Genomic DNA, 141,527 nt, shown 5'->3' on the forward strand with positions numbered 1-141,527 from the left:
CCCCCATCGCAGAGCCCTGTGCCAGCCCCCTGTGCCATCCACCTCCAGGAACCAGGCCCTCTCTCCTTCAGGCACCTGCTCTGAAGCCATCCCCAGGGGCTCCGCATGCACCCGGTGAGCCCACCAGCCCCTCCCCACAGTCAGCTCTATACCCCGGGAGGGGTTGGGGGACGGAGGGGCTCAGAGGTCCCCAAGTGGGCTGGACTGGGGGTGGAGACCGGCAGCTTTGGCAGCTCAGCTCCGCTGGCTCGTGGGCTGGGAGAATCTGGAGACTCTCGCTGCTTCTGGGTTAGGAAAACAATCACAAATTAGAGAAAATGCTCTGGGAAATTGCTCCGCTGCGCGAGAGGGAGGCCGCCTCGGGAGGGAGGCAAAGAGACTCCTAAGCCAGCAATGGCTCCCTGTGGCCTCACCCATCCGCTCCAAACCATCTGCTTGGCATTTGAGGCCCCATCCCATCGTCTGACATGGTTACCCGCAGAGCCCCGACAACACCTGCTCCAGCGAAGCCACGGCTCCGAGGTCCGTTCCCACCTGCGGGCCTTTGTTCACGTGGCCTGAACTCTGCCTGCTCTTGGGTCTGAACTTGGGCCGCCTTTCAGCCCTTCGGGAGCCGTTGTTACCTGTCCCGACTCTTTGGCGGTCCCTCGAGGACAGGAAGCTTGTCTAAAGGCAGACGGAGGCAGACAGAGCTGGGCATCAGTCCTCCTCTGACACATATTAGCTGGGTGGCTTCGGGCAAGTCTCTTTGATGTTCTGAGCCTCGGTTTCTCCATCTGTAAAGTGGGGAGAGTGAGATCTCCCTTGTGGGGTTGGGACTGGGAATGACTGAAGTAATGGGCACACGGCGCGCTGCTCACAGGAGGTACCAAAGTAATGAAGGTGCCCCTCGCCCCCTCACAGCTGGGTCAGAGCTTCGCGCCGTGAGGGCCGGGGTTTCGCCACGAACGTCCACTTACCAACATCCCCAACCGCCCACTTGCCTGCCCTCCATTCCCCTACCGAGAAGATGCAAAATGAGGGTGCATGAACTTCGGGACAAGATCTGGGGGGTTCCTGCTAGAAGACGAAGCAATGAAAGTCGAATGTCACCAGTCTTCTGGCTGTGAGGGCATCTTGCGTCGGAAGGAATTAGGATAGCGGCCGAGAGTGCGGACTCTTTCGCCGGACTATCTGTGTCCCTCTGCTGCCCCTCCCTGGCTGCCTGACCTTGCACGACTTAACCACCTCGGTTTCCCCATCTGTGAAATGGGGCCGGTGGCCACTGTACCTGCTTCACAGGGTTATGGTGCAGCTTCGGTGAGTCAGTATTTGTGCAGGACTCGGAACTGTGCCTGCCGCTAGTCAGGCCCATAAAAGGGTTTGTTTGTTAGAACCAATGAGGATGCAGGGACATAGGAGTGGACAGCGGGGGAGCTGAGGCGAGATAGGAACTGGGCTTTCAGAGCTGAGTTTTTGCAGAGTTAGAGCCCAGCCAGCTGCCTGCCAAACCGGGCTCTTTCTGAATAAGGAGAGCGCAGGGTGTTCTCGAAGCAAAAAGGCTTTTTCTGGAGACCACTCGAGTGCCTCTCTGGGAGAAGGCCGGGCGCAGGGACACTAGACGCAGAGACACGCTCTGGAGAGGGCGGAGGGGGAAGGGGTCCAGGGCCCTTGGCTGTACCTCCGAGCCCCACGAAATTCACCTGCCCTTTGTCTGGCCCAGCGGTGGCCCCTGATTACACTTCCTGTCGGTGAAAGGTGAGCCCTGCTGCTGTCTGAAGGGGGACAGAGACGCTTTGTCAAGGGGTCTGCGAGAATTCCCTCCCGCTGTCTGGCTGAGCGAGGAGGGGAGGGCTGTCCAGGAGCCCCCTCCTCAACCGGGAGGAGCCCTTGTTACCCGGAACTAGCCCTGATTCAGAGCGTCTGCTCCGGGCGGGGACTGGGCTGGGGACTCCAGACACTGGTCCTGGCCCTCGAGGAACTTGGGAGAAAGAGCCAATTCCTGGAGTTGCTCTTCTCCCTGGCCTCAGTTTCCCCATTTGACCTTCTCCTGTTTACAGAGTGGTCCTCCTTCCTGCCCCTCTCTTTCATCCTTTTCCCAAGACTCCTCCCCGAGCAGACGATGGGAGGGGCACCCCTGGAGGAGAGAGAGAGAAAGAGAGAGAGAGAGAGAGAGAGAGAGAGAGTTTGTACAAACTGGGGGCATGGCTGGAACTTCTGATTGGCTGGTCAGGACCATTCTTTTCCCCGGTTGCCATAGCAGCCATTTCCTGGGGTTGTCAGTGATGAAACTCATAATATTGTTTTCAAATAATCCGTGTAATTGAAATAACAATTGAGCTGTTAACTCGTCTCTCACACCCGGGCTAGGACACATCCTTCCCTCCTACACCATCCTACCCACCCTGGGAGGCTCCAGCCCCTTCCCTGGATAGGAGGAGCAAAGAGGCGGCTTCCTTGCAGAATCCTAGAAAGTCAGGCCCCCAGAGCTGAACCCAAATCAGAAACCCACTCCCTTTGCCTCCAGAGGCACAGACGAGGTCGGGACTTTCACCAGGGCCACACCGGACGGAAGCAGCTGAATTGGGACACAAAGTTCTGCTTTTCAGGGGAGATTGGAGTTGACATGTTGCTTTGAGGGACTGACAGATAAAACCACAGAGCTGTCCCTTTCTAAGGACTTGAGCTTCTAGGACCCCTACCCCACCCCTACCCCTGTGTGACAGGTGAACAAGCTGAGCCCTGAGAAGTTCAGCTGAATCCAAGTGTTCTTGTAACTTGTCAGAAAATACCTGTTGAATGGATGGGCCTCAAAGAGCACAGGCCACTTCTCTCCCTCTGTCACCCCTGCCCCCCCCCCCCCCCCACCAGTCAGGGACTGAGACCCGCTTTCTTCAGTTGGAGAGCTTCCTGGAAGAGGGGGTTGAGGGCAATTTGCGGACGTGTGGCTTAGAGGACGAGGAGGAGAGATTTCTGAAGGAGACGAGAGAGGGAGGGAATTCAGATCCTCCGCTAGCTTGGGTCTGAGGCCGGGGATTCAGAGCCTAAGTGTGAAGAATGCAGGTCCCTGCCTAGTCCTCACACTGGAATGGCCTGGAAAATGGGAGAAGCAAGGCCTTTTTTCTATGAATACTTGTCGCCGGGCACACGTGGGATGCAGGTCTGCACAGACAGCTCCCTGTAGTGGCAGCTCCACGGAGGATAAAAGCATTTTTTAAATAGCGTCTGGTCGCTGTCCAAGGCTCTCCCTGGGTCCGCAGACTGTGGGGGTGGCTGGGGCGGCAGGCAGGCACTTGCTGGGAGTGGGGGTGGGGGTAGTCTTCTGAACGTGAGACTGGGTGACAGCAAGAGGTTGGCTTCCTTCCCTGGATTCTAGAGTGTTGGATCCGCCAAGGGTCTTGGCAACCATCTACGGCTGCCATTCATTCATTCTTATTTATTCAGCATTTATTGAGCATCTACTCTGCACCAGGCACTGTGTGGGCCATGAGGATGTAAGGATTGGGGGCCCCCAGCCCCTGTCTTCAAGGACTCTTTCATTCTAGAAGGGAAGGCACGCACACCCAACACCCACAGGTGCTCTAGAGGGTTCGCGGGCGGTAGGTAGCGGAGGGAGCCCAGAGGAAGGCGTGATTAGCTCTGCCTGCAGGAATAAGAAAGATCTGGAGCAAACGAGTTGGGCTCAGTCTGGAAGGATGAATAGTTCTCCAGGTAGATAAGGGGGTGAATGGTATTTCAGCGGTGATGGCACAAGCCAAGGCAGGGAAGTTTTCACAGCTAGTGAAGTTCTTTTGGCTCAAATGTTGGCCGCCTTTGAGGAAACTGGGTTCTGAAGACGGGCAGTGACTTGTCCAAAGTGCCACCTCAAGTTGGGGCACAGCCGGCACTGAGACACAAGATAACTTTGTCGGAAAACCGGAACATCAGGGACGCCTGGGTGGCCCAGTCGGTAGAGCGTTGGACTTCGGCTCAGGTCATGATCTCATGGTGTGTGAGTTCGAGACCCACACTGGGCTCGCTGCTGCCGGCGTGGAGCCTGCTTCGGATCCTCTGTCCCCCTCTGTCTGCCCCTCCCCCACTTGTGCTCATTTTCTCTCCAAAATAAATAAACATTAAAAATATATATTAAAAAGAAAGAAAGAAAGACAACCAGAACATGGGAGCTAGGTGAGGCTTTGAAAGGCTCTAGTCCGAACTTGCCATTCTTCAGATGGGGACACAGAGGGCCAGGGATGCCCCACGGTAAGGATATGGCAGAACTGGGATTTGAAAGCTGGTCTGTGGGGTGTCAAAGGCTGAGCGATCTTCACCGAACCGAGGTTGGGAGCAGAGGGAGCAGCACCTCGGCTCAGCTAGAGAGCAGCGGGCCCGGCAAGGACAGCCTGCCCTATGCCCTCCTGTCCCACCGTTGGCACTAACACTCGCTCAGAAGGAGCGTGAGTCCAGCAGGAGGGCTTGGCTGCCAGACCTTTCTCTCGGCTGAGTGGACCTGAGTCCTGTTTGCAGTCCTGCCCCTGATTCTCTGAGCGACCTTGGGGAAGACATTACCGCTGTCCAGGTCTTAGTCTCCACGATCGTCTGTGTCTCGTCTGTGTCGTAGGAGGACCCTCCTTGCCTGCTCCCCGGGGCAGCGTGGGGGGCGGGGGGAGGCACTGGGGGCTCTTTGGCAGTTTCTGGACTCACTTTTTAGAGGCCAGGGAGGCTGCTGAACCTCCTACCGTGTCCAGGATGCCCCCACCACGGAGAACTATCCAGTCCCAAATGGCAACAGTGACGAGGCAGAGAAGCCTTGCCACGGGAGCCTGGTGGGTGGAGATCAAATGAGCCACGAGAGTGGGCACCGAGGGCCGTGCAGAGATGCACCCCGCGCTCTAACGCAGAGACGCAGACGGACAGGCTGTGTGGAGAGGTACTTAACCTCCCCGGGGCTCGGTTCCTTCATCGCGGGAACAGGGCAGCAATGACAGTGCCTGTCTCGGGAGCCGGCGGAGAGGCTGGGAGGAGATCACACGGGCAGATAGCAGAGGGAGACGGCAACCCAGGAGGCCCGGGGACCCCCACCCCGAGCCCCTCCACTGCCAACACAAGCCCCGAGCCCCTGAGCTCAAACTCCCGGAGCCTGCCGCTCCCAGCCGGATCTTGGACACCTTAACCTCTCTGTGCCTCACTTTCTCGTGTGTAGAATGCGGATTACAAGCAGTAGCTGCCCCGCAGGCTGGGGGCTGGGGAGGGGGGGGGCAGGTGAAAAACGAGCTAACAGATGTAAAGCACTTAGAGTGGCTCAGAAGCAGCGCTCTGCCACGTCAGCCACTGCCACCACCGCGTCCGTGGTCGCTGCTGTGCTGCGGGTTCCGTCTGGAACCCGGGAGGCACAGGTGCAATTCTGGGAGGTGTCTCAGACACTCGTCCCTGCGGGTGCCACAGCTGTCCGCCCTGGCCCTCCTCCCCCTGACCCAAGCCTCCCGCAGACCCCACCCACGTCTTTTGCCACCCTGCCCGGCTGTGGGGCTCCCTGCCTGCAGCCCCCACCCTGCTGGTCTGTGACTTCTAGGATCCCAGCTCCACCCCCAGAGCCAGGGGGAGCTCTACTGGGGGGGGGGGGGGGACACGTGTGCACCTGCTCCTTCCTCCCTAACGCTGGCCCCATCACACCAGCCCGCAGCCCCGAGCGCTCATACCCCAGCCCTGGCCCACCTGGATGCGCGCCTGGCCAACCCTTCAGAGCACAGACGAACTCTCCAGCACCCTCTAGCACGGGCCTCCTCTGCTTCAGCACTATCGGCAGGTGGGGCCCCGGATCATTTTCTGTTGAGGGGGCGTCTCTGTGCCTCGCAGGGCATTTACCAGCATCCCTGGTCTCTACCGGCTAGATACCAACAGCTCCCTTCCTCCTCCAGACGTTGCCAGTTGTCCCCTGGGCGCCCAAATCACCCCTGGCGGGGAACTACTGTTCTAGAACTTTGCTATAAAATGTGAGTTTCTGGGGGCGCCTGGGTGGCTCAGTCGGTTAAGCGTCCGACTTTGGCTCAGGTCATAATCTCACGGTTCGTGGGTTCAAGCCCCGTGTCGGGCTCTGTGCTGACAGCTCAGAGCCTGGAGCCTCCTTCTGATTCCGTGTCTCCTTCTCTCTCTGCTCCCACCCCTCCACTCTCTGCCTCTGTCTCTCTCTGTCAAAAAGAAAGGATCATTAAAACATTTTTTTTAAAACAATGTGAGTTTCTGTCTTACAGTGTCCTGGCAGAGAAACTTTTTTTTTTAAGTTTATTTATTTTGGGAGATAGAGAGAGAGAGAGAGAGAATCCCAAGTAGGCTCCACACTGCCAGCATAGAGCCCAACTGGTGGCTCGAACCTACGAACCATGAGATCACGGCCTGAGCTGAAGTCTGCTCAACTGATTGAGCCGCCCAGGCGCCCCTGGCAGAGAACCTTTTAAAACCTAATGACTGTCTTCAGTTCAGGCCCCTGGCTCTGCCCTCAACTTTATCCCATTTTCTGACCAAAGTTCCAATCCTTTGACCCATTCCCCACACCGGCTGGTCACAAGCATCAGGCCCAACTCCCCAACTCTCGGCCCTAACCAGAAACCCTGGATCTTAACTTCAGATCCAAAAGGTCACCTTGTTCCCAACCCCAACCCTCAATTCAAATCCTAATCCTAAACCCTTGACCGGTTTCAAAACTTCAGATTCCTTAACCTCAAACAGAATTCTCAGTCCAAAGCTTAGCCCCAGCAGGAAACCTGCACCTTCCATATCCTGCTGGCACCGGCTCCTAATCCGGTCCCTCTGTCTGTCTCTGGCCTCTGGAGAGTCTCTGGCTCAAGCTTCCAGGCTTTTCCCTCCAAAGTAGCCCCAGGTCACGGGGGGGGGGGGGGGGGGGGGAGGCAGGAAGGCTGTAGGAATAAAAGGCTCCAGGAGGCAACTCAGTCTGTCTCAAAATGCCCTCCTCAAATCACCCCAGGGAACCCATCTGGAAATTCTATTATTTATCCATTTGTTTATTCGAACCTTTAATGGACGCTCACTCTCTGCGGCCTCTGCCTTGGACACCAGAAAACCCGTGGCGAATCAGACCCCACTGCTGCTCGGGGAGACAGAGAGGTAGGAAAAAAGGAAACCGTTAGTTAAAAGCAATGATTCCGGCATCATTCGAGAAATCGCCACTGAGCACCCACCTAGTGCCGAGCACTGTTCTAAGGGCCGGTGATACAACACTGAGCACAAAGGGCAAAGCCTCGACCCCCAGAGCTCACATTAAAGGGCCAGGAGGCAGATCAGAACTAAGTAAAGTGTAAAATGCCGAGCAGTGCTAAGTTCTAGGTCGGGGGAAGCAGGCTAAGGGTTGAGGGAGGATGAGGGACAGAGGAGCTGTTCTACCCAGGTCGTCAGGGAAAGCCTCACAGACTCAGCCATGATGTAAGCCCAACGTCGAAGGCAAGGGGAGAGTGAGCCAGGCAGATATCAGGGGCAAGCATGTTCCAGGCAGGAGGACCAGCCTATGCAAAGGCCCTGAGGTGAGAATATACCTGTTATATTCAGAGAACGTCCAGAAGGCGGGTGCGGCTGGACCAGGAGGGCGGGGATGGTGGGAGGAAGCGAGAGATAACAAGAGGCCAGATCATGTCGGGTCTTATGAGCCACTTTACTCTGAGTGAGATGAGAAGTCGAAGGGGTTTAGGAGGAGGAGTGTTTTGATCTGATTTATAACACCCATCACTGAGAACAGTCTGCAGGGGGCAAAGGCAGAAGCAGGGAGACCAGTGAGGAGGCTGTCGCAATAACCCAGGTGAGAGATGACGGTGGCTGGGACCAGCCTGCTAACAAGGAAGGTGGTGAGGATGGCCGGATTCTGGATCTATTTTAAGGTAGAGCGGGCGGGATTCGCTGACGGATTGGATGCTAGGTGTGAGATGGCGTGAAGTCGGGAATGACTCCGAGGCTTTTGGCGGAAGCAGCTAGAATAATGGAGTTGCCAGATCCTGAAATGGGCGAAGCTGGACAAGGAGCGGTCCAGAATTTATTTGATTCGATTATTACTTGTGTGTATGTTGCAGGCAGAAGTCAGGAGTCCCGTTTTGGTCATCCTGAGTTTCAGGTGCATTTGAGACTTTAGGAGGTGGGGTGGCAGGGAGAGATCGGCCTTCACTCGTGGAGGTCAATAGCAAATTGATGGGCTTTCAAGCCGTGGGCTCGCGTGCGGTCACCCAGGGACTGTTGACAGAAAGGAGGAGTGACCCAAAGATTAAGCTCTGGGACCCTCCATATGGACGGAGATGCGGTGGAAACAGCAGAGGAGAGGGAGCCTTGGGGTCAGTGAGGCGCGGGGAGTTGGAGGACCATGTGATGTACCTTACCTTTGCCTTTGTCACACTTTTTCATCAAGTTGTGGGGTTTTTTTAAAAGCTTATTTATTTATTTTTTATTTTTTAACATTTATTCATTTTTGATAGACAGAGCGTGAGTGGGGGAGGGGCAGAGAGAGAGGGAGACACAGAATCGGGGGCAGGCTCCAGGCTCCGAGCTGTCAGCCCAGAGCCCGATGTGGGGCTCGAACTCACGGACCATGAGATCGTGACCTGAGCCAAAGTTGGACGCTTAACCGACTGAGCCATCCAGGCTCCCCGCTTATTTATTTATTTTTGAGAGAGAGAGAGAGAGAGAGAGAGAATCCCAAGCAGGATCCACGCTGTCAGCGCAGAGCCCAACATGGGGCTCAAACTCACCAACCTCGAGATCATGACCTGAGCCCAAACAAGAGTATGACTTAACCAGCTGAGCCACCCGGGCGTCCTGAAGTTGTGGTTTATAGAGAAGCTGATACAGAGGAGGGAGAGGCCAAATCTGGGAGAGCCAGGGAAGGCTCCCTATGTTGGAGGTGATGTCGGAACCTGGCTTTGAGTGATTGGTTAAAAATTCCCCCATCGCACGGCACCTGGGGGATTCAGTCAGCTAAGCATCTGACTTCGGCTCGTGTCACTATCTCACGGTTCATGAGATGGAGATTTGCGTCGAACTCTGCGCTGACATTGGGGAGCCTGCTTGGGATTCTCTCTCTCCCTCTCTCTCTGCCCCTCCCTGCTCTTTTTTTTTATTATTTTTTTTAATGTTTTATTTATTTTTGAGACAGAGAGAGACAGAGCATGAGCAGGGGAGGGTCAGAGAGAGAGGGAGACACAGAATCCGAAGCAGGCTCCAGGCTCTGAGCTGTCAGCACAGAGCCCGACGTGGGGCTTGAACTCACAAACTGTTGAGATCATGACCTGAGCTGAAGTCAGACGCTCAACCGACTGAGCCACCCAGGCGCCCCTGCCCCTCCCTGCTCTTAAAAATTAATAAATATTTTTTTTAAAAATCCCCCTTAGACGAGACTGGGGAAGCACATTCCAGGGAGAAGGAACAGTGCATGCAAAGGCTCAGAGGCCTACAGACCCCAGGGCACACAAACTGAGCTCGTGGTCTCCAACCCTCCAAACCCGCTGCTCTCCCTCTGTTCTCCACATCGCCCATGGGCCGCCGTGGAGGCCTCCCGGACAGGTGCATTCCTACTGTGTCCTGAGGATTCTAGGAGCAGTCCCATCTCTAGGATGTACATCCTGTCACATCATCCAGGAGCGGGCCTCTCCTCTCTGCCCTCACTGCCCGCACCCTGGACCGTTCACCTGGACAGTACCTTCTCCCATTTCCCTGTTTCTTTCTCAGCACCCCAGGAGGGCCCCAGCTGGGTGAGGGGGAGCCAGTCTGCTTTACACACACAGCGTCCCGGGTGAGTTTAAAAGCAGGATAAGGTTCACGCCAAGCTTCCGTTTCGGAAGCCTTCCCTCACTTGCCATCACTCTCGGGACACAACGTAAAGTGTACCTTGACCCAAGAGGCCCTGTGTGGCGTGGCCCCCGCCTACTTCTCCTGACCCACCACCTCCTGCTGCCTTTTGACTTTCTCACCTGGGCGTCCAGCCAGCCTCGAGACCTTGACCCGCGCTGCCCCCTGCACCTGACTGCTGTCTCCTCCCCTTGCCCACCCCACCGGTTCAGTTAGCACCCACTCCTCTCTCCAGTCCGAGAGAGTTAGGCTTGGCAGGGAACCCTTCCTAGAGTTGGGGCCGCCCTCCCCCCGTATGATGCCCCCTTTGTTCCCCGTACCTTTCTTTTGTAGTCATTATCCCCCAATTTAATGCAGTCGTGAGTGAATGGTAATAATAGAAAAGTTATTGAGTACTTTGTGCTCCACCAGAAGTGCTAATACGTTACGTGTTTTCATATATTTCATATATATTTCATATATTTCATATATTTTTAGCCATTGGATTCCTCACGCATCCCCAGGAGGTAGCTACCGTTACTATTCCCATCGTACAGAGGAGGAAACTGAGGTCTGGAGGAGGTTCTCTGCGCAACATCACAGCTAGGAAAGAGACAAACCGTGAAGTGGGCCCAGGCCGCCTGGCTCCAGAGCGCGCAGACGTCTGTCTTTCCTGCTCGATGTTAAACAAGCTGAGGAAGACGGGTCTGTCTCGTTCAGAGCTTTGTCCCCTGCCTCCTTCAGAGGGCTCAGTAAATGTTGAATGAATGAATGAATAAATGAGTAGGAGTTCGAGCCGTACAGGGCTGGTGGTGTGGGAATGCGAGCAGGGAGGCTGGAGCGGTAGACGGGATGAGACCAGAAGGGCCCTGAATGGCAGCCAGATGAGCCCAGAGTTGGCTCCGGGCCACGGAACTGTGGGGCTTTCTGGAGCAGAGGAGGGCGGAGCTCAGATAAGTATGTTAGGAAGACCCCGCTGCTGGCTGCTGTGGAGGGGGGCTCCCCGAGCTGGGGTCCTTCCCTGCCCAGCAGCCAGGCAAGATTGGCACCTGCCCCCTCCCACTTGGCCCTATTAGCATTCCGCGTGTGGCTTGGGCTCCACAATTAACACAAAGGTACAGTCATTCATTCTGACTGGCGGACTCAGGGGATCAGCCGATCGGGGGCTGGCTGCGCGGGGCTTCTGCTGGGAAGGCATGTCACAGCACAGCGGCCACCGAAATGAAAAGCTATTAATAATGATCCTGGAACTTCACTCCCATCAGCTGTTTGTTTAAAGGTGTTCGGTACTCGGAGCCGCCTGATTTATGTGGGCAATAACGCGCCCCGGTCGGTCTGCACTTTTTAAAGCAGCGCTAATGGGGTGAGACCCAGAGCCCGGGGGGGTGCTGGGGAATAAGGCTTGAAGGCCAGGCCTGGTCAGGCTCAGACCTCAACTTCCTGCCCAGCGCCACCTTAAAAGGCCCTGGAGATGGCAAAAAGGAGAGAGCCGAATGAGCCAGGGGAACTGGGTTCAAATTCAGCGGCTCCGTGTTCTTTCCCTCCCTGAGCCTCAGTTTCTTCGTCTGCACTTGGAGCGTAAAAACACCTGCATTGCAGGGTTGATAGGGGGATCCATGAGAAGCATATACAGTAAGTGCTCAGGAATACCTTCATTTCCCGCCCCCCCTTTCTCTTCTCCTACTAGAAGACTGTCCCCACCACCTGCAAAGCAATCTCCACCACCTACCCAGCCCTCTCCAGAAGGGAGAAACCTTCAATCCCCTTATTTGTCGAGCATCTACAGTTGTATCTGACATTTACATTTCAGGCAGCCTCACAACCACAGAGGAAGAGACATGGTATTGTGCCCACTGTAGCAATGAGAAGATGAGAACACGGAGGCTCAGAGAGGGAAAGAGACAAATCTAAGGTGGCCCAGCTCAGGGTTTACTACGCTGTGAGTTCCAAATGGGCAGAGATTTGATCTATCTTGTCCACTACTGAACAGCCAGCACCTTGCACGATGCCTGGCACATAATAAGCGCGCAATATACGTTTGTGGGATTGAAAACAAGAAGTGTCAGGACCCCGAATCTTCGACTTGGAGGGTCACTGGCCTTTCTACCATCCAATCCCACGGACAGGCGTGGTCAGAAGAGCTGGGTCCTACCCTTACCTCGTAGGTAGTTTCCGTAATGGGGACATTGGATCTAACGACTCTGCAGAGGAGTTCCTCAAGCTTGGCACCGTTGACATCTTGGATCGGGTGACTCTGTTGTGGGGCCGTCCCGTGTACCGTAGACTGTTTAGCAGCATCCCTGGCCTCCCCCCACCGGATGCTGGTAATATCACCCTAGTTGGACAATCAGAAATGTCTCCAGGGGCTCCTGGGTGGCTCAGTCCGTTGAGCATCCGACTTCGGCTCAGGTCATGATCTCAGGTCATGATCTCACAGTCCATGAGTTCAAGCCCTGCGTCGGGCTCTGTGCTGACAGCCCGGAGCCTGGAGCCTGCTTCGGATTCTGTGTCTCCCTCTCTCTCTGCCCCTCCCCCACTCACGCTCAGTCTCTGTCTCTCAAAAATAAATAATAAACCTTAAAACATTTTTTAAAAATGTCTCCAGACATTGCAAATGTCCTCGGGGGGTGGGGGGGGGAGTGTCCTCGGGGGGTAGGGGAGGGGCAAAATCCCTCCTGCTTGACAACCTCTGCCCTAGGAGCTCTCTCCAACGAGGCACAAATGCCGAACAGTGGAGGTTTACCTTGTGATTGGAGGTACAGAGGAGAGATGAGACTTGAATGCACGACCTCACCCATGACCAGAGGAGAAATGTCATACTGACATTTTCACAAAGTCATAGCCTCCCACCTGGCCTGTTAAAGAGCAGTTCTCGCCAGAGCCAATCACCAGGCGGTTTTCACTGACGGCGCTGACCCGGGCCACATGCAGGTCACTGGATATGCAAGGTTAAGCCTCCCAGAATGCACTGCAGCCAAAAGTAGGACCGCTGGGTCCCTTCTAGGCTCAAAGGTAAGGGAGAAAGCTGAGGCTGTCGGGGATGAAGGCCAGGAGCAATCGAGCTGGAGTCCGGGGAGGCTCTGGGGGATTTGGAGAGACGGGAAAGCTAGAGACAGGTCAGGGGGGCAGCTAGAGCCAAGCAGAAATGAGAAGGCAGGCATGAGTGGCGGTGGGGAGTGAGGGAGAAAATAGCCTGTGCCCATTCCAGGAGGACAGACACAGGACATCCTTCCTCCTCCAGTGGGCCCCCCTCCCACTCTCCCACCTGGGGAAGCCAGCCCTTTTCCACAGGGGACACAGTTTCTCCTGGCTCTAAGTGTTCCTCTTCCGACCTCCTGCCGCTGGGACTAAGTAAGCAGAGGGGCAGAAGTGGGGTGTGGCTCGGTGGGGCCTGCCGGGGGCTCTAGCTGCAGACTGGAACTCACAGCACCGTGGCCTTGGCCAAGTCACGGGACTAAGGGCGATACTCAGTCTTTAGATACGACTGGAACAGCACAGGCACTGACCAGGCAGGACAGAACACCCAAAAACAACCAGTAGGACCTGTCCCAGCGTCCTGGGCTCCGCCTCTGAGTCTTGTGTATACAACGGAGATGGAGAGGCTCTCACACTCTCCAATCCACCCCCTGAGGCTACGGGGGGGGGGGGGGGTGCAGAAAATGGAGATAAAGCGCCGGGCAGAGCAACTCGCACACAGCAGGCAATCAATGAATGTTCCTTAGCTTCCCTAGAGGATCTAGAAGGTGCTGAGGTTTGAATTCCCCACTGCATCCTGGCAAAGACTCTGTCTTTCCAGATGTTCAGGAAAGTTGTCTGATGAGCGCCCCCCTGACCCCGAGCCCCCGGCCAGGGCCTAGGAGCACAGAGGCTGATGGAGATGTGCTGGGTCCAAACACAGCAGCTACAACCAGCATGCATTGAGCACCTACCTACTCCAGAGAGGCCCCAAGCCGAGGCTCCCGGGGTCTCCGCCCTGCCCAGGGGCCCCGGGGACATCCAGCTGTCACCCACCCCGGACGGGACCTGGATCTGTCACTCCATCCTGGCCTAGCCAGCCCCCTCTTGGTGTGTTCAGGCAGCTTGTCATTACCAGATCCATTTTCTTATCTCCTACCATATCTATTTTTCTAATTCTTACTTAACGAGCTCCCCTGAAAATAAGAAAATCATTGGAACAATTTCCTTAAGTGTGAAAGATTAGTCTGAAATCGGCATTAAGGGGACTAATTACCTCCATTCTCCCACCTTTCCGACAGCCGTTTGTTCGCTGCTTGGACCCATTCATCGGCTGCTCAGGGAAGTCAGGCAGCATTGGCCGTGCGGGGGCTTCTCCTCGCTCTGCTTTCAACCACAGGGCGTGTGTGTGTGTGTGTGTGTGTGTGTGTGAAAGAGAGAGAGACAAATGGGGAGCTGGGACAGACGGGAGCAGAGTGGCCTGGGCGCGGGGGTAGGAGGGGACGGAGCCAATTCAGCACTGGGGGCAGGTGGGAACCTCGGGCAGGTGTGGCCACGAGCCAGCGACACGTGACCTGGCAAGCTCCCAGACCCCTAGGTTCTCTATCACTGATTCACAGGATGACTTTGGGGAAGTCACGTTATTTCTTTGGGCCTCGGTGTCCCCATCTGTACAATGAGTGTCATTTCTTGTAGCTATAGTAACAGGGGATGTCCCGCTTTCCCTGAGGCCGGGCACTGCCCAGGGGACCCCACCCGCTCTTAATCCTCACTCTGGCCCCAAGGGTAGCGATTCTCATTAGCGCCGTGTCCAGGGCAGGAAGCGGAGGACCAGAGAGGTTAGGTAACGTGCCCCCATCACACAGACCGTGAGTTCCGAGCTGGAATTGGATCCTGAGTCTGTCTGATTATGGTGCTCGTGCCCTGTGCACTCTACCCGGATTCCGGACCTCCACCTGCTCCCAGAATCACACTCCCAGTGAACGCGGAGTCTGAAGACCCGGGCTCCCACGCCACCTCGAGTTCATGCCCGCGGTGTGACCAGAGGCACGACCAGGCACCTCTCTGAGCCTCGGTTTTCTGCTCTGTCAAATGGGCACGGTTATCATGCTTCCTGCCACAGAAGGGTGTGGCGAGGCCCATATGTCGGAGTGAATGCATTTGGTGAACTGAAATGTGAGGCGGAAAAGTAGAAGATGGCAACGGAGAAGCTCATGTGAGGGAGGAGGACCCAGGGAGGGGCAAAGACTTGGCCAAGAGCACACTCAGGGTGTGTGGAAGGCGGGGACCAGACCCCAGGTCTCTGGACTCCCAGCACCCCTGCCCCTGGTCAGCTGCTTCCGCTCCTGTGCCCTGAATTGAGGGGCCTCCTTCCAGAACAAGCTCCTGAGCCTCACGAAGGCTTGTGACCAGGGAGCCGGTGGGCAAGTGGCGACGCCCAGAGAGAGAGGCAGGGCTCCGGGACCCTGGGGTCCCCGCCTGTGCCCGGCGTGGGGGAGGGTCGATCCCCCCCCCTTTCCCGAGAGAGCTCACCGAGGGAGGCGGATAAGCTCCGAGAAGACGACGGGAACATCTTCCATTTTCCATTTAACCACCCGATATTGAATTATAAATAATTCATACACCTGCCAAACATTTGATTAAAAGAACCCAATTCGCACTGCATTTGTCAAGGGGTAAGAATTGCATTTGGTGTTTTTATTTTAATCTGTCCTTTAACTCTTTTACGAATATTTATTTATACTTGGCTGTCAGGTTTTATTCTATTTGCCCTGATTTTATTCTGGCTGTAGCTGGCATTTTTTCCTTTCCCTTTTTATTTTGTCACTTCTGCCCGGTAGTCAGGCATCTGAGAGCCCAGAGGTAATAAATAAGGAAGCGAGACTCCTTCTCTGCTCCCTCCGTGCTCTCCTGCCCCACCCCCATCTCCACCCACTGTTTACAGAACACCCCCCCCTCCCCCCCCAGCCAGGCTCTAACCCGGCAAGTCCAGGGCGGGTTGGGCACCTCACACGCACATCCCTGCCTCCCGACCTCTGCCCGCACCCTTCCCCCGCGTGGCCCCTTCCTCACGGCCAAGCATAGAGGAGCTACGCGGGAATTCCTTTTTAAATGAATCAATGAAGCGACACCATTAAAATCATCAGCATCAGTGTCTCTGGGGACCAAAAGGACAGGGTTGGGATTCACCAGCCCCGGGGAAAACACTAAGCGGTCGCAGTAGACCTCAGAGCTACACGAGCTCTGAGCCCCAGCTGCGTGAATTTGGGGGAGATCCTGCGGTTGCCTCGGTCTGCGTCCCCCTCATCTGGAAAAGGCATACATAAAAACAGCACCCGTGTCAGCGCTTGGTCCAAGACTTAGTGCATGTGCCCGGCACACGGTAAGCACCCGAGAGATGGCGGGTGCTGTTTGTACGAGAAGCCGTAACCCTCCTCCCCCACGCTGGTCCTATTCCCACCTGCCCTCCCTGCTTTGCCCTCGAAGCGGAAGTTTCGGGCACGCGTGATATCATCCTGCATGTGCCAGGTGCCGGTCAACGGACGTGTCTGTGACGAACAGGAGAAAGGAAAGCTGACCATTCCGCTCAGCTGGCTATCTGCTTTTGCAATAATGCGCTGTTTGTCGGGCTTACATGGGTCGGTTTTGTGGGCTGACATAAAAACTTGTTTCTGCCAAGTGATTCAGGTGAGCTGGGAATTTGCTGGAGACCTGTGTCGATGCTCCCTGAATACAAAGGGGCAGGGATGCTGTATGCCCAAGAAAGGCTGTGACCGTGACAATGAGATCAGGGTGGGTGTATGTGATTTTTTTTTTTTACGTTCACAAAGCACGTTCTCATATACATCACGTGTTTTATCTCAATCTATAAAATCCTAGCGTCTTTCTAAATCTGGCCTAGTCACCCACTCTTTCCTGGTGTCCCCCTGCCCCTAGGTATCTCACAGGATGAAAAGGGACCTCAGGGCTCAGTCTGTTACCTGAACTGTTCACCACAGCCTCGTCACAGGCGTCCCTGCCTCTGGGCTTGTCCGTCCCAAAGCCACACTCCACACGGCGTCTTCTTTCTGAGATCTGTCTAACCACGTCACTCTCTTGATTAAACCTTCCATGGCTCCCCGTGGCCTTCAAGGTAGAGTTCAAAACGGCCCCAGTAATCTAACCCCAGCAATCAGCTGGGGTCGAGAAGACCTTTGCTTAGGAGGACCGAGTTAGATCGTGGTGACTTTCCCTGTTGTCACTGATAATCTCAGCCCACAAGAAGCCAAGCCACAAGCTTCCCTGGGCGCTTACTTATATCGGGCACTGTCGGAGCCCGACACAGGACTCCAGGGCAAGTCAGGCCCCTGCTTAGAGTCGAGAAAGCCATGGGAAGGAAAAAGGAGCAGGCACTGACACTCGTGGCTTGCTCACTACGTACCCTTTGCACGCAGCAACCGGTAAACTCAGTATTGTTTTGCAGGGCAAGGAAGTGGCTCGCTCAAGGTTGCCAGCTAGTAAGTAACAGAGCCGGGGTTCGAATCCAGGTCTCTCTGAGGCCAATATCCAAGGCCTATCATTAGCACCGTCCTGCCTCCCAAACTCGTGGGTGAGGTCTTAGGGCCAGCTCAGGTGGGACAATAGGACTTCTGCCTGGAGACTACAGGGATTTCGCCCCTGAGAGAGAGCTTAGCAGTGGGATGTGGCCCCACCATCATTATCCTGATGACCACAGTGGCCCGGAGGCCGTGGAAAAGGCATTTTCACCCTAGAGCCTGAAGCAGTAGAAAGCAGGACCCGACAGAGCCAGACAGCCCCAGGCTTGAGTCCCAGCTCTGGCCCCACTCCACATGTGTGACCCGGGACAGATGCCTCGCCTCCCCGTGCCCCTGTTTCCTCCTCAACAGAACAGAAATTACAATCCATCCATCTCGAGTCTCGTTGAGAAGATAGAGGAAGGTCACGTGGCTCAAACAACGCTCCGTCAACTGGGAAATGAATTACACGTTCTCCGTGCACGTATCATTTGATCCTCCAAAGAATTTAGTGAAACAGGCAGGCAGGGATTTTTTTTTTAAGTTAATTTCTTTTCAAAAATTAATTTTAATTTCATAAGAAATCCACAAACCCGTTCTCTAAGAAATCAGGACCCTGCCGACGAGGCTGGGGACCCCCCTTTGCCACCACGCCCACTCTGGTCTCTTTCCGCCCTCCTCGGGGGTCCCTCCAGTGATGAGCTTGATATATAGTACTGTGTCCTGTTTTTATACCGTGGTATACAAGATATGCACCCACCTAAAATAAGTAGCATTGTTTTGTATTTTTTAATGTAAATGGATTTATACTCGATGTATCATCACTCTGCCACCTGCTTTTTTCTCTCCAACAATGTTTTTGAAAGCTACCAATGTTGATACATATAGCTCCGGTTCATTCCGTTTAAGTGGCTGCGTTCCCTTGCATGAATATACTCCATTTTTCTTTGTCCACTCCCTTACCAAGAGACACGTAGAATGTTCTCCCTTTTTCCCTGATGGCTCTGGTGACTATGCACCTATCTCCTGGAGTACATGCTGCTCTTCTTCTGGGTCATGGGTTTCATATATTTTCAGTTTTCATAGATGGGGGTGCGGCTTTTTCAGGATAATAGTTATCAGATACTGAGTTGTGCGGCGTTGTTCTAGGATCATGTGCGTCGCCTCCTTTAACTCTTGAAATAAAACCAGGCGGGAGCAATGATCCTGTCCGCTCCTCAGATGAGAAGGCTGAGATCCAGAACCCCGTGGGATTCACTGACCGCCAGGGAGCTGGGTGGGGACAGACTGTGGACCGGGACGCGGCCTTTCTCAGCCCAGCACGCCCCCTGCCTTAGCAGTGGTCTCTCCCTCATGGGGGTTTAGGGCAGGGATTTCCAGAAAAACAAACTGGACCGTGCCGGACCCAGAACCCAGAACCCACAAAACTCCAAGTGGCAGGCGTCTTCTGGTGCTATGAGACGTGTCCAGGGTCTCTCTGGGCCGGGAGGCTCCTGTTGTCGCCTTGGAGAACCACCTTGCCCCTCGCGATGTTTCCTTCACGCAGATGTCGGGGCAGAGACTGGCGGGCACACTGGACCATGCAGTCCTTGGATCCTGGGGTGGGACTGGCCTTTAAGGAGAAACTGAGGCCCAGTGGTGGGGGTGGGCAGGACTCGCTGAAGGTCACGCCGCAAGCCAGGGGACAAGCACTGTCAGGAGGCCGCCTTGTCCAGTGGCCCAAGAAGTTGACCAAAGGGGCCCGGAAGCCTGGCTTGGTGGTCACCATGAGAAGCAAGCCAGGCATTGTCCCCCCAAAGCCACAACCAAATGGGAAGGAACAGGAGGGGTGGCCCCAGCTCGCTGAGGCTTGACTTCAGCTCCCAGCTCTGCCCTCCCCTCCGCGGGTCCTCTCTCTGCCAGGGCTCCAGACCCCTTGCCTCCTGCGTCTACCCTCAGTCTTGGGTACCCCCTCTCCAGCCCTCCGGGCCCATCCACACAGCACCGAACAGGCTCCATGCTCCCTCCCTTGAGAGCTCCTCCCTCACCACACAGGCCTCCCCACCTGCCCCTCTCTGACCCTTCCTCCTCCCTCCTTCCGCAGCCTGTCTGTCTCACTTCCCCCTCCAGCCACGATAATCTTACACCTCCCACAGGGCCCCTGGCCTCCAGGCTACACTGTGCCACAGCCCGGATCGCTTTACTGCGCTGGGCCTCTTACGAACTGGAGGGCTCCTCCCAAATCTCCTTCCCCTGATCTCCCTGCCCCACTCTGTCCAGGCGTTCTCCCTGCCTCTCTTGGTGGCTCCTTTGAGTCACCTTTGCTACCATTTCCTCCACCTGCCTCTTCATTTGTTAAAAACCTTTATCATTAAGCAAAAAAAAAAAAAAAAAATACAGAGGAGTCTATAGAGACAAAACTTGCAAAAGTGACTTTAACTCTCACCAATGGCTTATTCGATCCCCATCGGTATTTTTAAGAAATAGATGCGGCCCATGTATCGCACGTCTCGGAACATGTGTAGGATGAGAGCTCCCCCCTCCCAGCTGCTCTCCAGGGGTAAACCCTGTTCCCACTTTCTCCTAATTCCTTCTAGAAATATGTTTTGTTTCGTTCACACTCCAGCACATATGTTTGTACGTTATTCCACTTACCGCGAAGCTAACTTACTTACTGCGATCATGCTGACACCCTGCTTTCTTCTCCTGCCCCCCTGGAGATCTTGGGGCTGGCCTGGGCCGTTTCTCACTTCTCAGCCTCTCTAGCCATCTCAGCCGCCATCGGGCGGTGTCTTTGTGGGCATAACACCCAAATCACTTGCTGCTACCTCTCGCTTCTTCTCTGGATCCCAGACCCACGTTTTCAGCTGTCTGGTTGGCACCTCCACTTGGGTGGTCCCCAGAACCTCACACATTTTTTGTGGGTGTAGCATCTTCCCTCACAAACTGGCTTCTCTCTTTCTTGCCCCGGCACCCCCCCACACCCATCTCCCCCAGTGGCTCTGCCTCGCACCCAAGCCAGCAACCTCAGGGGTCACCCCTGAAGGCCTAACGTCATCTGGAGAGTGTATCCGAATCCTGGATGCACCATGTGGGTCATCGAGGCTCCCTGTGGCTCAGAGTCTTCGTGTGTTGTGTGGATGAAGAGATAGTACCAGTCAGGCGCTCGGATCCTCCCCTGGCACACGATATCTGCTCAGCAGATGCTGGCTGTGGCAATCATTATTATCCATGATCCCTCCCTTTCCCAACCACCTATCGTTCAATCAATCGCCCTCAACCGGCCATTCTCCCAGCAGGACTGGCATAAAGCCTCCCCCCGGGCCTCCCCGAATCAATGCCGGTTCCTCCCGTCTGTTCTGCCCTCGGTAGCTGGAGTATCCTTCCCCAAACTGTCGCTCCCCCCTGTTTAAACCCTCCAGCGACCACCAGCGCATCTGAACTCCAGGCTCTTGTGGGGTAATGCGAAACAGAGATTCAGCTCGCATGTCCCCACCGGTTATGGCCAGTGTCTTTCCTGATTGGTCGGTGCCCTGCGAAATTGACTGTTAAACGACACCAGCCCCAACTCTCCATGTTAAGGATTATGTTTCAACCGGAGCAAACTTCACACATATCTCCAAACAGGCCACCCTTTCTCTCTGGCCTCCGGGCTTTCACACATGCTGTTCCTTGGGCCGAAATCCTCTCTTCTCCTCCACCCCAACTGGCCAATTCCCTACTTATCCATCAGGTCACTGGCCCAGAAGACTCTCCCTCATCCTGCCCCCATCACAACAGCCTTTTGTAAAAGTTTATCAAGTTCATGATTTCTTGGTGATGGGGTTTAGGGGTTTCCCTCCACAACAGGTTTAAAATGTTTTCTTGCTTCTGGTCTCTCTGCCACTAAAATGCAAGCCACCTAAGGGAGAGACATTTGTTCCTCCCGTTCACTGCTGTGTGCTCGGCTCCTGGCACAGAGAGGGCATTCAGAAATCACGTATTGATTCATCCACTCGACGAGTATTTATTGAGCACCATTCTGTTGCGGGATTTTTCTATGCCCTAGGATTAGTTACATCAGTGACTCAAACCAACAAAAATTCCTATCCCAGGGAAGCATATATGCTAGAGAAGAGAGAGAGAGAGAGAAGAGAGAAGGAAGCAATAAGCATAAGAAATCAGTCAATCGCAGGCTAGAAGGTGACAAAGCTATCAAAAAAATGAGGAGAGAAAGGAGGCTTGGCAGAACCTTAGAGAGGGGCTACAGTTTTAGATGGAGTGGTCATGTTTCCACTGAAAAGATCATATTTGAGCAAAGATATTAAAGTGGCAAGGAAGGGAGCCCTGCAACTGTCTAGGGAGGGGAACATTCCAGCCAGAGGTAAGAGCCATTGCAAAGGCAGTCAGGTAGGAGCACATCCACTATGTTCAAGGACAACCCAGAGGGCCAGCAGCCTGTGGGAGCCAAGTTGGGGGGTGGGGGGGAAGGGAGGAGGAGCTAGGTCAAAGAGGCCATGGGTACAGATCACGTAAGGCCTTGTAGAAACTATGACTTTTATTCCGAGAGAAACGGGAGCCATTTTTGTTCGACGGCTTTATTGAGGCGTAATTTACATACTGTAACATTTGCTCATTGTGAGCGTTCAATTCAATGATTTTTAGCAAATTAAACCAACCACTGCTGCTATCCAGTTTTACATTTCTCTTGCCCCAAAAAGATCTTTCCGTGCCCATCTGCAGTCAATCCCCTTTCCCACCGCCAGCCCCAGGCAACCACTAATCTGTTTTCTGTCTCTATAGATGCGCCTCTTCTGGACATTTCATGTAAATGAAGCCGCACCACATGTGGGGTTTCTTTTTGCTTCTGGCTTCTTCCACTGAGCATAATGTTTTTAAGATGCGTCCCTATGATAGAATAAATCAGCAGTTTGTTCCTTTTTATTGCTTAATAGTATTCCTCTGTGTGGATATACCACACTTTGTTCATCCATTCATCAGTTGATAGGTTTTTAAGTGTTTCCGCTTTCTGGCTATTTTGAATCATGCAGCTGTGAACATTTGCTTACCAGTCTTTGCGGGGACATATGTTTTCATTTCTCTTAGGTAGATACCTAGGAGTGAAATTGCTGGATCGTATGGTGATTTATGTTTAACTTTTTAAGAAACTCCCAAATCGTTCTCCAAATGGGCTGCTGGGTAGAGACGAGCCCAGAGCAAAAGCAAAGATGGAAGGCCAAGAGACCAGTTGTTAATTGCCATAATTAATTAAATAAACCCACTGGGTTTCGAGGAGAAAGGATTTAGGACCGTCACCGACTTGGCACCAAAGACCCTCGTGTAGGACCCAGGCCAGGAAACCCCTGGCTGCAAACCCGGCCTGCCTGGCCGCAGAAAGTCACGAGGAGGCCTGTTCCCCCCCACCCCCACCCCTCCCTCCATGCTGCCCAATCCCCAGACAGCTTCCACGCAGCCAAAGCGTGGAAATCTCCAGTTTGGAGAAAGAATCAGCATCAGGCATGACTGTTGGAAGCTACAGAGCCCTCTCCCCCCAAGGGAGATGACAAATTTTCTTTGCAATTAAAATTCCTTTGAAACTGGGACCAAGGAAAATTCAGAGGAGAGAGCTTTTTTAAACTGGGGGAGATGCGCTTCTCCGCAATTATCGTGTGTGCATTTTCACAAAGCTGTTTCTCCTCCCTCCTTCTGCCAGGGCTCTGCTTCTGCTTTCACAGTGGGCCCAGGGCCCCCGCCCCCTTGGCCTTCCAACTTTCCCCTGGCTGGCCCGTGCTTCTCTGCCCACTTTTGGTTGCTGGATCCCTTACACGGGCCTTTACTTAAAGTGCCACTTCCTGTGGGTTCTCCTTTCCTAAACCAATGGCTAATTTGCCGTCAAGTTCCATCTTTGTGCTCATCCTGATCCTATCCTCTACCCCTTGCCATTGTCCCTCCCCATCCCACAGAGATTTCCCACTCCCCGCTCCACACTCACAGCCCTGCCTCTTTGCACAGCTCAGTGAGCTCTGACCACAGTGCTCTGTGAGTATCTTGGCCTGGGAGTGTGACGGCTAGTGCATTAGCAGAAGCAGGGATGTTGGAGACCTGGGTCCACTTCACCCATTCCATCAATACATATTCACTGAGCCATGACAATGTGCCATGCACAGTGCCAAGCCCTAGAGATGAGCAAGTTCTGTGTTTAGAAACAGGAGGCTAGGTTTTTTGGACCAACCCTTCAGCTGAAAAGAGCTAAGAATGCTGGATAAAATAGAAAAAGCATCTTATTAAAGCATCAAAGCACTGACAAGTAAGCTCTTTGTAAGGAATTACCAGGCATTATTAGGTCAAAACTGAAGGGAAAACAGAAACCCAGAGAAGTTTGAGAGCATAGAATCTGCTTTTGTCCTGAGGGCATTTGCTGATCTCGGAAATTTTGAATTTATTTTTTGATGATCTCACAGCATAAAGGGAATTGAAATCCAAGTCCATGGCCTGCATAAGGTGGGCAATCAAGAAGGAGATCCTTACGGAAACAAGTTGGGACTCCAGAGGGCTTCACCCTTGGGGCAAGAGTGAACTAAATGTAGTCCAGCCTTGAATCACGGATTGGCAGCCTCATCCACACTACTTGGGTATTCCAGGGAACCTCAGCCTTGGATTTTTGTTTAAAGCAATATCAGAATGGTAGCACCACAGCCAAATGCAAATCCTTTTTGGAAGAAAACACCTTCATGCTGAATTTGAAATTCTTCCTCCAAAAAAAAAAAAAAATCCAATTACAATGGCCAACACACAGTCAAAGATAAACAGACATGCCAGAAAGCAATGCTAATGAGCTAAGCACTAGCGGTATGACATGAGCAAACAAATGATATTCCCTGCCTCGTGGGGCTTACAGTCCAGCAGAATAGACAGACATCAACACCTTATCAAGGCCACTAACACCCTCTGCATTGCCTAGTGGAGTCACTTCTCCGTCCTCAGTCTACCTTGCCTCTCAGCAGCGTTCGACGTGCTGATTTCTCATTCCACTCTGGGTTTCCATGACACCACGGTCTCTTGGATGGCCTCCAACCTCATTGGCAGGTCTTCTCAGTCTCTGTGCCTCCTTTCCCCTCTATCTCATTTCTGATATTGGAGTGCCCCAGGGCTCGCTTCTGGGCCTGCTTTCTGTCTCTCCCCAAGTGATCTCATTCATCTCCTCAGCATTAAATATCACTACAAACTGATGATCTCAGATTTATGTCCCCTCTCCTTGGAGTCCCAGACTGTTGCATCCAACTGCCTGCTACCCATCTCCACTTGAATGTCTCGTGAAAGTCTCAAGCATGCCTAAAAAGGAATTCTTATTTCCATCCTCAACCTTCCCTCCCCTCATTCACTCCATCAGGGTCAAGGGTTACACCATCTGGTGCCAAGGCAAAAACCTAAGAGTCATCCTGAACCCCTCGTTTGAATTAGGGTAGCGTTGGAGATGATGCAGGGTGGTCAACCTCAGGAGTTATTTCAGTTGTACCAGTGAACCAGACTTAATGATAGATTGCCCATTGGGGGCACAGGGGTGACAGTTGTCAAGCATGACTTCCAGCCTTCTGGCTTGGACCACCGGACAGAGATAGGTACCATTCATGAGGTGGAGCACCCAGGCAAAGGGCCAGTATTGAGGAATAGCATACATTTGGCTTTTGATATGTTGGGTCTGAGGTGTCTCCGAGGCATCTTGGACAAGTGGACGTGTTGAGAAGGCAACTGTATTTTTATCTACAGGCTTTCAGAAGGGAGGCTGAGCCTACGTTGGGAGTCACCATGGTATTGATGGTAATTGGAGGCACTGGCATGGCTGACATTGTGTAAGCAAAGAGTGAGGAGCCTGCAGGTGGAGTGCAGGGATGTGAACTTGCAAGGGGTGGGGGGAGTGCAGGTGTAATTCGAGGGGTGGGAAGAAACCCACTTGTCAAATACTGCTGACAGGTCCAGTACCATGAAGGGTGGAGAGCATCCATTGGATTTAGCAAGACAGAAGCCATTGGCGACCCCTGTGAGCCATCCTAATGCAGCACTGGGGATGACAGCTAGGTGGACAGTGGGCTGAGAAGTGAGGAGGGGGTGAGTGAAGGAGACAGTGAGTACGGCCAGCCTTCAGAGAAGTTTGGTTGGTACGGGAAGGGGCTGGGAGGTATTGGGAGGTGTGTGCTTCTTTGTGGTTGCTGCTGTTTTTAAGATGGAATGTACTTGAGCAGGTGTCATGCCAAGAGCCTATCAGAGAGGGGGAAGATAGGGCAGGAGAAGAGAGAATCCACAGTGTGAGGTTTCTCAGATGCAGGGGAGGTATGATTGGGCTCTAGAACCCGGATCAGGGGACCATGCTCTGCCAGGAGAGAGATTTCCTCCATTGCAAAAGGCAGTCATGATGGAGACAGCTATGTCCCCTCATCTCGAAGATGGGGATAATAACAGTGACGGTCTCAGGGAGTTGGGGTGGGGACTCTGAATGGATGTTTAGAACAGGCCCAACCTGGGGAAGCAAAGGCAGGTGGTAAACGCTCTACAAACAGCCGCTATTATTATTATCTTTTTAAAAAATTTTTTGTTTTAATGTTTATTTTTGAGAGAAAGAGACAGAGACACAGAGCACAAGCAGGGGAGGGCAGCAAGGGAGAAAGACACAGAATCCGAAGCAGGCTCTGAGCTGTCAGCACAGAGCCCAACGTGGGGCTCAAACTCACGAACCGTGAGATCAGGACCTGAGCCGAAGTCAGACGCTCAACCAACTAAGCCACCCAGGCGCCCCGATTATTATGATCTTTTGCTCTCATGACTCCGAGAGATTTATTATTCCTCTTGCAAGTGGATGATAGTAATCAAGCCTCACCTGCACTTGACTCTTCCCAGAGGATTACTTTTATATCCAGCACCCATTCGAGCCTCCCAACAAACCTGGATAGATTTATGTTACCCATTTTACAGAGGAGAACACTGAGGCTCCGAGAGGCGAAGGGACTTGCCTGAGGTCACACGGCTGGTAGCAGCAGAGTCTGGAGTCCAGTCCAGATCCGACTCCTGTGTTCTCTGTAAAGGGGATGCAGATTCTGGGACCTCGCCGGCCCCTTTGCGGCCACTGCAGTGTAGCCTTCCGCGTAGGCTCCGTTTTCTTTTGTACTTGCCGTGTTCCCTGGAGGCGGGGCATCCGTGACTAGAATCTGTAGCTTTAAACTCAGGAAGGAGAGGATTAAGGTCTGAACAAGGTGCCAGGCCCCACTTGCTGTCTCTCCCCAGCCGGAGACGGGAGATTAGGGAAGAAGATGCTGTTTCTGCCGGCTCCATCGCTCGTCAGGAGAGAAAATGAAGATGCCCCTCAGCCCCGGCATCCGTGCTGCCCATCTGTCACCCCAGACGAGGTCCTGTGCCTAGTCTGGGGGGTGGTTTGGCAGCCCAGGCAGCCCCGGCCTGTGAATGTAGGACCCGTGAGGAATGTTCTGTCCCTATGACCTTTCCCCATCTGTCCCAGGCACAAGTCGTAATGGATGCTCCCACCCAAGTTGAGACCCGGCCCTTTACCAAGGTGCTCAGCCTGGCAGCCCCTTACTTTTCTATCCTCGTCCTCCTTCCTCCCAGCCCCCACTCCCACACTCTGAATGTTCCTTCCTCCAAGACTCTGCTCAAGCCCCTCCCTCCGCCTCACACGTGGGAGTCCGCTTTCCCCCCTGTTCTCTACGGCGACCCCCTACCTATCCCTCCGGGAGCAGTTCAAATGTCACCTGCTGCAGGAAGCCCTCCTTGAGTCTGTTAGATAAGAGCAAGCCTTTATTGAGCACCTACAATGTGCCGGTCCCCGAGTTAGGCTCTGGGAGGTAGAGATGCATCAGATCCTGGCCTGGCCTCCAGGAGGAAGAAGTGACGATGCTGAAGGTCCCTGGGGACGTGGATGGGAAGCTGCAGAAGTGGAAAGTGACAAGACCTAACAGGCGCTGGGGCAGGGGGAGTGTTGGCTTCAGGCCTCAGGCCCAAGAACGCAAGTGACAGGCAGTGTCCCCTGGCAAATTAACCATCCTTACTTCTCGCTGACATGTTGGCTCTTCTGGGCACCCGTGTCTGCTCTTGCCCTCACCAACAAGCCACGTGGTGTGGGGAGGGGCAGCACGGAGCAAGAGAAGCACGTGGTTAGGGGCGTAGCTCTGACGTCAGACCGGCTTTGTGACGTTAGGAAAGTCACCTGACCTCTCCATACTTCATCCCTCTGCAAAATGGCACTAGAATAGTATCTGCCTCATAGCGTTGTTAAGAATTAAGTGGATTATACACGTGAGATGCTTAGAACGGGGGGATCAAGCACGCAGTGGATGTTAGCTATTTCATTACGGGTTGTTATTTTCATGGGCAGAAGATCTGGGCCCACCGGCTCCCCTGCACACTAGGAAAATTCATCCCCTCTCTGAGCCTGTCTCCATCGGGAAAATGAGGCAGCAGTGATTTCCAGCCCCGATATTCTGGGATAAGGATGAAGGGAGGTAGCGATTGTAAGGTGGAGGTGGGGGGAGGGGGAGTATAAGAAAAGACCCAGGAGCAGAGCTGAGCGCTGAGCAGGTAGGGGAGATCCCGAGGCAGCCTGCAGTGCTGGTGACCCACAAAAGAGAAGTTAGCAGAAGGGAGTTAGCAGCCGGATCACGAAGGACCTTAAATGCCAAAACAATGCTTCTGAGAGGTGACAGGGCTTGATCAATTATTTGGAGACTGTGTCTAGTCATTAGGGAGATAATGGGCCCTCCGGAGAGGCAGTGATCTCCCCATCCCTGGGGGCGGATATGGGCAGGGGCGGAGATCTAAGAGAGAATCAGACATCAGATGAGGGAGCCAAGGTCTTAGAGGGCCTGAAACCCCCTGAGAGACTCTATATCCCTCCAAGAACAGCAGTTGGAGGAAGAGGCAGTGGCCACAGCGCTTAAGTGCCCCAGCCCCGGCACTGCCTTGGCATGCTTCTTTGGAATGTGACCTTGGCATTTGACCTCACGCTCGTTGGCCCCAGTTTGCCCATCTATAAAATGGGGGTGATGACAGGGTCTGCATCATGGGCAGTGTGAGAGCAGTCGATGCGATGGCATCGATGTTCCTGTTATTGCTGCGGTGACTGTGATCTCTCTGCCTCGGTTTCCAGAAGCCCCTTCCGCCGTCTTGGCCTCTCTCTCCTCTCCCCTCCATCCTAGGAGGAAGCGGCCGCACTGGAGTCTGGGGCTGACGAGGCTCCAGCCTGAAGCCTCCCTAAGGAGCCTGCCATGGTTACCAGCTGCCTGCAAGGAGAGGCCATAAATCCTGCGCCCGGGGTGGCGGGAGGGAGGGACCTACGTGTGGGGCAGGAAGGGGGGCAGCTAAGTGGAATTGAATCTTGTTTAAGGAGGAGGCCCACGCCTCCCCGGGCCTGTAATTTACTGCGAGGTTGACAAGATGAAAGCGGAATTTTCAGTGGCATAATCGCTGGGACCTCGGGGAAGCACGGGAGATGAGCCACAAGGCAGGTGGCAGCGGCCTGGCTTTAAGCGAGATCTAGGGCGCTGATCCCGCTGTGAACACAGCAGGCGGTGGAGCCGGGGCACCGGGGCTCAGAGCCGGGCCAGGGCCCGGCTGGCTAAGCCAAGGGCTCAGGCCACATCGTGTCTGCTGTCATCTCCGGAGCTGAGGCCCGGCCCCGGGTTTTTCAGCAGATTTTATGTAGCAGAACGGACTGCCCAGGACGGCTGTGACAGCAGCTACTGACTGCCCAAGCCAAAGGGAGCTGTCTCGCTGAAGGTCACGCCCTCTGGAGGGGTGGGCAACCTACTTCCGATGTCTGGCAGATGCACGGATTGGGAGGCTGGCCTCTTTCCTCAACTGGGAGCACTGCAGCTCCAGAGTGCCCGCGGATCGGCTGAGATCCCTTCTGGGACAGCATCCGGGTTCACCTTCTCCTCACCCCTTCCGCGGTGTTCCTCACGACCCTCCCCCCAGGAAACCTCTCCCCTGGAGCCTGTCTCCAGGGAGGCAGACCTGAGGCTTTCCGTCACCGGGAGGCTTGTTTTAAAGCAGCGACTGTGTGTAGTGTTGGGACAGGGTCACAGAGACTTCTTTTCCAGATGGGGAGACCCAGAGAAGGAAGAAACCTACCTAAGAGCTATGGCCTTAGGGGCAGAAGCTGGGATGCCAGACTCCCAGCCCATGAGTCCAACACCTCCATTTTACAGCTGGGAAGACTGAGGCCCAGAAAGCTGGTCGGGGGGCGGGTGTGACTCAGCATCTGTTAGGTGCAGGGGAGAGGGGGTAACGGAACCAGTGTCCTAGGGTAAAAGCCCACGAGACCCTTAGCCACGTGGCCTAGAGCACGCGACCTCTTCTCGGTGCCTCTGTTTTTTCATCACTAACTGGAGAGGCGAAAGCCCATCTCGGGAGGCTGGTGTGGGGGTGGCCTAAGATATTAACCATAAGAGCTCATACTGGTTGGGGGTGTGGGCGGGGGCGGGGCCTTCACACACATCTCGATGACTCACTACCAAGATGCGTTGTTCACAGTAGGTGCACGGGGCTTGATCTCCGTTTCGCCGCTTCTGACCACCTGGTCCGGGGCTCCCAGGTCAGCCTCAGAGTCTGCTGGGGAGCTAGCCCAGACCGAGGACGGGCTCAGACTTTCCTCGTCCAGGCCCCGGCTTCCCCACTTCCTGGCTGTAGCCCAGAGCAAGTTCCTTCTCCTCTCTGCTCCCAGCTTCTTCATCTGTAAAACAAGGTAACTCACGTAAAGTACTTAGCACACCGGCCAATAAGCACGGCTTCTTTATTTTTAGCTCATCAAATATACAAGTCCTGGCACACAGAAAGCACCCCATAAATGTTGCCTCTTGGTATTACGATCATCGTTACTGAATCAGACGCTCCGGGGACCCAAGGATGTGCATCTTGAACAAGTCCCCCTTGTAACACTGCCAGCACGGCCCTGGCCCTCTGAGGGCTCCTGGAAATCACAGTTTGACCTTTCATTGTAAAGAAGCCCAGAGAGGGTGAGGACTTGCCCAAGGTCACCCAGCGTGGGGGGATCAAAGCCAAGCTCCAACCTAGTCCACTTGCCTTCCAGTCTAGAGAGCTTTCCCCCGTACTGCAAAGGGACAGATTCCTTAATGTCATCTGTTCGGGTTGCAATAAAAATTAACTACCCTGAATATGTCATCATCAGAGCAGCTCCAAGACAGAGAAGGGACTAAGGGAGACAAATGAAATGTGTCAGATATGCTCTTGGGGTGTGGAAGCGGGCTTTGTGGTGACTTTTTGGAAGGCTCCCCCCACAGTCGGCTGGTCTCCTCTGCTGGTGGGGAGGTGAGATTCACCGCTAGACACGGGATGGGTGCTGCCTGAGACTTTAAGTGAGCAGAGCTGAGGGTGGGGCTTGGCCCTTGTGTGGCCGGGTTCTTCCCCACCGCCACCCCCACCCCTCCCCCATCCTTTGTGCCTCCTACTGATGGTGGTGGGGCCCCTTGGGACTACCTCAGTTCTTTTTTTTTTAATGTTTATTTATTTTTGAGAGAGGGACAGAGTATGAGCGGGGGAGGGGCAGAGAGAGAGGGAGACACAATCTGAAGCAGGCTTCAGGCTCTGAGCTGTCAGCACAGAGCCCGACGCGAGGCTCGAAATCATGACCCATGAGATTATGACCTGAGCTGAAGTTGGCCGCCTAACTGTCTGAGCCACCCAGGCGCCCGGGGACCACCTCAATTCTCAGCCTGGACAGAGCATCGCGTTTTACCATCTGGGTGGGAGCAAGATGGGAGTCCTCCTCTCCCAAGGTTGCCAGCATAGCAGCTGGATACACAAGGGCAGGGGCCCTGCCGTGGACCCCAGTCGCTGCCCCCGGGGATCCCCTGCAACCAATCAGCTGTCATAGGCTCAGGTCCGGGGGACCCTCCCTCTGGCTGGAGCCCATAGTCCAGGAACTGGGTGGGGGCAGGGAGACACCCAGAGGGGGCACCGGGTGGGATGCCATCCCCTGCTGGGATGAGGTGTGTGTGATGTGAGCAGGTACGGCAGACAGACCATCAAGGAGGTGGAACAGGGGAGAAGGAGGTGGAAGAGGGAAAAGGGGAGAGGGAAAGGGGAGGGTGGCCAGAGCGGAGACGGAAATCGTGGTACATCCACGCGGGGGAGTACTACACGGCAGTGAAAAGGCCCGCGCACGAGCACAAAGACAAATCTCAAAAACAAAGCGCCGAGAGAAAGGAGCAAAATGCAAAAAAAAAAAAAAAAAAAAAAAAGGAGTATGATTCCATCCACATGAAGCTCAGGCACAGGCAGAACTAAAATGAGATTTTAAGAGGGCGTAATCGGGTGATGGGCTATAAAGAGAGGCAAGGAGCTGGTTGTGCTAAAAGCCAGGATGGAGGGAAGCCGCGGGCTCCTGTCACAGCAGGGGGGCCACTTTCAGTGTTCGGATCGCCGGGCGGATCCACGACGGGCGGTTCGTTTTCCACGACCGACCACCGTGCTGAGCGCTTCAACATGCGTCCCTTTGTTTAATCACTCGTTCCACTCTGCATTTATGGTCTGCGCACTTTTTGGGTAGCGATGTTGAGTTTCACGATTTTGACTGCGCACGAAAAGCTGAGAAAGAGGAGGAGGGAGAGGGGAGGAGAGGATGGACGAGGCGGCTCGAGCGTGAGAGGGAGAAGGGGTTCCCGGGGCCATGCTTGGCTGGTACCACAGCGTGCCCTGTCCCCCATCCGGCCGCGTTTGTAAAATGGAATAAATATTGACACGGCCAGGATGGTATTCAATTTGTCCTGATCACTGGGCTGCGGTGAGTTCTGACAGGGCGCGGTGTAAAACAGCGGCTCGGGATGTAATTTCTACTGTCAACATGATGTACAGCGGACTTTGCCTGCGGCACCAGCAGGCGGGCAGGGTGGGGGCAGGGCAGACAGGCAGGTGCAGGCCGGGGGCATCTGGGGCGGAAGGTTCCCAGCAGCCACGCCCCCGGGCAGGCGAGCCGTGGCAGCCAAGGGCTATGCGTGTGCGGGTGCATGCGTACACGTGCGTGTTCGTAAGTTGCATGGGAGGCCAGGCCTTGAGAAGAGGCCCAGGCGTGGGGTGAGCAGGGTCAGGAGGAACTGGGGGGAAGGGACATGGTTCATGCTCAGAGCCAATCGCAGTCGCCGAACGCCCCCTGTGCCCATCCTCCTCTCCCTCCCCTACCACAGCCCGTTTGAATTCCAGATCCACCATCCACGAGCTGTGTGACCTCGGACAAGTCCCTCAACCTCTCTGAGCCGCTGTCCCTTCCTCTGTAATGGAAATTTTAAAGGCAGCTGCTGCGACAATGCAATCAGACCACTGACATAAAGTGCTCTGCAGAGAACTAAGTGTTACCCCTCATTATTAGCTAATTGGATGGCACCGTGCCTGGCACACAGTAAAAGCTCTATGAATGTTGTCTGTCATTATCCTCACTGACTCAGAATCAGCTCAGTATGTGCAACCCGCCTGCCCGTCTCCCTTCTCCATCCCTTAGATCCACCAAGGCTGTCCCCCAAAGGAGCCGGGTTTGGGACAAAGCCCAGGGGGTCCCACTGCCCCGGCATTCTTTCCAGAGAGAAGTGAGATTGCGAAGGGGTGATGATGACTCACCTGGGTTTCTTGGGAACAGTAAGGTGAGGCACAAAGTGCTAGAACAGTGCCCGGCTCTTAGGAGGTGATCAACAGCCATCCGCTGAAACACAACCAAATCATGGGTCGCTCTTGATCTAGCCCCCCTTCCCCGCCCCACCCCGTTCGCCTCGTCTGATCCGTCACCAAGTCTGGCCCATTTGCTTCCTAAATATTTCATATCTGTCACCTTATCTCCACCCCAGGATGGCCTCCCTGGTCTGAGGGAGGTCTCTGGCCACACTGCCACCCCCGTCTCACTGGTCCCCTGCTTCCTGTCCTGTGCTCAATGCCTTCTCGTTGCTCTGGAGCCAGAAACTGAACTCCTTAAACTCCATGGGCAGCTGCCTCGCCGTCCGCACTGCGCTCTGGCCCCTGAGCTCCCAGGCCCTCAAATGTGGCTTTGCTCGTTCTGTTACCTGCAGTGAGGTCATCTGTGCTTTCTTTACGCGTCAGGTCAAAACCCCTGTCTCAGCGGACTGCCCCTCCCCAGCCCCACCCAGTCCTAATGAGATCGTATCCCCTGTGAAATACGGTGGGGGGAGGGAGGAGAGGGCTGTACTTTCTGGTTGTGGAGAATTGTGCGCTTACCTGAGAATATTGGCTTAATAAATATAAATATGTCCCCTTACACACACACACATGTGCACACACACACACGCCCCGGAAGCACATGGCCATGAGACCCTGATTCACCCAATGCTACATCCTTAGCCTCCAACACAGTGCCCGGTATATAGTAGGTGCTCAACAAATATCTGATGACTCAGAAAACGGAATAAGCAGAGGGAGGTGTGCCACAGAAGGGCAGTCTGGTGGCGTGGCGGTAAACAGGCACCCCCGTCACCTGCCCTTCTGTCCAGCCAGCCAGCCACACCCTCTTGCGCCCACTCCCTCACACATTCAGTAGTGGCCACTCTGAGCGGGGCACAGAGGTATGAATCGGAGGGTGCAGAGAGGCAACGGGGGCGCCTGCAGCCAGCAGGCCAGGTGCTGAGGCCAGTCAAGGGCGAATTTGGCTCTGAGCCATGGCTCCGATAAGTGAGCTCACGGGGGCTTGGGGGAGGAGACAGAGAGACTGCGCGGAGGGGAGGAACCGGGTCAGGGTTGGACGTGGGGCAGCAAGGGAGAGAGAGCGTCCTGGCAGAGGGAACAGCAGAAGCAAAGGCCCTGAGGCACGACAGTAGGAAAGAGCGGGCGGTGCCCTCCGCACCTGCACGTGTCAGATACGGCGACGATAATGCAGAGAGGGCAGGTCCAGATCTCCCGGGGCCTTGAGCCGCCGCGTGTGTGGTGGCTAACAGACAGGCTCTGAACCTAACAGCCTAGGGTCCAAACCCCAGCCCCACATCGTGCCACACGACCTCATCACGCCTCGGTTTCCTCATCTGGAAAATGAGCACAAATAGGAGTGCTCACCTCCACGGATCGTGTGCAGAGCCCCTGAGCGTGAAAGTCCCTTTGTTACTCTGAATGGTAACTAACTAACTTTACCTTGAAGGTGAAAGAGAGCCAGGGAAGGTTTGGCCCGGGAGAAACTTTCAGACCGAGCTGGGCTTCGTGAGGGCAAATCGACGCTCAGCGTGGCGGGGGGGGACAAGACGGGGGGCCCTTGGAGCAGCCTTTGCAGATGGGGTGACCGCGTGAATGGGGTGCGTATGGCCCCTGCCCCGCTCGTCCCCTCTCCCCTGGCCCCCCACCTTTGCCTCCCTAGCTAATGGTCCGGCTACCAAGCCCAGAAGCTCTGGCGCATCCTGACTCGACCCCCAAACACATTCAGAGATGTGAACCCCCACCCCACCCCAGCAGGACACTGCTGAGCTTGGCATCACACCCACGGCCCCAGAAATAGCCCGTGGGCTCAGCCCACAGGAGCAGACACCCATGCGGCCCCTCGCGCCACACTTGCTGAGCGCCCACACGTGCCGGGAGTCGCCCCGGGGACCGGGTGCTGAGCACACATGGGCCCTGGCACACGGGTGCCCCGAGGCACGCGAGGCAATAACTAGTCTGTTCTCCTGTTGGCGACTTCGTGGGGCCCTCCACCCGGGGGCCGCGGGAAGCAAGAGCGGCGAGCAGAGACGGGGTGGCCCCTCCAACAGCTCCTGCCTTACGCTAGGATCCCTTCTGGCCGGAAGGGAGAGCACTGAGCTGGTAGAAATAATTTTCCTTCTCCCCAGGGAGAAGACAGCAGCCAAGCACAGAGAGTGCAGACAGGAGCCAGGCTGCCAGGCACGGCTCCCGCTGGCAAACCTGGGAGCCAGGTGGGCAGGGAGAGAGGACGCATCCACGCCAAGCCAGGGGGCGGGGCGGGGGGAGTAAACGAATGCGCGAACAAATGAATGAGCTGCCTCTCCCTGCGTGGCCCTCGTCTCGGGCACCAGCCTTGCACCCGTGCAGGAGGAACCACCTTACCCTGCACACGCCTTCCCTCTTCCTGCAGCGAGGTGTGCCCGTGGGCCCCAGAGCGGTTGTTAAATAAACGCATGAGTGACTAAACGAATGAGCAGAAAAATACCTCTGAGCCCCTTTCACCTGGTCAGGATACTATGTACAAATTAGGGGTCCAGGAGTAGTCGAGTTAGCGGGAATGGTGACCATAGTCCTTATTATCTCATCAGCCAACATTGACTGCCAAAGGCCGTAGACGCCCTCATGGGTGTCGTCCTATTTGGTCTTCCCACCGGCCCGAGGAGATGAGCACTATTAGCCCCTTTTTTCAGATGAGAAAACCGAGGCTCAGAGAAACGGGGCAAACTGCCAAGGTGAGCATACAGTAACGGAGCTAGGACTCAAACCCTGGTCTGACTTTGGACCCCATCCTCTTAGGCCCCCTGAGCGCTAAATTCTGCCCCAGAGAGAGGGGCTAAGAAGATGATCAGGAACCGTGGGGAGGAGGCAGAGGTCAGGAGGTCCCGGCTGCACCGTGACGTCTCCCCTGCTTTGTCCCGCCTGGGGGGTCACGGTGCCCAGCCCCTCTTCCTGGTCTTGGCACAGAGACAGGCTGGGAAACAAACGCGGGATGGGTAGGATGAGAAGCCCTTCCTCTGTCCCCAGGGAGACAGCCAGATGACAAAGGAGGGCCTGGAGCCACGGAGCTGGCAGCCGGACAGCCTTGGCAAGAATGACACCAGGGCACGGAGAAATCAAAAGAGGACACGCTAGCCACCCAGCCTAGACTCTGGAAGGACACAGTGTGGGCAGCGGCAGTGATGCCCGGAGCATAGACAAGGCCACAGCAAATCAGCAAGCCTGCCAGCCCCTCAGTGAGAGGGAAAGAATGTTGCCCAAGCAGCTCCCACAATCTGTCCGAGGCGACATTCTCCGGAGTCCTTCCCAGCACCCAGCTCTGTGCTTGGCTCTGGCAGGCGTGTGCGGGAAGGGGCAGGGAGGGACAGAAGAAGGAATGGCCGTGCCTTCTGTCCTCCAGAAGCTTGCCATCACAGCTGACACCGAACCCCAGAGAAGATTCAGGCAGACAGGTCTGAGGGAGTTTGGAGGAGAGAGAATGAGAGTCTGGAGGAAGTAGGGGCCGGAAGTAGGGCACTGGATCCTCAAGGCCCACAGTGGGAAAAGTCAGTGGCTCGACAACATTATCAAAGCCACGGACTGTACCCTCTTTCTTACTTAGCCCCTTTAGCCTCTTGCGGAGGGGGATGTGGGGTGGGGGAGGGGGCTTCCCTCATTGTCCCAAAATGGCTGCTGTAGCTCCAGCCATCACCTCTTCACACACGCAGAAAATGAAGAGTTTCTCCTCAAGGCATCTCTTTTTAAAGAACGGCAAACAATTCCCAGAAGCTCTCTAGCAGTTATCCCTTCAGATCTCATTGGTCAGAATTGTGTCACATGGATACTTTCTAAACCAATCACTGGTGGGGAGAGGAGAAAGGTTCTCGTTCCTTTAGATGAATCACTATTCATAGGGGAGGGGGTGAGCATATGGCCAAGCTCAATATTCTGTGAATATTGAGACAGAATCGCAGCAAGACAGGACTGGGAAAGGGACTGGCTATTAGCAGCTGGCCAAGGCTGTATTTCCCATCTGTCTCTTTAAAACATTTTTGTTTTAATGTTTATTTTTGAGACAGACAGAGCGCGTGAGCGGGGAAGGTCAGAGAGAGAGGGAGACACAGAACGTGAAGCAGGTTCCAGGCTCCGAGCTGTCAGCACAGAGCCCGACGCGGGGCTCGAACCCACGAACCGTGAGATCATGACCTGAGCCGAAGTCGGAGGCTCAACCGACTGAGCCCCCCAGGCGTCCCCACCATCTGTCTCTTTTACATACCATAAAACCCAGCAGACTGCTGCGGTAGGGGTGGGAGCGGGGGAGCAGGCGAAAGTGACCTTAAAAAATACCTAGAGGGGCTGTCACCCATCCCCACCGATGTCTCTGCCTCCCCGCCTCCCAGTCTCTCTTGAATCCACTCCATTCAAGCCTGCACACCCACCGCGCCACCAAACTCGCTTTTATCGAGGCCACCGCTGACCTCCGTGTGGCCAAGACCGACGGTCAACTCAATGAAGTCCACAGCGGACTTGACCCGGCGGTAGGATGACCATATAGTTCATCATCTAAACTGGGAGTAAAAGGGGGCGGGACACTATAACAGGTTTGCCGGGACACCGGGTGTAAAGCAGGACTGTCACGGGCGAAGCTGGACAGACGGTCGCTCACCTGAGAGAGCAGTCTGCACGGTTGATGACCCCTTCCTCCTTACAGCACTGTCCCCAGTGGGCTTCCAGGACCCCCTCCTCCCCTTGGCTCCCCTCCCCTGCCCTCCTCTCTCCTGTTCAGTCTCCTTGGTTCCGCCCTCTCCGTCGCCCAGATCTCCGTGGTTGAGGTGCTGGACCTCTTCTCCATCTGTGCTCAGTCCTTCGTGGGCTCACCCAGTCCCGGCTCTAAATACCGTCCAAGTTCCCAAATGCACGCCTGCAGCCAGGACCCCGCTCCTGAGCTCCTGCCAGAAGGTGCCCTGGGCTGTTTGATGTCACTACTGGACGCCTAAGAGGCATTTGAATGTAACACGTCAAGACGGAGTTCCTGATCCCCCCCCCCACCTCTGCTCTGCCCACAGCTGTCCTCAGCTCGGGGAGCCGGAACCCCCCCACTCCCGCCACTGAGGCTGCAGGGTGGTCGTGCTCGGTTCCTCTTCCCCTGGTGCCCCATTTCCGACCCACAGCATAGCCTGCCACACAGGCAGCCCCCACTGTCCCCGCCTTGGTCCCAGCCACTCTCACTTCCCCTCTGCATCATTGAAACGGCACCCCCAGCCCCTTCCAGCCCCGGGTTCCTTCTATTTTGCACACAATAGCTAGCCAGCATGATCTTTTACATTTGTTTTAATGTCTGTATTTATTTTTGAGAGAGAGAGAGAGAGACAGCATGCGTGCGCGTGCAAGCGGGGGAGGGGCAGAGAGAGAGGGGGACAGAGGATCCAAAGCAGGCTCTGTGCTGACGGCAGGGAGCCCGATGTGGGGCCTGAACCCACGAACCGCGAGATCCGAGCGGGAGTCAGACGCTCAACCGACAGAGCCACCCAGGCACCCCACCAGTATGATCTTTTTTTAAAAAAATTTTTTTTCAACGTTTATTTATTTTTGAGACAGAGACAGAGCATGAACGGGGGAGGGGCAGAGAGAGAGGGAGACACAGAATCAGAAACAGGCTCCAGGCTCTGAGCCATCAGCCCAGAGCCTGACGCGGGGCTCGAACTCACGGATCGCGAGATCGTGACCTGGCTGAAGTCGGAGGCTTAACCGACTGCGCCACCCAGGCGCCCCTGATCTTTTAAAACATAAATTAGATCACATCATTCTGTTCAAACCCTCCCAGGGTAGGGGTCCCATCGGACAGTAAAAACCCAAAGAAGACGCAGCAGGCTCTGATGCCCACCTCCGTATTTTCTCTGAGCTCATCTGCTGCTCACACCCCGTCACTCCACTTCAGCAACAAGGGGTTCCTTGCTGTTCCTCCCGCACACCAAACACACACTGACCTCAGGGCCTTTGCACTTGCCGTTCCTGCCACCTGCAATGCTTTTCTCCCAGCTATGTGCACAGCTCCCTCCCTCCCTCCCTTTGGAGGTCTGTTCAAATGTCACCTTAGCAGTGAGGCCTTCCATGGCCACCTTGTATGAATTCTCATTTGTACAGACGATTGAGAGACAGAAAGAGCAAATCCCCCCACTCTGGCACCTACCCTGCTTTGTTTCCCTCGATAGCATTTACCATGATCTATCATGTTATTTATTGGTTTCTTTATTTATTTGTTTACCGTCTGTCCCCCATTAGACTTGCAAGGGCGAGGACTCTACCCGTTTCTTGTTGTGCCTAGAGCAGCACAGAGTGGAAATTCACGAATATTTCTGGAATGAGTGAATGTGCACCACATACACGCACACATGCTGACGTCCATGATTGCGGGCACAGGCCCACACACACAGGAACCACACACGCGCACACGGGCCCCAGAGCACATGGGTTATAGGAGCAGAGGCTGAAGAGTGGAGAGAGCACAGCCGACGTTTACTGAGCCAGCCTGGGGCTTGGCTTTTAATCCCACTTGGGATTAAACAACTGCGCAGCAGGTTGAGACCTGCAGCCTAGAGAAAGCCACCAGCATGCCTAAGATCTCCTGGGAAACCCTGGCAGATGGGAATGCAGGCCCGAGGCTCCACAGTGGCCCCCAGTGAAGGACTGAATGCCAGGACAGGGTCCTGTGGTTACACCCACTCAGGAAACGTAGCTGGAGCAGGAAAGGGAGGAAGGGAGGGAGAGAAGAGGCCGAAGTGGCTGTAGGAGTCCTGGCAGGTGGCTGGGGACCCTGGCCAGGCCAGCGCCTGAGAGAGGCCCAGGTGGGCGGGATGAAGGCCCGGGGAGGAGACACAGGTGGGGGGCCTCAAACCATAGTGCTGGGTGTGCCCTGCCCAAGGGGGCCCAGCCAGGGCGGCAGGTTGGGGCCGAGATGCAGCCACCCTTGTCCCGCCCAGCATGTCCCCCCACCGCCCGGCACGGGGCTGTTATCACTGAGAGGGGTGACTTTTCCTAGTCCTTCAAAGGTGCTCCACGCCAAGGGGAATCCAAGCCTGGGTTCGAGACCGCACTCCTCCACTCTTGAATTCTGCTTTCTCTAAAGTGAAATTTGACCTCTGGCCTTTGCCCCCTCCCCCCGTAGACCTTCCACGGAGCCCTCCTTCTTCCCCAAGAGCCCGAATTCCATGTGTCCAAATCCTTCTTGCACTTGAACTTCAGGTGACACCTCCTCTACCCCACAGCCCACTGTGTTGTGCTTGGCCCTTCTGTGCTGAGGGCCTTCCATCACGAAATCCCCTTATGGCCATAGACCGTTTCGGTCTCCTGTGGTTTTTATTGTATAAAACTCCCCGAGCCCTTCTCTGCACACACAGAATAAAATGGCCGAGTCATCTGCAGCCACCCTCTTGCTCTGCACCAGCCACAGTGGCCTCCTTCCTGTTCCTCAGCTTATTCCAGCCTCTGGACCTTTGCATGTGCTGTTCCCTCTGCATGGAACCATTTTGTGCCAGGCTTCTTCTCATCCTTCCAGATCAGCCAAATATCACCTCCTCTGAGAGGCCCTCCCTGATATCACATCTAGAGTAAGACACCCACTCCAGCCCTTCCATCATTCTCTTCCTCCCCTTTTCCTGTTTTGTATTCCTTCGTAACGCTTCTCACCCCCAGAAATTATATGGTAGATTTCTTTCCTTTATTACTAGAAGGTCAGCTCCAGGAGGGCCAGGACTATTTCGTTTATTGCTTTGTCTCTAGGGCCCAGCACAGGGGCCGGCATCAGGGAGGTGTGGTAAATAGTTGTTGAAAGAGTAAATGAATAACCAGAAGAAATGCATCTCTCTCCTGATATATAGCTGAGCAACTGATTGTATCTTGCGGTCTTCACAGAGAAACGATTTTGAAAGTATGTTGAATGAATGAATGAATGAATGCATGAATGCATGCATTTCTGTCTCCCCACTTGTAGTAGATGCTAGTGTTTGATGAACGAATGAATGATAGAATCTTTGAAAAGGTGGTGTAAAGAAAGGAAGGAGGGAGAGCGGCGATGGGGTGCCTGCAAACACGGGGGGGGGGGGATCTCCCATTGTTCCCACCTCCTGCGCCTCGCCTCAGCAGCTGTCCCCAGGGATGGCCCCAGCGCCCCCCCCCACCTGCCCTCCAGCCGGCCCCTCCCCTCTGCGTCCCTGCAGGGCCCTGATGGGTCCTGGAACTGCCTGATGGAGTCAGGGGAACAGTTCCTGCCGAGCCCGCAGGGAAGTCATAAGCTCCAGGAAATGAAGGCTGCGGAGCGATGCCTCCTCTCCTCGCCCATAACTCCAACCTCATTACGACCGGCCCAGGCTGTAACGTGGGGAATCAGAGCCAGCTCCCCAGAGGCCGGAGCACATCTCCGGGATCACAGAGCAGGGCCCCAAGGGGAGGGGGGTGTCTTCAGGCCTCAGCTCCGCCTTCACGCCCAGGCCCTACAGAGCGGGTGAGGAGGGGGTGGGACGGGGTGCTGGGGGTGCTCGCAGCAGGGTCACGGGCCCTCCTGACCTCCGTTAGTTCAGGGTGGGGCCTGCAGGTGCCCGTGCCCGGCAAGAGCACTGGGGAATCAAGCATCTGCAAAACGGGTATAAAACACCAACCTTCACAGCTGCCGTGACTCACACAAGTCAGTTAAAGGGATGAGAACTGGCCTCTTTGGTGCCGGCTCATAGGGGGTGGTCTACATTTCTTCTGCCCCCCGAGACTCCAGCCACCTGGGTCACCCGCAGGTGGACCTCTGCCCAGCCACACCCCTCATGCTGCCAACCTAACTCGCCCCACCAGCCGGACGCCTCCTAGACTGCCTGCCTCTGCTCCTCTGCCCTTTCTTCCCACCGGCTCAGATGCCCCCTTTTCCAAGAAACAGCCCTAATTCCCTCCCCCCCACCTTCCCCTTGCAGACACAGGTGCCCCCTCCCTTCCCGGAGCCCCTCTTACAGCCCTGCTCACACTCTGCCTGGCATTTAGGTTGTTATCGGGAGGTCTCATCCCCACGCCTCTAAACTGTGAACTTGTTTTTGTCCAGCCCAAACCTGGCCAAGCCGATGCCCCTTGGAGTTGAGTTGTTGAACTGAGCTGAACTGGGCTTGGGGAGAGGGGTGGAGATTGAGCCCCTCACCTCCACTCACTTTTGTCGGTGCCTAAAATTCCTCCATTAAAGCAGCATTGCTGTCCCCTGTAAACACCCACATTAAGCCATTATTCATCATTATGGCTTGAGTAGGAGTTGGTCCCTCAGATCCTTTTTTGCCGAAAGCAGGATCTGATGGAGGGGTGAGGGAGGGAGAGATGGATTGATCTGGGGACCGCGGTGCTGGTCCAGGGTGGGGGTGGGGGGGAGAAGTGTGTCTCAGACCCTGCAAAAGGAATGTTTTCTGGGGGAATGTGGAGACACCGTGGTAAGCTCAGAGGGCTCGTGGCCCTGCCCAAAGTCACTCGACACCTCCAAGCAAGGCCGTTGGGGACTCATGTGCCCCATCTCTGAAAGGGGCTGTGCAGGGACGAGCAGGAGATCCGAGGGCCTTCCTTGGGCTCCTGGTTTGGATGAAGTGACCTCTCACCTGCTGTGAGAAGGCAGGAGTGTGGGTGGCAGGCTGGGTGCTGAATTCTGTGCACCCAGGAGGCATGGGTCCTGGCAGCCCTTGAAGACCCCTTCTAGAAGGACCTGCTCCCTCTCTGGGGCGGGGGATTTCCAGGGGCTGGGCTGGGCTAGATAGATTGTCAGCCAGCGTCAGGGGGAGCAGCTGGTAAGGGCCCTGCTCCGGTGGGCATGGGGGCTCCTGGAGGGAGGACCACGGGGAAGGAGCCGGACCTGGGCCGTGAGAAAGTGGGCGGAGGCTGAGAGAGGACAGGCGTGTGATGGGAGTTGAAAGGAAGGATCCAGGGCTGGGGGCTGGGGGCTGGGGGTGGGGGTGGGGAAAAGGGGCAGACCAGACCCTGGCCCAAGAAGGCCGGGATCACGACGGGTCACAGCAGGTGCCTAATTAGTACCTAAAAGAAGAGCCGTCGACTCAACCAGCCCTGCCACCACAAGGCGCCCCCTCTGACGTTTCTCTTGTTTCTCTCGCAGGCTCGGTCCGGTCGGGACGGCCCCTAGTCCTCCAGGGACCCGCCCGGCCGCAACCAGCACCCCTCCGCGCGGGGACCATGGCGCACGGCTGTCTCGGGAGCCGCGGGGGCGCCGCCTGGTGATCCGGCCTCGGCGGCGCGAGGGGGGCGCGGGCGGGGACCCCGGGGGCCAGTCCATGCCCCGGGAGCGGCCGCGCCCCCTCCCCCTGCAGCCGGGCGCCCCCGCCGCTGGGCGGCGCGCAGGGCCGCGGGCCTGTCCGGGTGCCCCGTCGGGGGCGGCGCCCCGGCGGCCGCGCTGAAGCCACCATGTGACGCGGCGCCGCTCCGTGCTGCCACCGAGCGGCGACGCCCTGGTGCCTCCCGTCCATGCTCCTGGGCCCCGGCCCGGCGCACGCGAAGCATGAGGCCGCGGCCCGACGGTCGGGGGCTCCGGGCGGGAGCCGCGCTGTCGCCCGCGCTGCTGCTGCTGCTGCTGCTGCCGCCGCCGCCGCCGCTGCCGGGACGCCTGTGGGCGGCGGGCACACCCGCGCCGGCGACGCCCGGGCCTCGGCAAGACGGCGCGCCCGGCGCGGGCCGCGTCAAGCGCGGCTGGGTGTGGAACCAGTTCTTCGTGGTGGAGGAGTACACGGGCACCGAGCCCCTGTACGTGGGCAAGGTAAAGTGGGCCCCCGCACCCGCTTCCCCGCGCCCGGGACCCCGGAGACACCCACTGGGAGGCGCGAGGGACCCCAGCTCCCCTAACCCCCGTCCCAGTCCCTGGTGCCTCCGCCCAGCCGCGCCCCGCCTGGGGCAGACGACGGGGTCCTGCCCGCGGCTTCCCTCCCCTGCCCCACGCCCTCCTCCGGTCCCTCTCCCCGGTGCGTCTCGGAGAGTGCTAGTAGGTAAATCCAGGCCCCGCGTCTTGCATCTAGAATGTAGGAGCAAGTTTGCAGATCTGCTCGGGTCACACACGTATTCTCTCCACTCTGCCTAAAATTCTTCAATAGCTTCCCACGCGCTTGGGGTCAAGTCCAAATTTCGTCCCGTTGCCCACAGAGGTCTGGCTCCCCCTGCAGCCCCATCTGCCACACTCCTCTGAGTTTCAGCCCCGGGGCTCTCCCGCCGGTCCTTACAGTGCCCCGCCCAGTCCTGCCCCCGCCGCTTCGCCGGGGTGATTTCCTGCCCCGCAACAGGTCGGTCCTGCTCTTTCTGCTGATTACACTGTATGGACACTCAGGTCTCCACTCAAATGCCACGTCCCCAGAGAAGCCATCCTGACCACACCAGGCGTGGACAGATCCCCTGTATGTGGCCATCCCTCCCTGTCATGTGCCCTCCAAGGTCTCCATAGCTTTCCTTCATAGCACTTAATTAGGCATGTGTTTGTTTGATTGTGCAGTTCATGTATGTTTTTCCTATTAGACCCTGTTTGTTTTGGTTACTGTTAAATCCAGCACAGACATTGCTGGCAAACTGTTCATTGAATGAATGAATGAATGAATGAAGAATGAATGAAAGTGACTTTCTCAAACTCCCTGAGTAAATGCTCGTGAATGTGGCTAAGGATCTGTGCCTTCGGAGTGTATGAAGCTGGGAAGGACTTTTGTTCAGCCCTTCCAATCCCTAGCCCCGCATGGGTGTGATGCTGGAGAGGCAGAGGCTAGTAAGATCCAGCCTCTGCCATTTGGAGGCTCCCCGGAGTAGCAGAAATGCTCTGGTAACACGTTACAGGGTAGCACCTTGCACTGAGCAGACGGTCAACAAATGGTATCTGTTGGCTGGCTTCGTGGAGGAGAAAAACACCCGAGCTGGGTTTTGGTGTGTGAGTAGGAGTTCATCAGGCTGAGGAAGAAGAGGGCATAGCCTCTGCAAAGACTTGGAGGCCTGAAGGAGGCTGGCTTATTCAGAGGCTTGTCAGCAGTTGCGATATGGAGGCAGAAGCTGCTTCTAGGGTACAGTTCTCTGGTTTCTGCTGAGGCCGGTCAGCCTTCCAGGAAGTTTTGGTCGGCAGACACGGGGAAGAGACCAACTCTGGAGTTGCCTGTGTGCTTAACGAGTCTGAGAATTGGGAGACTGACCGACGTGCTCATTTCGGAGGCTCAGGGATCAGGGAGGGGAGGAAAGCCTCGATGTAAATCTCTAGGTTTGTCTTGCAAGAAACCTAGATTTTCTTTGGGTCTAGACACAGTAATCCCTGGTCCTTGGCTACTTTCCCTCCAGACGTGGCCTCAAGGTCACCCAGCCAACTAGTGGCAGAGCTGAGGACTCCTGACTCCCAGCCAGGGCAGTGAGGTGGCAGGGCTGGCAGAATGGAGTCAGGGGGTGGGAAAGAAGGAACCAGTACCGTCTGGGCCGTAGCTGATGGTGAGGAAAGCTAAGAAGGCAGGCTCGGGGGCCAGACGCACCTGAGTTTCGGGCCTGGTTTTGCCAACCCGTGAACCATATTACTTTGACCGAGTTACCTCACCCCTCTGAACCTGTGTCTTCATCTGTAAAAGGGCGGCTACAAGAGACCATGTCCTAGCGTTGTTGGAAGGATTAAGGAAGAAAACAGCCTATTCGGTGTTCAGCCTGCCACATGTTCGTTGTTGTCTCCTCCTCATTCTCCTCTGAAACACTCTCCCAGACATTCTCCAAACCTCTCCCAGACATCCAGGCCTGGGAGATGGACTTGGGTCCAGGAAAACCCCAGAGAGACGGAGAAGGGCTCGGACACATCTGCCTAAACGTCAGCTTGATGATCTCGGGTACCTGGGCTCTGTTGTCTGCCCGGCCACTGGGGCCCTGAGGCCTCCCCAGCCACCCAGGTCCTGCAAGGATGAAGGAAACCCGCCCCTGATTCAGCACTTTGCACTGCATCCGGCACGCGTGAGCACGCGTGGAACCCTACCTCTGTCTCCAGGAAACACCGTCTGTCGCCTTACTAAGTCCCTTCATTATAAGGCTGGGAAACTGAGGCCTGAGGCAGAGAACATCATACCGAGGTCACCTAGCAACCTGGTGACCAAACGAACCCAAGAGACCCAATATCCCGACACCAGCTGCGGGCCCAGTGCAGTGTAACTGCCCTTGGCTGTGAGCCAAGCACCGTGCCCCGCCCCCGTGTCCTTCTTCTCCTTGAGGCAGCCTCTCCCAACATCCCCACTGCTGTCACGACGACGGTGTTATCCTCCCCTCCGGCATCTTCACCCCGAGCCCCCCTCTCTTATTCCCAGAGCCCACCTCTGTGCGGGGAGGAGAGAGAAGTTTCCACCCCTTTGCAAACATTTGCCCAGAGCACGCTCTCTTCGGAAAAGCAGCATACAGCGTGTGGCTCCAGGGGGCCGCCTGGAGCCAGGCAGCCGGGCTGGATCTCAGCTCTGCCCCTTACTGTCTCTCTGATCTTGGGCACGTTATTTAACCTCTCTGAACCCTGGGTTCCCTATCTGCCGAGACAGGCCGTTACTATCCCCTCCTCAAAGGGTTGCGGTGAGGGTTCCCCGAGTTAGCATATGTCAAGGACCTAGCATAGCTCGTACCTGCACCTGGCATGTGCTCCGTATTAGCTTTTATTATTAAAGGTCTCGCCTGGTATTCCCACCACCTCGAGCCTCCCAGCTACACAGACGCTACAAACCCCTGCCCCAAACCCCGAAAGCCTTCTTGGCAACCTGATGTCCTGCTTTCTCACCACGAAGCGGTGCGGGGGGTGAGGGGGGTGGGCAGGGGGCAGGTGGTCTCTGAATATTCCGTATTCAATAAGAATATGAAGAACATGAGCTTGGACTTTTAAAAACCACCTGTCTCCTTCCCAGCCGAGCCCCACCTTCGTGTGGGCGGTCGTATGTGCACACACGCATACACACACACACACACACACACACACATACCACACTCTCTGGCTCTTTGGGAAGCAAGGACTTCTCGTTTCAGTGAATTCACTGCTTCCTGGTCCCCCGCCCCAGGGAGCCGCTGGGAGCATCCGTCCTTGTCGAATTCCAAAGGTAGCTTAGCAACAGCACCATCCGCCGAGTGAACCCCGGGCGCCAACGGTAACCTATTTTACAAGCGCCTTCTTCATCACTCACCGCCAGACTCCTGTCGGCACCCGGCACCCGCAGGAACCGCCGGGGCCCCGTAGCGGGTAGTGGTCGCCACCCAGGCCCCGCCCGCACCGGCGGGGGGCTCCCTCCGTGGTCCTGCCCCCTCAGCAGCCCTGCCCACCTCTTCCAGGAACCTTCCTGCAGCACCCACCCTCAAATCAACCTCCCAGATTTCCATACAATCTGGGTACTTTGACTAATCCCTTTTCCGAACTGTAATTTCCCCCGGGGCTTCTGTCAGCTGGATGTGGATTTTGTAGGATTTTTTAATTTTTTAAAAAAAAAAGATAGAATTATGGGGTCAGCACTTATGACCAACTCCTGTGGGCGGCGAGATCTATTTTAGATATACAGCAGGATTAAAGTGGGGAGGAGAGCAGATTTAATTAAGTTGCTAATATTTAAAGAAAATTGATGAACTCCTGGTTTACGAGAAGCACAGGCGTGAACAGACCCCCTCATTCTGGGGGGGGGGGAGGCTTTTTATTTGATTTGCTTTCCGTTTAAGTCCTGGACTCGTTTTATTTGCGTAGCTGCGCTGTCCGTTTAATTGTCTTTAATAAGGAAAACGTACCTCTGCTCGCATTTAATTTTGATTTAATTAGGAGGAAGTAATTAATGGCCTCATAAATCCTATTTTTCAGTTCCCCCCGGGATGAGAAGCCATCACTCTTGTGTTTTCCACATTGTTTATGATCAAGGGCTGGGGCTTGAGGAGGGGGAATTTCCTCTGGGCCAGTCCACACTCGAGGAGGAGGAGGCCGTGGAGGAAAGAACCCAGGATGCAGAGTGAGGCCTCAGGGTTGCCTCTTGTTAGCTGTGTGACTGTAGGTAGAATATAGACCCTCTCTGAGCCTCGGCTTGCCAATCTGTGCAGTAGGGAGAGAAAAACCTCTGATTCACAAGATCATAATGAGACATCAGTGAGGTTACGGCAAAGGGTCTAGACGTGTGTCTGGTGGCTCTTCTCCACCTGGGGTTTAACAGTGATCGGATCCTCCAGAAATCCCAGAAGGCAGCTGGGGAGTCTTACTGGCAGCTGTATGTTTCGTGTTCATTTATTCAATACGTTTTGGTGCCTGGCTGTGTGCTGGGTCCTGGGTAGATGGGAACGAACAGCCACATGCTTGGTCCTCAAGGCGCTCACGTCTCACACTCACACGTGCATATACTCTTACACACATGCACACGCGCACACTCCATTCTCTCACTTCCCCCGTACTTTCTCTGCAGGCCCAGGCATGGGGAGTTCAGCGGCCACGAATCAAAGTTAGTCCACACCCCTGAGGCTCAGGACAGCTGGGGAGACAGATGTGCGACACTGAGGTGTTTGGGGGAGTGTGGAGCGGGGCGGGGGGCACCTCAGAGGGTTGCCTGAAGGAGAAAACAAGCTAAGTTTAAAAGACAAGAAGGTAGGGGCGCCTGGGTGGCTCCGTCAGTTGAGCATCTGACTTCGGCTCAGGTAATGATCTCGCGGCTCGAGAGTTCAAGCGCCGCGTTGAGCTCGCTGCCGTCAGCACAGAGCCCGCTTCGGATCCTCTGTCCCCTCTCTCTCTGCCCCTCCCCCACTCATGCTCTCTCTCTCTCTCTCTCTCTCTCTCTCTCTCTCTCAAAAACGAACATTAAAGGCAGACGACGGTACTAAGAGGTACTAGATGATGCCCCTGTCTCTCCGTCAGGTCAGGATTTCAGCCTGTGGTCTTGTGTCAGGAGACGGGGACGAAGGGTGACCCTTACTCCCTCCTGAGACCGGGGTGGGAAAAGGAGACTAATTTGCATCGAACACCCACCATGTGCCAGAAGCTTCCGCACATTGTCTCATGGACCTTTGGAGCGCAGGGGAGCAACAGCGTGTCCTTTACAGATGAGAAAACTGAGGCTAGGAGAAGCGCAGCTTCTGGCTCAGGGCCACGCAGCAGGGCAGTGGAGAGGCTACTCCGGTGGCTGGTCCTGAAGCCAAAGCCCGTCACCTCTCCTGATCTGTGATGTGCAGTCCTCTCCCAAATGATGAAAGAGAGGCCGCCTGTGACTGGGGCCGGGACGAGGCAAAAGGGGTGTGTGTCCGGGCCCCCTCCTCCAGCCAGGCTGACAGATCCGCAGGGGCCACAGACGGACAAACTGCACTTTGGAGTCAAACAGATGTAGGCCCAGCTCAGTCTCCTCACCTGGGAAAGGGGGATACATTGATGTGCATCTAATTCCATCGTGGAATTAGATTTCTACAGAGGCCCCACAACACATCTGGCACATAGTAGGCGCTCTGTACATAAGAGCACTGTCCTCCAGCCTCCACTCACAACTGAGAGTCTTGAGAAGTGTCCTTCTGGGATAGAGACCCAGGTGCACTTTCTGACTCCGGAGCTGGGACCCAGGCAGGCTGGGCAGGCAGCCCCAGCCAGGCCCAACCCCGCAGCTCTGAGCTCTTGGTTCTGGCCCACGTCACTCAGCCCGGTCTGACTCTGCAGTCCCCGGAGGGTAGCCACTGGGCCACCGCGTAAGCCCCAGGCCATTCTTCACAGAAGGACATCGGTGATATCACCGCTGGGTTCCACTCCCTCCTCCCCACCCGTCACTCGTGAGTGATCCCTGCCCGGAGTCTGAGTTCACATGTAAGCAAGTAAGGTCTGCAGGGACAGGATAGAGAGCCAGGGGACAGAAAGGGAAGGCGGCGATGATCTACAGAGGGTTCGGGTCATTATGAAGTGCTCTCCTTTAATCCTCACTGCACCTGTGCCAGAAGGGGTTTGATCTAGTTTCTCAGGTGGGCGAACGGACTCAGAGAGGAAACATGAACAAGCCCATGATCCCAGCGTGGGTGAGTGATGGGATCAGGAGATCGGCTTCCCGAACTTAGCTGTGTGACACGGTGAATGACTTCCCCTCTCTGTGCTTTAGTGTTCTCATCTGAGAAATGGGGAGAATAATATATTTCCTAGGGCAGAGCTGAAAACTACTTAGATGATAGCTGTTAAGAATCACCCCCCAGGCTGTCTGTTCCACCACACGGCTCAGAAACGTTCACTGACACAACAAGCAGGCGTGGAGGCACTCGCAGACGGAACGAGTTGACCCTCTCCTGTCCCCATCTCCCCTGGGCAAAGGTGGAGGGAAGACATAAACAGCAAACAGGAGAGACGGGTCTCCTCATCCCCGGCACTGCCGATGATTCAGGGCTGACGTCCTGAGATAATTTTATTGGGGGCATTAAACTGAGTTATGAGGTTTTTACAATCCAGCCACTTATGAGAAATCTATTAACAGTAACTGGACAGGAAGAAGGCTTCTCGGTGGAGCCCAGAACGGGCATTAATTGGGGCAATCTATAACAGGACGGGGACCCGGAAAGGTTCCACCAGACGCCTCCATTTACTCCCCGCAATTTCTGCTGAGAATCAGCAGACTCGCCAAAAAGAGAGAGATGCCCATTAATCGGCTAATGAAATATGAAAATGTTTATGGGCCATTCAATCTTCCAAATGGCACTTCTATAATCCACCTTTCAGACACAGAGTTCCACTAGCAGAATTTATACCCGGGTTCCTCCCGCGTGGCAAGGGGTGGGCTTTCGTCCCTCTCCGTGACGACTTCATTGGCACCTGTTATCCTGCTGAGTGGGCTGGGGTACCTGGCATTCTGGCCCGAAAGGGGCCTTAAGGATTCTGTCATTCGCATTCAATCTCTGTAGAAGCTTAGAGCAGGGCAGGGACCCCCCCAAGGTCACCAGCTTCATTGGATGATTTTCCCTGTGCCTAGAGCTGCCTCAGAAATTTGGGCATTGGAGGATCAGGACCTAGGTGTTTCCGTTTCAGAGAATAGCCTTCCTCCTGGTCCCTTGCCTAAGAAATCTGAGTTCAGTGAAAACAGCCTGGGCTTTGGAGCCTCACAGTGCCTGGATTAAATCCCAGTTATATATAGCTAACATTTAGTAAATAATATAATAATAACGATAGCTACCATTTATTGGACACTTATTATGTCTCTGGCAGGGCTGATTTTCAGCTGGTACACACCAGTACAGTTGAGCCGGTCGTTAAGATAGTGGAAAAGTAAATAATCTCTCTCCTCTCCCTTGGCCCCAGTTGCCTCAGCATCTTGGACCTCTCCCTGATCCCGTAGCCACAGGGTCCTGCCTGGCCCAGCAAGGGCCCTGCTGCGATGCCATGGCAGTGCCCCCGCCATGTTGGCTGGTAAATATCACGTGCCCCGTGGTGCCAGGCAAGTGCTAATATCTTCTGTGGACTTTAAACTGAGCCCCCCAGCACCTCGAGGAGGGAGGTGCCCGTATGATCCACGTGTTACAGAGGAGGTGACTGGGGAGGCCCAGAGAGGTGCAGTGACTTGTGCGGGGACACCCAGGGGGATGATGCTCTAGCCAGGGCCACGTCGCACTGCCTCCTCCCCCCCCGCCCGAGGGCTGCTCCCAGAAGGCTTGACGACGGAGTGAGAAAGCCCAAGCCGGAGGTCAGATCCGTTCCTCTAGTTGTCTGACCTTGAGCAGACCATCCCACTACTCTAGTCCTGAGGAGGAAAAGGAAAAAGAAAACCAGCTGTAAAATAGAGACAGAAAACCTCCTCTAGCAGGTTGTTCTTTGTTTTTTTTTAAAGAAGTACATGAATTGCTTAGCACAGCTCCTGGCACGGAGGAGGTGCCCCTTCGGTGTGCATCCCCTTTCCTCCCCCCTCCCTTTCTCTGCTCCCTGTCCCCACCACATGCCAGGCTCAGAGTCTGGCGGGGGTTGGACCTAGAACTCAGGGTGAGGTCAGAGACAGCCATTTGGAAGCTTGTTCAAAATGCAAGCACCAAGGCCCCCCCCCCAGACCCACTGACCTGCCCCCCCCCCCCCCCCGCTGCCTCCCCAGATCCACTCGGACTCGGACGAGGGTGACGGGGCCATCAAGTATACCATCTCAGGCGAGGGCGCTGGGACCATCTTCCTGATTGATGAGCTGACGGGAGACATCCATGCCATGGAGCGCCTGGACCGGGAGCAGAAAACGTTCTACACGCTGCGGGCTCAGGCCCGGGATCGCGCCACCGACCGCCTGCTGGAGCCTGAGTCGGAGTTCATCATCAAGGTCCAGGACATCAACGACAGCGAGCCCCGCTTCCTGCACGGCCCCTACATTGGCAGCGTGGCTGAGCTCTCACCCACAGGTGGGCGGCGGGCTCCAGAGGCGCGGGGCTGAGCCAGGGCGTGGGGGAAGGGGAGCTACGGGGCTCTGAGTGGGAGCCTGCTGTGGGGACTGGCTGACACCCTAGAGGGGCAGGAGAGACAGGAACCGCTGCTCCAGGCAGGCAGGGGGTATGGGCATGAGCCCAGGTGCCCGCAGGGGCTCAGGCATAGTTATGACCCGGTCACAGCTGCGCCCCTGGACAAAGGCACACACATGACCTCGGGCACATTCACGGACACAGACCCCACACGGACACGGCCCTACATATGGACGCAGCGACACCCTGGGACACGGACACGCCCCACGTGCAGTCACGCACACGGGCCCAGCCCCACTTACAAGTTCGGCTGACCTGCACACGGCCCTTCCCCGGAGCTCAGCCCCACGCAGACCTCGCACGGCCCTTGGCCACAGCCCCTACACAGGCGCGGGTGCACCTGCCCGCAGGCGCTCCTGTACCTGGAAACGGCCAGAGCCGAACACAGCTGAAACGAGGCCCAGCCACACAACCAGACATGACCTCACCCCCAGCACGGCCACATACGACCCCACTCAGGAAACAGCCCCCCACACACATGGAGCTGACGCACAGACACAGCCACCCCTACAGAGACACGGGCAAGAGCCACAGACAGACGTTACCCTCCGCGGGCCAGGCTCCACCAGAGTGTGGCTACAGGAGGCCATGAATGTGGGTGCAGGCTGCTATAAACACACACACACAAGCACGCGCGCGCGCACACGCGTGCACAGGCCCACACGTATGCCTGGTGTGCATGTGCATTCACACGTGAGTGTGCAGTGACCAGATGTGGCTGGTCAAACGGCACTTTAAGGCCTGTGCGTGCACAGGACGTGCTATGTGTCTGTTTGAGTGCATTCATTCATTCACTTAACAAGCACGTACAAGGACCTACTAGGTGCCAGGCACTGAGAACATGGCATTGAAAAGGCAGACAAGTCTCCCCATCACGGAGGATACTTTCTGGCTGAGGAAAACAGGCGGGAAGCAAGTGAACACACACGTCATTGGTCTGGGAAGGCTTATCTGAGGAGATGACATTGAATGGAGGCCTGAAGGTTGTGAAGGATGGGCCCTGGGGGAAGAGCATTCCAGGCAGAGGGAACTGTAGCTGCAAAGGCCCGGAGGAGAAGTGGAGAGGCGATCGGGTCGTGCAGCCCTGTGGACCACAGTCAGAGCTTTGCCTTTTATGCTGAGCAAGCCGGGAAGTCAGTGGAGAGGCTTGTGCAGAGGACGGATACAATCTGACTTAGTTTTAACAGGATCCCGTGCCGTTCGGTGAAAATTAGATGGTGGTGGGGCTGGCCGTGGGGCAGGGACAGAAGCAGATTGCCCATTGAGAAGGATATTGCAATTACCTGGGCAGGAAATGATGGTGGCTTGGAACGAGGTGGGACCAGTAAGGGTATAGAGAAGAGGTCGACTGTGAGGTGTATTTTGAAAGTAGAGCTGAAAGCATTTGCTAATGGATGGGATGCGGGGTGCGAGAGAGAGACAATTCGGGGATGATTCCCGAGATTCTGACCTGGGCAATTAAACTGATGGGATTTCCATTTACTGAGACGGGAGGAGCAGCTGCAGGAATAGGTCTGGAGGACGGAGGGACATCAGGAGTTGGTTTCCATCGTGCTGAGTTGGAAGTACTGATGAGACAGCCAAGCGGAGACCTTGCGAAAGGCACTTCAATATATAGGCTCGGTGGAGAGATAAATCGAAAGTTGTCAGTAGCAAAGACCCGTGGACTTTCAGAGCCCAGTGACTACCTAGAAATCAATTTTGAAAATGGGGGAAACTGAGGCTCAGAGGGGCAGTGATGTGTCCATGGTCACGTGGCAAGTCTTGGACTTCCTTGGTCCTGCAGCCCCTACTTACCGACTCAGACTCTGGCCCTGTCTCGCTTCATCCCAAACGGACCAGAAAGACCAGAAAAGACCAGAAAGGTGGGAAGAGATGAGGCTGGAGAAGGAGGCAAGAACCATACCCGAAGGACTTGAGGGAGGCACCGAACCTGGGAAAGACTTAAGCAAGGGAGCGATGGGCATTTAGAAAGCTCCCTCTACTACAGTTCGGAGAACGGGTGGGGACAGGGGACTCAGAGGGAGGCATCCACCAAGTCTCCACCACTTCACCCCCACTTCAACTCTGAGAGATGGCAGGACTGATCCCATTGGACAGATGGGAACGCTGAGGCTCAGAGAGGAGAAAATGTGCCCACCGTCACACAGCAAGTCGGTGACTGAGGAAGTCAGGGCTTGGGTCCCAGACTGTTGGAGTGGCAGTGTCTCTGTGTCAGACTTGCGCGAACCAAGGCCGAGAGAGGGCAAGGGCACATCCAAGGTCACCCAGATTGTTGGAAGCAGAACCCCCCACCCCCCCCACCCCACCCCCCCACCCCCCCCACCCCCCGCACCCGCCACCGCCGGGTTCGTGAGTATCAGCCTCAGGCGCCCCTGTGCTGCCTCACCTCCCTCTCCCAGCCTATTGACTCTGACATTCAGCTCAGGGAAGAGTCAGGCATTGGGACTCAACTCGGACAAGCCAAGGAACCCAGGAGGGGGAGGGAGGAAGCAGAAATTAAATTAGTTTATTTCATTTGAGCAACTTTTTGAAGGGAAAGCAAATCTGACACCGGGGTGCTTGCGGAGACTGCAGGCGGCTTTGAAAATCAGTCACAATTACTGAGCCTCCTGATCTGGGCTGAGGAGGGCGGGCCCGACAGGCGGCACCAGGATCTGGGCAGCTTCCGAGATCAGAGGGAGCAGGGACGCAGCTTGGAACATGAAAGGCGGCAGCGCTCGCAAATTAAACCGCTCACAGCTTAAAAAGGAAGGGAAGTGTGCCGGGGGCCTCCGATGAGCCACGCTTCTGAGGAGGGGCAGCCAGGCAGGCCGAGCCTGATGCGGTGAAGCAGGTCCTGCGGCCGACAGTCAGGAGGCCTGGCTCCCTACGTGACCTTGGGCAAGTCCCTGCCTCTCTCTGGGCACAAAGTGTTCTTCTAAGCACCGAAGGGGTTCGTTCACGCAACAGACATTTACTGAGTGCCTACTCTGTGCCAGGCGTTGGGGATGCTTAGGAAACCTACATACATATAGAGCAAGGAGACAGACAAGAAAGAAATAAACAAGCCAATATAGCATCAGCCCTGTGGTCCAAATGCTGTGAAGCTAAGGGAACTGGGCATTATATTAGGGGAGTGCTATTCTAGAAAGAGGAGTCAGGGTGGCCTTTTTTTTTTTAATAAAAGAGGACATTTGAAGGAACCAAGGAGCTATGTGAAACAGTGGTTTAATACTTCGTTGTGCACCCACATTACAGTGTATTGTTAAAATACAGACTGATGCCCCTATTCCCCCCAGGGTTTTTGATTCAGCAGGTCTGGGCTTTTAGAAATGTTTGCATTTTTAAAAAATTCCGAGGCGATGCTGCTATTGCTGGCTCAGGAACCACACTTGGAGAATCACTAAGCTGGAGGGAGACTGTTCAGGCAGCGAAAACAGCAAGTGCAAAGGCCCTGAGGCATAGTGTGTTTGTCACATTTGAGGAATAGCAAGGGGTCAGTGTGGGTGAAGAGAGGAGTAAGAGAGGAGGGGAGGGTGTCCAATGAGATCAGAAGAGGTTCCGGAAGCCGGATCATGTAGGACGTTGTAGCCATTGAAAGGATTTTGGTTGTGCCGTGATCGAACTTATACTTTTAAAGGCCGACTTGTTGGCCACCATGTTGAGAATAGACTTTCGGGGACACACTTGGAAGTAGGGAGATCAGTGCAGAGGCAGCTGCGATCGTGCGGGCGAGAGGTGAGGCTGATTCGTAGGCGAGTGTAGGGTTTAAGAAGGAATGGGATTCCGGATGCCTGTTGAAGGTAGAATCAACGGGGTTTGGGAGGGATTGGATATTGGGGGGTGAAAGAGAGACAAGGCAAGGGTGATGCTGAGATGGGGAATGCTCCAGAAAGAGCAAGATTACAGCACAAAATGAAGACTCCACTCTCAGACACGTTAACATTAAGACGTCTACCAGAAATGCCAGTGGAGTTGTCAAGGGGACAGTTGGATCTCTGAGTCTGGAGGTCAGGAGCTCGATCAGGGTCAGAGATTCAACTGTGGAAGTCATCAGCAGAGAGGAGGAACTTAGAGGTCGAGGCTGGATGAAATCAACAAGAGAGTGAGTTTTGAGAGAAAAGACTTGGACTGGACAATCGCTTCATGTTGGGGGCACCAGACCCCTACCCACGAGTGTCACAACCTGGCCAGGGGACAGCAAGTCTCCGCAGGGCTTTCATGCACGATCCAACTGCACCTACTTATTAATGCCAACTACGTATAAGACAGTATGCTTGGCACTGTTGAGGATGCAGAAATGAGAAGTTCAAGCCAACACACATCTATTAGCCACTGCTTTATTCTGGGCACTGCAGGGGATGTAAAGATAAGTAATTGAATTAAATCCACAAATGTTTATTAGCACCCGTTATGTACAAGGCCTCCAGTATACTTGGCTCTGTCTGGGTTGCAAAGATGAGTCACCTAACTTAGCAAACATTTATTAGCACCTACTTTATCAATTGCTTTCAATTCAGTAAACACGTGTTAGTGCCTACTGGGTACATGGCAACTTTGCTAGGTATGTGGGGATGGAGAGATGAGCGAGACACTCCCCCTGGCCTCAAAGTGGTGTCAGATCAGTTTCGTCTCTGGGGCCAACTCCGGTCAATTGGCAGTGACTGTAGGGTTGTGTTGAGAAGGAGTCTGAGGCCTCGTTCAAACTCTGGAGAAAACGCCGCAATCGATTAGTGATGTCTGCTGCGAGCAAAGGCAAGAGAACAGGGTGGCTCATTTGAAAAAATTTTTTTAACGTTTATTTATTTTTGAGACAGGGAGAGACAGAGCATGAACAGGGGAGGGGCAGAGAGAGAGGGAGACACAGAAGCCGAAGCGGGCTCCAGGCTCGGAGCCGTCAGCACAGAGCCCGACGCGGGGCTCGAACTCACGGACCTCGAGATCGTGACCTGAGTTGAAGTCGGACGCCCAACCGACTGAGCCACCCAGGCGCCCCCGGGGTGGCTCATTCGGCAGAGGATTGGCATTGTTGGGCCCTGGGACTGGGGCTCAGTGGGCTGTGGAAATGGGCAGGGGCTCTGCCATGGCTGGTTTTTCCACGTATCCCAAGTCCTCTGTGAGCAGCATCTTTAATAGATGGAAAAGAGGCCGTTTTGCAGTACAGTCCACGCTTCTTGGGACATTTACTAAATAACAGCTGTCAGCCAACACTGCTTTCGCAGAGCTATTTCCCTTTATCCTCACAATCCTGGGGAATAAGCAGGGCAGGTATTACTGTCCTAATTTAACCAATGAGGAAATAAATACAGAGAGCGATAAAGTAACTTGCCTGAGTTTCCAGAGTAAGAGCTGGGGCCAGAACTGGACCCAGAACCCGGCAACGGAACCCAAGCCACTGGCCTCAGCCTGTGTGGGAAACAGCCAGGCACAGGGCCTTGACGGCTTGCAAAAAGCGCTTTCACGTCCCTGATCTCCTTTCGCTCCCCCGGCGCTCTCGGGTCAAGGGCTGACATGCCCATTTCAAAGCTGAAGAAACTGAGGCTCATGAGGGGAAGGAGATAAACATTGGAAGAACGTACTCTCTGACTGCTGAATCCTGTGCTAGGGGGAGGGGGGCGGTGGCAGGGAGGAAAGGAGGAGGGCGGGAGGCAGTGTGTTCCCCAAGGGTCTCATTTGGGGAGGGCAGCAGCAAGCTGGGAGCCTCCGATTGTCCTGTCTGCAGCCAGAGAGAGTGTGGCTCAGCAGCCCTCGGGCCCAAGCCAGGAATCAATCGCTGGCCTCTGCAGAGACAACTTCTAAAGATGTTTTTAATTAAAGTCCAGGAAGATCTATATGTGCAATATCTCCTTGCCTAGCAACGGCACTGGCTCTCACCACCCAGGATCGGCGGGGGCGGGGGTGGGGGGCAGAGGACAGGAGAGTTTTTGGTGGGGAGAGGTGGCAGAGAGGAGCAGAGGCCCTGGCCCTCAGGAGTCGTCCCCATGGCCCAGGGAACCTGGGCGGTGAAGACGGTATCCCTGCCTTTCTTTGTCGTTTCCATCAACAAATTATTCAACAAACACGAGCACCGTCTCTAGGCCAGGCCCCGTGCAAAAGGGTATGGCACACAGTGGGTGCTCTGTAGATGTCGGATGACTGAATGGAACTGAACTGTAAGCAAAAAAAAAAAAAAAACAGGCAGAGGGATCCTATCGCAGACACTTGCAATGTTTCTGTCCCAAACAAAAAGGTGACCAGACTACCTACTAGAGGGTCCCCTTTAAACGCGGAAAGGACAGAGAGCACAAGGGTCTCACAATGGAATGGAGGAGAGTCCTTTCTCTCAGGGGGACAGATTAGGCTCCCACAAATATTCAAGGGTGGCCTGCACGGGTGAGTCCGTGGCTGGCACCTATGAGGAGAAAGGGAGGGGCCAGTGTCGCAGAGGTCACTGGAGCCCCTGGAGAAGTGTGTTGGCAACATAGGGCAGCCTCGTCCAACGGAGCCAGAATTGCTGCTTCTTTTTGTCCCCCCTCCCACTCTCTCCCACTCTCCTCTTGCTTAATATGTATCTCTGCCTGTCTCTGTTTCTATATAAGTCTACTTTCTGACTTTATCTCTGCATTTCTACTTCTTTCTGTCACATTCCGTGTTCCACTTTCTCCCTGTCTCTATGTATCTCTGCCTCTCTGCTGCTCATCTCTCTGTCTCTGTCCTAATTTCTCCCCATATGTCGGAGTATCTGTTTTCCCACTTTTCTTGCTGCCCGTCTCTCTGAATCTCTGCCCCTCTAATCCCTTGTCTCTCTGTCTCTGACCCATTTTCTAGCCCCTTCTCTCAGTGCCACCCTCTCTGTCACTTGTCTCTGGGCCTGCATCCTCCCCCTCTATCCCTCTATCCCCCTCCCCTGCAGCCACACTCCTGCATTCTCCAGCAAGTCATTAGGCTGCCCTGGCTGGGTGGGCGAAAGCTGTGGGGGCCAGCCCAGTGAGCCTGCGTTATAAGTGATGATCAAAGAGGGAGCTGGGAGGGAGAGTTTGAGAAGGGGTTTGTTTCCCGTGTAATCTGAACGTTCCCAGGGACTCGACAAGTGGTTTTTAATTTTTAATAGAAAGCATTCCGCGCCGTTCTGGCAGCAGCAGGGGGTGGGACTCATTTTTTATAAATGTTTGAGAAGCTAAATGTGAGCTGAGGGTTTCCCCAGGCCCAGCAGGGCAGCAAAGGGAGGTAGGGAAGAGGCAGGATGGTAATAATTACAAACATCTTCGTAATAATGACACTTGGTCACCTCGTTTGAGGACTCTGTTCTTTTCCAAAGTGCTTCTTCTCTTTCATCTCATTAAAGGGCCTCCCTCACCCAGGGGGGCAGGAAGGAGGAGGTGTTATCTCCATTTCACAGAAGGGGAACTGAGGCCCGGTCAGGTTAGTTTTCCCACAGCCACGCAGCTGAGGAGTCGGCGGGGATGACTTCCTTAAAGTCCCCTCCATACAGCACCACCTCCTTCCTGAGCTAACTGGGACTCCTCCTGGGAGTCCCAGAGCACAGATAGTCAAGTTGAGGGGACAAGAAAGGAAAGAATTCTGGCCTGGGAACCAGGCCCCGGGTTCCAATTCTGACTCCATGACAAACCATGTCAGAGCCACCCAGATAAACCAGAGGTGAGGGGTGACCATGTCCCCCCCCTCCTAATAATGGTGCCCAGGCATCTCCTACTCCAGGCCGAGGACGCAGCCCCAGAGACCTTCTGACCATGCAGAGAGAGGAGAGAGGAATAAACGACTGAGCGCTGCTACATGGTCAGCTTTAGCAGCCGGGTACATCCATTATCTCTAGTCCTCGGAGCATCCCTGAGAGGCAGAGGGGCGTCCTCTAGGTTAAAGGTGAGGAAAGAGGTCAAACAGGGAGAAGGATTTGACCAAGGGCACAGAGTGAGGAAGTGGTGGGATTTGAACCCAAGGGTCACCCAGGGTCATCTCCTCGCAAGAGGGTCAGCTGTCTCATGCTGGTTTTGCCTGGGAGGAGCACTGCTGACTTGGTGGCGTGTGTCACCCTTACTTCTTCCTTCCAGGTTCCGGTCTCAGCACAGGTGCAGTGAGTCCAGGAGGGTGACCTGGTGGCTCCAACAGACCTGGGTTTGAGTCCTTCCCTACCACTTACTAATGGTAGAACCTTGGGAGGGTCATGGAGCAAAGGCTCAATGACTCAGTTTCCTCATCAGTTCAATCAGGGGTTTGGTTTAGGGTGTCCGTTCTTAGCCTGGGATGAACTTAGAATCACTGTGGGAGCTTTTAAAAATACCCTTGCCTGTGCTCCACCCCAGGAGAGCGCTGTTGAATTGGTCTGAGGTGGGGCTCAGCATCAGTTTTATTTTAAAGCTCCTAAGAGATTCTAATGTGCAGCCACGTTGAGAAACACTGGTTTCTGTGCTCTCCAAGGACCAGCCTTTCCGTAGCTAACATTCCACATGGAACCCTGGGCCCTGAGATGCTGTTTTACCCAAGAATCATTACCCAAGAATCATACCCAATGACATTCCTATGCCAGCCTATAGGCCCTTGACCCCATGTAGCTCAACAGCTGGCTGGCATAAGCACCACGACAGTGACCAGCTCATCCTAGCCAATCCCGGTCCTGCCTCTGGAAGTCTGAGCTTGAACCAGCTGTTGGGCAGGAAGAATCCTGAATGCAGCTCCTTGCCATTCCCCTCCTCTACCCTCCCTCTCCTTTCTCTGGCTCTTCCCTCTCTCACTTGCCTGTCTACTTCGACTCTTATTGACCTCCTACTTTATAAGGCCAGACACATGTGAGTTTTGATATCAGATGGGCCTGGGTTTGAATCCCGCCTCTTGCCAGGTGAACTTGGCCAGGCGCTGTCCTCAGTTCTGAACGTGGGAAATCTATTTGTGTTCTCACAATGATCCCGAGAGTTTGGGAGTAATACTACCCTAATTTCACAAATGAGGAAATTGAGGCACAAAGGGCTTCATTACCTCACTCAGCCTCATTTCTCTGTCTGTAAAGGGGAAATCTTACTAGAGCTTACTTCAAGCTTATTTTGCAAATTCCATGAGATAATATACGTAAATGGCTTATCGTAGTATCTAGCACAAAGTAGTTATTCAATAAATGTAATCTATCATTATCATCGGATAATGATATATAATAGTGGGTTTTGTTATCATTTATTATTAATTCACATTTTCACCCTTCCCTGTGCATAGCAGTTTCCTCATCTGTAAAATGGGACTGATGTAGGATTGTACTATGCTTGTTCCCATCAGCTCACAAGAGGGAAATAGTGATTTTCTGTTTTGTGAGCCAGTTGATCCACATTGGTAGCTTGAAACTGGCCCCGGTGAGAGTATTTGGAAATCAACATGGAAATCAACAAACACTACAAAGCAGGGCCTTCCTCCCCACCCATCTACCCCTTGGAGACGATGGTTAAACATTTACCAGCACAACACTGCATCCACATCATACAGTTGACCTGAGGACTAAAGGAGGGATTGGACATGATGGTCATTATAAAATACAAAGTGCTGAATGTAGGGGGTATGACCCCGAGGTGGCCTCATAGCAGCCATAGGCCTGGCACTCTTTTCTCTGCTCATTCTGGGCTACGGCTGACTTGTGAAGAAAGTAGGAGGGGGTCTGGAGCTAGGGGAGCCAGTGGTGAATCACTGACCCTTCACCATCCCCACGTGTCGGCATTAACTGTAATGGCTGCCATAAAGAATCCCGGATTGGGGAAATGATTCCATCATCCCCGCAGGAGTCCCTGGGATGCAGCCAGGGAGACAGGGAGAGAGAGGGAGAGAGGGGGAGAGAGAGAGAGAGAGAGAGAGAGAGAGAGAGAGAGAGAGAGATCAACCATGTCCCTGGGGAGTCACTCAGCCTGACATTGTGCCTTGTCCAAGGGTGGGGGGAACAGGCAGAGGGGAATGACAGGGAGACCCTCTCTCATAACAGTTACAACAGCTACTGTTTATTGAGCACCCGCCATGGGCCTGATGCTTTATGTATCTTCGCCCTTTTCAGCATGTCTGTGAGGGAGGCATGATTGTACTCTTGTATACTGGCGTGCCTTGCCTCCGAGACAGCAACAACCTGCGTTTACGGAGTTCTTAGCAAGGGCCAGGCACTGTCCTCGGTGCTGAACATGGAAATCTATTTGAATTCTCAAAACCAATCCCAGCAGTTTGGTAGTGCCATCATCCTCATTTCACAAAGGAGGAATTTGAGGCACAGAGGGATCTGTGACGTGTTCAAGGTCAAACTGCTAATAAGTGGCGGAGTCATCACTGATCATGATTAAGTACCCTGGGCCACCATCCCCAGAGCCACTCTGCCTGTGCTGACTCTGCCACCCAGGAGGGCTTTGGTCTCAGAGAGTCCTGGGCTCAAATCCCACCACTTCCTCTCTGTGTGCTCTTGGTCGAGTCTTTTTACCTGTTTGACCTGTTTCTTCACCTGTACCCTGAAGGGGCCCACTCTGCCTCTCAGAAACACTATGAGGGTTAGAGATGATGGATTTAAGTGGCGGGTGAAGCTGGACATTCGCTTCTCTGGGCAGCCCTGACGTGGTTGACATGGAACCGCAGCTGCCAAAGAGAGGCGCATTGCAGGGCCGGTTTAAGAGGCTCAGGCTGGGAGGGGGGACACGGAGAAGGAAATGAGAAATGCAAAAGAGTGAAAAATAAATACATGTGTCTGTCTGGAATGATCGAGGGCCCCAGGCTGGAGGCGGGAGAGGCGGGCGGCAGGCTGGGCTTAGCAGAATTGCTGCAGTAGCATTTCCAGAGCCTCACTCATTAGCCAAGCAGTGAATGGGCCTCCCCTCCCAGCGTGCCACCCTGCTGGCCCAGAGAGTCCAACTTCAGCCACAGGAGGGCCCCACCCAGAACCTCATCAGGTCTGGGCACCATCCCCTCCCTAGCAGGGCACTCAGAAGGCAGCATCTGCTGGAAGTGAGGTCTGAGTCTCATCCCCTTGGGTGAAACTTGAGGTCTCAAGTCTCATCCCCTTGAGGTCCTGAGCCCCGCCCCCCACCCCAGATTCCTCTTGAGTCTTCTACCTCACCCCCTGCTTTCTGGAAAAGTTCAGATGGCCCAGAAGGCTTTGCCTGTGTCTCCATCCAACCCCTCCCCCACCCCTCCCCTCACCCCCATCCTGTCCAGCCTCACGTCCCAAGCCCTGATTTCGTCAAATTGAACATGATGTCAAATTAGAGCCATCTCTGGGACAGGCCGAGAGAAGCTCCCAGTTTAATGAGGCAGCGTCGAAAATCAATAACTTAATTGCCGCTGTTTGATGGACTTTTATCCAATTTATACTCTCCCCAGCAGCCTACGTGCAGAGCGTGCGGAGCATGTGGAGAAGTGTGTGTGTGTGTGTGTGTGTGTGTGTGTGTGTGTGTGTGTTTCTGGGGGCAGGGACTGTCTGGGCACCTAGGGGGAGGGGCGAGGAGGGCAGGAGGGCCCATAGCCAACTACTTTCCAAAGGGAAAGCTGGGCCCTGCCATCCTCCTGCCCCAGATACAAATGACACTGGCCTCTGAGCCCCAGGGAACTTGGTTATCCTCTGGGCTGCCCCAACTCTCATCGGGTTGGAGGGGGAGGAAGGCAGGAGAAAGAGAATTCCCTTGAGAAGTCAGGAGGGGCTGGGGTGGGTAGGGAGACCCCTGCTTTGTGAGTCAGGTGCCTGGTTTCCAGTCCTGGCTCTAACCCTGACCCTTATGGCCTTAACTGATGAAGATGACCATTGCCACCACCCACTGAGAGACCGAGCCTAGTCTGCCCTGAGAGTTTGAAATGCATTCCCTCGACGTTAAGAACCAAGGACTACCCCCATTTGCTGACGAGGAAACAGATTCAGAGAGGCTGCCTTCCTACAGCTGGGAGCCACCAAAGGGAGATTTGAATCCTGCTCTGATTCTATGGTCATGCTTGAGCCACAGGAAGGCCCCAGATCAGGAAGCGGGTTGGGAGTCGGTGTGGGGATGGGGACTGTGAGGGGACTGGCCATGACCTCCAGCCCGTATCTCCTCCCCCAGCTTCCCTGGGGTGGGGAGGACAGGCACAGCGGCCCCCGGGTGACCCCCCGTCTCTCTTGGTCCCCCGGGCCCAGGCACGTCGGTGATGCAGGTGATGGCCTCGGATGCGGATGACCCCACGTACGGCAGCAGCGCTCGGCTGGTGTACAGCGTGCTGGACGGCGAGCACCACTTCACCGTGGACCCCAAGACCGGTGAGGGGCAGGGCCAGGCCAGAGGGGCGGGGCCTGGGCGGACTCGGAGGAGGGGCGTGAGGGGGCGGGGCCAGAGGGCGGGCCAAGGTCTGCGATCCGCCTTCTAACTGGGCAGCGCAGAGGGTGAGGCCGGAGCGGGAGGCGTGTTGCCTGTTCCAGGGTTGCAGAGAGGGAAGGGCGGCCAGACAGAAAGAGCGAAGGGCTGAGGGACAGAAAAGAATAGGACTGGGGGCGCCGGCAAGACTGGCAGAGAAACAAAGAAGCAGGATGCGGCCACATGGGGCGCCCTGAAAGGACTTCGGAGGTCCGAACTAAGCCGCCCTCGTGTCCTTGGTGCCAAACTGAGGCTAGTGTGGCCTGCAGCCCTTAGGGGGCCGGTCGTACGTGTATTCGGGGGAGTCAGCTGGTGGAGGGCATCTTTGCAGCAGTTGTGAACGCTCTGTTCAAAGGGCAGTTGTTACGGATCTGTTGGGAGGACCCCGTTGGAGAAGAATGACTTCCTGGCTTCTTCTCCCTCCCCCGGCACCACCAAACACAGCCCCCACTCACTTCGTCTGAGGTTAGAACCCGATGACGTCTCTGAAGGGCCTTGCCAGAGTGGCAGGGAGGGCAGAGGAGGAGAGGCCCAGACCAGAGAAGCGCTGCGCTGAGGTCACACAGCCAGCGGGGCGTGGCTGCGGGCGCCCAGCGGGGTGTTCTCCCTGCGCCCGCGGGGGAGGGGCAGGGCAGGGCAGGGCAGGGGCGACGGCGGGAGATGAGACGCGGCAGCCCCGAATGTTTACCTGGTGCCGTCTTGGGACTCACAGTCCGGCGGGGGCTGGGGCACACGCACGAGCAGTTGGGATGCAAAGTTGTGGGAGGTGGTGGCAGCTGATCCCCCAAAGGCTCAGAAAGTGCGGTCCTGAACGCGATTCCGAGAGGGGCATTCTAGGCAGCGGGCATGGTGCGGGCAAAAAACTAGGAAGGGAATTGTAAGCAACTCAGGACTGGGGAAGCAGGCAGGCTGAGATGTGACGTGGGCTGGCTGGCGGGGGCCCGACTGGGCCCAGTCAGTATAAGCCAGGCTCAAGACCTTGGATTTTATTCTAAGGGTAGTGGGGGAGGGTGTATGTGCCTGATGGATCTGGGTTTTGGGTTTTTGTTTGGGTGTTTGTTTTCTTGGGGTCGGGGGTTAAGGATTCCAGGCTATGAGCACAGTTATAATTGTATTATCTCACACATAGTATCTTTGTCATTTTTTTTTCTCCTTGCAAAAGTAATACATTTTAGGAAACATTCCAACATTTAAAAATGTTTAAAAAAAAAAAAAGAAAGAAAGAAAGAAGAAAAGGAAAAAGAAAACAAAATTCCTACCCTTATCTCCAGTAATTGTGGCCCAAAGGTAGCCACTTGGTGTATATATCCTAGGAGATTTTGGACTCACTCACTTGAAAAATATTAAGTTTTTTAAATAGGTAACACACTGCAAGGTTCAAAACTCAAAAAGTAGTCCAAACAGATATTTAGTGGAAATTCCTCACCCCTTCCAGTCCCCCAGCCGCCCAGTCTGTGTCCCCAAGGCAACCAATGTAATTTTCTTGGATATCTTTCCAGAGCTATTCTATGCATGTACAAGAAAATAGGTACATGTATTTGTTTTATTTTTCTATACAAACGGTAGCTATAAACACACACTATACACACTGCTTGCCTTTCTCACTTAACAATACATCTTGAAGATTATTCTATATCAGTACATAAAGAGCTTCCTCATTCTTTTATTTAACAGCTGTTGTGGATACACTAAAATTTATTTCACCAGTCCCCTATTGATGGACACTTACGCTGTTTCCAATCTTTTGCTACAACGAACAATGCTACAGTGAATAACCTCATACATATATCATTTTGTGCTTGTGTGAGTATATCTGCAGGATAATTTCGGGGAAGTGGAGAAGCTGGGTCAAAGAGCACATGCATTTGGAGTCTGGATAGATAATGCCGAAATGTACCAGATTACACTCCCGAGAGCCACGTGGGAAGGCACCTGTTTCCCCTCCTCCTCACCAACACTCTGGGTTCATTGATGACTTTTAGGCAGGGAAGTGACATGCTCAGGTTTTCATTTTAACAAGATCCCTCGGGCTGCTCTCGATAGCATGGCTCAGAGGCGGGAATTGAATTCAGGGAGACTCAGTAGCCTGGGGTGCCCAGCAGAGAGCCCCAAAGGACAAACACCAAGGTCTGTGCCTTTTCTCAGCCCCTACCCAGCCTCCTTAACCTGCTCCATCCAGTTAGGGAGCCAAAGATGACACAGGATTGGTGGTGAGGGTTAGTTGAGATGCGGAGGAGGGAGAATGAGGGATGACAGTGAGATCCTGGCCAGGGCAAACCTTGGGGACCTGGATGAATGTAGGGGACTAGATTGAGGGGTTCCCACCTTTGGGTCTTGGGATGGGAAGGGGCCCCATCTACAGCAACAGAAGGAGGAATGTGGATTAAGGAAACTAGGAGCAGAAGAATGAGTGAATGTGCCCTGGGATCTGGTGCAGAGCTAATTAATTCCATTTTAACCATAGTGGCTTTAAGATGAGCGAAGGGAGGAAAGAAACATTTCGAACATCTAGGAGGCCGTCCGAAATATGGGCCCAGAGCCCTCTGAATAGCCGGGGCTCTTTAAGCTTTGGTCTCCCATGCACACAAGAGGGATAATAAATTCTCATCTCACATGATTACTGTGAGGGTCCAACGGGAGAGTTCCTTCACTCACTCAACAGCTCTTTGTTGAGTGCCTACTAAGTGCCCGGCTCTAAGCATATGGCAGGAGGCAAATCTAAGACCCTACCCTCCAGGAGCTTTCATCCAAGGAGGGAATACAGACAGTAAGCATATCAATGTGTAACAGAACGTCAGGTAGCAACAAGACACAGAAAGCAGGGTAAGGGGATTGACTTAGCTGAAGAAATCAGAACAGGCCTTTCTGGGGAGGTGACCTCGGGCAGAGACGCGAGTGAAGTGAGGGTATGAGTGTCTAGGAGGGAGCGTGCAGGCCAAGGGAGCAGCAAGCATACGAAGTGCTCGGCTCAGTATCTGCTACCTGCCCATACACCGAGGGGCTGCTGCCGCTGCTGAAGCCTTCATTCATTCAGCCCGACGAGGGGGCCTTAGAGTTGATCCCCTTTCAGAAAGAGGAAGAGAGCGGACGTGGAAAGAAGGGAGGGGCCGGGATTGAGTCTGGGAGGTGGCAGGGGTGAGCAGTTGGAAGACCAGACTCCATGACGGTGAGGACCGCCAGGTTGTAAGCCAGAGCATGGAGGAGGGTGGCAAGTGGGAGGCCGTGGGGCCCAGGGGGCGGGGCAGGAAGGGCTCCCAAGAGGCCAGCAAGCGGGCACCAGGCTAGGAAGGTGAGGCAGCGCACACGAGCTCCCCGTCCCAGGGTCCTCAACTTGCTCAGTCGGAGAAGGTCTTTGCTGACATTTCCCAGGAAGGACCAGACGCCCCTCCCCCGCCCCCCACCTACCCTTGCCTTCAGCCCCACTGCAGGAGCCGCCCTGGTGCCATTCCCAGCCCGAGCTCCATTTCCCCAGCCAGGAATATTCCGCTGCTGCGGGTCTATATTTAGCAGCTGCTGCGAGGTACAGTCTGTTCTCGCTGTGCAGATAGCAGGGAGCAGAGCCGGAACGGGCCCTGAGAGGAAGGTGTGAGGGAAAGGAGGAGGCGGGGTGCCATGAGGCCGAGTGCCAGAGGAGGAATTAACTTGTGTGTTTTAAAGGCCAGGCCTGCCAGCAAGCCCCCCACAGGGGCTACGGGGACGGCATTTGTGGGCTAATGAGGCATCGCTTGGGCTCCAGGGCCCCTTCTGCAGAATTTGGAGGGGACAGCAGGGGTGGCGAGGACGACAGCTGGAACTGGGGGCGATGGGTGAGGACAAGGCTGCAGGGAGCCGTGGCCAGGTTCTAATTCCCAGCCCCCTCCACTACCACCGCCCCCGCAGGAATAGCAAGGCTCTCTCAGAGACTTCAAGATACCTGCTGAAAAGTCTCAATCGGGGCCAGACATGTCTGTTTTCCCGGGATGAATGAAACAAACCTTTGCCGAGCACCTCAGGATGATCAACTAAATCTGGTTTCTGCCCCCACGGGGCTTCTGTTCCAACAGAGAAGCCAGAGACCAACAGACAATGCCACCCACACAGTGAGAGGGGGGACAGAGGGTCCGTGGCCGTAGGTCAGGCAGTCCAGATGTTTACTGAACACCTACTATGTGCCAGACCCGATAGGTAAGATGATGAACAAGGCCAGTATGAACCTCTGCCCTCATGGAACTTATTTATCGGGTACCCAAATCCAGGAGTTGAGGAGTGGGGGGATCATCAAGGCATCCCCGGAATGTGAGACCTGTCACTGGCAACTTTGTCTCATTGAACCGTAGCCCCATTTTATAGAATAGGAAGCTGAGGCTCAGGGGGACTCAAGAACTTGCTCAAGGTCAGATAGCATGTAAATGGCGGAAAGAAGACTCGAACCAGCCTGTCTGACTCCAAAGCCCCTCCTTTTTGTACTGCCTCATATGTGACTCTGTGGCCCTTATGCATAGTAGGTCCCCAATAAGTAGTAAGTAGCATAGTAGGTCCTCAGTAAGTAGACCTAATAAATGAGTGAACGAAGGGACTTAACCGAGCCAGAAGGTTTCAAGAACGACTGTAGGGGCGCCTGGGTGGCTCAGTCAGTTAAGCGTCCGACTCTGGGTTTCAGCTCAGGTCATGATCTCACAGCTTTGTGGGTTCGAGCCCCACATCAGGCTCAGTGCTGGCAGTACAGAGGCTGCTTGGGATTCTCTCTCTCCCTCTCTAGCTGCCCTTCCCCCACTAGTGCTGTCTCTGTCTCTCTCACTCAGTCTCACTCAGTCATGGGCTGATTTGGGACTTTTCCCCCAGAGCCGGGGGGAAAAGGCACCAGCCTCCAGGGTGCTCCTCCCAGCATCAGAAGGTGGGAAGTGGGGAGCGGAACATAGCAGGTTAACAAAATATGCCGTCAATTCCTCCCGCCCCTCTAGATAAAGTGACTTGGCCACTGCTCCTATCGAGAGGGGAAGTCTTGAGGGGTGCCTGGCTGGCTGAATCTGTACAGCCTGAGACTCTTGATCTCAGAGTCATGAGTTTGAGCCCCTCGTTGGGCTTACCGAAAAAAAACAAAAGAAAGAAAAGAGGCGGGGTCTTGAATCTGGGAGCAGAGACTGTGTTCTGCCAAGTCCCAGATTAGACCTTAGGAGACCTCGTGGCCTTCACTCTTCCTCTTCGAAGACCACCATCTAAGGAAGCTAGCCGGGCTGCTAGAGACAGGAGAAGCCCCAGCTGACAGCCAGGACCAGCTGCCACACGTATGAGGCATGAGGCCACATTGGGCCTTTCAGGCAGCTGATGAGCCAGTGAAACGTGGCTGCACGAGTGAGCCCAGGAGAGGAACGGGCCCGGGAACGTGATTTCTCCATCAGCTATCTACGGCTGTATGACAAACTGCGCCCAAACATAGTGACTTCAAGCAGCAACAGTTTATTATTGGTCATAATTCTGTGTGTTGGCTGGGCAGTTCTTTTGCTGGGGTCACTCGTGTGGCAACAGTCAGCGGGCCAGTCAGCTGGGACAGCTGGCGTGGCTGGGCCCCTCCCTCCGTGTGGCCTTTCCTCCTGGGCTTTTTTCCAGCACAGTGGTCTGGGGGTTCCAAGAGGACAGGCCCCCAGCACACAAGGGCTGGTCGAGCCTCCGCTTTTGTCACGCTCGCTGATGCCGCGTTGGCCAAAGCAAGCTGCGTGGCCAAGAGTCCGTGTGCGAGGCGGTGACCCACGGGTGTGCGTGGCAGCTGGTGTGCTTTAGGGGGAGCACTGCAGCCTACCGCTGGGTGTGATCCCAGGGCTGGGTCTAGAGGCAGCAGAGCCGCTGGGTACCCACCTCCTAGTCTCCCAGAGATGACAGCTGATCATCTACATGCCTTCGCGACCAGTTTCCAAGAGTTTAGTGTCCCCATGTCCTCTGGAGCTAGAAGTGGCAGGGGCAGCAAAGAGTCCACCCACGGGGGTGGACCTCGGCCAGAGCCTAGCCCTCAGCCCCACTCACGAGCTTTTGGCGCACGAGCTCACAGATGCTCGGCGGCCCCGAACCCCAACACCCCTCTACATTCAGTGAGGTCCTGGATGCAAAGCGAATGCACACAGCTTAGCAGGCGGTAAGGGCTCCACTGCTCAGCTCCCCTCCGGGCCCCTCTGACTGGTGCACTCAGGGAGCCCCTGTCTCTGGCCCGGTGGCCATGCCACCATCGGTCTGTCTGCTCTCCCTTTCCTCCCTCCCACCACCTTTCTTCACCCCTTCCCAGCGCTGTGACTCCGTTGTCCGTCTCGGTTGTTCTCTGCCTTTCTCTCCCCGCTCCTCTCTCTCCAGGCCTTTGGCTTCCCGTTCTTCTCTCTCCGTGTGTCCTCCTGAGTGTGCATTTCTCTCTGCTTGACCACCGCCCTCTTTTCCTCTCTCTTTCTGGGCTCCTTAGGTCTCCCTCACCGTCTGTTCCCTGGTCACAAAGGCGCTGTCCCCAGTGCCTGTCTCTCTCGTCTCTTCCCTCCTGCCTCTCACCAGGTTCCTCTCCATCTCTCTTCCCCAGGCCCCCGTGTCTTTTCTGTCTCTTCTCTCTCGTCTTCTGCTCTTTCCCTCCTTCCAGCCCCCCGGGGCAGAGAGCACTGGTGGGCCCACCTTCCCCGTTCAGTCCCCGCCATCTGGGGCTGCAGAGCCTCAGCGGACAGACCAGCAGAGGCCCCGGGCCCTCCCCTCATCACCAGAAGGGCGCCCTGTTCCCAGTCCCAGTGTCGGGGCGCAGCACCTGGGGCGGGTCAAGGAGGGCCTGCTCTGACCAGAACTGGGGTTGGTGGGGCGGGTGCTGCTACTGACATCTAGTGGGTAGCGTTATGCCACCCAAAGCGGCCATCGCGCCAAGGTTGAGAAGGCCCGTTCTTCGGGGAGGCATTGTATTTGTCCCATTTTTCAGAGCAAGGGCTTTGCCCAAGATCACATGGCCAACAAATGGCAGATCTGGGATTTATCCCAAGTTCAGCTGCTTCTAAGACCCCTCTGACCTGGGGAAGACCATTCTCAGAGGGGTCATCAGCAGGGAGCCTGTTGAGGGGACTGGGAGGCCGCCGATGGAGGGTCTGCACGGCTCTTGATCAGACAGACGACACATTTTCCGTATCTCCGTGCGATCCCATAAACGCAGGGCCACCTCCTAGATGCCCTCCCCCTGGCTCCCCCAGCCACACGTACAAATGCACACACGCTGCAACCTCTCCCCTCGCTCCGTTGCCTGTATTGGAGTCTGGGGGCTGTCTGGGGACATCAGGAGCCGGAGATTGGGTTTTATGGGGCGCATCGCGGGGTTGCTGGTGCATGACTCCACCTGGCGCTCAGGCCCCGGGCACCACCTGTCACCACCTGGTCCTCGGCAGGTTGGAGTGAGTGGCGGGGGAGGCTCTGAATGCCTCATCGACTCTCCCCTCCACCTTGGGCTCCCACTGGCAGGGAGACAAGAAGCCCGGCCTTCCGCTCGGCAGAATTAATCTTGCGGTCACCCCCATTCCTGCGGCCCCTGCCCCTCTTGCCCTGACAGCTTGAAGGATCACCTGATCAGTGGTCAGCGAGTGCCTGGACAGAGCATCTAGGGCCGGGCACAGGGACCCTAGGGCTGACTCCGGGGTGGAGAGGGGTGGGTGAAAATAAGAGTGCGCACTTGTAGCCGTGAGGGTGCACGTGCGTGGGCGTGTGTGCGATCTCACGCATGTTCTTGCGTGCGCTCTTATGTAAGTGTATGGGACGTACCCGGTGTGTGAATCCGGGTGAGTGAGTCGGTGCCCTGTAACACTCCGCGAGCCGCTGCTCCTTGCCTGGCTCTGGTGAGCGCCACCGACAGATGAAGAGCACATCTGTTTGAGCAGGTGTGAGTGCGAGTTATCTGTACGAGCACATCTGCGTGAGCGCGTGGGGGAGCGTGTGCCCTCGTGCGCGCCGGCCGCTGGGCCTGCTTCTGGACATTGCCACCTCCGCGTCTTCCGCGCTCCCCTCCTGAACTTGCCCGAGCCCGGCCGCTGCCCGTGGCGGGGTCTCCGTGTCAGCCGCCAGCTCGTGGGGGCGGGGGGGCATCCGTGGCCTCACTCTCACTCACCCACAGGCGTGATCCGGACGGCCGTGCCCGACCTCGACCGCGAGAGCCAGGAGCGCTACGAGGTGGTGATCCAGGCCACAGACATGGCGGGCCAGCTGGGCGGCCTCTCGGGCTCCACCACGGTCACCATTGTGGTCACCGACGTCAACGACAACCCACCCCGCTTCCCGCAGAGTGAGTGAGGCCTTCCCAGGGGGACACGGTCACATCTGCATCTGCCCGGTAGACGCCCAGCACCTCTCCCGTCGGGCTGCCGTGGCGGGGGGTCCTGGGGGTGTCCGTTCTTCCTTCCAGGCCACCAAGCGACCGCATGACCTCATGCTTCCCCTTCGGCTTCGGCCAAAGGAAGGACTGGAATCTGTCTGTCTGTCCACCAAGTCACCCACTTACCCCCAGGCCCCCGCCCATCGTGCTTCCTGCAGAGGAAGCCCTCAGAGTTGTCTGATTTCCCACGCGGCCACGTAGCGCGGTTACCTTCCCACCCCTCGCCTTGCTTCCTGCCGAGGCTGCGCCCCATCCGTCCACCTGCTCCAGCCCCCCGCTTATTCCATGTGATGTGCCGCAGACCCAAGTTTGCAAAGGGTAGGACTGGCGGGGGACACGGGGGTACAGACAGCGACCGCAGCACGAGGTCCGGGGTGACAGGCCCGTCCCCACAGTGAGCCCAGAGGACAGGGCCCTGTTCTGAATTCTTTCCGCTCTCCGCCTCTCCTGGCACAACCGGGGATGGGAGGCTGGCTCTCTGGCCGAGCCCCTCACCTCCCCATCAGCCCAGCCAGCCCCTCTGTCCAGGCCTCGGCTGGGAGCCGCACTGGGGAAGCTACCGAGGCTGGCAGAGACTAAATGCCGCGGGGAGCCGGGCTGATCCCTATCGGAGAGTCATTACTTGAGGTCTGCTGCTCTCACATTAGGCCCGCCACAGGGGACTGACCCCCGCGAGATAAGGGAATCCAATCCCTTAGCTGAGAGCGCACCATCATCAGGGCCTAGCGCCTCGGCCCAGACTCAGAGTGGGGTGGGCAGAGCCGGGAGCCAGCTCTGTGTCGCCGGGGGCCAGGGAGCCCGGTGCGGAAACTGGCCCGCCCACTCCCCCGGCCCAGCCGCACTGCTGATGGGGGCGCTTGGAGGCAGCGTGGGGACGGGTGGGGACCTCCCAGGCTCATGCCCAGTTGTGAGGGGCTCTGTGCCAGCTCTGAGCCGCAAGCAGTGGGGCAGAGCAGAGGAGAGGGACCCCGGGCCCCCGGAAGACTCTTGTCTACTCATTCGCTTATTCATTCTTTCTCTCTTTTGAACATTTCTTTATTGTGAGCCACGCACCCAAACGGGAGGGTGTAAAATATAAATGGCCCGTTTGGCAAATAATTCTAAAGCGGACACTTCCCGCAACCACCCTTGAAGACCACCCCCCCCCCGAAGCCTCCATGTGCCTTTCCTGATCATAACTCACCCCCACACCCCCTCCTCCAGAGTTAAGCACCATCTGCTTTCGAGATTGCCACCTCTTTGCTTTGGAGTCACTTGACCTATACACGCATCACCTGACGTCCCTCCTTAAGTTCACCTGTTTTTTTAACCTTATATAAACAGAATCCTACCATATAACCTGGTTGTGTCTTGCTCCCCCTCCCCCCCCTTAAAACTCGTAGGTCATGCTTATGGCTACAATGTATTCATTGTCACTGCTGGATCGTGTTCCACCATGTACCCATTCTATGTTGACGGACATTTGGTTTGTTTCCAGTTTGAGGCCATTATGAAGGATACTGCTGCATACATTGTTGTACCTCGCTGAACATCTCCAAGTCGCGTTTTGCGCGCATTTCCCTAGTGTATGTACAGAGGAAGAGGGGAATAGCTGCCTCATGGGATGTACTCATCTTCAGCTTTACTAAATGCAGCCAGACTGCTCCCCCCACGAAAAAATGCACGCATCCGCTCTAGGACATCCTCACCAGCACTTGCTATTGTCAGACTCTTGAATCCGGGTTAACCCGGCCAGCGTAGATGAGTAACTCCTGCTCCTTTCCGTTCATTCACTCCCTAGTCACTCACACATTTCATTTATGTGACAGTTTGGTGTTCTGCCAGGCTTCGAGGACGCCTGATGAATAAGAGATACGGTTCCTGCCTTCCAGGAGCTCACACCCCAGACAGAGGAGAGACGAGAGAGCGGGGAGAGAACAGGCGGAAAGGGAGAGGAAAATGAGGGAAGCCTTACGAAGCGGGATGAGCTTGGTGGCCCTGGGGCACAGGAGCAGAGCCTGGAGGTTAGTCTGAGAAGGCTCCCTGGAGGAGGGAACATTCAGGAAGACTGAAGGAAGGGTAGGAATTGGGGAGGGCGCAAGAGAAGGGAAAAGAGAGGGCGATAAGGCATTACAAGTACCTCGGGCAGGTCTGGGCTCGGGGAGAGGGAGGCTGAGGCTGCAGACTTGGGCAGGGGCCAGGCAGCAAGCGTCCTGTGGGGCAGGCTGAAGGTCTCGGACAGCCTCACCTCAGGGCAGCGGGAGCTATGGAAGGGATTCAAGCAGGGGAGTGGCACCATCAGCCTGTTTTAGAAAGAGCCCCGCGCCGGCTGTTGTGTGAGAATGAATCAGAGGCCGCCGTTTCACACAAGTCATCCAGGCTTGGGGACTCCAAGAGGCACATCCCCAGCTCCACGGCCCCTGCGTCACCTGCACTGGCCCATCATTTCGCAAATGACCCTCATCTCGGCCTCAACTCTGGGACGAGAGCAGGGTACTGCTTGTGTCCCATCTGACCTCGTTTCTTCTTGTTTCTGCTCTGCTTCTCCCCTCCAGCCACAACGGCCATCTTGCCATTCTTCAAACACGCCAGGCATTTACACCCACCTCAGGGCCTTTGCACCTGCCATTCCCTCTGTCTGGAATGCTCTTTCCCAAATATCTGCTTGGCCTACTCCCTCACCTCCCTCAGACTTTTGCAAAAATGTCATCTTCCCCGGGAGCCTTTCTTGATTCCCCTATTTAAAACTCCACACACACCCTCATCGGTATTCTCCGTTCCCCTTCCCCTGCTTTATTTTTCTCCAAAGCACCTATCACCATTTGATATACTGCCTGTTTTACTGATGTGATTGTTTGTGTCTTTCTCTTCCTGCTTAAGAGGAAGGCACTGAGAGCTGGGATTTGGGTCTGTTTTGCTTGTTGCCATAAGCCCGGTGCCTAGAACTGCATCTGAGATGTCGCAGGTGCTTAACAAATCTGTGGAAATGAAGGAATCAATGTCATGAACACCAACGGCAACAGAAAAATCAGCATGAAGCCCCACTACCGTAATATAGTTTGTTCCCGTTATCGAGTAGCCACCATGGGCCAGGCTCTGTACTAAACACTTTTCATGCCCCATCACCTCAGTTAATCGGGATAATGGCAGGGCTGTTAGGAAGACACTATTATTATCTCCATTCTACAGATGAGGACACCAAGGCTGAGGATTACACAGCCAGGGCTGACTCCAGAGCCTGGGCCTTGACCGCTGTGCTCCTCTGTGCCCCTCGTGGGCAGATGGGGAAACCGAAGCCCTCCAATCTGCAGGCACTTTCCCTAACCAATCAGCAAAGAAACCCAGGGTCAGAATGAGGACCCTCCTCTTTGCATTGCCCGCTTGGGAGCCCCTTGCAGACACTGTCCTCCCCGGAGCCCATCTGGACCCCCCCTCTCCTGTCCCCTAAAGCTGGTGGAAGTCAGGGTAGGGGCTGCTCCCCATCCCTGTTCACAGCTGTGTCCCCTACAGAGATGTACCAGTTCAGCATTCAGGAGTCGGCCCCCATCGGCACGGCTGTGGGACGAGTGAAGGCCGAGGACTCAGACGTGGGCGAGAACACAGACATGACTTACCACCTCAAGGAGGAGAGCGGCAGCGGCGGCCATGTGTTCAAGGTCACCACGGACAGCGACACTCAGGAGGCCATCATTGTAGTGCAGAAGGTGTGCCCCCCCCCCCCCCGCCCCCGCTGCCTCGAGGGACAGGGGAGGCAGACCCAGGGTGGCCAGGTCTGGGAGGCCTCAGAGCAGCCAGACAGCCCCACCCCACTCGGCTCCAGAGATGAGGTCGCTCCACAGACCCAGGACCAGCCTGGGGAAACAGTGATGGTACCGGTCCCGTTTTGCAAATGAGAAAATGAGGCCCAGAGACGATACGCGGCCTGTGCAGGTTGCACAGCTAGTTACGCGAGCCAGGATTCAAACCAGATTTGGCTCTGTGCTCGTGTAATCACTGCCACGGGCTCCTTCGAGTCCACACCCTTGACTCTCATCATTTCCTTTAATTCTCGTGTTTCCCTCTGAAGAGACTTCAGTCCTTCGGCCCATTTTTGCCAGTGAGAAAACAGAGGCTCAGAGGGGTAAAAGGGCTGGCCCAGGGTCACACCAGGAGGGGGCAGAGTCCGGATTTGAACCCCAGTTGGGCTGGTCACTCCAGGATGGGATGCTCGCTCCCTGCCCTTGTCCAGAAGCTAGCTCTCGCCCCCCCCCCCCACTCAGCCAGATTGTGTCGCCCTAAATCTGCTGCTGTCAGCCTGGGTCCTGCCTTCTGGGACCCACAGCAACACCTGCCCCGAGGGCCCTTCTTTCACTCAATGAGCATCTAACCACCTGCTCCCTACCTGGCCTCCAGGGTGTGAAAAGAGAAGACCCCCAGTTTCTCCAGCTACTTCCCATAAGATTAAAATATAATAGCTATTACTACTAATAATAAAGTGTAGACTGTGTGCTAGGCACTCTTCAACTGCTTTTCATGTATTAACTTATTCGATCCCTAGGGTACTATTATTGCCCGTTTTATAGATGAGAAACTGAGGCCATGAAAATTCAATAATCTGCATCCAAGGTCACGTACCTTGCAGAGCAGAGTAGGGCTATGAGCCCAGGCAGTCTGGCTCCAGAATCCACCCTTTTTTTTTTTTTTAAATAATTTTTAAAGATGTTTTTATTTATTTGGGGCGGGGGGAGGGACAGAGACAGAGGGAGACAGAGAATCCAAAATAGGACCCACGCTGTCAGCGTGAAGTCCGACATGGGGCTGGAGTCCACAAGCCATAAGATCATGACTGAGCCATCCAGGCACCCCACACTTTTTTTAAATGTTTATTTATGTATTTGGGGGGCAGGTGCAGAGAGAGAGGGGAGGGGAGAGAGAGAACCCAAGTAGGCTCTGTGCTGCCAGCACAGAGCCCGATGTGGGGCTCAATATCAAGGCCTGAGCCACAATCAGGAGTGGGATGCTTCCAGGCGCCCCCAGAATCTACCCTTTTAAGCTTACATGGCTTTCAGTCTTCTGAGCTCCATTTGTCCTCACTGGAAGATGAGCCCATTTCACAGACGGGGACCAGCATCATAGAGCAGCAGAGTCAGGTCCCAAGTCCCGGCCTCTGCACTTGCTCTCTTCCCCAGGCTGCTCCTAATCCCCTCCCCCCATCCCGGGCCCCTCCCACCTGCTCCAGCCCTGGCGCCTGAGGCGTCTCTGTGGAGTCACGCTGGCTCGGGGGGGGGGGGGGGGGGGGGGGGGGGGGGGGGGGGGAGCGGAGCCCGTGCCTGATTGATGGCCTGGCTCCAAAGCCCATCGCTCACTCACAGGCTCGGCTACCGCCAGCCTCCCTGCGTCCTGATTTCCCAGGCAACAGGACAGAGGACGGAGGTGGTCTTTTTGCTGGTGGAGAAGGTGCGGGGGGGGGGGGATGTTCTGAGAGAAACGGAGGGTCGCTATGCACGGGGCAGGTCCCCAGGAAGGTTACCCTTGCCACTCAGATAGCTCCCCCCACACTACTGAGGTGGCTGAGCTCCACCGCTGTGATTTCTCTTTGCTGTAAGGCGTTGTCTTTAGAAGGCCGGAGCGGACACACAGCCCTGGAGCTCATTCATCAGAAGGTCACCCATTAGTACTCCCTGATGAGAAGCAAGGCTCAGCATGGGTTTAGCCAGATTTCCAAGGAAAGCTCTAAGGCAGCCTGGCTTATCAGGCTCAACTCACATTAGTTGCTGCTGCCTACACAGCACACCGGGGGAATGTCTCTTTAACCCTCACAACTGAGGCCCAGAGAGGCTAAGTAGACGGCCCACAGACACACAGCTAGTCAGCCGCAGAACCAGTGCGCTGTCCTCTCCCGTGAGGAGGGGCCAGGACTGGAGAGCTGCGCTGGCCCAGGTTTGAATCCTGCCTCTGCTGGTGACTAAGTGACCTTGGGCGAAGTTACAGAGCCTTCCGGGCCTCCACGTGCTCCTGTGTAAGATGAGAGAATCACAACCCAAGCCTCTTAGGGATGTTGTAAAATTAGATGCGTTAATGTATTTAAAACACTGGTGCCTAGTAAGTGCTTCGGGAATTAATACATGAATCAAATGCCCCAACATTCTGTGCTGGGAGGCGGGAAGTTGGGGGGGGGTGGCGGGCAGTGGCCTTTAGCCCTGATGGGCTGTGTGTCCCTAGGCAAGACTGTCCCCGAAGGTTGGTCTGGGTCTCCAACCACCGGTTCCTTGGTGCAGTCCATTACTCGGGCTCCCCGGCAGGGTCGACGTGACCTTGGGCCAGCCCCGCCCCCTCTGGGCCCGCCCCCCTCACCTCCTCTCCCCACGCGGACCCCACCCGGCCCCCTCACCCGCCCTCTGCTCCCTCCCCGCAGCGCCTGGACTTCGAGTCCCAGCCCGTGCACACCGTGGTCCTGGAGGCCCTCAACAAGTTCGTGGATCCCCGCTTCGCTGACTTGGGCACGTTCCGCGACCAGGCGATCGTGCGCGTGGCCGTGACCGACGTGGACGAGCCCCCCGAGTTCCGGCCGCCCTCCGGCCTCCTGGAGGTGCAGGAGGACGCGCAGGTGGGCTCCCTGGTCGGCGTGGTGACGGCGCGGGACCCCGACGCCGCCAACCGGCCCGTCCGGTGAGACCCCCGCCCGGGGCCACGCCTGCTGCCTGCTATCCCGCCACCGCCCCGCGGACGGACTGCGGGCACAGGGGGAGGGGCGGGGGGGGGGGGGAGAGAAGGAGGGTGGACACAGAGACCAAGGAAACAGGTGTGAGAACGGTCACCGAGAGGCAAGGGACTCAGGACAAGGAGGGAGACCCAGGAGCGACAGACGCCGCAGAGTGAACCGGGCTCAGCCCCTCTCCTCTGTCTATACTGGCTCCCTCGGTGCCCTCAGCCTATCCATCTACATGCCTATGACCCCCGATTCCACACTCTTGCTCACCTGGCCATCTGGCTCCCCTAGGCACCCCAGACTTCACCATGTTCAGCTCCAGGTCTCTCCACCCAAAGAAAACAAAAACATAAACACCCTAACGGTTGTTCAGATCAAAAATGTTGGAGACCCCCTGACTCCCGCCTCTCTCTCACACCTCCCTCCGAACCACCGGCACGTCCCCGCCATCCCCGCTTTAGCAGGCTATCCGGAATCCGACCGCCTCTCTCCACGTCTGCTGCTACCCCCATTCCTGCACTTCCCCCTACCCCGCTCTGGTCTCCCTGCTCCTGCCCCGCCCCCTCTTTAATCCGGAACTGGCCCGGGAGGCTCTCGATGCTGCCCAAACAGAAATCAGAGCACCGCCCCCCTCTGCTCAGAGCCTCCCCACCCCCCCCCCACCACCCAGAGGTGCCCATCTGGCTCAGAATAAAAGACCAAGCTCTCACAATGACCCCCAGAGCCATGAGCTCTGTACCCTCTCTGACCCTTGCTCCCATGGCCCTGCTTCCTAGTTCTCTGCTCAGCCACACTGGCCCCCTCACAGCCCCACAGATGTACCAAGCTCACTCTCGGCCTCCGGGCCCTTTGTGACTGTTCATTCCTCTGCCTAGAATGTTCCCCTCCTTAGTAGCCCCGCAATCTGTCGTCTTACTTCCCCCCGCCCCGGTCTTTGCTCGGCACCCCCCCCAACCCCCAGCCCCACCGCATCACGATCTAACATACGACCTAATTTTCTGACTACTTTGTGTGTCTCCGTTCCACTATAAGATAAGCTCCGTGAGGGTAGGGGATTCTGTTTACCCTCAGGGCCTAGCCTGACACCCAGCACTCAGTGGACACTCACTGCCTGCATGGTGAGTGACTGGAATAGAAAAGCAGAGAAAGATAGAAAAGAGACAGAGAGAGACTCGAGGGGATGGGGAGAGACCCCCAATGGGAGGAGGAGGCCAGAGAGAGGGGGGAGCCAGTGGAAAGAGGGGGAGTACCTAAAAGAGGCAGAGGGCCTACCTGACAATGTAGAGACAGCGGAGATTTGCTGAGAAAGCCAGAAAGGGGAAGAAAGAGAAACAGACACAGGGAGAGAGAGGGGCGAGCAGGGAGGGAGGCAGGAGGGTCGAGGGGAGGGGACGCTGCAGCTCTGTCGGTGTCCCTGACTGTGACCCAAGCTGGAAGAAGGTCGGACAGAAGAGAAGGGAAGAAAGGCTGCAGCTGAAACTGATCCAGAGGACGTCAGGGGGTAGGGGCAATGGCCATTGTTGGACAGACAGGAAGGAGATTCCTGAGCTCCCTGCTTCCTCCCCGAAACCCCTGTACATAATAAGTAAGTTGTCCCTGAACCAACTATGTGGCTGAGCAGTGAAGAGAGGGAGAAAGGAGGTTAGTTTGAGGATCTCTGCATTACACAATTCCGGATGGGTAACATTCCCATCACCATCCATGGGAATGGTTCTCTGAGTTGTACAGTGCACAGCCTGTGCAATCTTACATGGCGGCCCCAGGTGAGGACGCAGAGAGGCCATCCTGCCACTGTCTGTGGGCTCCCAGACTGGGAAATGCCCTCAGGGGTCTTAAAAGACCTCCTTGGAGGAGGCAGGAAACTAACCGAGCTGGTCCCTGTGTATGGTCAGGTGTAAATACGAGGTGAAGGGCATTCCAGGCAGAGGAACAGCATGTGCAGACAGATGGAGGCAGAGGAGTGGTAGATGTGCCTGGAGAAGAGCAGCTGTGATGGCTACAGTGGACTGAGGGAGACGAGGCAGCAAAAGCCAAGTCTGACAGGCCTCGAGGGCCTCTGTCCAGAGGGCCTGGGCCGCCCCTGCCCTCCTCACTGCCAGAGCCGTCCTGCCGCCTCTGAGCTCCTCCGTTGCCCTCCGCCCAGGCATCTGGCGGCATCTCCCTAGCCTCTGGCTGGACCGCAGACCTCTCCCAGGAGGGAATGGTCACCCACGTTCGGGAGGAAACTGAGGGCCAGGCCGGGGAGGAGGTGCCCCCGGAACCTTCCCAGGGAGTTGACAGTCAGGAGTAGGAGCTGAGTCCTTGCCTCCCAGGTTAGTGCTCCTGTCTGCCTGCTCCCCTCCCCTGCAGTGTGGCTCTCACACCCCCTCTCAGTCTCCCCCCTCCTCCCTCCCTTGGCTTCCCTTTCCTCCGGCTTTTATCTGCTCGGAAAGGGCCAACTTTGAAACCAGCTTCTCACCTTCTTTCATCTCTCTTTGCTGGCCCCTTCCCTGGGGCTCCTCAGCGAGGAGGAGCTCGAGACAGGTCCAATTTAACACCACAAACATTTACCCAGCTCCTTCTCATGCCCGCCCGGCCCTGAGCCAGGCCCGGGGAAGCTGACTCAGCCAAGGGCAGAGCTGGGGAGGAGCACCCCCGCCTACAGAGGACAGACATGGAAACAAGAGGCCGGTGAGGTGCCACTGAGAGACCGAAGGGCTCCTCCTGGGACCCATGTACTGCCCAGAGCCCAGCTTGTATCCCAGCTCCTGATCTCTAAGGGTCAGCGACTCGAGTCACCACCTACACGTTGAGTCAAGGGGAAACAAAGGTAAAAAAGCCTCTTCCCCAGACGCATAGAGTCTGCCTTCTCCCTGGGCGGGGACACAGTCAACAAGTAGTGAAGCATTCGTTGGCACAGTCTTGAAATAATTGCTGAGAAGAGCTATGAAGGGAGTAAACAGGGTAATGGGATAAGGAGGGTTGTGGCAGCAGGGGCTTCTATGGAATGAGAAGTTGAGGAGTTGACAGATGAGCTGAGATCAGATACAGAGAAAGGCCGACCTGTGAAGCTGTGAGGAAGAGCAGTCAGGTTCAGGTGGAGGGAACAGCGAGTGCAAAGGTCCCGAGGCAGGGGCGGCTTGGTATGTTCCTGGAGGTGAAGACATTAAGTGGTGTCCTGGGAGATTTTGCCTGCCACATTAGGCACGCGGGGAATGCAGAGGTGCAGATACACAGAGTGATGTCCTTCTGAGTTCTGCACTGGCGAGAGCGGACAGTGCCTCGCATTGTGGCATTTCCCCCTCAGGAGGAATCATACTCGTTTTGCAGAGGGAGCTGGAGCACAGAGAGGAGAAGTGACCCTCCCAGTGTCATGCCGCTTGAAAGGGGAAGGAATGGTTTCACCCATTATTGTCAGCTTCTTGAGTCCAGCCTCCGGTTCGTGTCTACCCCTGCTTCTTACTCTCTGTGTGGTTAGGTGTCCTCCCTTGTGCGGAAGGCACAGAGGCGAATCAGACGCGGGCCGACAGGAGGGCTAGGCCCCCACGTGAAGGCATCTAGTGACAGATCTAAGTCCCAGTGGTCTTGGCCTGAGGCAGGGGCTGGGGGAGTACAGAACTCCACGGAAGGGCAAGTAATCGGTGCGCGCCACGGAGGGGAGTGAGCCCAGGCTTCCCCAGAAGGCCCCAGAGCAAGGCTGAAGAGGCGAGGTTGGACCAGGGAGAGGGCGCTCCAGGTTGGGGTGACGGGGAGCGCCGGGCGATAGGAACAGAGCCATGGAGCCAGGAGGTTAAGTCCAGCCGCAGGATGATTAGCTGGACCAGCTCGTGTCAGGGTGTGCGGCGATGAGGACAGAGGGGCACTTGGGACAGGCTGGGAAGGACCCTGAACGTCAGGCGAAGCAGTGGGACTCTGTGCTTAGGCGATGGGAAGCCTTGGAAGCTTTGGAGGGAGGAAGGACGGCGCTCGGATGGGCTCATCTCTGAGGGGCAGAGAGGCCCTTGATCAGCCCAGCATAGCCCTACAGCCCGGCGGGTCTCCCTTGAACACTGAAAACAGCCAAGCCCACACCGGACCAGAGGGAGCAAATATCTCATTTCCTCCCGGCTCTCCACAGTGGGGTGCGGCAGAAAGTACATAGGCTCTGGAATCAAAGAGGGCCTGGCTCGGAATCCCAGCTCAGTTATAGAACCGTGGGAAAATCACTGGACCCACAGCGAGCCCCAGTTTTCCCATCTCTAAAATGGGCATCACGATAGTACCTGCCTCATTCTTTCACTCAAAAAAAAAAAAAAATAGGTATTAAATGTCTCCTGTGCCCTACTAGGTTCTGTGCTTGGCGCTCCCAGGGTTGGAGGGAGGCTTGTTTGGCACATAGTAGGTCCTCAGGAAATGGACATTACTATTTTTCTTCGTGGCCTGGCCACCCGTTTCTACCCTTCATTCCGCAGCCAGTACTAACCACATACGAATTCCCAGGCATCATGTGTGGGCTTTAAGTGGGTGTCTTAAGCCGGGGCTGGGGGGGGGGCGGGTAGGAGAGAGTCACAGACAGGGTGGAGGGGGCAGAGGGGACTCCCTGCTGGCGGGTGGGGGAGCCCCTTTTGCATCTGAAGAGATTCTTCCTCCAGTAGCTCCGTCATTCAGCCTCCTACGTCATTCAGCCTCCTACCGAGCCCACAGGGGAGCGCTGGGCAGCCCATACACGCGGGAGCCTCAGCCTTTCGTGTTTATCGTGCCTGTGTGCGCTGTCTATGCAGATAGTTACGTGGAGAAAAACCACATGCACACCCGGGGCCAGGAAGCAGTACCCTCCCCACTCCTCCCACCCTTAACCTTGACGACGGCGGCAGTTGGGGCTGTTAGAGTGTGTGGGAGTGCCCGCAGGCGTACCCGGCCGGCCCTGAGCGGCGTGTTCTTAAGACCTGAGGCCCTGGACCCGTGTGGGCTGGGAACCTGGCTCTGCCACTACGCAGCCCTTTCAACCCAGGGCAAGGCATCCGGCTTCTGAGAGCCCAGTTTCCTCATCTGCGACATGGGGGTGATAAGAGTACCCGGGAAGATCTGAGGAGCTCACGCGTGTAAAGCCCGCCCTCAGGCCTGGCAAAAAGCATCAGAGCTGACTCACCGGGCACGCGGCAGGTGCCCAGTGCTCTCGCGAGTGTTGTGCTGCTGGTCGCTTGTCTAATCCTCGCCGCCGCGGGGTCAGCAGTAAGGCAGGTATTGATAGTATCTCCATTCTTAAGAGGAGGAAACTGAAGAACAGAGAGATTAAGTGATTTACCCAAGGCCACACAGCTAGATTTCAAACGTACGCCGCTGAGCACCAGATCGGCACTGCAGACCTCCATCCCGGGGCCTCCCCTGCACGCGTGCACAAGCGTGCACACGCACGCGCGCACACACACTAGCTGACACCTACCCACACTCTCTCGATGCGCTTCTCCACCCACACCTGTGCTGCTTCCCCTTCCTGCCCTCCAGGCCCCGGCGGACTGAACCAGGAGCAGGACCTTCCAGACTCACAGCTGCCTCCTGCCCTTCTCAGCCCGCTGGCAATACTCTGGGCCGTCCATACAGGGTGCCTCCCACAACCCCTCCCCCCCCAACCCAGAGACCACATTCTGGGTGGGAGGGGCTCCTGCGTACCCCTTACCAGACGGTTCTGAATAATAATTAGAATAACAATAGTTCCCTCTCACGGAGTAATTTTCCTAGAGCTCAGCTAGGCATCTTATCCCCCAGCTAGGCATTTAATCCTCCCAGCAACTCGCAAGGTAGGATTATCATTTCCATTTTGCTCAAAATTAAGGTTCAAAGATGGAAGTGACTTGTCAGGGGCATCGTAGACTTGGACCCACACCCAGGGCTAAGCGGCTGCCTCTCTCGAGTGTTTGCTTTTCCCACAGCACAGCAGTATCTCTCTCTTTCTCTCTCTCTCTCTCTCTCTCTCTCTCTTTCTCACACACACACACACACACACACGGTTTCCACCCACAACACAGACCAGCCGCACAACTCATGCACCTACACGTGAGGTCCACAAGCCTCCCACCTCCCGCCGCCCCCCCCATGTTTGCCAGGTCATGCTCCCTGCCTCCTGCCGCGCCCCTCCACCCCTCCCTCCCGCTCACTGGCTGGCTTCTTGAGCTGGAACAAAACCACCTGGGCTCAGCCAGCCACGCTGACCTGCAGCCCCAAGTCTTTTGCTGGTTAATGGCAGGTCCCTACGGCCCGCCCCACGGCCTTGGGAACAGCTGCCTCCACTTAGATTCCAGCCGCCCCTTCCCCTCCAGGAGGGAACAAAAGAGAGAAGCCGGGAGGAGAGAGAACAGGAGGGAGGTCTGAGCAGGAAGGGGAGAAGCGAGAAGGTGGTAGGCATCCTTCCACAAGCTCTCACACCCCGCTCCCCCCAGTGATCAGGAGCCCCAGGCTGTGCAGGCCTTGGCCTTCTCCTGGACTCTGTTCTCCCACCGGTAAAACCAAGAGGAGGTTCCTTCCAGCTGAGCTGACACTCAGAGGTTGGTTCTTCATCCTCTGGACCCAAACATCTGTCAGGGCCAGGCTGGGGGCAAAGGGGACCTGAGGTGCCATGCTTTGCAGTTTTGGATGGTTCAACGAGCTAAAAAGAACTCTGGGTATAGAGTCCCCAGTTTGGGTACAAATTCCAATTCTGTGACAGTCCCTGTGCAATTTTAGGCAGGGTCATCACTAGCCCACATGGCGTCTTTGCATAAATAAGGAAAAAAATCCCTCTCTGAGAAGATACTCCCTCAGCTAGGACACGTGGCTTGGCAAGCTGAACACTGACTGGTTAGACCCTTCAGCCTGGTACCTTTGTGCAGGACACAGCCTGCACAACCGTACGTGGCAGTCCTAAGCTTGGCAAGTTTCCTCTCTGAGCCCCAGTGTCTTCCTCTGTAAGACGGGGGAGATCCCATCAGCATCACAGGATGCTAGGTGGTCACCTCATCTATCTCGTTTTGCCCTTTTATCCCCGGGATGGAGCCCAGAGGAGGCACTCAATGTCTGGGCGTAAAGGACCGCACAGAGAGCTGGCTGCAGGAAAAGCAGGCTACAAACTATTAAGTGCCGTCTAGTGGAAGGAAGTGTCATCTTAGGTCACTTTCACCCGGGTCAGGAGGGCCCAGGTTGGTCAGGGGCAAGGAGGGGGTGGGTTTAGCAGCTGAGGGACAGGAAGGAGAGTTAGTGGGGGCTGGGGAGCCTGGCTGTAATGCCCACTATCCCCACAGGCACAGCCTTTTATAGTGGGTCACACAGTTTGCCTTCGCTGCCTTTGCCCCCATCCTAGTAACTATGCAAAGAATAAGGGCTGTCACCTATGCCCAGTCCCATGAATTAGCTCCTCTAACCCACACCCGTGTGAGATGAGTATAAATCACCCGTTTTCCAGATAAACAGAGGCCAAGGAGGTCAGTGACTTGTCCAAGGTCACACCGGTAGAGGAGGTAGGCCAGGATTCAAACCCAGCTCTGTCTCAGACCCGTCAGTTCCACTGGGTGTCATCATTTCCATTTAACAGATGAAGAAACGGAGGCCCCCGAAAGTTTGGTAATGCAGCTAGGCCCCACTGAAGGGTCCACCTCGGGACTTTGTGCCTCCAGCAGGGGGTGTTTCTCGTGTCCTCACCTTCCTGGGCCTCAGTTTCCCTTCTCGGAGATGGGGAAAGGGCCCCTCTCCGCCCTGTGGGAGGGGCCTGGCGGCTCAGGCTGAGCCCCGCCCTGCCGCGCTTCTTTGTCCTCGTCGCACAATGCGCCCTTGCTTGGCATTCGAGGCCTTTGTGGGCCGCGCAGCCCAGCGGCGCCCCCCGCCCGCGTTATCAGCGCCGGGAAGCGGCGGCCGAAGCTGGCGGGGCCTCTCTGGGCCGCCGCCCGAGACATGTGTTGGACACGGGCCTTTCAGGCCTGGAGCCGCCGCACAAAGGCCCGGGAAGAAGGCGGAACAAAGGGCTTTTTCACGCGGCAACTGAAAAGCCGCAGATTAGCTCGCGCGTGCTGCGCAGGCGGGGAGGGGCCGCCGGCCACCCCCCCACCCCCACCCCCACCCCCACCCCCACCCCCACCGCCGCCCAGACCCCTCGCCACTGCACTCGCTCAGCCCGGGTCCCTGGGGCTGGGGCCTCCACGCCGACCCCCTCTTTCCTGCTCCGAATTCCCCTCCCCCCCGGGACACGTCCAAGCCCTGAATTCTGCGCCCGGGGCGGGGGGGGGGGGGGCGCCGGGGCCACGCTCTGCCTGCTTCCCCGTTCTGCGCGTTTGGCACCGTTTGCCATTCTCTGAACAATCCCTGCCCGCCATTCTCGGAAGGATTCTTTGCACCTCTGTTCCCTCCCCGCCCGGACTGCCTGCCCCGCCCCCTTGACAAGCCCAATTCTAGGGTCACCTCTTATGGAAAGATGATAGAATGTGCAGTGGGTGCTATAGCGCTGTGCCAGGGGCTCTGCCCGCTTCCAGCCCTCACAGCTGTGGGGTGCAAATTATTAGCCCCATTACCCAGCTGCGGAAACTGAGGCTCAGAAAGGTTGAGGGTGCCCGCGGTCACACAGCAGGTACCGGTGCAGCAGAGATCCAAACCCAGATCCCTTTCCACCCCTCCTCTGTTGGAAAGAGTGTCTCTGCTCCCGGGGTCTCCCTGGCAGGTGGTCCCTCTTTTAGGGTGGGTTGGAGGGGACATGGGCATGGGCTCCACCTGATGCCAGGACACCTCCAATCAGCCCCTCCCTGCCTCCCTCAGGTACGCCATTGACCGTGACTCGGATTTGGATCAGATCTTTGATATCGATGCGGACACGGGCGCCATCGTGACGGGCAAGGGGCTGGACCGCGAGACCGCGGGCTGGCACAACATCACGGTGCTGGCCATGGAGGCTGGTGAGCCGGGGGGCGGGGCGGATATGGGGGGGGAGGGACGAGGGCAGAGTGAGGGGCGGGGCTGAGGCGGGGCAAAGAGAAAGAAACCCAGCGCTGATGGCTGAGTTGCAGGAGGCAAAAGCTGATGGGCAGGAGCAAAGACCTGGGAAGGATCCCAAGCTGAAAGGCGAAGAGCCGGTCTTGAAGCCGGCTTCCTTCTTTGAGCATTTATTGAGCACCCATTACATACGAAGCCCTGTTTTAGAAGCTGGGGATACAGCCCTGAACAAGACAGAAAAGCTCCTGTCTTTGTGCCCTAGACTGTCAGCAAACTGATGGAAAGGGTGTACATCTGTCAGATGTGTGAAGGGCTAGTAAGAAACCGGGAAGGAAGGCCAGGGAAAGGGACTGGGAAGAAGAGGGTGTTGTTGCTCTTAGAAGAAGGCCTCTCTGAGAAGGAGACATCTCAACAGAGACCTCACTGAAGTGAAGGAGTCGGGCCCATGTCTAAGGGAAGAGTGTTCTAAGGGCAGAGAACAGCCAGTGCAAAGGCCCTGAGGTAGTAGTTTGCCCAGCACGTTGGAGGAACAGCGAGGAAACCAGCATGGTTGGTGAGGGGCAGAGTGATCAGCCATTGTAAGGTCTTTGGACTCGACTCTAAATGAGGTGGGAATCACAGGATGGTGTCGCCATTTGAGCCAAGGAGGGGTCATTGCCTGACGGGATACCTCTGGTGGCTGCTCGAGAATAGACTGGGGGCTGAGGGGGAAAGCAGGAGCTCAACTGGAAGTTAAATGTGACAGTGGCCTGGGCCAGGGTGATCAGCCACAGAGGGTGCAAGATGTGATCAGCCTTGGGAGACAGGCTGAAAATGGCACCACAGAATGACCGACGTGGAGGTAAGAGATGGAGAGGGGTCCAGGACTACTCTGAGGTGCTTGGCCTGGGTTTCTGGAAGAGGGCGTGTGTGCGTGGGCAACCGGGGAGGAGTGTGGGCTGGGAGGGAAAAGGGGGGGTGTCTATGCATGGGGTCCAGATAAGTAAGGCCATGGAAGTGAGGAGCTAAGAGCACAGGGATTGACAGAGCCCCAGGAGAGGGGAGAGTGCACTTGCCGGGCCCTGGTCCCCAAGCCCCAAGCCTCCCCCCTCCCAGCCCCCCATCAGCTCTCAGGCTACAGGAGCCAGCAGAGCTGTCTGTAAGCAGCCCTGACACAGCAGAGAGACTCTGAGCCTCTGAGCCTCGGGTGGGTGGGTGGGCGACATTCAGACTTGCCTCTGCACACTTCGGCCCCAAGCCCCTCCTGCCCGTGTGAGCCCCCCTGCCGGCCTTCCTCCTCCTCCGCCTGCTGGCCCCCTCCCACTTTGCGGGCCCCACTGGCCCGTGGGCCAAGGAAGTCCCTCGGCTGAAGTTCCCTTGGTCTCTTTCAACTGCAGTTTAAAAGAAAATACAAAGCTGGCTCAAACCTCCGTGCCTGCTGCTCCGGAGCCTTTGAATCCACTCCTCCACGGCATGAAAGGGAGATAAGAAAGGTGGCTGGAGAGGAAGTGGCGGCTGGACTAGGGGGGAGGAGAGCTCCCCCCCCTTACCTCCCTGAACCTGCTCCCTGGGCAGCTGGGGGGACTGGCCTGGCTGCTGGGCCGAGATGCCTCCTCTCCCTGCCCACAAACGCGTGTCCCCCGCTAGCCTGTCACACTGCCTGATACCCCACTCTTGGGTGAAGCCAGTGGGTCTCTTTTCAGAAAGCAGCTAGAGTGGCAGACAAAGTCGGTAAGGCTGCCATCGCACAGGAGAAGGTGGAGGGGACCCTCCCACAAACATTTTACAACGTTCACCTAATACACGTTCTGGGCTGGATGCTTTCTAGGGGGGACTTTTATTGAATCAGCATCCGTAACCCATCAGTACCCATTTTACCGATGGGAAGATGGAGGCCCAGAGAGGAAACTGGCCCAAGGAGGTGCAGCAAGCCTGCCTGGTTCCCTCTACGCCATTGCCACGTAGGCTCCCTTTTCCTGGTACTCTCTGCAGCCAGCCCCACCCCTCTCGCACCCACCGTCCCTAGCAGCTGAGCATGGGGTAGATGAGGCTCGGAAGGGAGAAGACTGATTACTGGGCTAGACATCCTCCCCCTCTGAGCTGCAATCGACAACCCCTGCCCAACCTTCACCAGGTATTAATCAATGGGAAAATGAATGGCTCCCACTTCACAGAGCTGGTGGGAAGATTCGGTAGGATCACGCATGGGAAGAACTTAGCCTAGTACTTAATAAGTGCTCAATTAGTGATATGTATTGATCCTGACTCTGTGCACTTGACTTAAGCACCAACCCGGCGCAAGGCATTTTACAGTGTTGCCTTCACTGAATGCTCCCACCTGAGAGGTGTCGGCTCTGCCCTTATCCCCAACGTGTGGATGGGAGGTGAAGTCGTTCGTCCACATTCCCAGCCCCAGCCCGTCTGACCCCAAAGCCCGGCTCGCCCCTAGATGCCCCTCGAGTCGCGTTTCTCTGGTGCCAGGCACACATCCGAGAGTGTCACAAATAACCCACCCACTCCAGCTTCTCACCACGGGTGTGAGACAGGGGCAGAATGATTATCCCCACTTTACAGATGAGGAAATAAAGGCTCAGGGAGGAACAGCGATGGCACCATGGTCACAGAGCAAATCCGTGCGGCGCCAGGGCTCCACCCCAGCCCTCCTGCCTCCCAGCAGCCAGCCAAGTGCAATGCCACTGGGTCTGCCCGCCCATGCCCCCCTGCGGAAGCATCCATTTGACTTGCTCAGAAACCGAGGATGCTGGCAGGGTCACAGTGGCCCCACTTGCTCCGGGCGTAACAAACACGAGGCGACAAGAATCAGAGGGGAAATATTTATACACAGTGGCGGAGCTTGGTGAGCCCCCTTGGAGAACGTTGCACTCGGTCAGGAGCCACTGCCACTGTCATACTGGATTACCTCAAAGACTCCCGAGCCACTTAGTATGCCGGCTCCCCTCTCCCCGAACTTCTGAGTCATCCATTCTTCCACTGACATTATCTTTAACGTTTTGTAATCATGAAATATTAATGACCAATATTGAATTTAAAGTACAATTTGTGTCTGAATCCTTCGGTGGAAAGGGCAGTTGTAAAGGGACAGTCTTCAAAGAGACGGGGGTGTGGGCTTGGAAAGCCAGTGCCAGGGATGGGGGTGCCAGGGGCTGCATCCGGCCCCCTCCCCCAGCATCGTCTGGCCCTACGCTGGTCTGGAGGGGGTGGTCACTAGCTGCCGGGAACAGCAAAGAGTTAACCAGATTAGCAAGAAGCTTCCCCATCTGGGTCACCCCGGGGCCGAGTACGTCTTACAGCACCCTGGTTTTTCCGTCATAGCTCGCGTTATGATTTACATATGCATTTACGTGTGTAGCTAATCTCTTTTCCCCAGGAAGCAGTACCCTCCACGAGGGCAGGGTCTCATCTGCATCTGCCCCGTTCATGCAGGGCTGGCACTTAGTAGGCGTGTGTAGATATTTACCAAATGGACGGATGAATGGGCTGACCCGCCCAGTTAGGAAAGCAGGGGGCGTGGCAGGCAAGAACTCTGTGCCAGTTGCGGGGTGAGTTGGGACAGGTCAGTCCCCCCCCCCCCCCCCCCCGCTCATTGCCTTAGTTTTCTCATCTGTAAAGTGGCACTGTTGTTAGATGGCTGCAAACATAATAACTTTACGATGTCTTTACGATAATAGCTGCTTCTACTTATTTGACGCTTAACGGTATGCCAGACATCATGTCGAAGGCTTTATATAAAGCATCTCATGTCGTGTACATTTTAGTCTGTGCATGTAAAGTGCCTAGCATGGTTCCCAACACACAGTACGTGCTATTTATAGCCAGAGAAAGAATCGGAGGGCAGAAGGAATGTCAGAGATGATGGACTGCAGTCGCCACCCGCCCCCGCTTCATAGCTGGGGAGACTGAACCCAAGGAAGGGAAGCAACTTACTCAAGCCCAGCAGTAAGGCCTTATGACTCCCAGTCCAGTGCTCCTTAGGAGGACAACAGAGGGGGATCTGAGGAGGCTGGAGGAAGGAGCAGGGATGGGGGTGAGGGCTTGCAGAGGAGTGAGAAGGTACCACAAGGACACGCCCCTCCCCCACGTCTACCCTGGGCCAGTGTTTTCTGAGGGCCTCTGGCCACCACCCATCCTGGGCTGGGTGCTAGGACCTGGTGGTAAACAAGGCTTGGCCACTGCCTTTCAAGCTCACGGAGGGGCGGTGGGGCAGGAGCTAGACATCCCAACAGTCAGCTAGAACACACAGTGGAAGTAAGGGGACAGTGGGCACTCAGGAGGAACACGAAGGGACTTGCCCACCCGGAGGGGAAGAAGCAAAAAGCCTTTCCTAGAAGAGGGCACATGTGAGTTGGGTCTAAAAGGCTGAGGAAAGAGGGTTTGGAGGCTCCAGGCAGAAAGACCTAGAAGCTGGGCAGTCTACTGGCCATTCTGAGAACAGGGAGTGTGGCCAGGGGCCAGGGCTGGGGGGCGGCTGCAGCAGGCCGCTGAGGCGAGCATGCAGAAACTCACTGGTCCTCTACAGGAAGGGCCTTGGATGTCCTGTGCGGAGCCAGACATCTCCTGCAGACAATGGGGAACCAATGCAGGTCTTTGAGCAGAAGACTGATATGGTCAGATGAGCGGTCCCAACGTTCGCTTGGGCTCATGGCTAAACAGGAGGGGGCTGGCCCGGAGCAGGAAAACAGAGGGGAGGCCGTTGTGAAGACTCAGGCTTAGACACGAGCTGGGGGTGTGAGGGCAGGGCTAGGACGGGCAGGAAGAGGCGCCAGGGGAGCAGAGTCTGGGCAAGAGGCTTGGCATAACCCTGCATGGAAGGGGCTGCTTTGAAAGGCACTGAACTCCCCATCACCAGAGGTATGTAAACCAGGCCTGGGTTCCTCGCGCCATGGGTGCCTCCCAGACTCCTGTGCCATCTGAATACCTAACAGATGACGCCTGGAATAAAGGGTTCGTGATGTCCGTGGAGTCTCCAGGACCAGTTCAGCCCTAGGAAGGAAAACTCTCTCCCACCCAGCCCATTCCAGGGTTCCTGTTTCACCACGAAGCCCCCCCTCACCCTTTGAAGGACTACACATCCCTCCCCCCAACAAAGTCAAAGCCTCCAGAGGAGGAAGCCAAAGAGATCTCAGAGTCCCGAGAGAGACGAGAGAGACGGGGAAGGGTGCCTAAACCTGGTGCTCCCACTACAGGGGAGTTGGGACAGGGCAGGGGTGTAAGGACTCCGCTTCGACAGCCCTGACTCCCCTCCCCTGGAGCGCCCCCACTTGCTCACCCAGCCCCCTCACCGGTCTGCACGCTTGTCTTGGCCAGCGGGTAATTGGGATGATAAATCTTCCTGCCCAGCTGGCCAGCTCTAATCAGAGCCTGGTGTTTGGATGCAATTTAATTCTCTCGGGAGAGGGAGGGGCTGGGGGGGGACTGGAGAAGAGGGTCCGGCTCTGCTGCCCACCCCCCACCGCAAGTGAGTGGGAAGGAGGTGCCTTTGAGCTGCCCCCCAACCTCTCTCCCTCCCCTCCCCCCTGCCCCTCCCCCCCCCCCCCCCGCCAGTCCCTCCCTCCTCGCCCTGACTTCTCACTCTCTCTGTGGCAGCCAAGAACTTCAGAGTGCAGCTCCTATTTGTTTTACTGATGAGAAAACCTTAGTCCAAAGAGAGAGGCAGGAACAGGGTCACACGGGCTGACTGGTTCCCAGACGGAGAGACCTTGGAGGGGGTGCAGCCCCCACAGGGTCAGTCCATCCGGAGAGGGCTTGGTCTCTCCCTGTGGCCTCCCCAGCATCCCAGCATAGTCAGGGATGCCATAGACAGTGAAATCCGTTCCTTCGACATCTTTACTAAGCACCTACTATGTGCCATGCACATCACGGTAAACAAAACAGAAATTCTGCTTACTTTCCGGTGGGGGAGATCGGTGATGAGCAAGTTCAAGTAAGGCAAAACAGAGGGGGTGTTGGGTAAGTGTTATGGAGAGAAAGCAGGGAAGGGAGTGTCTGGTGGGGTGGCAAGGGGCGTCTTTAAATACGGTCATCGGGAGAGGTCTCTCTGAAAAGGCATCTGGGCAAAGAACTGAAGGATCGAAGTTGGGGCAGAGCCAAAGAGGGGTGGGTGAGGGACAAAGCCAGGGAGATGATAGCGGCAAGATTGTGTGCGGCCTGCGAGCATGTAGGACTTGGGTGTATATTCTGATGGCCCAGGACTGAGGCAGTCAGGGAGAGCTTCCAGGAGGAGGCAGAGACATTCGTTCAGGACTTTGAGGCGAGTAGGACTCTGACAGCTAAAGACGGCAAGAAAGGCAGTACCGCCTGGTGATTGGAGGCTCCCCCTTTGGAGCCAGACCCAGGTTCGATCCCAGATTGATCGCTCGTTCCCTAGGAGACCTCTCTGAATGGGTTCCTCATCAGTAAAACGCCAATAATACTAGTCTCTACCTCCCACAACGGTTGACAGGATGAAATGGGGCAGCACAGACCCTGGCCCACAGCGCATGCTCCGTAGGTGTTTGCTGATGTCTTTCCGGGCAGGCTCACGTTCCTAGGGGTGCCCCTAACAGTTACCAGGCTAGCTCCCAGCTCCTCTTCCCTTCCCAGTGGCCCCCAGCCCTCCAAGCCCAGTTTGGTTCAGATACCAGGTAAGTACCTGCCAGGGGCTGGGGTCTTCCTTGGAGGGGATCCAGGACCTCATTATCTGCAGCCCGCCCTTCCCCTCGGGGAGATGCCGTTCCTCTTCCCTCCCATCCCCCTCACCTGATTACTTCCTCGTTGGATCTCAGCCCAAAGGTCACTTACTTCAGGGAAAACGTCCCTGCACCCACCCCGCTCCCGAACCTTTCTCTCTTAGCTCTTATCGGAGTCTGGAGTGATGTCTATCCCCGCCACCAGACTGACAGACCGCGTTGGTCTCGTTCCCCGTTAAGTCCTTGGCGCAAAGGAGGCACTCAATTCATAATTGTCAGCAAAACCCAGAAGTCTCAGCTCCAAACCGCTCAGTCCAATCCCCTGTCCATTATACGTCAGGGGCTCTGAGGCCCAGAGAAGGAAGGAGACCTGCCCACGTGGTTCAGCAGTTCTCCTGCCCCGAGTCCAGTCTCTTCCTGAGGCACCCACTGACCTGTCCAGCCTCCTCGGCCGCGCAGGCCCCCGGGGCTTCACCTGCCACCTTCTCGGATTCATAGTGAGCTAGCTCGGGGAGGAAGCACCAGGCCGAAGCACGTTTAATTTTCATTTAGGAATCTGTTAAGGCTGCAGGCCTGCTCAGCTCCGGGCTGTCAATCAGCCTTCCTCAAGGCTGCATCAATTAGTTTAAAAATATTGAATGCAATTTTGCCTGACACAACATATTGCAGCTACTGCAAAATATAATTTATTTTAGAAGAAGAAATAATTAAACTAATTTGCATGTCAGTCAGCTGAACATAGATGCCAAGAGGGGGGTTGAGGCCCATGGGGCACCCAGGGCACCTGCTGCTGGGTGTTGGGGAAGGTCGGCTTGGGCCTGGGTCCGAGCAGTAGCTGTCGCCAGAGGGCCACACATCCAGGCTGCAGGAGAGTCTGCCTGCCTTGTGTCTAGACCAAGCACTGGCCTGAGAGGCAGGAGACCCAGGTCCCAACCCAGCTCTGCACGGACTCGCCTGGGGCTCTGGGCAAAGTCCTGGCCCTCAGTTTTCTCCTCTACAAAATGGGTCTAGCCAGACCTCTTTTACAGGTTGTTTTCAGGTCAAATGAGGTCACAGATACGAAAGTTTGTTATAAACTGGAACGTCCCGCACAGCGGTGAAGGTCAATTAACTGATGGATTCTTTGTTTTTTTTCCCCAGAAACATTTAAATGGGTAACATTACAAATTCATTATTAGCAATTATCACAAACGATGTTGATCAGGAGGGGTTTGGAGGAAGCCCACCAGAAGTAAGACGTCAGATGGGACTCCCCCCACCCACCAGTCACCCGGGGCCGTGGCTGGCAGCCCTTGGCACACATTAGACTCCTGGAGCTGTTAAAAAACCTTAAGCCTTGGGCATAAGTGCTTTCTCAAGGCTTTCCCAGGCGATTCTAAATGTGCAGCCAGGCTGGAGGCCGCCGTGATGTCATGGGCACTGGAAACTGACGGAGGGCTGGCCCACAAGCTCTGGGGGTGCCAGGCCAGCCCCAAACTCAGGGGGCCCCGGGATAAGCTATGCAGGTGGCAAATTTGGCAACCTAGAGGCACCCCCTTCCCCGCTCACTCAGCTGCCCCGCCTCTGAGATCCCGGACCCTCAGCTATGCCAAAGGGTTCAGGCCTTTCCCAAGTGGTGACCTGTGACATTTTAAGGTAGGACAACAACAAAAAGGTAATTATGTGAGGTGAGGGATGGGTTAACTAACCTGGTTATGGGACACGTTTCACGAGATACACGTGTCTCAAATCGTCACATCTTAAACTTACACAAGGCTATATGTCAATTCTGTCTCAATAAAGCTAGAGATGGGGGAATAAAGGGGCGGGGGAGCCAGAAGAGGCCCAGCAGATCCCAAAGGAATGGTGCAATAATGCGGGTCTCGCCAGCAGTGGACCCAGCCCCCCCCACCCCCCACCCCCACTCTCCACAGCGGGTCTGCCGCGGACAAGCTCGCCCCGCTCTGGGGTCCCCCTTCTGCATGGCGCATAGGCTCCATCACCCCTTCCCTCTGCCTCAGCGGGGAGAGAGGTGCCTGGTCCTGGCAGCGGGCCTCACCCTCCCCACCTCCTCTCCTCCCAAATGCACCCACCTTCTGTCTGTTTAAGTTCTCCGGCAGCACGCTCTTAAAAATAACGGCTTGCCGGGCATTCCCAGTCACGACTCCAGTCTCCCGCCCCCAGAAAAGCCCCCTCTAATCACTGAAGCAGCAGGTCTGGGTGAGCTGAGAAGATAAGGTGCCCCTGGCTACGGGGAGCTCCAGAGAGGGGTCAGGGTCTGAGTTAATTAAGGCCTCGCCCCCCTCCTTTCCCTGACCCCCGGGAGGTGGCTGCAACTGCCTCCCAATCCCATTTCTCTTTGTGTGCGGTGGCCCTTGAGTTCAGTGAAAAGAGGCAGCTGATCAACCTCACTCCCCACCAGAACTCGTGGGGTTCCTGGCTGCCTGGCAGCTTCCAGGCTCCCCCCAAAATAGCTCCCGGCCAGAGACCCAGCCATCAGGTCACTGCTTGAAAGGGGTGGCTTCCTCTCCTAGTCCTCGAGGTCGCTGGCTGGTAAAGCTTGTCGGTAACGAACTCATGACTAAGATAGCTGAGAGCAGGGCACCAACGAGCACCCAAGAGGTTTGAGGGGCAAGGAGCAGAAAAGGCCAGCACGCAGGGTGCTGCTCAGAGGGGACAGGCTGGGACGAGGTCTCCTTGAATCACTTGATGTCGTTGCTGAAAGGACCCTTGAAGGATGTCTGTTTATTTAACAAATAAATCCTCATATAGCACTTGCTATGTGTTACATACGCACTTTTAAGTGCTTTGCAGATAATTAACTCAATCTGTCCTCTTAACCAACCCATTACTAGGAGCCCCTTTTTGCTGGTGAGAAAGTGGAGGCACAGAGAGGTCGAGCGACCTGCCACAAATCACACAGCTACTAAGTGGCGGAGCTGAGATCGGAACACCTTGGCTCGGAGACCTTGCTCTGAATCACTATGCTCTCCGTTCATTGTCCACACATGGAAAGTGATGTCGGGGAGGGAAAGGTCTTACCCAAGATCAGACACTGGGTCAAAGACAGAGCCACGCCAAGAATTCAAGCCTCTTTCCGTGAAAGTCCTCCCAGACTTCATTCATTCGTCCAACAGAAGTATTAGAACCTACTCTGGGCCGTATCCCACAATGCCGGGAGCCCAGGGATTAATACAACAGGGACCTTGACCTCAAAGACATCACAGGTAGAAGCGTGGGGAGGTCATGGTTTTGCTGAAGGCCCCGGCCAAGACTCACACCCAGTGGCCTTGTCTTGCCCTTTCAGGATCAGCTCTCGAAAGGGCAGAGATTTGGGGGTCCAGGTGCCAGTGGCCCATTTCTTTCATGTTTCTCGTGCTTTAGTTTCTCTGCTGCCAAGTGGGGATCTACATGGAACCAAAGCCCAGGATTTCCGCCAGGGTACCTGAAATAATGGATGTGGATACTCCAGGCGCATTCTGTGCGCTCGATGGTGATGGGATGCTGAGCGTAGGATGTTGGCTGATGGCAACGGCCGTGACAGTTTTGCTGGGGGTGGCAGTAGGGGTGGTGATATGACGGTGATATGGGTCTTTACGGTGGGACTAATGGCAGTAACGATGGCGCTGGTAATGGGTGACAGCGATGGTGTTGACGACGGTGATGGGGCGGCACTGGGGGTTATGGTGGCGGAGGTTGCCATGATACATGATATGATACCAGGGGTGCCAATGCCAAAGGCAATGGTGGTGATGGTGACGGTGACAGTGATGATTACACCGATGACCTAGTGGGTGGTGATGGATGGTGATGGCAACAGTGCTGGTGACCCACTCATGCCAGACGTCCTCAGTCCTGATCCTCCTACCTGCTTGATCAATCCACAGATCTCTCAGCATGATCCCACTGCCTAGTCTGGTCCTAGCAGCAGATGGGGGCTTGTCTAGATCTCGCACTGGATGCCTCTCACCCTGCTCCTGTGATCTCGCTGCAGACAATCATGCCCAGCTCTCCCGGGCATCCCTAAGGATCCGAATCCTGGATGTGAACGACAATCCCCCGGAGCTGGCCACCCCCTACGAGGCAGCGGTGTGCGAGGATGCCAAGCCAGGACAGGTACACTGAGGGGCTGGGGCCGGGGGCCTGTTGCCAGGACTGGCCGGGACACCCTCTATCCAGGTCCAGAGTGGGCTCAGCCTCACCTCAGCTCCCTGCCCTGTCCTCACCCTTCAGCTTATCCAGACCATCAGCGTGGTGGACAGAGACGAGCCTCAGGGCGGGCATCGCTTCTATTTCCGCCTGGTGCCTGAAGCACCCAGCAACCCTCACTTCTCCCTGCTTGACATCCAAGGTGAGTCACCTCTGAACCACCAAATCCTAGGAGGCGTGGAGGGAGGGGCCTAGCCTCCCCTTCCCATATTATAGGGGGAGAGGCTGGGGCACACAGAGGATCAGCGTCGGGTCCAACATCATCCAGAAAATCTGGGCCAGGCTGGAGCTGTTAGCCAGCCCACTGGCCAAACCCTGGAGCACAAGCTGGGGGTGAGTTGGCAGAGTGGAGAGGGGGCACCCCAAGAGAAGAGAATGGAAAGATACAGAAAAGGAACAGATGAGGAGTGGGTTGGCCAGAGTCCTGGATGGAAAGAGCCCCGGGTCTGAGTGAAGATTGAAATAGCCCACGTGCACACACTCCCACCCTTCAGTTTAAAAAGCTCTGTGTCCCACTCATGTTTCTCTTTGCCTCCTCACGGCCGTCCTGGGAAGTGGGAGGTGGTTTTCTTACCCCTCCTCCTATTTTGCCCCCTGTGATAAAACGGAGACTCTAAGAGGAAAGAGGCCGGGGGGCCGGGGTGGCTCAGTCGGTTAAGCATCCGACTTGGGCTCCGGTCGTGACCTAGTCGTTCGTGAGTTCTAGCCCCACGATGGGCTCTGCTGTCACCATGGAGCCCGCTTCAGATCTGCTCCCTCTCTCTCGGCCCCTCCCCCACTTACGCGTCCGCGCGTGCGCGCTCTCTCTCTCTCTCTCTCTCTCTCTCTCTCTCTCTGTCTGTCTCTAATAAACATTTAAGAGAAGGGGACCCACCCAGGGCCATGCAGGGAGTCAGTCAGTGGTGGGCTGGGATTCCAAGCCACCCCTGTCTCAGATCCAGCACGCTTCCTGCTTTAGCTCACTCACCACCTTGCAAGTGATGGCCCAGCCTGAGCTGATCGCGCTGTGAGACATCCCTCAAGAAGCCTCGGTCTGAAACTTTGAGGAATGAGCTACGGGAGGGGGACTGTCAGTGCGCTGGGAGTGAGGTCCCTGGCCCAGGCTCAGCCAGGGCCTCTCGGTGCAACCCCAGCAAGGTCTGCACCTCCCTAAGCCTCCGTTGTGTCATCTGCAAAATGGGGCTGAAAATGCCTGTCCTCGCCCTTTAGCTCGGCCGAAGGTGGCTAGGTGGCCCCAACGAGATGAGGGCTACCAAGGTATATTGTTAGTACCCAGAACGTGTCATTTCCTGCTTTCAGCAATTATTTATTGAGCGCTTATTGAAACACGGTGCCTATATATCAGGCACTATTCTAGGGCCTGAGAATACAGTGGCAAACAAGACGAAACCCCTGCCCTCATGGAGTTGACCTTCTGGTGAGGGGAGGTAGAAAGTAAACAAATAAATAATATGTCAGGCATGCTAAGTGGCTGGAACATGGGTCATGCAATCTCCCCAAGAGTCTGGACCTGGGCCCCGAGTGCCTAGAGCAGTGCCTGGCACATAGTGGGTGTGCAATCAAACGTGTTAAACAAAACGGGGGGAAGTAAAGCCGAGTAAGAGTAGGAGCTATCTTACTTTTTTTTTTAACGATTATTTATTTTTGAGACAGAGAGAGACAGAGCATGAACGGGGGAGGGTCAGAGAGAGGGAGACACAGAATCGGAAACAGGCTCCAGGCTCTGAGCTGTCAGCACAGAGCCCGAGGCGGGGCTCAAACTCACGGACCGTGAGATCATGACCTGAGCCGAAGTCGGCCGCTTAACCGACTGAGCCACCCAGGCGCCCCGAGTAGGAGCTATCTTAAATAAAGGGGTCTGGGAAGCCCTCTCCGAGGGAAGCAAGAGTGGTGGAGATCTAAAGGAAATTAGGGAGTAAGTCATGCTGATAACTGGACAAAGAATGATCCAGGTAGACAGAACAGTAAGTGCAAAGGCCCTGAGGAGGCAGCAGGCCTGGGATGTTCAAGGAACAGGAGGCCTGCGTGGTTGGAATGAGGGGGTGCCAGGACTAGGAGACCAGGCCATGTTGATTCTTTCTGACCCTGGAACATCTCTGGGATCACCCCCGAGACCTTTACAATGCTTCCCTCCAAAAGAAGGGACCTCAGTGGTCTCGGAAGCCAGACCTTCTGTATTTCCGAGAGTCATATTAAAAATATCTCACAACCAATCAAAAGGGACACTGACCATAAATAACCTGGCACGGGACCCTAGAACCCCTGCTGGGCCCGGCTTCACCCCCTCAATGGCTTGATTGTGCCAAAGTTGGGGGTGGGCATGGGGAAAAGGCTAAGGCAGCAGGGAGGGACGTGGGACACTCAGAGTCATAGCTATTTAAGCCTTTCTGGAAGTATTTCAATATTTTAACAACTGGTAGTGCCTTGCCTGCTCATTATTCCAGTGGTATCCTGAGTTGGCCCCGGGAGACACAAATAGGCCTGGCTTAACCTCATCAAGTTCACAAGTCTTTCCAACCCAAGGGGCCTAAAGTTCTGTCCCAACTGCCTCTCTTTGATGGGGAGCCGCCAGGAGCTCCCATCCGGCGCGACCACCTGGTGTGAGCTCCAGGAGAAGGGTGGCGGGCCATGTGTTGAGCTCAGCACAGCCGCTGAAGGGCTCCTCCGCCAGCCCCCTAGCCCCTTCCCACGGCCTGCCAAGCCCCCTCCTCCTCACCGTATAAATATCCTGGGTGACAAACAGCTACCCCAACCCATCTGTTTCTTTGTACACATTTGTAGCCAGTTTGGAAACGTGATTTATAAATATTGCTTTCCCAGCCAGGGATTAACACTGATGTATGTCAGGCCAGATGGATGGATACGGTGCTGGGCGCAGATCCTGCCTGGAAGGGTGGGGTAAGGGTCTGGGGTGGCCAGCGACTTCCCCAGGTGAAGCCAGCCACTGCCCAGGAGGGCAGCTCGGGAGGTTCAGGGATGATGCCCAGGGATTCCCCTTTGTCGAGGAGTGGCAGGGACCAGAGCTCTCAGACCATATGGCTTCGTGGCCAAAGACAGCAACCCCGAGAAACAAACATCTCTCCCCTCCTCTGTTCTTGCTTGGGAATTTGAGGCTGAGCCAGAGCCAGGCACTCAGTTTTCAAATCTGTCTACTTCTCTGTCCCTCTACAACCACTATCCTCTCACACCTAAAACACACAGTGTCTTCCTGACCGATCTTCCACATCCACTCGTGTTTTAGATTAGAAACTCCCTTGCCCCACACATAGGCTCAGCGAGGGCAGGGACCATGTCTGTCTTGTTCAATGCTGTATCCTCAAGGGCTAGACTAATCCTGGCATACAGAGGGTGCTCAATTAGTATTTGCTGTGGGATTAGTCTCTTCTTTGCTTAAAACCCACCAATCAGTGACCTCCTGCTGCTTTTAAGAAAATAACCCCAATTCCTTACAACGGCTTCTAAGACTTCCCATGAGGAGCCCTGCCCACCCTGACTCCCAGACTCACTTTGATTCACTCTAGCCACTCCTTCATCCCTCCAGTCACAAAGCACCGCTTTAGTTCCTTGAACATCTTGTGCTTCTCCCGACCTCAGGGCCTTTGCATGGGCTGTTCCCTCTCCTTGAACTCATCATTCAGGGCTCAGCAATAATATCACTTCTTCCAAGAAGATCTCTCTGACCTCTGAGACCAAGTCAGGTCCTCCGTTAGGTGCTCTTCCTGTACTTTTTCCTTCTTAGCACTCACCATGGTTTATAACTGTAGACTAAATTGTGAGTTTATTTAATTAACATCTGTTTCTCACAGTAGGATCTGAGCTCAGATCCAGGACTATGATTGGTTCAGCTCTCCATTGTTTTCTTCCAGCAACTAGTAGGGTACTAGGACATAGTACTTACTCAGTAAAGATTTATTGGATGGATGGATGGATGGATGGATGGAGGATGGATGGATGGATAGATGGATGGATGGATGGATGGATGATTTAATGGAAAATATAGCTATGCCACCAATTCACGGACTAAATTCAGACAAGTCACTTCTCTCTGAGCCTCAACTTCCACGTGTATAAAATGGGAATAATGTCACAACACTTGGTGGCTGTGATGATTAAACATCACTATATATTTCATGCATCTACACAATCCTTGAGGCATAAAAAGCATGCAGTCAGCACAAAGGAGTCCCACATCATTTCCTCTTCCTCGTCTTGCTCTCGAGCCTCCTTTCCTGCCTATCTGGGAAGGCAGATATTTTCACAGCCGGGGGGTGATTCTCCCTCTGACGGGGAGGCTGGAGTCGCGGCAGAGCTTGAGGAGCTGACCCGGGACCACCAGTGACCTTAAACGTTGCAGGTCACGCAAGTGTCATTCTTCAAGTCTGGCTCGGTGCCAGGGGAGAGTCAGGCACACCCGAACCTAACGCCACGTGACAAGTCCTGTAACAGAAGTGTGCGTGGCACCTGCATAGTCAGAGCAAGGAGGGACAAGCCATAAATCCTTCCTTTCCAGGGAGGCAGAGAAAGGAGGCCACGGAAAGGAGGTGACATTTAGCTGGAGCATGACAGATGAGGAATTTGCCCAGGCAAGAAGGTGGAGTGGGCCCACCCAGGGAGTGGGCACGTGGGCCGCGTAGGGAACAGGGGGTGGGGCACAAACGACTTAGCGGCCGGCAGCTACTGAGAATTTCTCTGTGCCGGGACCCATTCTAAGGGTTATTCGTGAATGTCACCATTTACCCTTCACACCTCTGTGTTACCATTTTCCTCGGTTACAGAGGAGGAACCCGAGGCCCAGGGTAGCTTAGTGAGCTCTGGAGCTGGCAAACGATCGACTTGGCATTATTTTTTAACATTTTAGTGGAAACTTGAAAATATGTATAAAAGTAGATAGAATCTCCTGAAATCTCCTGATACTCGTCCCATGAAATCTCCTCATCCCATGAGCTTCGACCCATGACTCATCTTGTGAGAGATGGATCTGTAGTTCAAGGTCACAGGCCACCTCTTTTCTCCTGTATCGTGCCCACGATACAGGACTAGGGGGCTGAATTGGGCTAACTGGGGCCACCAAGCCAGGGAAGGGACCCAGACTGCTGAAGTCTGAGGTCAGAGGGGTTAGCGGGAAGACTGTGGGGGCAGGGAGAAGGACGCAGGAGTGAAGCCTGGGCCCTGGGCAGGAAGGCAGGGCCCCCTTGTGTGGGGCTGGCTGCAAAGGGCGGGGGCAGCAGCCAGCGGGCTCTGAGTGCTTCTGTGTCACTGCACTGATGGCCATCAAGGTGATGGAGGCTCAGGGATGGCCTGGCCCGTACAGGAGAGGGACGGAGGAGGCAGGAAGGGCAGGAGAAGTGGGCGCCACCTACCGTGTGAGCCCGCGCTCGGAGGCTCGAGCGCCACCGCCGTCCTGCCTGGCATCCCCGGGAACAGGCTGGCGTGGTGCAATGACCACGGCTGGTGTTAGTTCGCTGTCCTCTGTGGTCACACGTGTAGAAAGGAGACCTTGGTGCACTAGGGTCCCCTCATCAGGCCCCAGGGGCCAGGTCCCAGCCCTCCAGGCTCAGCCACTTAGACTCCAGCCAGAAAGAGCCCTCAGCCAAAGCCCGTGCTGGAGAAGACTAGTCGTCTCTGTGACCCGGGACTTGTCAGGGCCCAGCAAGCCACAACCCAAGGACCGCGGGGCCCCAGGGTCAGGGTGTCTGGGTGTCCGGGGTGGAACAAAAACAGGCTGTTGAGATGAATGAGGGGGAAAAAAAATGACATAGCCAGGGACAGGACCTTGGCCCAGCTGGGGACAGAATCTTGGAAAAGCTGGGGACAGGACCTTGGCACAGCTGGGGACAAAACCTTGGAATAGCTGAAAACAGAATCTTCAGATAGCTGGGAATAGAATCTCGTGACAGCCAAGGACAGAAGCGGGGGCTATGTGGCTGGGAACAGGATCTTCGGGCGGAATTGGGGGAGCTGGAGGGGGGGGGAGAAGGATCCATGGGCCACCTGGGAGGCAGGAGCTTGGGGACACAGGGAGGCAAATCCCGCGGTGGCATCAGGAGGTGGCCGGGACGGGGTGTGGGGGGGCGGGGCTGACCCCGGACCCCGAGTCACACGCCCCTCCCTTCTTCCGGAGCAGACAACACAGCAGCGGTGCACACACAGCACATGGGCTTCAACCGGCAGGAGCAGGATGTGTTTTTCCTGCCCATCCTGGTGGTGGACAGCGGGCCGCCCACCCTGAGCAGCACGGGCACGCTCACCATCCGCATCTGTGGCTGCGACAGCTCCGGCACCATCCAGTCCTGCAACACCACAGCCTTCGTCATGGCCGCCTCCCTCAGCCCAGGCGCCCTCATTGCCCTCTTGGTCTGTGTCCTCATCCTGGTCGGTGAGTCCGCCCCCGCCCCCCCCCCCGCCCCCCTGGCCTTCACCCTGAGGCCCTGGGTTTCCTTCCTAGTCGCCCCCTCGGGGCCTCAGCTGCCCGTCCCACAAGGAAGGGTGGCCCGAATGACAGGCTCCCGTGACAAGTCTTCTAAGTACGCGGCAGTCTCCCCACCAGCTCCAGAAAGTGTCGACCCCCACCCGTGACCACTTGCATGCTGGCCGCCCTCTACACAGCCCAAATTCTCCCTAAAATGCTTAAAAAACCAAGCATCTTATAAAAATATGTCCATGGTCCTAGGACTTTAGAAAAAAAAGGGCTCTTGTGAACCTCACAACCACTTAGCCGGCTATCGTCCCCGTTTTTCAGATGAGGAAACTGAGGCCCCTAGAGGTTAAGTGGCTTACATAAGGGTACGTGGTCTTCTGACTTGAAATCAGGCCTGCTCCCCTCGTGTGCCTTGCTCCTTTAACGACACCACCTGCTACGAATCGCAGCTGGGACAAACTCTTGGGGCAGCTGGGGCAAAATCCGAAAGACATTTAGTGGAAGCAAACTCTCCTCCTGTAGCAATCCTATGGGCAGCCAGTGGAACCCACCTGGTGTCACCAGTGAAGAGGCCAAGTTCCAGGAGCTAAGGGGGATCCCAGTGGCCATAATGCCACCTCTTTCCTGTCGCAGCACAAAGGCCTCCCCTCAGCTCTGGCCGCTGGACTTCGCCGACCAGCCAGAGCCCCAGGAACTCGAGCGCGGTCCAGATCGCAGACACCAGCTTGGCCCAGTTCCCTGGGAGATGTCAGCTACCCACCCACTGCCACTGGCGTGGCCCTGCCCACCCCCTGAGAACCTGTCTGCGGCCACGCTGCTCCTCCCCAGCCCCCACCCCCCCTGCAGAGGCCCCGGGCTGGCTCCTCCTAGCTGGGAGGCCGCCCGCCCCCCCTTGTCTCCCCTCCCCAGCCCATGGCTCAGAAACCCTTTTTCCAGAGGGTGCACTTTACAGCGGTTTCATTTTCCGAGGCAGTGCAAACAAATTTCTGCCTAATTGCCCACAAACGAAGAAAGTGCACATCAGTGCTCTAAAGGTGACGGGCGGAATCGCTGATCAGGCCTGGCACATCTGTTGCCCACTGCCCGCGCTCCCCACCATCTGCTCTCTCGGGCATCCCCCTCCGCCGCTCCCAGCCTCCGCTCCGAAAGCCGTCCATCCATCTTTCCCACTTCTCTCCTGACACCTTCCCTCCCTCCGGAGCTGTTCCCAGGCCCTACCCCCTTCCCTGTCACGCGCCACCTTGTTAGGTCGTGTGCGGGAACCTGGCCCCATGGCCCTAGCAGCTGGCCCGGCCGGAGATGTTAGGCACAGCAAGAAGAATCCAGAGCCTGGCGTGGTACCCAGCGTGTGTGTCTCCATCCACCTCCTCACCTACCCATTTAATTCTCTCATTGGTTCATCGGCTCCTTATGTATCCATCCAGTGAGTCCCCCCCATGTGCTAACCTATTGTGGGCGCTGGAATTCATCCGTGAACAAAAGAAACAAAAAGCCTGAAGTAACTACAAAGTTAAAGTAGCCATCACGGAGACGGGGGAGACTGAAGAAGGGGAAAGATTATTTCAAGTTGGGACGTGTTAAGTTTGAAATGCTCCGGGTCGACCCAGAGGACTTGCTCAGTAGGAAATTGGGCATACAATCTAGATTTCGGGGGAGAAGTAAGTCCGAGCCCAGGGCCTGAGATGGGGGGCGGTTATCAGCCTCCACGTGGAACGCAAAGCCAGCAGATCGTACAAAAGCCCCCAGACAGGGGTGTGGATAACGGGTCAAGGACTGAATCCTGGGACATATGATGTTAAGGGGTCAGACAGGCGAGGAGAAACCTGCTTAGAAGACCCAGAATGAGTGCTCGGTGAGGTGATGGGGGTGGGGGAGAGAATGTGGAGTCCTGGAAGTCAAGGGCACAAAGCAAAGTCATTGTCTCAGCCTTACACGCACCACGTCTCCATCCGCCTCTTCAGTCATTCAGCCAACAGGCACACTTCAAGGGCTGACTGCCTGCCTGGAACCAGGCTAGGGGACACTCCCCAGGTCCCAGAGGGGAGTTTAGAGTGTGTATGTTGAGGCGGCTCTAACTGCCAGGAGATCTAGGACAGGACCCGACAAGTCACATTTCCAGCAAGTTCGAAGGAGATACTGATGCTGCTGGACCAGCAAGTGGGCGTTGAGAACCCCTGCGACAGAAGGAGGAAGGGCTCACCAGGGGAGCTTGGAGGTGAAGGCACTCAACCTGGCTGGCCTGGAGCTCTTGGGGAAGGGCTCCTGCTGGAGACCATCTTGACCTGAGACCCAAAGGGCTAAGCAGGTGCTCCCCCTTCTGGAGGGCCAGGATGAAAGAGAGGTCAGGTTCAACACATCTTTCATTCCCCCAGTCCCATCTGCCCCGTCAGCTGCCCCCTTTGTACACCCCACCCCCAGAGCCTAGAGACGTCTCAGGTTGTATCTCCTTAGAGTTGAGGATGGAGCCTTCAGAGGGTGGGTCCAGCCCCCAACACCCATGAAATCCCTTAACACCGCGGCACGGTGGTCTAGCCTCTATTTGCACGCCTCTCGAGATGGGTAGCTCACTACCTGTCCATCTAGCCAGCACAGTTCTGACCGTAAGAAACGTCTTTGTGCACAGAAATCTAGGAAATGTGCACCAGTGTCTAGGCTAGGCCAGCTCCACTGGGATGTGAGGGGTGGGGGGTCCCCCGGAATGCCCTGGGCGGGGCTCGGCCCTCACTCGCCCCCTTCTGTCTCCCTCGCAGTGCTGGTGCTGCTGATCCTCACCCTCAGGCGCCACCACAAGAGCCACCTGAGCTCGGACGAGGACGAGGACATGCGGGACAACGTCATCAAATACAACGACGAGGGCGGCGGCGAGCAGGACACCGAGGCCTACGACATGTCGGCGCTGCGGAGCCTCTACGACTTCGGCGGCGAGCTCAAGGGCGGCGACGGGGGCGGGGGCCCGGCGGGCGGGGGCCCGGGCGGCGGCGGGGGCGCGGGCAGCCCCCCGCAGGCCCGCCTGCCCTCGGAGCACCACTCGCTCCCGCAGGGGCCGCCCAGCCCCGAGCCAGACTTCTCGGTGTTCAGGGACTTCATCAGCCGCAAGGTGGCGCTGGCGGACGGGGACCTGTCGGTGCCGCCCTACGACGCCTTCCAGACCTACGCCTTCGAGGGCGCGGACTCGCCGGCCGCCTCGCTCAGCTCGCTGCACAGCGGCTCGTCGGGCTCCGAGCAGGACTTCGCCTATCTCAGCAGCTGGGGCCCGCGCTTCCGGCCCCTGGCCGCGCTCTACGCCGGCCACCGCGCGGACGACGAGGCCCAGGCCTCCTAGCGCCCCCGTCCTGCCGTCGGGGCGCGCCTCCAGGCCCACTGAGGGCCCGACGGGGCCCCGGGACCAAGCATTTCCCCTGCTCACCCCCGTCCCCAGCTCTCCCACCCTCCCAGGGCGGCCGGACGGGAGGGAGGACTCGTTGGGGGCGGACACCCCGACGCCCCCTCTGGCCCCCCAACCCCCCTCCCAGGGGGTGGGGTGGGGCAGCTTTTGCCCAGACATACGGGAATTACCACCAACGTCATTAAAATTGCAGCGAGACCGGCACTGCGTGGCTCTGGGGTGAGAAGGGGGGATAGGGCCGCATTGCTGGGTGGAGAAGGGGGGGGTTACTCACTCCTGGCAGGTGAGGGAGGAGGGAGGACGCTGCCGAGGTGTCCCCCCTCCCGGGTCTCCCCCATCGGAGTTAAGAGAGAAGGAAGGCTGTTCATTTACTAAGCGCCTACTGTGTGCTGGGACACTGCAGAGACCATCTGTTTTCATAGAAACCATGAGGTGGGGCCCTGCAGGTAACAGAGGGAGAAGGCCACCCAGAGAAGTGGCTGTGACCTGTCCAAGGACACCTAGCCAAAACGGTGGAGCCTCTGGCACTTAACTTACCAAGCTGCCTGGCCTTGGGCAAGTGACCTCGCTTCTCTGGGCCTCAGTTTCCTCCTGTGTCACATGAGGCTAATAACAGAACCTACCTCGAAGAGTCCTGAGGATTAAAAAAGGGTTCGTATGTGTCACGTGGTTAGGACAGTGCCTGGCACATAGTAGGTGTTCAATAAATGTTAGCCTTTGACACTACTGTTATCTTTGTCGTTATTAGAAGCCCACGGCGTCTGCCTCCCCTTATGGCTCTCTCTGTGACCAGTCACCCTCCCCCTTTCCCCAACATCTCCAAGGGAGAAGAAAATGGTCCCAGCTGTTGGCTCTGCCCCTGCCCTGAGTAGGGAATAGGGACATTCTCAGGGACAGTGGAGCCTTCCAGAGTCTCAGGTGGGACTGGGAGAGAGAGGACCCCTGGCAGGGGTGCCGAGAGGAGAAGCTGGGCAGCTCTAGGACTTGGGTGAGGTGAGAGGGCTGGCAGGGGGTGGAGGGGCCAGAAGCCACTGGGTGTAATGGGGACCTTATTTGTTCGGTCCAGGAGCCCATTAGTCTCCCCATTCATGGTCCCCAAGTTAAGAACTTCAGGGCTAAGTCGTCTTTAAGAGCCTCCAGCTCTAAAACCATTTGATTGGTTAATTGTCCTCCTGCCCCACCCCCAAGTGATTCATTCATCCCGCATTGATCAGTTGTAAATTCCAGCCCTGCTAGCTGGGCAGCCTTCATCAAGGTCCTCAACTGCTGAAGCCTCAGTTTACTCATATGTAAAATGGGGCTAATGATAGTTCCTCCCTTAAAGGGTTGTTAAGAGGCTTAAAGGAGCTAATGAATGTTAAGCTCTGATCCCAGTGCCTTCCTGACGCCTTGCAAGTGCTCAATAAATGTTCATTAGCGTTTTTTTTTTTTTTTAAACTCTTCCAGGGAACATTCATTGATTCCCTCCACATTTGCCAAGGTCCACTGTGACACATCCAGAGATGGTCATTCTGTCCTGAGTGCCTTATCATTTCATCTAAGTTAGATGCTGTCGGCCCCACATCACAGGTGAGGAAACTGGGGCACAGAATGGCGTAGTGCACCCAAGTTTACACAGGTCACAAGGACTTCCTGCCTTCCAGCCAGCCAAGGCCCCACTGGGCCGGGTGCGGTGGGCAGACGCAGCCAATCATAATGCACTTGATAAGAGTTGTAGCAGAACTAACAGAACAAGGTCCTGCCAGCACTGAAAAAAGATTGAATCATTTGTGGAGGGCTTCCCGGAGGAGGTGAATCCAGCTGGATCGTAAAGAATGAGATGTACCAGATGACCAAGCAAGCAAGAGCGTTCCAAGCAGAGGGAAGAGCATATTCCAAGGCGATGATGCGGCGGAGGCCGGAAGCCTGTGGTGGTTCCGGGGACAGTGTATGGTCCCATGGATCAGCGGGTGGAGAAACGGTGAGATGTGAGGCAGGGAAGGCTGGTTGGAGGCAGGAGGGGAAAGAACATAAAGTCCAGGCCAACAAACCTTCCTCAACTCGAGCATGTCTGCTGATGTCCATTGAGGGTGGCTCATGGCAGGTATATGGGCTGAGTGAGGCAGTCCCAAATGGGGTGGTATTGGGACCCTCCTCCCATGCAGGACACTTGGCCCGTGGTTCCCATAGCTCTTCTACAAGTGGGCACGGTAACAGGGCCCCGTGGGGAGACACGCCATCCCCTCCCTCACCCACGTGTACTCCACTGTCACAGAATCCCGGCGACATTTCTCAGATTGATTATTGCTGTCTCCATTGTAGTGGGGGAAACTGAGACCCAGAGGAGGGAAGTGACTGGTCACTTGGCCCGGCTGGTATAGGACAGAGCTGGGACAACAGAGGACCCCTCATTCCAAGTCTCTGTTCTTTGCACATGTGCTGGTTGCCTTGACAGAGTCTGACCCTGCCAAGAAAGAGGTTACATGCCCAGAGGGACGTACAAACGGGCCTCCTTGAATATCTTGTCCAAACTCCACACATGGGGGATGACCTTCCCAAGGTCACATAGAGTTTTAAAGATCTTGCCAGAAATCAAGAACATTATTCATCCAGATTCACCTTCTGAGCCTCGGGCTCTACCATTTACCAGCTGTGTGGCTTTGGACGTACCATTTGCCCTCTCTGTGCTTCCGTTTCCTTATCCATGAAGTGCCCACGCTGAGCACACCTGCTCCATAGGGTTGTGGCGAGGATGAAATGCTGTCATGACTGGAGATACTGAGCCTTTCTCACGTGCCAGGCACTGCCCAAAGCATGTCACGGTGAACGAACCCATCTAACCCCACAACCACCCGGTAAGCAGCCCTCATTTTATGGGTGAGGAACGGAGGCACAAAAAAGGTTGAATACCTTGCCCAAGATCAAACAGCTGATAAAGAGAGATGCCAAGACTTTAGCCACGTGTTCTGGCCCTCGGCACCCGCACCCTCAGCGGCACGCCCGGTGGCCGGCCCATAGGAAATCGTGAACGAGTGGCCTGGACACATCGGGATGTCGCTGCCTGTGCCCCGGGAGCGCTTGCTCTCCGCTCCCTGCTGCGGTCTCTGGCCCGTGGGAGGCCTCAAGCCTCCCCATGATTTCTTCCAATTCCGGGGTGGGGTGTGGAGGCGATGCCTCCCCCGTCTCCTCTGCTTCCGGCTCCTGTGGCCACACTCACCATCCCCACTGGACTCTGAGCCAGTCCAAGAGGGAAGTCCAGTGGGTCCAGCTGCTGCGCTGGGCTCCGCGAGGCGTCCACTGATGCCGAGCATTTTGCGAGCGACTGTTCTGATGAGCTGGGGAGCGCGGAGAAGGGTCCTGTTGTGGAGCACACGGCCTCTCACCATCTGTCTCCCGGGTTCCCACCAAATTCCCCCGGGGGAGCTCCAAATCCTCTCCCTGTGCCAGGCAGAGAGTGCGGCCACCCCACCCCCACCCCCCGGCTCTAGGCTCTCGCTGGCCACACCCAGCTCCATCAGGGAGCTCAGAACACAATGAGTGTTCCATTTACCATGTCTGCCCTCTCTGCCAGGCGTCTGGGGAAATGAAAAGAATCCCCCTTTATTGTCATCATCTCCATCCCCGTCCTCGTCACAGGACAGAAGGGGATTCGGGGTCACGAGCAAGAATTGGCATGTAATTGGCCAAGGATTTTAGAACCAGGGACGTTAATGACCGCGACGGTGATGGTAATGACGGTGACGGTGACAGCCCACTTGCCTGGCGCTTGCTGCGTGCCCTAAGCCCTGTTCTGAGCCCTGAACATAATTATCACAAGCACAGGTAAAAGCCATGGAGGGTGGGCTCTGTGTTTACTGTGTTCAGCTCATTACGTAAGTTGCAGTGTTGAATTGCAAACAAGTCGGTGATTAGCCCTAGTTTACGGACGAGGGATCCAGCGCTCGCAGAGGAGGAGAGGCTTGCCGGAGGCCAGAGCTTGTAAGGGCGGGACTGTTGCACACACACCGCCCCTCGATTCTGCCCAGGACCTGGACAGCTCAGATTCGGAGTGGAGTTTTGGGGCTGGGGGCGGAGAGAGGAGCAGCTGGTGAGGAGGGGTGGGGGGCCTGCAGACAGATGGCCGAGCCGGGAGGCAAGGTGGCAGTGGGGCCGGGGCTGCGGTGCGTGCCCAGCTCTGCATCTCCGGGGCGTCCTGATGTGCGTGTGTCTGCATGTGGCTGTGGGCACGCACCGGGGAAGTGGGAAGCCAGCACTCAAGCACACAGGTCAAGAACTAACCTCCCGCCTCCCGATTCCGGATTCCGGGGGCCGGCGGCCCAGAGAGCCGGCTGCTGTCCTAGGGGGCGGCTAAGCGCCCGCATCCGTCAGCCGGCCGTCATCGCGGCCCACCCCCGGGTCACGAATCAGCAGCTCCACTTACCTCCTGCCAGCAAGCGCTCTCGGGCCAGCTCTGTCACTGGCCGCTGAGCCTTTGGAAAACGTAACCCTGTCAGCCCTCACTCTGAGGCGAGAGGGTTTACGCTTCAGTGCCTGCACATGAGTGTGGGAACACGGCCACGTGCCCATGCCGGCTCGTGATGCATGCACATGTGGACCCCCAGACACGCTCCTACCTGAGTGCACGGTGCAGACGTATGCATGCTCACAGCCATGCACACAGAGCGTATCTGCAGCTCTGCAAATGTGGTCACATGCCCATACACTGCACGTGTACTGGAGGCAAGCTCTCACGTGCACACTCCCATTTGTACACAAACCATACACACGCCTTCTGTAGCTGTGTTCTCTTACACACGTGTGCGTGTGTGTCCGCTGGTACGCTTCCATCTTCCCCTCCAGGCGTGCACCCATGCGCATTCATGGCACCCCCACGCAGTAACCCCGCACATGTATGCGTATCCCCTCAGACGCGCACATGCACACGAACCCATAGCTCCATGCACACATTCATAGTGCATATGCACATTTGCGTGCTTGCATAGGAAAGCATGTATAGGCTCAGGAACGCTGTTACAAACTCTAAGCTCAAGCACATAATGCCTATAGATCCGTTTGCCTGCATGAGCACATAAGGCACATAAGTCCGTGTGTACCTAACGAACATGATCTCTTAGAAACATACAAGCGTTCAGAACCGCACACACGTGCAACAATATATACCCCCAGGCCGCTTCCAGCCTCCACGTGTGTACCTCCGCTTCCAGAATGCAGTCCTCAGGCACCTGACCAGCTCTACCCACGCGTCCCTTCAGGCAGGCCCACCATGGATCACTCACAGCCTCACCATCTGAACCTAACTCCGCACACAAGCGTGCACACAGTCATGTGCCTCTGAAGCCCAGCTCCCCTGTGTGTGTGAGGTCACAGCCCTGGCACACGGGTGCACACATCCCCCTCCGGGGTGCAGCCTGCCCCAGTCCCAGATTGTCAGGTGTGCTGGGGACAGCAGGAATAGTGCCCACACACAGAAATCGCCACTTGTGCAGAATTGCATCTGCCGCAAACTTCTCATCCGCTGTGCACATGATGATTAACTGTTATTGTGCAAGAGAAACCGGCAAGGAGGGATTCATTAGCGTTATTGTCAGGAAGGACTCCATGGGCTCCAGCGCCCAATTCCAAGGCTGGCTTAACCCCCTGTGTGCCGGGGGCACCATGCTCGCAGAGCACGAAGACCCAGGAGACGGATGGCAGCACTGGGCCCACGCAAGCCAGCCCGGGTGCCGAGAGCACTGGGGAGGGAGTCATGAGTCCAGGCGGCCGCTCCAAGCTCGCCCCTTGTTTGCTATGCAGGCTTGGACTTGTTTCATTCACCAAACCATCTCTCACCCCATGTCACAGGAACACAGAAACACAAAGGCCACAGTCCCTCAGTGCGTGGGGCTTGGATGGAGAATGGCATTCCGGGCCAACAAAACAACATAAGCAAGGACTAGAAGGCTTGGAGGCACAATAGCCATGCAGGGCTTGTCCAGGAAACCCTGGGCAGGGCAGGTGGAGGGCAAGTTGTAAAGGGGCCAGAAAACCCTTCCAAAGGGCTGGGGCCTTTTCACCGAGAACAACAGAGAACCATAAAAGGTACTTAGGGTTGACAGATAAAATACAGGGTGCCCAGTTAAATGTGTGTTTCAGATAAATAACAAATAATTATTTTAGCATTAGTATATTCTAAACATTGCACAGGACACAACGCTAAAACACTTAGTCGTTGTTCATCTGAAATTCACATTTAACTAGGCACCCTGTATTTTATTTGCCAAATCTGCCAATTCTATTTATGGATTAGCATCTCAGACAGATCCCCGTGGCTGCAGCGTCCAAGATAGATTAGAGGGTGAGAGAAGGGAGAGAGAGAGAGACCCGTGAAGAAGTGAGGAGGTCACAACCTCACCTTCCTCTTTCATCAAGCAGTCCCCAATTTTTAGCTGGGCACATAGCCATCTGTTGCGAGGACCACACTTCCTAGTCTCTATCACAACTGTGCATTGCATGGATCAAGTTGCAGCCAATACAGTCGAAACAGAGTTGTCATGTGGCAGCTTTGGGGACACCTCCTCAAAAGACTGCTGACCAGGAGCACCTGGGTGGCTCAGTCGGCTAAGCAGCCGACTTCAGCTCAGGTCATGATCTCACGATTTGTGAATTCAGGCCCACATCGGGCTCTGGTGGTGACAGCTCGGAGCCTGGAGACTTCTTCAGATTCTGTCTCCTTCTATCTCTGCCCCTCCCCAGCTCATACTCTGTCTCTGTCTCTGTCTCTCTCTCTCAAAAATAAATAATAAAAATTTTAAATAAAAAGACTATTGACCAATGCCTTTGCCTCTTCTTCCTGCTCTTCCTCCTTTCTTCTGGGTGAACCCAGCTGAGATGGCTGGAGCTCAAGCAGCTACCTTGGACCACAAGGGCAAAGGCTGTACCCTATGGATGGACAAAGAAGTAGAAAGAGACTTAGTTCCTTTCCACTTCATGGAGCCACCATACCAGCCCTGAACTGCCCCCATCCACACCTGGATTAGATGAGAAAGAAATAAACTTCCAACATGTTGAAGTCACTGTTATTTTTCCTGCCCTAAGCAGCCACGCTTAATTCTAGCAGATATAAGAAACTGACACGGGAATCTCAGTGAGAGACATTGAAGCTGAATCTGGGCCAGCGATAGTGGATTTGAGAAATATTTCAGAGGAAGATCCGGCAGGCGTAGGTGTGTATGTAGCGATGGGGGACAGAAGATGTCCAGAGTCAAAGGGTAAAGAAGGTCAGGCTTGAGTGATACGGACAACGGAGCTGGTAATGAGCCAGGGAACTCAGAGAAGCCTACGGTCTGGAGTCACAGGAAGTCAGCTTGGTTTGGGGATGCTGAGCATGAAGGGGCGTGTGCCCTAGGTGTGGAAATTCAGGGCTGGAGCTCAGGAAAGAGGAGGGGCTCACGATCTCTACTTGTCACCCCCATCTACAGGACAGCTATAGCCATAAAAGTAAGGGAGTCCTGAGCAGAGTGTGGAGTCATGGGATCAGAGGGTCTAGGTGAATTCTGAGAAAGCCTCACGGGCGGATGGAGGGAGAGGAGCCATTTGGACCTCAGTTAGGGGTAACCTAACTGATCCCTAAAGTTCCCTTCTGATCTAACATTCAAGAATTCTAAGGTGTGATCTCAGACCACTTATTTCCCCTCCCAGTGGTCAGTTTTCCCTTTGGAAAATGGGGCTAAGAATAGTACCTACCTCATGGGGTTGTCTGGAGGACAAAGAGACCCACGCTCTTGCCCGGCTCAGCCCTGGCATAGAGTAAAAGGGGAAAAAACCCAACCAACCAACCAACCAAACAAAACATGGCAGCCGTCAGGACGTGGTCACAGGGCTTCACGTGGGCAAAGGAGCACTGGGGATGAGTCTTCTTCCCACTCCAACCCCAGAAAGAGTCTAGAACCCTGGGCTCCTTCGCTGAGACCTCTAGGGGGCCACTGCTATATGCAGAACAGAGAGCCAGGTGGGGAGAGGGACAACACGGGGAGAAGACACGCTTACCACTGGAAAGGTGACAAAGCCCAGCCTTGCCAGGAGTGATGGGAGAAAGTGAAGATCCGGGGATGGGAGAGGGGTTGGGAGAGGGGCGGAGAGGTAGGGTTAGCTAGCCCAGAGGAGGGGCTGATAAACTGAGGCCTTGCGAGCTGAGTGCTCTGAGCTGGATCCCCCTGGGCAGAGAGAAGAGGTGCCAGCCAGCTGAGGACCACACGGAAACCTTGAAATGGGTCTTCCGGGAGCAGAAGACGCTGGAAGAAATGCTTTTAACCCCACCCATTCCCTGCATCGGTCTGGTAGGGCTGCTGCGACAAAGCTCCAGAAGCCCAGTAGTCTGAACAACCGGGATTTTATTATTTCGCAGTCCTGGAGGCTGGAAGGCTGAAATGCAGGTGTCAGCAGACTTGTTTCCTTCCGAGGGCTGCGAGAGTCAGTCCCCTCTCCCCGGCTGCCTTCTCCTGTGTCTTTTCACACTGTCTTCCTGCTCTGTATGTGTCTCTCTGTCTAAATTTCCCCTTCTTAGGACACCAGTGACATTGTGTTAGGGCTCCACCCAACTCCAGTATGACCTTGTGTGAACGAATCACATCTGCAATGACCCTATTTCCAAATAAGATCACAGTCTGGAGTACTCCAGGTAAGGACTTCAGTACGTGCATTTTAGGGGGACACAATTCAGCCCATAACATCCCCCGTCTCAGGCTCAGCAACCCCTGTCACCGCAGATCCCTTGCTGGGCTCCCTTACTGAGGCTGTGTGTGACCTCCACCCTTTGGTGGAGGCTGGTGCGGTCTGAGGGAGGAGGTCTTGGGACCTTGACATGAGCTGGGATGGGGTAGGGATGGGACATAGTTTCCTCTTCTCTTCTTCCTTCATACACCTTGGTTCACTCAGAACCTTATATTTAACTGCAGACACACACACACACACACACACACACAGACTCTCCATTCAGAGAACACTTCAGAGACCCACCCATATGCACGAAGGTGCACGCACACACACACACACACACACACACACACACACAGACACTCATGCAGAATCCTACACATCTTAATCCTACACGCACCTGCTCACAGCCACGGACACGTGCACCGACACAGACCGCAACTCACACGCCTTCCCCAGACACACGGCCGTGTGTTAGCACATCCACCTGGGCACAATGACCGCCACGTTGAGACGGATGCGCAGGGACACGTCTATGACCTCACCATCGCACACGATGCACCTCTGTTCACGTGCCTTCTCATAGGTCTGTATCCCCACACGCAAAGTCACAAAACACACGGACACGGGCATCCGCGTGCACGCGCACACACAGCCCGTCTGCACACACAGGACCTTTTAATCCCGTTGTGGCTGGCAGCTGCTGGCATATACACAGCATCCCTCTGGCCTCACAGCTCGCCATTCACTCCCTGGTAATTGGAGGCGACTTCATCTCCATCCCGCCCAGCCAATCACAGGCTCCACAGAGCAGGCAGCAAAGCAGAATGACCCGCCACGAGGGCAGCGAAGCAGAGAGCCCCCTCCTCACTCCGGTGTCCCCATCTGCCTTTGTAGTTGAGACGGGATTTGCCAACCTAGACACATGCGCACACACACGCACACACACACGCTGAAATCCTGAGACTGTATACACACAATCACGTATACACAGAAGCGCACACAATTGCACGCACACACACAACCACACATGGAAGCACAGAGAGCACACGACACACAAAGGGCCCCATGAGATAGATGGTGTCTGTATCTACCCAGAGACATACAGTTTCGTGTTCGGTTGGTGGGAATATGTGTACAGCATTCCAGGAGTGCCGCTTATGTGTGGGAAGACACAGACGGACAGACGGTGACACCTTGAGGTGGAGGGGACACGTAAACACAGCCACACACAGACCTCAGGCTGTACTGACTGAACATCCCCCCAGGGTGTCTGAGCATGTGACACTGACACACAATGACAGTGAAGAGGCGCACAGGCGCAGAAACACGGGCGCAGGTGCATACACGCACGCACACAAAACACACAACGCACCTTACTGGCCCTCTGCGTGTCCCCACAGACACCCAGGGTCCTGCCTGCTGAACCCACAAATGGCCCAGTTCCTTCTGCCCCCAGGGTGATTTCCCAGGAGACAGGGAGCCAAGGCCCTCCCTGTCAACCTGCCGTTTGTCACTCCATCACGACCGGTGCGCTGACATTCAGAACCCGGCATTGAGATGATCACATTTAGCTGTAATGTACCACAGATTGCACTGACATTTGGAAAATATCCCACCTCGGGACCCATTCGACTTCAAACTTCTTTCCCGGAAAAGGAGAGAGATGGCAGAGAGGGGGCAGCGAGGGCCTGCAGTGTTCTGAACAGGAGCTGCTTCCCAGCCCGGACCCCAGGAGCTGAGACTCTCAGACTCTCCTCCCAGAGACCCAGGGGTACCGGCTGCCCCATCGGCATCTACCTGGGGACAGGGAAGAGGAATAGAGGTCCCCAAGGCAGAGACAAAGTTCCAGACCACACAGCAAGTCTTCACAGACGATCTCCTGGGAGTCACTCCGTCACGTCTGGGGCCCAGGGAGAGCTGCCTACTGTCAGTAGAGCACCTCCTAAGCACCAGGCTTTGTTTTAAGCATGTTACATACATGACCATTTGCCATCAGAAAACCTCACGATTTAGGAACTGTTATTGTCCCATTTGAATGATGAGGGACCTAAAGCTCAGAGAGGTGAAGTGACTTGCCCAAGGTCACACAGCCAGGAAAGCCTGGAGCAGCGATCTGAACTCCAGGCTGTCTGACTCCATACCTGCCCTTTATCCACCTGCACAGGGTGACTCCGGAAGATGTGCAGTGGAGTCAGGCGGATGTTGACTCCTACGCAGGCCCTCTCCCTGCCTTTTCCCTTCTCTTCCTTCCTGCCTTCTCGCTCGCATCTCTCTGGCTGTCTCACTCTCCTCTCACCTCCCCTCCTCTCCACCTCCTAAGCAGGACCGATGTCCCCGGGATGATGGCACAGTCTGGGATGGCTTCCTGGAAAGCAGGAGGAGAGCCTGAGCTGCACCTGGAAACTCAGAGGTGTGGATGCATAGCACTGACATCTGCAGAATCGATGTGCGAGCCTTGCAGAAAAGCCTCTGGAAGCCACTGCCTTTTAGTAAATGGAATGGCTGGACCCTTCCTAGGTGACAGCTGCAGAGAGCCAGGGCTTGGATGAGGGAGACTTGCCCGGGGTGGCCCAGGCCTCTCTGAGGTTGTGCCCAGACTGAGGTCTGGGCAACGAGGCCATCCGGATAAACTAATGGCAGCCAGAGATGTGCCTACCTCTTCCCCAAAAAGGACCACACAGAGGACCCTGCTTGACTGAACAGAAGTCATGGTGAAAATACAGGCAGTGCTGTGGGAAAAAAAGATATTTCAAAGGCCAGATGAAAATGACAAAAGGAGAGCCAGGAAGATTGTCTGGTTCTCTGATGAGCTGATTAATCTCCTTAAATAACTTAGAGTCCAACTTCCCAAAAGGCAAAAGAAAGTTAGGTTAATCTACTCTAAATGATTCCTGAGCTTCTCGGGGGTGGTAATCAATACACACACACTCTCTCTCTCTTCATAAGTAATTCTCAGTAATTGCAAGAAAGAGGGTTTTTCTGTGGAAAATGACGGTCTAGCCACGAAGAAAATCCCCGGCAAGGGGATCAATCGGCCTCCAGTTGGGGAGCCAGCCCTGCCGGTGGGGGAAGGCGATGGGATGACCACCATCACATCACATTGTGAACCCCGGTGTCATCCCAAGGTCTGTCTGCCTGCAGGAGTTGTAATTGATTGGGGGAAAGGGAGACCAAATGGGGAGGGCGAACTGAGATCAGTCAGGAGCAAAGCCTCCCTGTGCCCGTGGGTAACGTTGCGGAGAGCATCGCTAGGGCTCAGCACCGGTGCCCACCATTGATACCAAAGGAGTGCCATCAATGGTCATTAACAATGTCCTTGGGAGCACAACAACACGTAGCACCAATCCCCTGAGGACAATGACAGTGATCTGGGGGCACCATTAAGGTTCATCCTCAGTTCCCTTGCAAGCCCATCATCTACACTCTCAGGAGTACCCATCAGTGTCCATCTCCAAAGCCCTGGGTCGGCATCCTCACTGATGCCCCCAAGCATAGGGACTGTGTCCTTGTTGGTCATCACTGTATCTCCATTAGCCACAGTGTCTGGCACATAATAGGAGCTCAATAAACATCCTTTGGATAGATGAATGAGTGAAGGTTCTTGGGAAGGACAGGAACTTCTTTGCCCTGTTGGCCACCTTCTCCTCAGGACCTTACCCAGTGCCTAGCCAAGGAGAATGCTCCATAACTACCTGTCGGATGAACAAGTGGGTGGGTGGGTGGGTGTGTGGGTGGATGGAAGGAAGGAAGGAAGGAAGGAAGGAAGGATGACCTTCAAGGCAAAATCAGTGCCATCGGTAATTCCAGGAAATCAGCCTCTGGGACCAGAGTTTGACACAAAGTAATCCCGAAACAGAAGACAAGCCTGCTTGCCGTCTCACCCCTAGTGGTTCTGGGTGCCCATGTGAGCCTGATGGCTTCACCGGATTCTCTCCTTTGCAGTGGAGATGGGGGTAGGGATGGAGATGGGCAGAGGCAGGGAGGGCCTCTCACCTCCTGGCTCTACTCTCCCTGTTCCCACTCTCCAATTCAAATACCATTTTCTAGGATGTCCCCCAGGTACTGAAAGGAAAGCTCATCACCTGTCATCTGCCCATAACAATGGCAGTAGCTGCCTGCTGGCTGGGGAGCCAGTTGCCATCAACTCTGCCTGGCAGCAGGGTGGGCAGGTAGGCTGAAACGGGGGTACGCAGGCTGTAGTCACCAGCCCCGCCTCTGCAGTTGCCAGCTTTGTATAGATCCAGCCATGACCCCTGGCAGAGCTGACTGCCCAGTACCTCCCAGAGGGCCACTGCAGGATGAGGAATGTTCCATCCACCTTCCATTTATTCTACTCCCACTGTATGCCACCCACTCCCCTGCACCACCTAATCCGGACCCTCACGTTCAGCCCTAGCAGTCAGGTCTGATCACTAAGGAGCCTCATTTCACAGTCAAGGAACCTGGGGCTCAGAGAGGTGAGGGAAGTTACCTAATGTCACATTGCAAGGATGTGACAGAGTCAGCGCTTGAACCCAAACTGATCTGACTCCAGAGCCTGGCTTCTGTGGAGGCAGCTGGCAGCCTCCGAAGCCAGGTCACCCAATGGCACCAAGGTCATTGCCACATAGCAGCCTGGGATGAGAGCAGCCTCACTGCAGACAGGAGTGGCCACGTGGCAACAGAGAACAGCCTGTATCTCGGCGACATCTAACCTCTGACTTCTGCCAGTCATCTGGCTATCTCCGAGTTCCCAGCCCCGTGGGACTTGCATCTCAAGTCAGAGGACAGGGGTGATGGAACCTGGCTCGGGAGTCTGCTAGCCCATAGAACACCTTCATGTGAATTAGAAAAAGCAACCCCTTCCTCCAGGGGAGGGCCTGGCAACCTTGTGCAGTGGACAGCCCGCACCATCATGCATAGCAGCCCTCTCTTTGCTTTGAAATGAGATTCTGCTGTTAAATCACACAACCTTGGAACTTCAGCTCTAGAAATATTATTGAATCGATCAGCATTTTCCCCATTTCAGCTATTCGAATACCATATTCATGATTTTCTGCCATCTCCAAGTACCATCTGGGCTATTATTTACTGAATCTTTTTCTTCCAACGACCCCCTTTTTACACTTAATTTTATTTGGGAAGCAAAAGGTGCATCAATACGTTACACGGAAAAACAGTAACACAGGACATAGATGGTGACGTAAAAACAAACACACTCAGGTAAAATGATATTATCAACCCCTGCTCTGATAATGCTGTCCTGCTGAAGTCTTCAATCTGAGTCTCACACCCTCTTTATAACAAAAGAAGATTATGGAGAATTAGACAGGTGTTTTAGACACGCTAGCACCAAAACCATCCTTTCTCTGACACAGTCAGAAAGGAAGAAAGGAGAGCCGAGAAGGAGCCCCCTTTCTTGCCAAGCGACAGTTCAGTGTTCTTTTACGCTGTTTATGGGTCTTGAGGTCATGGAAGTCACACTTCTGGAAGCACACTAGGCTTGGTGCTGTCAGGGTTTCTCAGGGCTGACCTGCCCGGCCGCTGCAGTGGCCCAATGCAACAGCTGAGGGTGCCTGCTCGCCTTGAACCTTTTGCCATTTGCTGTGTGTCTTGGGGTGAATCCTTTCCCCTCTCTGTGCCTCAGTTCGACAGAACATCCTCTGTGGATGCTTTCAGCTCTGATAGTCTAAAATCCTGAGATGTAATAGGGGATGATACTATTGTCTAGGATGAGGGTTGGCAAGCTTTTTCTGCAAAGGGCCAGATCAGATAATACACATTTCCCACTTTGAGAGCCATACGGTACTGGGTAACTGCTCATCTGTGCCACTGTAGTGTGAAAGCACCACAGACAGTACGGGTGGGCATGGCTATGGTCCAGTAGACCTTTCTGGACAAGGATAGGCAGGGACTCGCCAAAGGTCGTGGTTCGCTAAGCCCTAGTCTAGATCCAGGAGGACCTAGGAGCTCCCAGGGTCAAAGGAAATCCCCACAAGGTCTGCAATGGGCCAGGCGTAGGTCCCCTGTGAAGTCCCAGGAAGCCCCACCACATGCTTCCTGGGCCACCATTATCCTGCTCCCTTCTCTCCCCTTTCAAAACGTACTCATAGGAAAAGCTCCAAGTCATTCTTTGAGGCGAAATCACGGGACTCCCTCCGAGCTGACAGGGCATTTCCACCCCGCATAGCCCAGACACGCACAAGTTTCTGGACCCTAACGGATTTGAACTTGAAATTCCACTCTCCCTCCTCACTTGTCATGAAGGCAAGCGTCTTCACCCTCTGCACTGGTGTTTTCAGCTACAGAAGAGAAAAGGACAGAACTGATACGTAGCCATCCTCATAAAGTGAACTGCAAGGGAGAAAAAAAAAAAAGTTAATCTCTACAAAGCACTCAGCAAGTATCTAGTAGGTAATAAGCCCTCAACTCGGTACCTGTTATTATTATGAACAACAATACTGACCACCCAAGGCGGAGCACCCCCCCGGCTCACCTCCCGCCACGCAGCCCCTCCCGCTGTGCAACAGGGCTTTCCCGCCACGCATCTGCTGCACAAATCACTGCGATCGATTTCTTGGAAGGCAGCTTTAGGGTATTTGTGATTTTTTTTTTTTGTAGTTTGATTTTAAAGCCTGGTTTATTCTTAGCGCCTTAAAAAAAAAAAAATGGAGAGTTGGGGGCAGGCTGGATCCTTCTTGATTCTTGCTTTTCTTGTCTCTTCCCCCAAAGGTCTCTGCCCTGCCCCGGCAAGGGAGGAGGGGATGGAGTCAAAGATAGCGACTTGGAGCCTGGGCACCGTCCCCTGCCCTCCTGGTGACTACCCCCACCCAAGACCGCGTCGGCATCTTCCTGGGCCTCCCAGGGGCCATCCGCCCCTAGCCTCGGACGGGCACAGGCTCAAGAGTCCCCCGAAACTCTGCCACCTCCCAGCCGTGTGGCCTCAGGAACATCATTAAGACTCTCAAGCCTTGGGGTGCCTGGGTGGCGCAGTCGGTTAAGCGTCCGACTTCAGCCAGGTCACGATCTCGCGGTCCGTGAGTTCGAGCCCCGCGTCGGGCTCTGGGCTGATGGCTCGGAGCCTGGAGCCTGTTTCCGATTCTGTGTCTCCCTCTCTCTCTGCCCCTCCCCCGTTCATGCTCTGTCTCTCTCTGTCCCAAAAATAAATAAAAAGCGTTGAAAAAAAAATTTTAAAAAAAAGACTCTCAAGCCTCTGTTTCTTCCTCTGCAAAATGGGTACAAAGGTGCCATCTCCCAGCACTGTGGGAGGAGGTGATCCGATGGCCAGAGCTTTGAAGTCCTCTGACTTATGAGGGGCTCTGGGCGATCATCTTCTTGGTGAAGCAGGGTCCGGCTGCCTCCCGGGGGCCGCTGGGTTCAGGTGGAATCAGGCAGAGAGGGCTTCCCAGCTGAGTGTTTGAGCTCAGGCTCTGGAAATGTTGCAGCTGCCACTCTGCTATGACCCAGCTGGGACCCACTGACGGTATCTTAATTTCCGCCCAAGCTCTTTTCCAGACGGGCTGCTAATTAGGGCTAATGGCAGCTGTCCCTGCTGGGTCCTGATGCCTCCTCCTCTGTCAAAGCAGGCCACCGAACAGGGTCGTTGGGCTGATGCCCCAGGCCCCATTGGCCAGTCAGTCCTCTGGGTTAGGCATTGCTCTCCGCGTCTCTTGGCAAAGCTGAGCTTTCTTGCTGCCTTTTCACCTGACAAATGGGAGGTGGGGGGAGACGCAGTATCCATCCAGGCAGGCGCCCCCTCAGGGACCATGCACCCACTTCCTGCTTTATGCCAGGCCTGTGGGAGCACCGGGGACACACAGGTAGGCCCTGTGTCCAGAAGCCAGACATTCCTGGAGGCAAAACTTAGTTTAATCTCATTCTGGCTGTGTGACCTTGGGCAATTTACTTAACCTCTCTGTACCCAGGTCTCCATGTTTATTATAAAAACATTTTTAAGTTTATTTCTTTATTTTGAGAGGGAGAGACAGAGCACGAGCTGGAGAGGGTCAGAGAGAAGGAGAGACAGAGTCCCGAGGAGGCTCTGCTCCATCAGCACAGAGCCCGACGCGGGGCTTGAACTCACGAACGGTGAGATCACGACCTGGGCGGAGATCAAGAGTCCGACGCGTAACCAACCGAACTGTGTCCCCCAAGCCCTCCACGTGTATTACAAAACAGTCCCCACCTCACAGGCATGTTGTAAGGACGGTATAAGATGCGACAGGCTGAACAGAATGGCCAGTACCACAGCCGTGAAGCTGGCCAGAAAACAGAGGAATCATAAAGTGACTTGAGTACCACCTTGAGAAGCTGGACCTTCGTGCCCAGAGAGCGATAAACTTAGTGACTATTATTCTTCCTATGCTTGCTTCTGTTCAGTGCTTCCTAAGCATCTCCAAAGCACTGAGAATAGGATCATAGCCAAGATAGCACTTGCTGTGTACCACGCACTGTCATAAGTACTAACTCATTCGGTCTGCACAACCCTACAAGGTAGGTGCGATTATTATGCACCTATAATAATAATAATATTAGTAGTATTATGCGATTATTTGACGGAAGTACACACTGAGACACAGGACAAGTAACGCGCCCGTGATCACCCAGTCAGTATCTAGTCACCTACTGCTGTATAACAAGTTAGATCAAAACTTAACAGCGTAAAACAACCAACATTTATTATCGCAGTTTCTGTAGGTCAGGAATCCAGACACCATTTACCTGGGTGCCTCAGTGTTCACGGCTCTTGGCTGGAGACATCCGCTCCTGGCACGTGGGCCTCCCCATAGAGCAGTTGACAATATGGCGGCCGGCTTCCCTCGTAGAGAGCCGGCAGGATAGGGTGTCCAAGAGGGAAGCCTCCGCTTTTTATAACCCCACTCTCAGAAGTCATAGCCCATCATTCTTGCTGTATGGTGTGTATCAAACACAAGTCACTAGGTCCAAGCCACACTCAAGAAAAAGGTACCACGCAAAGGCCACCACCCCAATGGGGAGCCATCTTAGTGGGGATGTGGCACAGCCAGTAAATAGTGGAGCCGGGGTATGAATCCAGGGAGACGGCTCTGGAATCCATGAACCCGATTGATATCCCAGCTCCACGATCGTCTGATGGTTGGATGATAAGAAATTAGACACCAGCCCCACCCTCCGGAAGCTCTCCGTCTAGAGAGAAGCAGAAAAGTCAGAGAGTGAGACAGAAAGTGCATTCGCGGAGGAAGGCAAAACAGATGAAGCAGGAAGCCTGCCTGGAGGAGGTGATGCCCAATCTGAAAAACAAAAGAGAAGGCGGAGTTGGCCAAGCAGAGACAAGTGTGGGAGAAAATGTGGCAGCCAGAACAACTTGTGTCAAGGCTCATGTGGAAGACTGGTGTTTTGTGTGAAGGCCAGCGTGTGGGGGGGAGGAAGGGAGGACGGAGAAGGAGCAGGATAGGCCAGGATGCAAAGGGGCAGGCAGGTAAAGGGATCTGGATACTATTCCAAAGAACTAGAGAGCCATGGAAGGTTGTCCACAGTAAGTTTTTGTGTTTTTAAAAGACTATCCTAAACCGTGTGGAGAATGGAAGAGGATGGCTGGGGACAAAGAGAGGAGTCAGAGGCTCTTCCTTGCTTCGTTCACTCATTTGGGTAATGGATATTTAGCAAGGGCCGGCGATGTATTGCTCTAGGCACCCAGAGATACAGCAATAAATAACACAAGGCCGTTCTGTCTCGGAAGTTACATTCTAGTGGAAGGAAAAAAATAATAAACTTAGAAAGCTAATAAATAAAAGGGGAAATTACCGAAGTGATAGATGCCATGAGGAAAATGATAAAGCAGAGTAGCATAAATGCAGAAATGACCACATTAGCCACACTGACTTTAAACCCGAATGACAAGAAAGAACTGGCTGTGGGAACACGGCACTCCAGGCCGAGAAACAGCTAGTGCAAAGGTCCTGGGGTGGAGCGGGTTTGGTTGGAGGCCAGCCCGGCTGAGGTATACTAGCCAAGAGGGAGAAGAACAGGAAATGAGGCAGAAGTAGCAAACAGAAGCCAGAACAAGAGAGGATAGTGCCAGATGCTGAGCCCTGGCAGCAAGGACGAGTGGTGGGAGCTTGAGGAGCAGAATAGAGAAGGCGAAATCCACTGGCCGTGGGTAAGCGGATCGGAGTAACAGTGTTGGGCCCAGTGGACCAGAGGAGCCCCAGCAAGTGAGGGAAGGAAGAGAGGCTGGCCCAGCCCTGACCCACTTTGCGAACATGCCTGTTCCCCCGCGGGCCGGCCACAGATTAACAGTCATCCCCCCGGCAGACCCGGGCAAAGGCAGCTGGTTAGGCAGCATTTGCATATTTGTTTAATAAAAAGTTATGGATGTACAAAGACAGATAATTAATTACCCGGCATATTTTCCCTCCGCTCCCTCCCCTCCTTCCCACATTGCCACCATGGCCCCAATTGCCTTCCTCTCCTTCTGGCTGAGTCAGCAGAATGCTCGCCTCTTCTGGGGGGGCGGGGCGGGGGGAACCACAGGCCCAATAAATATGTACTTATTAAGTGTGTACAGCGGCCAGTCAGGCCTGCACGAGCAGCAATCCCGGACCGTTCTGCCTGAAGTATTTATGCCAGTACCTAGGGCCACTTTAGCTATTTATTTTCGCAAAGAAATTAAATTAGATAGTTTGATAGCTTTCAGTGTAATTATGAAAGAAATTTACATGAGATGTTTATGAGGAGGGGATCATTAGGCACCCGAACCCCAAGGATATCCATTTGCTGGGACCCCCCCCCTTATTTCCTTCCCAGCTACTACAAGGGTGTGGGGAAGTGTCCTTCCCCGGGAGAGCCAGAGTCGGGGCGGGGGCGGGAGCAGGGGGGCAGGGTGGTGTTCACGTTGCTGGAACTGGAGCCCCGAGAGGGTGGGAGCTCTCTGTCTGTTTCAGCAGTGGGCTCAGAGCCTGGTCGGGGCTCTGCAAATGCTCTGGGTGAACGGATGCCAGCCCTGCAAAGCAAGGGGCTTCTCCTCTCGATGCCTCAGTTTCCTCAACTGTGAGAAGGAAGCTGTTCTGGGAATGAAATGTAACCATAGCTGCCATTTATTGAGCTCTACAGTGTGTCAGGAACTGTTCCAAGGACCACACTGAATCCTCGTAACAATCATCTTAAGCAGATAGGAGTCCTTGAAGCTTATCCCCATATCCCCATCTGATGGATGGGAAAAGTGAGAGCTGACCAGCTAAATTGGTTACCCCGGCAGCTCGGGGCAACGCGGGGTTTCAAACCCGGCAGCCGGCTGAGGCCCTCCATACCTGTGGTCAGGAGCTATGCAGCCACCGTAGTTTTCTCTGAGGTGGGTGGCTAGGCTCTTCCCCTTGCCTTTCAGAGTTAAAGACCTATTGCCTTCACCCACGCCTGCGTGTAGCCAGGGAAACCCAGACCCAGAAAGGAAGAGGGACGTGCCAGCGTCCCACTGAGCAAGCCGCGGGGCTGGAACCCTCCTAGAGTCTCTGCTTGCTCACCTCCCCACGGGCTGAGTAATTAGCCAGGCTGATTAGCGCTGATTGCAGCCCCCCGCGGGGCAGAGAGGCTGGGCCTGCAGGGTGGGGGAGTGCAGGGCACTGGGGGTCCCTCTCATCCACCTGGTCCCTCTCCCACCAGCTCTGGAAGAGTCTGGCTCCTGGAGGGGGTGGGGGTGGGGGGAGCAGCTATGATCTGAGCCCCAGAGGAATGGGCCAGAAACCCCAGGCCAGGAGACACAAGTCTTAAACCCAAACCTGGGAAACTGAGGCTGGGTTGAGGGGGCTTCACGAGCCAAACCGCCTGCGTTCCAATGCTGGCTCGGCCACCTAAACTAGCTGTGTGGCAATTACTTAACCTCTCTGGGCCTCAGTTTCTTCATCCATAAAATGGGAAGATAATAGTCCCTTCCTCTCTGGGTTGTCATGAGGACAAAATCGGCTTCTGCGGGTGACACGCCAGACAGGAAGTGAGCCCTCAAGAAACATCATTTTCATTTTTAATTACTCAAATCCCTGAATGTGAGAAAAGCAGCAAACTGTCCTTTTAACCAGAGGCTGGATGGTAGATGGATGCAGGAGAAAGCTTTCCCTCCAGGGCATAAAGGCACCGTGGAGCAGCCTTTCTCTCACCCAAGGAAGGCCCCCCAGATCTTGGAGGTGGGCTGAAGGAGGAAACACTATGTATTGACTGTATGCACCAGGTAAATCATTCAGGGGGATTCCAGAGGAGGACGGGGGCCTAGCCGGCAGGGCGCCTTGCACAGATCACCGGGCAGAGCCACGATTCCAACCCGGGCCACTCTGACCCCAGAGCCTCCTTCGGGCACCAGCCCGAAGCCCCCTTCTCTGTGTGGGGAGTCACCCGGGCCCTATGGAGAACAGGAAACAGGCTAAACGGAGTACAGAGGAATTAATGAAGGAAGCTAATCAGGGAATCCTAGAGAGGACGCCAGACAAGATCCAATTAAAATGCCAGCCTCTGTGAGTTCCCCATTTTAATTTTCCACAAATTAGCTTGAAAGGGGGGGGGGGTGGAAATGAAGATATTAGTTTTTCTTTCTTTTTTTAAAAATTTCTCTCCGTCTCTCTCTCTCTCTCTCCCTCCCTCTCCAAAAGGGAAAAATCCTTTGAGGATAATGTTACTTGTTTCCCTTTTAAAAAATAAAATAAAATCACTCTCAGCTGAGGGATTTGGGTTCTGACTCTACCCTCGTTGGAGGCAATTTCCGGGGCCTGCTTATTAGAGTGCGGGCCTGGTAACCCCTTTAGAATACAAAGCCCCATTTTCTGAATGAGCAAGTGCGGTGTACCTTCCGACCCTCACAACCCCAAAGGGCAAGGGCGGCATCATTGCACCTGTTTGCTTGTAACCGGGGCTCAGAGAGGTGAAGTGATTGGCCCAGGTCACAGAGTGGGGAAGTGGGAGAGCCTTGTCAGCTGCTCCCCACTGAAACCGGGCTCCTGTTCAGTCCCAGTCGCGGGTCCCGCAGGGACCTGCAGGGTTGAGGATGGGGACACATGCGGGCTCCAGCCTGCCTGCTGTAACCCGCAGGGCCTGCCAGAGGTCATTAGTATTCCAGAGGCCCCATGGACTTCCTGGCCTTCACTTCAAGGTGGGGTAGGCCCCCCTCCTGGCTTCTCCGGGGTGGCAATGATTTCTGACACACGTCCACACACATACAGGAACCAGGTCTCGGTTGCCTTTCGGCACCCCACGGCGGGGACCCGGCCTATTCATCACTGTCTCCTGGCAAAGGCCAGATCCTGCCACCCGCCACCACAGTGACTGGCCCAGACAGCCGGTGCCCTTGATCTCACGACAGTTTTTTCTGCTCCCGTGCCACTCCCCACCCCCACCCCATCTTCCTGTCTACTGGAAAGAATTCATTTTGCTAGTATGGAAATATTACAAACTTAGGCTCAATGACAAAAGCACCCCCCCCCCCGCACCCCTGCCTCCTACATAGGTGACAGCTCCCTCAAGCCCCAAAGCCTACGGGCTCTCCAATGTCTGCTCCAAGTCGTGGGGCAGGATCCTGGCAGAGACAAAGCTGTCACTTTCTGGGCTGTGTGCCTTTGGATAAGTGACTTAGCCTCTCTGTGCCTCCATTCCCTCATCTGCAGAACGGTATAATAAAAATCTAGCTTAAAGGAATGTGGCGAAGGCTCCATGAGACCACAGACAGGCAAGGTCCCGGCACATAGGCCGCTCGGTAGGCATTACCTTCCTCCCTCTAAAAACTGGGAAGTGAAGGGCCCAGCTGCAATGAGGATCCCAGATGGAAAGCGGGGCAGAAGGCTAAAAGGGTGAGACAAGACTTCCCTTAATGGAATCCCAAGTCCACTGAAAGGGGGAAAAAAATGAGGCATCGGGGGCAGGGTGACAGGTGAAAATATCTCTGGGGCCTCCCTGGCCTGGTGGGAAGGTCCACGGCCGACCTGAAACAGCCCAGGTCATTGCCAGCAAAGCAGCTTCCCTGTACCTGGGGGGCACGAGAGCCAGAGCCAGCAGTGACCCCCAAGGCTCAGTGTGAGCTTGTCTGGAGGGACCTGGGGGGATCCCTCAGAGTCTGGTGGTACCCCAAGGCCAGGGAGTGCCCAAACTAGGGTTTGGAGTCCAGTATAGGAGATGTCTGAATCTGGGGTTGTGCCCGATCTGTGTGTGAGCCCGGGTTTGGGGGCTGTCAGTACTGGAGGGTGAGCTCTGAACTTGGGGCTGACCCTGGCTGTGATCCTCTAGCTTTGGGGGGGTCTGTGTGTCCACGTTTGGTGTCATCAGGCCTGAGCTGAGCCCAGGTCTGTCTGTCATCCCACACCTGGGAGATATCGGGATTCATGAAGCGAGCTCTGAATTGGGGTCCGCTGATAACGAACCTCAAAATCTTGGAGTATCTGCGAGCCCACGGATGTGAACCCCACGTCTGAGGGATGGGGTCTGTGAGGTGTGAGGCGTGTTCAGGAAGGGGCCAGGCATCTCAGGGCAGTAAGGTGTGAGCCTTGGGTGGGTCCCAGGCAGCAGGTGAAGACCCGTCTGGTTCCCCCATCCTTCTTCGCTTCCCTCCCCCTCTCCCAATGCACACAATCTCCTACTTTGGGTCTCACCCTCCACCACCCATTGGGTCCCCCTCCCTCGTCCCCACCTCTGCCTGGAACTGCAGACTCTCTAGGAGTTCTGAACCTCAAGCCTCAGGAGTCTCCACATTCCTTCCCTGGGGTGAGGAGAATCAAGGGATAGCAGCGGGGAGAGAACCCACCACCCCCTCCTCCTCCAACAGGACAAATCCTCCTAAAGCACCCTTTGGGGCCCAGGGAAGACAGATCCTGGTCCCGGGGAGCTCAGAGGCCTGCTTCCTTATCTAAGTCTCTGGAACAAGCATTTTGCATTTATTCCCCCAAATGTGTTGCCGAATTGCGTTCCAGCCCATGGCTCCCAGCCATCTGCAGAGAGAAATCCAGTTAGACCTTGTATAATAAGTTCCTGACAATCTTGCCGAGGACGCTGGGTCATAAAAGTCTCCTGGTTTTATCGCCGGTAACAGACACGGAGTGAAATTAAGTTGTCTTATCAAATTTAGATAATATATATCCCTCTAGAGTAGAAGACTCTGCATGGGGCTTTCATGGTATGAGCCCAGGAGGGGAACGGGCATCGGCGAGTGTTCCTAGGGATGTGGCATGGGGTGGGGGCCATCCCGGAGAGCCCGGCAGGACTGACCGACAGCTGGATGGCTACTGAGATCCCGGGGTTTCCATGGCAGCCAGGCCTGGATGTGAGACCTGCTTCTGTCATCTCCATGATGAATGAACTTGAACAACCTACTTTATTTCGAAGGGCCTCAGCTTCTTCATCTGTAAAGTGGGTGTGACCGTAATAATGCCTGCCTCCCCGGGTGGTTGTGATATTTCAATGAGAGGCTACATCCAACAGGCTTAGCTCAGTGCATGGCTTGTCATGAGCGCCCAACACGTGTTTTCTGTGATTTGGAAACGGGAGAAAAGAAACAAACAGTGGACACTACTATTCTCTGGCTCGTTTTCTTCCCATTTTACCGAGTGGGTTCCCGCGTCAGCCCTGTAAGACTAAGTCATCCCAACTGTCTCCCACCCCAACTTGCAGCCCCCAAAGGGGCTGGAGGCTGCCAGGAAGCCTGGCTGCCCCTTTGCTAGCAGAATGGACTCCCAGGATATTACCCGCTGCTCAAGCTGGCCTTGGGAATCTTGTCTCACTGTCCCGGGAGGGCGCTGTCACACCCCAAGCAGTATCTGCCTGATGGAATTGACCTGCCTTTCTCCCTCAGGGGGGATCCTCTCTGTGGCAACCTCACGCTTCGGCATACCTCCACTTGTGGAGAGCTCACTACCTTACCAGGAAATCATTCCATTTCCCTAGCCTGGGCTCCCAACAACCTCATCTCATCTGACCCCTAAGCTAAGGCTCATTCATTCACCACAGCCGTCTTCCAGCACAGCCTGAGTGTATATGAGCCTGTGTGTGTTCATGGATTCCTCTCTGTGTGTTCCCCACACGCAGAAAACTGGACCAGTATAACTCTACGCTCCCGAGGAACACAATAAGACTAAAAATAATAATAATAATAATAACAATAGCTAACCTTTATCAAGGACTTACTACGTGTCAGGCTTGAGTTACATGCATTAAATCATTTAACCACTCTATTAACCCCAAGATGCTATTGCCATTATGATCTCCAATTTACAGAGAGGAAACCTAAGGCACAGAGAGGTTAGGTAACTTGGCCAAGGTCACACAGCCAGGATACGATAGAGCAGTGTGAGTCCAGAACTATTACTCTCCTTTCCCAGGTATTCCTACAGATTGTTTGGAAGGAAGGAAAGAAGGAAGGAAGGAAGGAAGGAAGGAAGGAAGGAAGGAAGGGAAGGGAAAAAGGAAGGGCAGACCCGGGTGTGTGTCTCCACCTCTTTCAAGGCATCTGGGCTCCTGGAGGGCAGGAGATGGATATTATTTATCTCCCTCTCCCCCAGCACCTAACACAGTGCTCAGCAAGCATAAGATTCTCAACAAATATGTGTTAAATGACTATTTACTCATCATAGGCTTATTTTTCCCGGCCATTATCCCAGGAATCCTGGGATCAGGAACCGGATTATATTCATCTCTGCAGAGCTGCCACTAGCCCAGGCTGTGTGGATGAGGAAAAAGTAGGCACCACCCATGAACGTGTGAATATGGCTTGCCAAGCTAATGACCCATTGTGAGAAGAAAAAGGAAAACTCCCTTCCTCTGGCATCGGGAGATCCGGGTTAACACATGGAGCCCCGCTCTCCCGCTCTCCCGCTCTCCCGGGGAGGAGGCTTTGTGCAGCACACAATCCGAATGACTGTCCGTGGAAATCCTGCTCTGGTCCCCTGGGGCCCAGCCCTGAGCCCGAACGCGCAGTGGGCACCGGGTTTGTTGAACAACTATTTGCCAGTATTTGTCTCTCTTCTACCCTCTTTTGCCAGGCGCCCGTCTCAGCCCCAGGAGAAGCATTGGTGGGAGAGCCACCAGCTGGGTGTCATGCGGCCATGGTGCTGATGGGGGAGTTTGCAGACATAAGGGGGACAGACAGGGTCAAACATAATTGGTAAATATTTGTCTATCTAATCAGAGGGCCTTTTAATTAGCAATTTCATCCTTGCAACTGGTTTATTTTTTTTTTTCTTTCTGCGGGAAGTCAATTAAATGTAACAGATGGAGGAGAACATGGGGGTTTCCTGGTCTCCTACCATCTGTCCCATCCCACCGCCGCCCCGCACAGCGGCTCCCACACCTCATTGGTGGCGCTGCCTGCCAGTTTCCAGAGGAGGGCGGGGCTAGGACACCGATGTGCAGAAGAAGGGTCTCAGACCACCTCTGGCCCCAGGAAGCCCTCCTCCGTGCTCCTGGTCACCCTGGCCACCCTGCACATCTAGGCTGATCCTGTCGGCACACCTGTGACCCTCAGGTCCTGAGACCCTTTGCCAGCCGGGCCTCTCCCCTTCCTGCCTGGGCGCCAGGATCGAGGATCATCTCCATCCAGAGGAGACTCTAGTTTAGTTCTACAAACTTTGATTGAGTGTCTGATGTCTGCCAGGCAACGTATCGGGCACTGGGGATGTAAATCGGGCAGTCCCTGCCTTTCAGGAATTTGTAGCCCATGTTGGGAGGGGGGGAGGCATTCATTCATTCACTGACTTAGTGGTAAATATGTATTAATGTATATGCCAAGCTCTGTGTTAGACCCCCAAGAACACAGTGATGAATCCATCCCTTCCCTTACTTTTTTTCTTAAGGTTTTTTTTTTTTTTTTGAGGGGGGGCAGAGGGAGAGGGAGAGAGAATCTTTTTTTTTTTTTAATTTTTTAATGTTTATCTTTGGGAGATAGAGAAACAGAGTATAAGTGGGGGAGAGGTGGGGGGGGGGCACAGAATCAGAAGCAGGCTCCAGGCTCTGAGCTGTCAGCACAGAGCCCGATGCAGGGCTCGAACTCACGAACCGTGAGATCATGACCGGAACTGAATTCAGACGCTTAACCGACTGAGCCACCCAGGCGCCCCTCCCCTTACTTTAAATAACTCAGTCAAGCAGAGGAGACAGGCACATCAATTCATGTATTCAGTGAGTATTTATTGAGTGACTACATGAGCCAGGCACTGTTCCAGCTGTCGGGGACGTGGCAGTGAACAGCACAGAGCCTACGTCCTTTCCAGCAGGGGGAGAGACAATGAACAGATGGACGTGTAATGGCAGGGGTGGCCAGTGATTTGAAAAAACTGCCTATCACCCTGTGTAGTGTGGAATCTGAGCCCTGAAATCAGAAGCCCAGCGTCTCCAGCATGGCCTGCAAGGGCCCAGCTTTCTCTGTAGGATCATTTCTTGCCACCACCCCCCCGCCCCTTCCCAGGCTACGTTCCAGCCACGTCCACCTTCTGCTGATTCCTCCCACCTGCCATGCTCTGGCTTCAGACCTTCTCTCAGATTGTTCCTTCCGCCTGCCACCCTCTTCCCCTTAGTCTTGGCCTGGCTAACTCCTCAGCTGAAATGCCCCTCTTTGTCCCCTCTGGGTCTCTCAGGCCGTCTTACATTTCTTCCACTGCATTCCTGCGGTCACGGTGCTCCAGGCTTCCCAGATCCTCCTTCCAGCTTGGCCGTTGCCGGATACCCATCAGTCTCCCTCCCTGGTCCTGTGTGGGAACCAGCCCAGGGCCCGCACTGTGTCTGTCCCGCTCCTCTGCAATGTCTCTATCGCCAGCACCAGGCACAATGATCCCCTGATCACCTGTCCCACCAATACTGACTGGACCGAATTAAATCAGGTAGAGAAGAGGAGACATCCCGGCCAGGGGCCAAGATTTGCAAAGACAAGGCAGCTTGAAGGATTCCTAAGCGTTCCAGAAATAGGGAGCAGCCGATGTAGCCGGATTAAGGAAAAGAGCAGCGGACGAAGCTGGAGTTCAGCCTTGAATGTTAAACCAAAATGTCTAGACTTTATCCTTATTAAGCCTCTAAGCCAACTTCAATCACTGTTCCGTGTTTTTGCCAGAGATCCATGTGGGTCTGTCCTACTGTTGGCTTTTTTCTTCGAGTGGTCGCTGTGTTTGTTGGTTTGTTTGTTTGTTGCTTTATTTTTTAAATAATAGTTTTGGGGCACCCGGGTGGCTCGGTCGGATGAGTGTGTGACTCTTGACTTTGGCTCAGGTCACAATCTCTTGATTTTGCACTGAGTGTGGAGCCTGCTTGAGACTCTTTCTCTCTCTCCCTCTGCCTCTGTCCCCCTCTTTCACTCTCTCTCCCTCTCTCTCTAAAAAAAAAAATACTTTAAAGATGTTTCTAATTAAATAATGGTTTTATTGAGCTATCGTTCACATGGCATAAAATCCACCCTTTTGAAGCATACAATTCAGTGGTTTTCGGCATATTCACAGGGTTGGGCATCTGTCGCTGCCCTCTGATTTCAGAACCTGTTCAACACCCCCCACAAGAAATCCTGTGCCCATTATCAGTTACTCCCCATCCCGTGCCCCCGCTAATCTGTTTTCTGCTTCTGTTCACCCACTCTGGATATTTCATATGAACGGAGTCATACAGGATGTGGCCTTTTCTGACTGGCTGTTTTCAAGCAGCAAACTGGTTTCACGATTCATCCACGTTGTAACATGCATCAGGGCCCCATCCCTTTTTATTGCCGACATTCACGAGCAAGTTTTTGTGCCCGTGTCTGCTTTCAGTTCCCCTGGGTATATAGCTAGGGGTGGAATTGCTGGGTCACAACGGTAACCCCGTGTTTCACTTTCTGAGGAAGAGGAAATGCCCAACGACCTCCAAAGTGGCTGCACCATTTGGCAATTTCACTGGCAACGGGCGAGCACTCCAGTTGTTCCGCACCCTTGCCTGCGCTTGTTACTGTCTGTCGTGTTCATTTCAGCCGTCCTGCAGCTAAATTCTAATGCGTGTCGAGTGGCAGCTCGTTGTGGTTTGATTTGCATTTTCCCTAATGACCGGTGGTGTTGAGCATCTTTTCATGTGCCTGTTGGCCATTTGTATGTCACCTTGGGAGAAGTGTCTATTTAAATCCTTCACTCATCTCTAGGGGTGTCTGGGTGGCTCAGTGGGTTAAGCGTCTGACTTCGGCTCAGGTCCTGATCTCACACTCGGTGAGTTCGAGCCCCACGTGGGGCTCTGTGCTGACAGCTCGCAGCCTGGAGCCTGCTTCCGCTTCTGTGTCTCCCTCTCTCTTTGGCCCTCCCCAGCTTGTGCTCTGTCTCGCTGTCTCTCAAATAAATAAACATGAAAAAAAAATTTTTTTTTAATCCTTTGCCCATTTTTAAATTGTGGTATTTGTCCCTTATGGTTAAGTTGTAAGAGTTCTTTATGTATTTTGGATACAAGTCGCTTATGAGTTGTTTTTTTTTTTTTTTCACAAAAGGAATATTTATATCACTGTCAAAAGTGGAAAAAACAGGGGACTCCTGGATGGCTCAGTCAGTCAAGCATACCACTTTTGACTTCAGCTGGGGTCATGATGCCTAGGTTCGTCGGTTTGAGCCCTGCATCGGACTCTCTGCAGTCAACTCCAAGCCTGCTTCGGATCCTCTGACTCCCTCTCTCTCTACACCTTCCCGCCTCTCTCTTTCTCTCTCTCTCTCAAAAATAAAATAAACATTAAAAATAATAAAATAAAATAGAGGCACACGTGGTCCTGTGTGGGGGTGACTGTATCGTTGGATGGTCAGGGAGGGCCTCTCTGAGGAGGTGGCCCTCAAGCGGATAGCTAGAGGGAGAGGAGGCACCAGGCATGCGAAGATCAAGGGGAAGAGAATTCTGGATGAGAGAACAAGGCGGAACTGTGTCGCATGTGACTGGAACAGAGTGGGCAAGGGGGCAATCAGACGGGATGAAGAGGGAGAGACAGACAAAAAGACCCCAGTCACGTGGGGACTTGTAAACCAGAGCAAAGAGTTTGGATTTGTTGTAAGCACAGAAAATGCCCTTTGAGACTTTTAAGCAGTGGAGTGATGTAATCTAATTAATGGGGTTTCTTTTCCAGTGTTTATTTTTTATTTGGGGGAGAGAAAGAGAGCAGGGGAGGGGCAGAGAGAGAGAAGGGGTCAGAGGAGCCAAGGTGAGCTCCGCACTGACAGCAGAGAGCCTGACGTGGGGCTCGAACTCGTGAACCGTGAGATTGTGAACCTGAGCCGAAGTCGGACGCTTCACCGACTGAGCCACCCGGGTGCCCCCTCTGATTAATGTTTTTGAAAGCCGCTCCGGTGTGGTGGATTGTTGGGGTGCAAGGCAGCAGCAGTGAGACCGGTGTGGAGGTTACGATGTGCAGTAAAGGGTGATAACGGCTCGGACCAGGGCAAGGAGCGATAAAGAGAAGCGGTATTTCAGAATATGTTTCACCAGTGACAATGACAGGTGTGGCCGACGGATTGGATGGGGCAGGCAAGCAAGAGAGGGCAGCCAAGGATGACTCCTGGGTGTTCAGCCATCTCCTCATCTCCTGCGACAGCCGGCAGGAGGGGAGGCAGAGCTGGGGGTTACCTCAAGCCTCTATTTTGGACTTCTCGGTAGAGACACCTGTTGACATCTAAGTGGAGACGTCAAAAGGCAGCTGGAAAATTCTGAGTCTGGAGAGACGCATCGGGGTATCACGGGTGGTGTTCAAGGCCACAGGACTGGATAGAGTCCCAGACAAGAAGGGGCCCCAAGCAGCTCTAGAGGGCCAGCTGCGGAGGAGAAACGGAAACGGGAGACTGGGGAGGAGCAGTCAGTGAGCAGGAGGCAACCGAGAAAGGGTGGAGTTAGAAGCCGAGAGAAGGTGTTTTGAGAAGAAGGAAATGGTTGGAGAAATCTACCTTTCAAACATCGTGTTCCTGAGTTCCAAGCAGATGCAGTTGTTCGCATGGCTCTGAGTCTGAGCCTGATGTCCCCGTGGCAAGAGGTGTGAAAGACAAACCACCCCCAAACTGAGATGTCCTCCCTGGCATTGAAAGCGAACTGGGAAGTCCCCAGGGGACACCAGATCATGGTCCACCTGATGTTATCCCTCAGCTTCCCGGGGTCTCCTGCTGCACTGGGGGAACCACTTCTATGGGCAAAGGGGAGCCATGGAGGGCTGTGGATGAGGGCAGTGATGGGGTCAGATTAATGAGGGAGGAGGAGAGACTAGGCAGGAAGAGAAGGGAGGAAGGAGGAGCAGTGGCCAGGAGGGACATAGGAGGTCTGGACTAAAGCAGAGGAGACTGAGCCTAGACATCAGAGGGTCACCTGCACCCCCACACAACCCTTCAAGCCTCAGAGCATTTCCACCTTGCTTTCTGCTCACCTCAAGTCCCATGCCTCCCACCAGCAGTCTCTGACCCTCCACACCTACCCATCCATTCGCACTCTGCCCCAGACGCTACAATGCTAAAGTTTATTGAGTCCTTACTATGTGTCAGGCACTGTCCTAAGCACTTCACATGCACTACCCATTCAATCCTCACACTTCTCCATTTTACACATGAGAAAGCTGAAGCACAGAGGGGACTAGCAGGTTGCCCAACGTCACACAGTAAATGAACAGTGTGGCCGGGATTCAAACCCAGGAGCTCTGACTCAAGTCCATATTATAGCGATAGAGAAAATGGAAGCCAGTTTCCCATCCTGCAAGAAGCCCGTTGTCAGTGAGTCACCCCTTGCATACCTCCAGTGATGGGCAGTTCACCACCTCCCAGTCTGCTTTGCCGATCAGATTGATTCCTAAATCTCCCTTTTTCTATCCCTGCAATCTGTCCCCTGTAACTTCTTCTGCAGGTGATACAGCAAAAGGCTTGGGGGTGGTATGGTGGCATAAAGGTTAAAAGGAGGGCCCTGGGGGCACCTGGGCAGCTCAGTCGGTTAAGCATCTGACTTCGGCTCAGGTCATGATCTCACAATTCATGAACTCAAGCCCTGCTTCAATTAGCCCTGCTCGCTCTCTTGCTCTCTCTCTCTCCTCCCCCCGCCCCTCTCTCTCTCTCTCAAAAAAAAAAACAACAACAAAACAAAACAAAAAAGGAGGGCCCTAAAGTCAAGTTGACCTGGATTAGTAGCTGTGCTGCCTTAAGCAAGTCCCCTCACCTCTCTGGGCACCCGTTTCTTCATTTGGGAACCTGGCTAATGATGGAACACACCTCCATGTTGTGAGCATTATGTGACAGGTGCTTAGCCTGTGGCCTGGCCCTCTGCGAGCTCTGGGCAGGTGGCAGCTCCTGGGGTGATGGTGATGTCTGCTCTGCACAGACTGTCTGTCCCCTCCTCCCCTGAGACCCCTATCCCCTGTCCTCAAGGTCCTCAGCCTCAGGCCCTGCTTAAGTTCGGCCCCTTCCCATCCCCGGGGTTCCCCCTCTGCCCAGGCTACCTAGCATGACTCAGGTGAGCCTGGCTGCACCTGCTCTCTAACCAGGTCGCCAGGAGCCCCCACCCCCTGCAGGGCCCTGCAAGCCTCCTCTCTAATTCCCCTTCCTCAATCAGCCAGCACTCTAGCGGCCTCTCCGCTGATGGCCCCTCTGTTCCCTGCCAGGCCCATGCCACCTCTAGGGCCTGGCTCACCCCACACGGCCCCCTGCATGCCCAGCCCACCAGGCTCTGTCCCTTAGTCTGTGTCTGGGCCTGCAGGCTTCTGAAGGGGCTGGAGCGTGACTGGGGCGTG

The 141,527-nt window shown here is 55.3% G+C and overlaps 1 protein-coding gene and 1 long non-coding RNA gene across 3 annotated transcripts; one reads left to right on the plus strand and one right to left on the minus strand.

The window, feature by feature from the left end:
• The first annotated feature begins 43,386 nt into the window (after nucleotides 1–43,386).
• Nucleotides 43,387–109,170, plus strand: CDH22 (cadherin 22). Its single transcript, XM_047851165.1, has 11 exons — nucleotides 43,387–43,641; nucleotides 51,908–52,202; nucleotides 64,411–64,530; nucleotides 72,714–72,881; nucleotides 76,461–76,654; nucleotides 79,345–79,598; nucleotides 88,372–88,508; nucleotides 99,184–99,305; nucleotides 99,423–99,540; nucleotides 105,523–105,774; nucleotides 108,567–109,170. Exons 1-11 carry the CDS (start codon nucleotides 43,387–43,389, stop codon nucleotides 109,136–109,138), a joined length of 2,487 nt encoding a protein of 828 aa, XP_047707121.1. The 3' UTR covers nucleotides 109,139–109,170.
• On the minus strand, nucleotides 75,732–87,582 carry LOC125161514 (uncharacterized). Of its 2 annotated transcripts, none has more exons than XR_007150651.1 (3): nucleotides 87,268–87,582; nucleotides 84,746–84,872; nucleotides 75,732–75,928 (listed from the first exon to the last, which is right to left on the minus strand). It is a non-coding gene; the product is annotated as an uncharacterized LOC125161514 (long non-coding RNA). The 2 variants fall into 2 exon arrangements; XR_007150652.1 differs by lacking the exon at nucleotides 75,732–75,928 and adding an exon at nucleotides 84,275–84,369.
• Nucleotides 109,171–141,527: the final 32,357 nt, after the last annotated feature.

Source organism: Prionailurus viverrinus, chromosome A3 (assembly GCF_022837055.1).
Source record: "Prionailurus viverrinus isolate Anna chromosome A3, UM_Priviv_1.0, whole genome shotgun sequence".
In the NCBI taxonomy this organism is placed as follows: Eukaryota; Metazoa; Chordata; class Mammalia; order Carnivora; family Felidae; genus Prionailurus; species Prionailurus viverrinus.

Bases quoted from the DNA above. Each gene is read 5' to 3' on its own strand.
- CDH22 (XM_047851165.1), top strand. From the start codon at position 43,387: ATGAGGCCGCGGCCCGACGGTCGGGGGCTCCGGGCGGGAGCCGCGCTG. The intron at 72,882-76,460 runs GTGAGTGAGGCC...TGTCCCCTACAG, and splicing joins CCCACCCCGCTTCCCGCAGA to AGATGTACCAGTTCAGCATT. The intron at 99,541-105,522 runs GTGAGTCACCTC...CTTCCGGAGCAG, and splicing joins CTCCCTGCTTGACATCCAAG to ACAACACAGCAGCGGTGCAC.